A 144,179-nucleotide genomic window follows, 5' to 3' on the forward strand; every position below is an offset into this window, starting at 1 on the left:
ATGTAATTACCTGTTATGACATAATCTGTCATTGTGAGTAATCTGCAAGCAGCTGAATGCTGGAAACAAAATGTTCCATGTGACTAAATGATGCCTATATGTCAGTGTGCTGCAGGGCCATATAGAACATTATGGATATAACACTGTATAATGCATACGGTTACGTCCATCCACAGTTGTTATTCAACCCAAATGTTACTCTGATATAAACATGTTGTGGACTATGGATTTTTTATCCGTGGAACGAAGACAATGTGAGGCTTTGCATACGGAGCATGAAAATAATGAAGTGGGTTGTTTTTTTTTTAAAGGCTGTAGGAAAGACGTAGCCTTTCAACCTTTAAAACGCCCACAGATATGTGTATTGACTTCAGTCGTCCATGCAGCCTTGAGCACTGACATACATACATACATACACACGTACAGTAGAAGTCTGAAGAAAATGGAAGGTAATTAGAAATATGTGTGTCTTGACATAAATACAAAGTCTTGTCAGAAAAGTGTCAGCTGTGTCGACACACACACACACACACACACACACACACACACACACACACACACACACACACACACACACACACACACACACACACACACACACACACACACACACACACACACACACACACACACACACACACACACACACACACACACACACACACACACGCGCGGGTCAACAAAGTGTATAAGAAGCACACAAGTAAGAATAGAAATCTGTCGGTTTGAAGAGGAGGCATGTTTGGAAGAAAAGGAGCCAACGCTCGAGTCGAGCTGACACCCACTATCAATCCCCCTCAACCACAAAGTTTCAGATCTTACTCTTTGTTTGATTTCATCAGGGCCGTGAAAAGTTTTGTCTCTGTGCCGCAGCTCCGAGGGATTCTAACCTCTCCACTCTCACGCTCTCTCTCTTTTTCTTTGAGTGTATCATGTTGCTGGTTTAGTTTGATCAGAGATCCGATGAAAGTGAAACGGTTTCTATCCATTTCCATAGTAATTTATTTAAATATGAGTTTTATGTTTGATATTGTACGTATTTATATGTTCCTTTGTAAATCTTTTTAACAGGCACAATTTGATTTGAGGAAGACAAAGTTTGTAATAAACAAGTTCTTGCAATATACTTTATAAAATCTTTTGCATTCTTCTTCTTCTTAATATTGTTATTATTAATGTTAATATGATGCCCGGAATTTTCTTCTATGATGTGACATTTGCTGTGAATTGTTTTTATAAAAGTTAAAATGTATAAAATCAACAGCATCATTTGTTACGAAATGCAGCAGTACAAGATGTGTGAAGCAGTATTTTTTTTTTATAATAGATTTAATAATTCTGTACTGTTTTCTTACATGTGGTCTCAACGTTTACAGCTCCATCTCTCGTCTCCCCCAGCTTGTCATGTTTTCCTCCTCGACTGAGCTCCGACTGTGGTCCAGGATCAGTTCCGATCAAAGCCCGCGTTGACCGGGAAACACACAGCAGCTCCACGGCTCTCAAGATCTGTGCAACAAAAATTCAACCGACACCTGCCTGAAGGCCTGAATGAATCATGGAGCTCTCAACCGGAGACACAATACCTCAGCTCACATGCAGAGGGCAGCATTGCACACTTGTAATGCAGCATGATCACTATGAAGGCATGAAACTCCCTGGAGATGTCCCTACTATTATTATCAACTATAAACAGCCTGTTTCTGATTTATTCGATGAAACTATGACTCCCATAATTTGTAGTTTGCTTCATTAAAGTTGATTCAGTTATCATCATATTGCCTTTAAAAGTCTTTACTATAAAATAATGGTTCACATTTACTATCCTTCAATCTCTTGGTGCCATCATCAGCATACATCCTCTAGTATTCTTCCATCAGCGTTGAAGTTATTTAGATACCGACTCTTTGAGTCACTCTCAGTTCATTTCTGCTCCGCCTGCGTCGTAATATCCACATTTAAATAGCCAGCAATCTTTGGTGAAACATTTGCTCGTCTCCGCGTGTTTACCATAAAGACAGTCTAATGGAATATTAGCGGCAAAATTATGCACCAGTCGGGGTGCTCGACTGTTCATGATGCAGGCGCTGCTGTCCAATGTTAAAGCTGAGCAAATGAAAACGCAAAGATAGTCAACAACAAGCTGATATACTTTTAGCGGAGAAGGTAAGTTTCTGACTGTGCAGCCAATATGAATTAATGTAGCTTTTGGTGAACAGGGACAAATATGGCCATAAGTGTATATATTTTATTTTTCTATGCTGCAAAATGGATGGCTCCAACAGTTTTGTTGTTTAAAATGCAATGACAATAAAGATCTATCTATCTAAGTTACAGGATAATTATATTGATACCAGTTTTATGATTACCACATTGTATTAACAAAACATTTAGAAGAGCCGTAAATTTAATCAGTCCTGTCAGGCAGCTACAGAACAATATCTAGCTTCAGTTTGCTCACATTATGACCAGTACCATAAAGTACTGGTCATAACACACTAACCATGGATATAGCCGCATAACTTCTGTGTTTTGAGCTGAGCGAGTATGCGTCTCATTTCCAAACTTGTCTCCTAGAAATTACATTTATATAAAAAATTATTTGCAACATGAAACCTTACGAGCGGCCAGATTAGGTTTTCTATCAACGCTGATGAAGAATTGTTAATTTGACGTGTTTTGCAAGTAGCACACATGCGGATACAGTAAAATATTCACACACGGTGTATTTGCTTTTGTGCCACAATAGCCGATGTCCACTCGTAGTGACCGCGGCTTCCTGATCACGGACATGGACACTGGCCTCTGGTGTGAAAGTCGTTCGTTCGCTCCTCCTGCTGGTAGCAGTGCTCTTAACATAATCTGTGGCCAACAAGTGTGTGGAAAAAATGTTCTTCTTCTCTCAAAACGAAGCAGTCGGAGATGCCAGCAGCGGCTCACAAACGCCTGCAAAAAACAAGCCGCTGCAAAACCAATCCAGAAAAAAGTTTGACCGTGGAGTAAAAACATAACTGATCTACTGTGCATCCAGAAACATAAGTGACTGTGCAACTCTGACAGAAAACGCTCACGGTATCTGGCGAGGGGGGGAAATGGAAAAAGTACCTTTTAGTCATCGTGACCTTTTCGGCTGCAGCGTTTTCCCTCCCAGGTTGCTCGCATTCCTTCAAGGTTGAATCTGAGAACTGCTTAAGGGGGTTGGGTTGGGGGGGGGGGGGGGGGGGGGGGGGGGCTTTTAGTTAGTTGGAGTATATTGACGGTGAAAACGGACACCAACCAAACCCACTGACAACCTGCAGGTGGTCCAGTTGGACTGCGATGACATGCACGCGTGTCCGTGTCCCCCTCTTGCATACACACACACACACACACAAAGTTGGGAATGATGTGTAAGTGTGTGTGTGTGTGTGTGTGTGTGCTTGAGTCATGACTCTTAAGTTCGAGCTCCCACTGTGACCGTCCTTCTATCAATAACGCTCTCTCAAAAAAAATCTGTTCCCATGAATGGGATCCATTGACCTGGGCTGTGACTGAGTGACACCCTGTGGTGCCACAGCCGCGCAGAAATAGCTCCTTTGTTTATGTGCTGACAATCCAGGACACACCAGCCCTGACAGGCGCTGAGACACATAAACAATGGATTTTCTTCCTTTTTTTTTTTTTTTTCTAAAATTCCCCGCTGAATCGAAATATTGATCTGAGTGTAAACAGATTACACAGCTGCTTTTTTTGGGGGGGTAATTTAACCTTTTTTCTAAGCAAACAAAAAGTCAACTCCTGACCTGTGTGATCACAGTGAGTTCCTAGAAAAGTATTCAGAATCATCAGGATCCCCATCCTCTTCAGTAAAAAGTTAAAGAGCAACCAAACCCATGAAAAAATGACTGCCACACACAGTTCGGGGGTTGGGGGTTTGGGAACAGTTTAAAGAACAAACCTTGTGTCCTTGTTGCGCCTCGTTCCGGCAGCGCAACCTCCTCGTCTGTAATGAGACAAAACACAAACAGCGTTTGACATGAAGACTTTCATTCATGGCAATTATTTTTATTTTCAATAACGCAAGCTTGAATTTTTGTCAGACTCCGCTCAAATTTGTCCACTCTCAGCAATGATAAAAACATGATGATAACAATTAAAATAGTGTTTTGATACTACACACACTGGTGGAAAATATATTGATTCAAAAAAAAAAAAAACTAAAAGAAAAACTAACCCAGTCCTTTAATAAGACATTAAGCAAAACTGCAGTGGAACCCCTCCCCGTAGAAACAGAAAGCACAGATGTTACTAATAACATTAACAATGACTCTGTTGTATCCATGTGACCAGTATGAAAAAGTGAGATGAACAATATTTAGTCATCATCCGTTTTATTAGTTACGTCTGTGCTTCCCCTGCAATGAAAATTCAAAAACGTCTGCTGTGGAAAGAGACCTGGGTGATTCGGAGAGAAACTAAATCACAACAACAGAAAACTAAAATATTGTTTAGTTTTTATCGAAGTGTTTACTGCCGGTTCACAAGTACGCAGACAGAGACAGACTGGCTGTTTACATAGGTCACATCATTATAGTATTATAGTAACTACATTCAATCTGCCACTAAAACATTTTGGCGACAGGGGGCACCAAGTGGTTTTCCTGTGTGTTTATGAATCAAACGTAGACACACACACACACGGTGGCAGAGTTTCACTCATGTGTCTGATTGATTTGTGAATAATCTAAATTGGAAAAATAATTTTGAGGGGATATGTCTTCTGTTTCTCCAACTGGTCCTGGGATGAAGAATTGTGCAACAGGTGTCATCTGCTTCACCTGAGGGCCACGACATGTTTACTTAGTCTTCCCATGTTAGTGTTGATGAAAATAAAAAAAATATGACCGTTGCATTCGGTGATTCAAGATTAAAATATGATATTAATCGGTTCCCGGTTCTGCTGGAGATTTTTTTCTTCTCCTCCACAGTCGCCAAGTGCTCGCTCATTGTGGGAACTGGTGGGTTTTCACTCACTATGTAAAGTGCCTCGAGAGGACGCATGTTGTGATTTGGCGCTGGGCACATTAAAATTGAATTGAATTGAATTGAAGATGCCGTAGATTAAACCCCGTGTTCTCAAATCCAAGTTCCAATCTAATAATCCAATCTAACTAATAATCATGCAGATGCAAAGACTTGGGAGCAGTGGAGGGAGACAAAGGAGGAGAAACAGATGCCCCCCGGACTTCTGCAATCAACACAATCAAAGTCCCGAATATTTCCAATATATGCATCTTCCATTGTTCTCACAAATGCCTTGAACTCGCTGGGACTAATGGGTTCCTTAAGTGTGGAGTAATTCTGCGGCCAGAGAGGAGGCAGGCATTACGAGGACTTTTCACTCCGGCTCTGACCGAGGCCTCTGGGGCACCCGGCCCGAAAAAAAATGAAGGACTCGCCGGTGCAGCATTCCTGTTTGAAGTCAAAGAATTGTGTCTAAGACTACAACCCTCCGGGGGGGGGGGGGGAACTGGCCTGAGGGTTTGGAAAGTAATCCAGAACTGAATGTTAGAGTTTAACAATTCAGGAAATGTGATGATTTGTAGTCGGAGCTGCATGAACCACGTTGATTCATAAACTCTTGCAGTAGTAGCTCTGCATCCCTGTTGAAGAAAAGAACACAATCTTTTTTTTGGGACATTTTGTGTTTTAAAACAATCTATCAATGAAAAATGCGATTAACGGTTTATATATGTAGCAGCCATTAGCTGCAGAGGTTATGGCGAGAGCCGCCATTCGTTTATAACGACGCAATAACTGTCCTCAATGGGACTGAAAAATGACGGAAGACGGTCTAGATGGGGGGAGGAAGAAAAAAGAAAGAGGGAGCACTGAGGAAAAATATCTTCTCTTTTTTTCATTTTGCTCTCCACCGTGTTCAAAGCGTGAGACAATAAAAGAAGAGTGTTTTTCTAGTATAGGCAAATAATATATCACACACAAGCCCGAGGAGTTTCACTGCATAAATACGCCGAGGGCTCAGTCGGCGCAGCACTTTCACCGTGGACCTCAGTTAACACTCTGCCGCCGTGACTTTGACCGATGCAGTGATAATAACCACAGTGAGACCCGCTCCGCATACGTATGCTTATTTGTGCAAGGCAGTGAGGGATTGACCGGAGCTACATCAGATAAGCTCCTAACACGCCGGGGCTTGTTTTAACAATGGGGGGGGGGGGGTTGGGAAGTGATTTGACCTGGTGGCTCGGGATAGGCTTCGACTGATGAGCTGGATGAAAGCGTACGGACACATCACTGGGAGAATGGACGTTCTTTGGCCCGTGGCCCCGGTGTGTGGAACGATGAGAATAACTCTCTAATGTGGGTTCAATCAACGGCAGGAAGAAGCCATGTCGGGAGAAGTCGATCGAAAATATGTCTAATTTTGCACGTTGAGGTAAACAAGTGGTTTTATTGGGGCTTTTAAAAAAAAATTGTGGAAAATCCCTCAAACAATTCCGCCTTTCTTTAAATGAAAAATCTCGCACGGTGTGATTTTCCAATCTCTTCCCAAAACTTTTGGACCTGATCTTATTTTAACAAGGGTTACAGCTACACATGAAAGCCCCAATAAATATTACCAGATTACAGTCCTTCTAAGAGAGCGTGTTCTACTGACAACTACCTAACAATGCCTTGTCTTTTATTTTTCTCTCTGCCTTTTTAACCAGTCCTGTACTCCACAGGAAACAGACGTCTGCGCAAAACATCTGCTTTCAATTCCTACAGGTTTACTTTGTCCAATCTGGCAACCCCACCTCCTTGTCTAGCGTGGCATGTTTTCATGTTTTCACAAGACCCACTTTCTTATTTGATTGTGTATCAAGGGGGTAGGTGACTGTCGAAAGACCCCCCCCCCTTTTTTTTTTTTTCGCTCCAACAAATGTGCAGTCGCTGTGTGTAAGAAGTAAAGCGACGGAGCGGACGCTCAATTTCAGATTTGCCCTGATTCAAAACAGATGATAATTTTTTCTGCGTTTGCTGTTTTTGTGAACATGTAACATGCACGGCAAACCTATATTCCCTGGCGATGCAGGTGACCCCGGTTAAAACTACTATCCTCTGGCTAATTCACGTCTGCCTTGTTTGCTCACCCTCTAACCTCTAACCCCAAACCTGGAGTCGGTCTCAACCGTCGGCTTGGTGCCGATCGCAGTTCCATGACTTGAAAACCACTTTGCAGAATAGCTCTGGTCCTGCTCGCTTCGACTTGTCGAAACTCCCACTTGTTGTGCGCGCAGCGTTCCTGATGCTAAATGACCTGTCACGTCTGTCGGCGGCAGCACTCAGCGGGAGGCGGTGAAGAGGTGTGACCTGCACCTCTTGTTTGTTTATTCTTTCTATGGGATGACTGAGCGACTCACGCGGCCCGCTGTCGGGAAAGTGCCGTGTGACACACGCAGCGGAAGAAAGAGTCGCGTACACTGTTATTAACATGATGTGCGGTTGTCCATGGCTACAGTTAGGAATTCAGTTTTTTCGCCTCCGCATTTTCTTTATGGCAAATATTCACACAATGAAAATGACAGGTGTAGTGGCAAAGGTCATCAGGCTTTTGCTACAAGAGCCTCCAACATATAGAGGTCTTTGCCCATTGATCTTAGACAAACTGGCTTCTTATAAACCCCCTTCATAAAGCTTCTCCTTTCGTGAAAGCATTTGGAAATGGTTGACATCAACTTCTTTATTTAATGTTTTCATTTCTTCGTTTAATGTGTGCCTTTGTTCATTTTATCTGCCTTATGTTTTATGGGTATTTACACAAGCCCTCAGTGGGAAAAGTCAGTTCCATTTGTTAGCGGGACAGACGATGCGACTTGATTCATCTAAGTGTCTGAAGGCGGTCTCGATAATGCTTAGAAGGGAAATCTGGATAATGTTAAGAATTAAATATGATCAGTCTGCGACGGTCACATATATTCCTGCAGTTTTTCAAACTCAATTAGTGATTCTACTACAGCTCCCAGATTCCCTTTCACCAGAGAAATTGCTTGAACTCTGAACGCAGCTGTTGGTTTCACATTGCAACGGTTTCTTCTTTTTAGTGGAAGGGGGGGAAAAAAACAAAAAACATCACTAAATGTTACCAGGATGTCATGTTTCTTTTTGTGTTTCGAATCACTTACCTCTCGTGCCTCACACCTCATTTAGGCCTGTGAATCTTGTGTTTCCTGCTTCGTGCACATTAGTCTGCGCGGCCCTCGGTGACCCCTCGGAGTGCACGGCCACTCCTAAATCAAAGCAAAAAACCAACAAGTCAATTAGCTTTCTCTTCCTGTTGACGCAGCACATCAATTAACCCTCATTTCCTGTGCGTCCAAAGAATCCGTTAGCTCTGGTGTCCTGTTTGTTTCCTGCAGGGACGGTGCACACTGGCGGGGGGGGGGGGGCGTTTGTGGCCGACCACATGCACACATCAAACGGCTTCTAATAGCGGCCTTATCACAGTACATTAACCTCACATAAACAAGCCGTGAGCCCTAGGTCAGGGCAGGAGGGCAACATGTGTGTATAGCCACCCACACTTTGGTTGAAGACAGCCAGAACATACAACCAGTGCAATGCTCTACTGATACCAAGCTACTGACTTTGTTTAGACAACTACTAATCTTCTAAGTGACTTTATGTGATTATGTGAACATTAATCTTCTATGATATAACCGGGGCAACCAGAGATACGTCCGAGTACACATGAACTGGAGAGTGGTTTTCCTGATAAGACTTTCCTAAACTTGTCACTTGTACTGTGGAATTATCTATTTGATATTTTATGTTTTATGTTTTTGCGAGGGTGCTGGTGATGACCATGGTTTTAATGTTACTTGTTAACACTGAAAATTAAAGCTGCAACAGACAACTGTCATGCCCCCTAGTGGTTCCAGGTGGAATTATTTTTTGCTGGCGGACGTAAAGACGCTGCAGTAGCAAGACACCGGTAAGGACGCAGGTACTTTTCCTCAGAGCTCCTGAGGAAGTTGTCAACATCACTTAGGAGATAACGGAGGAGAAGAGAGAAGTGTGTTCACTGAGGCTCCTACTTTGTTTCCTGGCTCCTACATTAACGAGTGGCAGCGTTAGCATCAATGCTAACTGTCCAAAGCAGAAAACAACCGTAAAAATACCAGTTTGAACATATAACCTTGAGGTAAACGTCCGATAGTATTAATGTCGACTGGTTGTGCTATACTTACCGATCTAGTAGAAAGACGACAAACTGCACGATGATTTTGAAGCTTTTGTTCCTCCATCAACAGGATTCTGCCGTCTGCCATTCCCATCGATGGGGATAGATACCGGGAGAACGGTATGTTCTCTTCCTTGTTTTAAATCATATTGAACGTGTCCTGGATTTGCTTTACAGCTAGACATGAGCTTTACAATCAGATATGAATCTAGATAAATATTTTATTGTTGTCACGGTAATACTACTACAGTTACCTCATATGCCATCCGTGAAATGTGAAAGGCCTAAAGCACCATGCTGTAGGTGGTCTGTCTGTGTAGACAGCTTTGTGTATGTAAAACTGAAGTATCATTGCATTTGAAATAACACATTTGGACATCATGGTGACAAAAAACAAAATTTAAACAATGGGAATATTTCATATAGCCTACAGCAAAACTATAGTAGTAACAATTAAATAAATAAAATGGTCTCTATGTAAAATACATTGACATGAATCCTTTCAGCAGACACATACAGCAAAGCGAGTGATAACACTGATACATATCGTACAGTAAAATCCTCTGTCCCTTTAAAAAAAAAAAAAAGAAGGCATTTCACTGACACACAAATGACGCCGGCTATGGTGGTGGTTAGTTCCTGATTTCTTTTCAAAAAAATATACTGCATATCTATTTATATATTTATATAAACAACGACAAAACTTTTGATAATTTTCATTTTTTTTTTATAATTCTAAAATACATCTATAATATTTAGAAACAATATGTACAATTTCCCCCCCTTTTATACATCATTTTTCTTCTAAAATGGAAGAATACTGTATATTAAGTCCTGAAGAGGAACGCCGGGGGATTAAGAGCTGACGCGCACACACACACACACACACACACACACACACACACACACACACACACACACACACACACACACACACACACACACACACACACACACACACACACACACACACACACACACACACACACACACACACACACACACACACAGGCATCACACACGCGCACACACAGGGTATATGGTTCCAGTTGCACTTATCGAGGGTACATGATATTCAACTGTTTAATGGCGTCCTTGTGTCTATTCACCGAACAGTCACTTGAGTGAGATCTCATATATCCTCAGAGGCTCTGGACGTTGAATGATGAGTGTCTACTGTAACACTATAACCCATAAGGGAACTGACTTTCCTTTTTTTTTTGTTTTGCAATGTCTGTGAGACGTGGGATAATACTTCCTGTTTGTGGGCTTTCACGTTTCTTTCACGCTGCGCCCCCTAGCACTGGCTCCCGATGCTCAGCGTAAAATTAACTGAAACCTCATGAAAGCGTCACGTTCCAAGAGAGCTCACGGTATATGAGCTTACATGCTCATCAAGGCCTCAATTTGTAAGAGACATGCTCTATTGGCATGATTTACCGTTCTGTCCCTGCAACGCAGACATTATCTAACCTAACATCCATGGAGTGTACTGTTACCTGACTGCTAGAATTGGTGTCACATGCTTTCCGCGTGCTTTTTCTTCTTTTCCTGTCGACAGTCTCAGAGAGTCACTAGGTCTCACGGCCTCTACTAAAGGAAAACACTCCACATCAGTGGAAGCAATGTGCAGAGGGAGACGAGGACAGGCGACCAGCGCGAGGAGGCGGGTGACGCCGAAGGTGTGTGGTGGTGCTGGTGGTCGTGGTGGCTGTGGACTCTGTCAGGTGGCTGCACTGTGATGTAGCCATTGATGATGCGAACCAGCGGGGGGGGCGGGGACTGCACCATCGTGCTGTGGAGAGAAAAATTTGTTTTAAAAAATTGATCACATTTATCATGTAAAAACCTCTTTTTCTACATCCGCTCCTTACTCTGAATAATGGAGTCCTACATGAACAGACAAATTACCAACAGTCCCAGTGACGCAGATCAAATATTTTTGACTGTTCATCTATTAATGAAGAAAACTTTGTTGGAGGGGTTTTTTCCTAACTTTAAATTTGAACAATGCTTACATTCTCATGATACTATACTACTACTACTACCACTACTACTACTACTTAATATAATAATAATAAACTTTATTTTTATAGTACAATTCATGCATAATGATGACATTCAAATCAAATGAAATTGAATATAAATAGCAGGTTAAGACGAGATTAAACAGCATAAGAACTATGGTAAAAAGACGGTTGAATTGAATGAATTCCCTAAACGTCTTCAACAATACCAGCAGTATCTCTGCACTGCTGAGCCACTGTGCTCGAAGGGGAAATCCTGTAAGCTGCAGACGAACATTTCCCACATTGTCCACAACCGCCTGAGAAACTATGCCGACTGCAGGAGGTGAACAATGGAAATATAAATGATGGTGAAAGCTAGAAAGGAAAAAAAAAAACTCTCTACAGAAGAGTCCACTGCAACAGCACCGACCAATCAGGAGAGATTTTAGCACAAAAAAGAAAAACGGGGGCGTGCAAAGTCATTGATCAGCTCATGGCTATAAACCAACTGCCTGCCTGTTTTTACTTTCTTCATTTTTCCGTTTCTCTTCATATTACATATTCTGGTCTGCCCGTTCGTTGGCTGTCTCTAATTCTTTCTTTATCTGTCCCTTTCAAGTCTGGCAATCAAATCATTTCTGCTCTCCTTGTTTGATGCCGAGCCCGCGGTGCTTGTGTGGTTTGGACTGGGACGTCGCCAGGCAAAACAAACACACAAGTTCCTGGAGTCAGGATCTCCAGATACCAGTGGGCTGCGACAGCAATTTGACGCAGCAGGACCACAAACAGTACGAAAGAAAGAGTAAGCACAATATAGTGTTTCTTTTTACTTTTTTTTTTAAACTGGATTATGGTTTTTATCGGGGAAATACATTTTGACAAGCGTCAGCATCAAGAAAAATGAAAACAAGCATTTTATAATATCTGCACAGGAACCCAAATCATGTCCCAGCCCTGAATTTCCATCATTATTCCTCATCCTGACTTGACAGACAAATGAGAGCATGCTTAGAGGGATCGTCGTGGACAAATGATGGTGTTTGAGTTGGATAACCGACTGCAGTCTCCTAGGCCGAAGAAAGTTTGGGGAGTTATGAGCAGCCTCTGCAATGAATCAGAAAACCAACACATAAAACACAGAGATACTAGTGATACTAATAGCAAAAAAAAAAAAAAAAAAAGGATTTAAGTCTGCATTTTAAGTTAAATTTTTAGGTTATGAAGCAAGTTTATTTGGGTTCGAGGGGCCTGGAAATTCGTGAGGAAACCAGGTGTGGCACATCACTCTGTGGCCACGCATCAAGCACAACAGAGGAACTGTGGCGCAGTAGTTGCTTCTGTTTTTTTTGGGCACTGGCTCTCCCTTTTCTCACCCGGCCACCTTCTGCAGACCTTAAAATATACAAAGACGTGCACCGTGTACACTCGCTAAAGTGTACACAAACAGTCTGTTTCCTCTCCATCCAAAATGCGGGGCCGTCTGAGAGAGAGAGAGAGGGAAATCATTTCTGCAGACATAATGTACACAAGTGCTCACAAACCTCCTCTGTTCCCGCGAAAAACAGACGCGACGCGGTTGGATTTTTTCTTTCCGTCACTAATTTGGACTGGTCCATACTGTACATAGAAAAATACATGCTCCTGCGCGGGTAAAGTTGAATACATGCTTAGAGGCAAAGTCCTGCACTAGTCTACTGTTAAGTTGTTCTCGGATATGAACCCCAGAAAATGACAGTGAGTTTTGGTTTAGGCATTTTTCAGGAATTTGCCATTCACATATTAAGAGATTGTCTGAGTCTCACAGACATTTCTTTTTTACGATGGGGGTGACAGGAAAAGTTCCGGAAAATGCCTGACAGGATTTACTTGGGAACATACAGAAAAATATATACCCAAAAAGTTTACATTGCATGTGTGAAAGCTTCTACCTATGCTGGTTTCTTTAAAGTTCACAAAGTCACATGACTCTCGGTCCAACGAATGTGCCCCTTGATTGCATTTCCTAAAAGAGCCAATGAGACGGTGGGGTTTGACTGTGATTGAGCTGACGTGGCTTTAGATGTACAGTAGCACACAGGTTTACAATTATCAGTCCGTGAGGGGTTCGACTGGCGGCTCAGTGGTTCTGCTCCGTCTCCTGCTTCGCACCTTTTTCTGTGAAGTTGTTCTCCTTCTGTTTGCGTGAGGTTTTCCCTCAAGGTGCCTCCGTTTCCTCCCACGGTCAAGAGATGTGTGAGTTGGGCGAATTGGAAACTCATAATTGCCCCTGCGGTGATGAATGAACGCGGTTGTCTGTGCATGTGCGTTTGGCCTTTTTTTTTTTCGTTGGTAGATTAAGCCTCTTGCCAATGCAAGCTGAGATACAGACGCATCCAACTTTTCTGAACGGATGGAATTCAACTTTTTCCTGCTTCCCGTCCACGTGCAAAATCATCAACGGAGACGGGAGATGGTGCCGTTATAGCGAGGCTGGAGAACCACGCACCACACCTTGTGCAGGGGGTCTCCTTTTTGTCTGAAAGGTGAGCTTGTTTTGTTGTCTGGTTAGTCCCTGCCTGGAGCGACTAAGAGACCTAAACCGGATACTCAGTAGGAATTCCCAGGCTGCTATTTTCACATCCAGGACACTTATACCAGCTAGAAACTAGTATGGACCCATACCACACGTCAGTGTGTGCGTGCCTGTGTGTGTGTGTGTGTGTGTATACGTGCTGAAGTGTGTGCAGACTGCATGAAGAGTATGGTGATGTGATATGTTGACTGTTTAAGCCTGCGGCACCATATTCTAAGAACATATTCCAATTTCCTCTCTCTCCTCTCACATCCTCTCTGTCCTTCTTGTCTGAGTTCATACCCCCAATACTCCTTTCTCTCCTTTTGTCCTCATCCCTGGTCTTGTGTCTCACCTTCTGCTCCTTTCTCCTAAGAAGACATCGACGACAAATGCACAGAGGATGGTGACCCCGTGGACCTTTCGTCATTCGTCATTCGTCCCTCCCTCTGCTCTCTCACCTCTCCTCGATGCGAACCCAGAGGTCGTTGAAATGCCGGTGCCGCTGCTTCTTCTGCCTGTTCCGCCTCTTTTTCTTCAGCATTTTCCTCTCCGCTTTTTCCAGCAGCTCCAGGCTGTCCGGTGGCAGAAGCATGTGTGGCAGCAGATCCTCCTCCAGGGTGCGCCCCTGGTCCTCCTCTTTGTGGGGGAGCTCGTGCAGGAAAGGCTCCAGGAGAGGGGACTCGTCGTAGTGGTCCTCGGACTCTGGTCGCAGCGATGATCTCCTGGACAACACGGATCACAGGAAGTTAAGAAACGTTTTTGGGGGTTTTTTTTGGGAAGAAAGATGTGAGAGAGGCTCTGTGTCACAGCATGCGCTGTTCAAACCTCAATATTAATATCAGCATGTGTGTAATCGGACCTCTCTTTCGCACACGATATGATCAGAATCCTGGGGTAAAAATGAGACAGAGAGCCAGAGACTCCTTGAAATTTTAAAATATGGCTTTCAGCAGACGTGTAAGTTCAACGCAGACCATGGATTTAATATGTTTCTATGGTTGCACAGGCAAAATGACAGAGACATTTTCTGTGAACTAACTGAAGCAAAGCATTGTTTTATGTTGGAGTCCCTCTGAGCACTGAACGGTAGAAGCAACATGTCGGGATTTACTTGAAGTAAAAACTTAAGGTCCAAAACTCATCGTTTGGATTAGATACACCTGAGCATCATAACCAGGTTGGGGGCTGGGGGTTAGGGTCAGGGGTCAGTCTGTGCATTTTCCTTACAGCCCCCTTGTACAATTGTGATCAAAAGCTCTGCTTTCCGCAGCAGAATTATCATCATGTCCTGGCTCCCGCATTCTCTACCCAGACGCCACAGAATGTTCCCGGAAATGCTCCCGTCGCCGTGGACGCGTCTCGCCCCGACAACCTCCCGCGGTGCTCGTCACACTGTGAACGGCAAACGCCGCGGAGTGTCTGGAGCGAATAGTCCAGGCATTTTTTCCCGCGGTTAATGTGTGAAAACCGCGGTGGAGTCACTTATACCTTTTTCGCATTGGGATGAACCCGTGCGGGAAATAAGAGTTCGGTGACGGTCCCGCATCGCCCCGCATCGAACACAGAGTTTGTGCGCGAAAAGGAGACGCACTCACTCGTTCATTCGCTCTCACAGACGGAGGACAGGAACAGAGATCTGCACGGAGATAGCCACCCGCACCGCGCGCCACGGTAGACTGAGCTGCATGCTTCGCAGCGGGAGGCGCGAGTCCCGCTCGGGTGCGGGCCCTTTCAACAACTCTTCATTTGGGCGACTTATCTGTCGGTTCAATCTATTTAGTGGAAACGTCTGCGGACGGGAAAACACCCACTCACAGAGTGACAGATATCAATGAATGTGGGTTTTTTTCCCGATTGGGAAGTTCAGTACCTTTGCACTGTGTGATGACATGGTGGTTGTGATACTGTATACGCAGCCTGTGTAGACAGTTGGATGGATTTCTGCGTAGACTGCAATGACAATCGTGGCCTGGGCCTGGCCATTCGTTTCCCCTTCTGGGATCACCGCAGCTTCCACACTAAAACAAGCCTCTTACGTGATTAGCAGATTAGTGGTTCATCGCCAGCAAAGAGACGAGATAATCGCCTCCGTTCCCTCAGCGTCAACTGTGACAAAACTTCAAGATGAGACGAGGAGATAAACACTTTTGGGATTTGGGGAGAGCGAGCGCTCGCAAGGAAAAAAACGAGGATCACTCAACGGACTCAGTTGCTGAGCGCAGTTTTTGCCCGGGATTTATTGCAGACAACACAAGTCTCACGAGGGCTGACGCTGAACTCCGACATCTGCTTTGGGGTCCGCGAATGAACACGGAGCAACAAAAGGGTTTTTTGCGCATACTTGGAAAATGATTTCCCATTTGAAATCCAGTCGGCGAAAAAAAAAAGTCGAGGGATATATGTATTTTCCTGTCAGGGCCGTGAGGCAGCAGTCGCACTGTAAAATGTGGCCAGGACGGGAAACCTTACTCTGGTTTAAGTGATAAAATATGGCCTTTTCAGATGCAGACTCATGTTTTCAGAAGAACGCGTAATGTGCAACAGCACTGGTGAAACATAATATTTTTTTTCGCCTTGTCCCGTATCTGTCATCTCTGTATTTCTCAGTTTCTCCGCTTTCTTTCTTCTCTTCTCGTATCTCGCCTTCTGCTTTTTATGGAGAATAATTGTTCCCCGAAACTTAAATGATCCCAAATCACATCATAAAACATTCTGGGACAGGAAAAGAAATCTCTCAACAAAATGCTCCTTTATCTCTCTGAATCTTTGAAATACTTTACTTAACGTCACTGAACCATTTTGAGGTGGACTTTCAGATTCTGAAAGGTTGTTTGTCCGTTGCCGTCGCATCTGAGTTTTTACTTAGATCAAGCTATTTATAATTTCCTGTCTGTAGTGCATCTAAAACTTTTTCTTGGCAGATTCAGCGAACATCACTCGCAATGTGAAGTATTTAACAGATTTTTGGCAGCTTAACTCAAGGCAGCCTGGAACTAGTTCAGTGTTGCCTAAAAGAAAAATTATTATGAAGCATACTTTCAGATTTCGGAAGAATAAATTGCAGCAATTTTGTAAAATTAGACGCTCGTTTATATTAAGGGATTAGTTAAATTTGCACCATGTGCTGCCAAAACAAATCAGAACATCCACTGAGTCAAATGCAAATAAATGTGTGTGTGTGTGTGTGTGTGTGTGTGTGTGTGTGTGTGTGTGTGTGTGTGTGTGTGTGTGTGTGTGTGTGTTTAAGGGCATTTTAGCAGTAAATTCACCTGTTTATGGGCTGCCCAGCAGGGGTGTGCTCCACCTCGTATCCCTGGCGACGAAGCACATCAATGACTGTATTGTTGCCGAGAAAGTGACCTGCAAGCGAAAAAAAAATAGAGAGAGAGAGAGAGAAGGGATGACCTCCACTTTTGAATGCTAATGATTAGTTTTATTGCATGCCGATGGAAACAAGACATTTGCCACGTCCTCAAATGCACCGCGTCATAAGAGGCTATAGGGGGAAAAATATTCTGGAAGGCTAAGCATGACTTTAATAAAGAAATAATGAAAGAAGAAATGAATAGAACAGAGAGGAGAGGTTACTCCGACACGCACGCTCACTCAAAGACACACGCTCACTCAGGCTGGAGGCATCGTTTCACAATGTTCACGTCGCTTTTCGTGTTTTGTTTGAAGCCTCGGTTTGCTGGTTTTCACAGTACAGCTTTTTTTTTTTACCAGCGTGTAACACTCTGTGTTACCAAGCTCAGCCCATCACTTCATGGCTTTAGTTATGTGTGTAATAACATGCTCTGAAGTCTGGACCTTTTCCTGAACTTTCCCGGAGGGGTTGCGTTTTATGTGAGGAGGCAAAGGCTCGCAAATTGTTGCTGATGACATTTTCCAATGTCCACGTGTGATTTTGTGATGAGAGACCGACTTGATCGTCATCATTTGTGGCATCTCCGCCGCTTAACCCCCCCCACCCCCGTCCTGTATTCCTGATGGGACTCCAATTCATCCGCCCCTCTCATATCGTACCTTCCCTTCTGCCCCTTCCATCTCTTTTCTTCTCTCCGACCTCCCTCTTCCTTATCTCTGACTTCCCCTCGTTCTGCCTTCAGCCTCTCCTTCCTGCTCTGACCCTGTCAGCTAGGTGAAGTGGGGGCATTGAGGCTTCAGGTTGCCATGTCAAGAGGTCTCCATTCTTCCCCTCACTCTGACAAAGGGGAGCAGGGGTCCATTGTTCGGGCCTGCTCAGCCGTGGCACCGCCGAGCTGTGTAAACAATGAGCCCCGGCACTTTAATCTGGCACAGAGCCACCGATAGAGAGGGAGGTTGAACTAGATGTCCGGGATGCTGCCCCATCTCTACAACTAATATGTGCCGGCTAAAATCACGCCCGTGTACGTAGCTGCCGCAGAAAAGTACCAGGAGCCACCTTTTTCTTTATCAGATCCTTTTAAATGTGAATGAATTTCATCTGCTGAGCCGCGCTAAGAGTCGCCGCATGTATAACAAGCTTGATTGACCTCTTAAAAAAAACAACCTGATTCTCATTTCTGGTGTGTTTGAATGGAAACACGTTGAACTACCATTTTGTGGAGTTTAAGGTGCGTTCGCCTAATTCTGGTTCTCTGAACAGTCGAAGAGCTCCCGTGAGAGGGTGACCAACATGTCCGTATGCAGAATAAGAGAGGCGCATTCATTTTTCATTTCAAGCAGTTATCGCTACCAATGCGGGGTCGTCGGCTAAATGAATAGCCGGCGGGCCCTTAAACTCTCCGTGGGGGTTGTAAGCGAGAGCGAGGCGGAGGAGACAGAGACGGAGTTTTCCAGCCGGCTCACGTTTAGAAACAACTCGGCGTGATTTATGTGAGTTTACGTCAGGGGATTAAGGTGGGACAAATGGAGCTGTCCGGCACAATGCAGGGCCACAGAAGGGTGGGCGGACATCAGAACTTCAAAGGGACACACACACACACACACACACACACACACACACACACACACACACACACACACACACACACACACACACACACACACACACACACACACACACACACACACACACACACACACACACACACACACACACACACACACACACACACACGCACACACACGCACACGCACACGCACGCATAAATTATAAAAGGAGGTAAACCGTCGATTCCCTCATGTCCCCAAAGGTTTCAATGTCTTTTTGGAGACTGGGTTTGTGTTTTTTCAAGAGTTAAATAAAAGTAATTCCAATATTCTTGTGACTGATGGAGATAGATGAAACTTTCGGTTGAATTATTTTGGAAAATTTAACTTAAAAAGTGAAATATAGGCTATTCAGGTGCTTCACTAGTTTCAGTTTCAGCTTTTGAAATCTCTTTGATCATGTTGAATTGGAATTTGATGCTTAAAAAAAAGACGGGGGGAAAAATAATGAATTCAAGTCGACGCCATACTGCGAGCATTTCATGTGAGTACAGTTTTTATGGGCAGCATTCCACTTTTTTTTTTTTTTTTTCACACCGGGGGTGGTGGGGGGGGGAAAAAAATCCAAACCCTGCCAAAACAAAAACAGAATCAAGACATCTTTGATTGAAAATGATTGATGCCCCGGGAAGAGGAATAAAGTATAGGAACAGAAAGTGAAAAAAAAGGGTCTGGGCCTCGTTTGCGATGTAACACGAAGAGCGAGGCTTTAATGTGCCAGCTGATTGGTGAAGTGTGCCAATCACCTGCACTATACACCACAAATCACCGTGTGCTGTAAGAAGCGCGCGTTCATTTTTGAACTCTGTATTCGTGCATCTCGATGGGGCCACTTGTTGCATCAGTGTCACCTCTGTGGTCAAAAAAGGGAAAACAGACATGTTGGGGGTTGTGGGGGGGAAATCACAGGGACTCGCTGCAGAGCCAAACTACTTGGCCAATTACTTTCTCTGCTTAAATACTTCCATCTTTTTTTCCCCTGCAAAACAAAGCACACGTGAGAACTATAAAAATGCTGATGCACATGAACGTTATACCGTTCTCCTGCCCTGCGTAAAGTTTGCTTCACAGATGTTTCCATGGCTTTGTTTAGCACGTTGGCTCGCAGGATCACAATCACTTTTTTCTCCCTGGTTATTGGTCGCCTCGCGGGAAAAAAACTTTTCCTTGTCAACCTGCTCCAAACAGCTGTAAGCGTTTCCTCTTTTTAGCCCATAAACGTGTTTTTTTTTCATTTGATCATTTGAAATTGTGAGAATGATTTTACCCATATCTGCTTCATCGCTTCAATAAATCAATCCCGATTGTTTGGATCTCTATGTTATTACATACATTAGGGTTCTCCATATACGGAGCAGCGGTGTTCACATTCGTTTAAGCTCTTTCCCTAGGCCCAAACCCAGAGTTTTAAGAAGCTCACTTCTGGAGTGACACCTGCGACATCTGGCGTATATTTCCGCCGATTATTTATTTAGGCCAATTTCATACATTTTAAATCTATTAAATGGGCCAGAAATGTGTGTACGCCGATGCCACAATATGCTCAGTGTATGTCCTTCCAGCAGCACGGAGAGACGAGAGATGTTACAGATAAAAGAGCAGGGACACAACTGAAAGCTCTCATTCACGGCCCCGCCACTTACACGCAGCAATGTTCACGGGACAGGGGGACGGGACGGGGACGGGGACGGGGACGGGGACGGGGGGGGGGGTCGCAGATTAGCTCATGACATGGTTATAAAAACGTGCAAATGTTTTTTAGATTTCTGTGATGTGACAACTATAGTCCAGAGCAGTGTCTAACGATGACTAAAATACAACACTGGTTTCAGAGGCGCGTCTTCCAGAGCCTTCTTTCAACGAAAGAAGTTTGTCTCGTCACATTTTGGACGAAACGGCAGAAAAGTCCAGGGTTAACAACCCGCGACCCACATGTTGTTGGGCGGAATCTCCTCAAAGCGAGAGTTGGTGCTTCGAGTCGAGCTCCACCTTTTCAATATTTCACCGAGACCACGGCCAAAACGGTAATGAAGGCTTTTGATTTATCCCTAAAATAAGCGCTCACGATTTGGTTTCCAGCGGCGGTGGTGGATATTGCGATGGAAGCGACACAAAAATGTTGACACATTTTGCAAAAAGCTGTTAAATTTAAGAGAAATCGTCATCTTGTGCTGAGAAGAATGTGGCTGCCTAGTGCTTCCCACAAAAACAAACTGTGTGCAATTACAACACTTATATCGATGTGATTTTTAAGTGACAGAGTTGGATAATTTGTGTATGGAATGACTGCTCGACACTCACTCCTCCTTTTCTATCCCAGCATGAAACAGACGATGCTTGCATCGTTCCTTTTCCATTTTATTTCACATACCTGGCTGCCTTGCCTGGAATCAACATTGGGAACATATTGTTATTCTTTCGATGTCTGAGGAGATTCTCGTTCATTCGTTCATGGTCCATTTGCTCCTCGTCCAACGCCCTTTTGAATATTATTATTTCAATTGGACATGAGCACTGAATGTGCAGGACTGGATGTGGGGAAAAATGGAGCTGTGAATTATAATAGAAATTAATGATACATGCATGTTTACTAGAACTAACCCTGACCCGTATTCGTCTGGATTTTACAGAAAATCTCTCCACACCTTCGCTCGGGAAAACTAAAGGGAGAACTGCTCCGGTGTTCGTCCTGAAAAGGGGAAGAAGACAAAAAGGACATCCAGTCTCTTCAATCAGCGGCCCGAATTATTAGAACATATGGTAAGCCTTAAATAGCATTCCTTTTCCATACACACCAATATTTACATTACAACTTGTAACCAGGGCCCGTGCAGCAGTTCTCATAACATTACAGCACGCTGGATAAACAAACGCCGCGGGCAGCGCCGAGGCCGCTCTTGCCCCACGTTGCCTTCTCTTGGCTGTTTATATACACATTTTCCCCGCTACAAGCGAGCCCATAATCATCACCGCCGCCGGGCACTGAATGAGGCCTTTTATTGAAGGCGATGGCAATCGGGTGTCTGGTGCCTTCTCGGGTCTTCAGCGTGCGGGCGCTTCACTCGGCTGATGTCACCGATGACGTAAAAGCCACAAACTTTTGGGCAAAAGGTTTCTTCTACGCTCTGTATTCCTTGCGTAAGCCATTCGACCTGCGATCTGAGGAGCATCGACCGTGCAGACATTTGAGTGCACGTGGGCGGCAAGAGAGTTGTACAAAACGACGAATTAGATTGCCGCTTTTGACGTTTCTGGGATGTCAGAACGACTCACCAGCCAAGGATTATACTACTGTAGGAAAGTACTGTTTTGGCTCGCCACGCTGCTGAGAGTTGGGCGGAAAAGAACCTCAGTGTCTTCCGCTGCGGAGGAGACGCAGCCATCCATAAAAGTGACATGAGAAATTATTGGTTATCCACTGGCATGAGGATGATCCTGGTGTTTTTCAAACAATGCCAGCTCTACATTAGCACACACGTATGCGATGTCTGGAAACGCGGGCGCTTGCTTACACGGCATTTCTTCTCATCCCCGGGCGAATCGTGCTGTTTTATGTCTTTGACAGTCAGTCAGTCAGTTCCCCCCCCCCGCCCCCTCCCGTGTATTAGACTGAAACCTCAGTCGGGCACAATTTTGTTTGAAAGAGAACAAGACGCTGTAGGAAATAGTCTCAACACGGAGACAATGTGATTAGATGCTGTCAAACTTAATCGTGCAATGGTCGTTCTGTAAATTCACTTCTTTGTTCTATATCAATATTAGCTAAGATGAATTCAAATTCACGTACAAATCTTATTTGTGGCTTGTTTAATTCAATTTAAGAAAAGACCAGTAATTTCTCTAGTATGGAGGCAATTGAGCTAAACACTACTACTTTACTACTTTTGGTAGCATGTCATGCTACTCATCACTAAAAACTAAATGTATTGGATGAATTACAATTTTTTTTTTCCAACGATGGCGCTAGATGGAAAGAAGGAAGGATCACCAACATTATAACTGTTCATCCTATAGGGAACATGAATATGTGTAACCGCATTCTATTGCAATACGTCCAACAGCATGAACGTCAACCTCATGTCGCTCGTGGAAAAAATCTAGGGAATCACCAAAATTCATTGGGATTCAAACTCTGGGCGCCACGGTTAGCTGTACCAGATTTTGTGGCTATACATTTAAAGCTGTAGATGGACCGATAGAAATAGACATCGCGATCCTGCTGGCGTGCAAAACCGCCCCCCCCGTTAAAAGCTGACGAGATGGGAATGCGTCGGAGAAGCACTGCGTGTTTATATAAAGAGATCTTAACCACAATTCAATTACTAGAAAGCTGCAGTTTTATTTTTTTAAAGTGAAACTTTCATACTTTTATGTTAAGTTGCCAACTTGTGGTGTCGAGACCTAAGAGTCTGTAAATGTTAATGTAATATTCATCCTAGAAGGCACCGAGATTCTTTACCACTGGAGGAGAAGAAAAAATACTTTCAAAAAAATGAATGTTTTTGCCTGGAAACAATTTAGTGTGATGTTATATGTTGTCATTTTGATCCCACGTCCCTGTAGGATGAGGAGGGTCTTAATACACAGTCATGGCATACGGAGGAAGTAAGATGTATTTGGTTAAATTAGTCTGCACATACGCAAACAAATCTTGCACTTTCAATGATTCAAATCCATCTAAAACCTAGAGGATATCAAACCTCACCTCCAATCTGTTGCGCCCTTTTCTTCTGTACCATTTCCCGTAGATAAAATAAATTACAGACTTTAAGAAATTGCATATGATTTATCCCCTTAAACTGTGAGGGTGTAAAAATCACACGCACCAGGCACGCACACACACGCACACACACACACACACACACACACAGACACAGACAGACAGACAGACAGACAGACAGACAGACAGACAGACAGACAGAGAGAGAGAGAGAGAATGACGCAGAAGCAGACAAGTCCAAGGATTGAACCACAGACGGAGCCAAACTAAACCTCCACAGGTTGTTTTAGTGCTTCCACTGCCCGGCCGTTAATGACCCACTGTAAGAGGCGGCTCTCTGAAGGTGATGTCACAATTTCCCACTTTGAAAGTTTCAGAGCTACATATTTTAAGGAATATGTGCGGGATGCATTCACGGAGAGAAAACAGCCCAGATATTAAGCACACAAAAGGAAATGTGCGTTATAAGTCATTTTTGTGTGCAAGTTATTTACATCTGTTCAGGCTAAGCTTTATTCTTTAACCGAGATGTGACTATTGTTTTTGAAATCCATGTGGTGAGTACTTAGGTGTGCTGTTATTTCAAAGGAATAAAAAAATAAATTTTCACCTCACGAAACCCTTTTCCAAGGCAACATCAATAGTGAAGATGGAAACCAAGAATCTAAATTTAAAATTCCCCCAGGATATGTTTTTTTTTTTTTTTAAATGTACGATACCAGTGATGGAAATCTGGGATAAGAGACATCTGTGATGGGGCTGTGTGAATTTGAAAAGACCAAAAAACGACAAGCCGAAAGGCAGGAATACAAAGAATGCTAACATCTCAGCCGGCACCATAACATTTCTCTCTTTTTTATGTCTCTCGGGCGCAGTGGGAGGCCAAGTTCAAACGCCGGCTGAATTCAACGGGTCGTTCCTTTACTGTCAGACCGATACCAATCGCTGTTTCATCGAGGAAGAGACGGGGGCAGGGGGGCGAGAAGCGAGAGACGAGCAGATGCAAATTTAACACGGAAAGAAAAACAGGAATAGAGATAGAGAGGGATAAGGCATGCAAAACAACGCAGGAATGTTAAGTCATCAGATGCCAGACTGTGATAGCTGAGGATAAGAGCATCCTGTAAGGCCTTCGGTTTAGCACCAAAACACTTCTGTACTGAGACCGTGTGGACTGCATGTTGACACGGTGCCCATGTAAAGTCTGTCACACAAAAACAGGAGCGGAGCCGTGGCTGCCTGGGGCGGTATCTCAGTTTGGCACGCAGCTTCTTCTGAGCGTTTTTATTCCTGCCTTTCTGTCCTTGCCCAAAGTTGAATCAATAAATGCAAATCTCCGATGTCAGCAAAATCAATTTTGTTTCAGAGGACTTGGGTTTCGTCCATTTTCGTTTTTTGAACGCATCACTGCTGCTATGGTTACGCCTGCTGTCCTCGCTACGCCGGAGTTTTCGGACGCCTGAACCTGGGAAGTTTGGAAGCGCTGCTCGCCCCCTTTACGTCTGAAAACTGCGGGGCCGCGCTGTAGTCTGGATGGTCAGAAACGGAGACGTCAACGCAATCGCCCCCGCTCCCTGATTGGACAAACGACTCGACCACCAGCTGTGAGGGCCGAACGCTGTGAACTTTTAAAAGTGCTGGTTCCAACTCGTCATCGGTCCAAGAAAAGGTAAAATCCCTTCTCTTACTTTTGAACATTATTGTTTCTTATTCATATTTCTTTTTTTTCTGTAAATAAGCAATCAAATGCAGAGTAGAAAAATCAGCTTCCTGTTCACACCGGTACACACATGGCCAGTGTACGTGGAATATGTTTTCAGGTGTATAGTATGGACCCGGATAAATACTGATACGGGGCCAAAAATCTCATCTGGGCGGAGATTGTTTTGGGTTTTGAAACGTCGTTTTGAATTGAAAACGTGGCAGTATGGACGTAGCCTTAAAGTAATTCTCACTGTAGCAGAGGAAATGTGAAGCTAGGCTTTCTTCACTTCCACCTCATCAGTAATTTTCACACGTACGGGGAGACCTTGTTGTTTATCGTAGCTAACTTCTCATCTGAACGGCATCTCAAGGTTTCTAGGACCCGTGTCACTGCCCCCAGACAAATGTTTAGGACTAATCATACATATAAAGCATGTAACCGAAATTTATCGCGGGCAGGTATTTTGTGCGAAGGATAATGGGAGGGGCGGTTTGTTTAGCTTACAAAGACGGCGTGGTGAGGAACATTGCAAGGAAAGTGTTTAACTTGCTGCAGTTTCATTTGCAATATTGTGAAAATTAAAAAGACAGATACCTGCATTTTAGTCACGCTGTCTTGCTCTTTTTATAATATACATAAATTATGTTTCACCGTGTTTATCATTAGCGTGAGGGCTCCTGAAGTGTCCGTCTGAGGCCTCTTGACATCCGCGCCGAGCAACTTCAGCTTTGAATTTATGCCGAGAATAAAGAAGAAACGGTGCACATAAGAGCCCTGTGGTGTGAGCTTGTTTTTCAAACAAACCCTCACTCAGAATTTGCGGTGGCACACGGCACTTTGGAGCCGTGTTCGGGATTACATCTGTCAGGCTTCAACAGTCTCCACTGCACTCTCGGTGCAGTGCTCAGCGCCGGCTCTCTGTGCCAAAGAGGTTATGGCGCTTGGACACACACACACACCAGCTCATTCAAATGTGGTCGCATGAAAAAGTGATCAAAGTTGGAGAATTCTGTAAAAGCGGGCAGGTCTGACAAAGTAAACCCGGGCGCTGCCAGCCCTCCGAAATGTCCCCGCCGGCCGCTGAATGTCTCGTTTATAGAGCCTCGGAGGATGTTGTCAGTATGAAAGCGAGCGAAAGGAGATTTCAGAAGCAGTTCCAGAGAGGTGGAGAGATACCGGCCCACCTGACCTCAGGTTGGGGCTGAAACTGTCTACTGTGGGATGTTTAAATGCCCCTGGTGGTGCTATCACAGACCCAATATCTCAAAACTTTGTAGTAAAGTTGTCTGCCAAGGGAATACTTATATAAATAGAACATTGAAATACACTTTACCTGAGCAAAAAATGTACAATTTCTTGCTCGACCATTTAAAAGGAGTGTATGGAATTCTGCCTGGAAACACAGACAGAATTCGTATCCCTGCCATGTGATATAATTCATCCCTCGTTAGTCTGGCTCAGTGTGTTTTTCTGTTACAATAATGTCACTTAAATATAGTCGAGAGGGATGTGATGGGGGTCACCAGTGAAATCTGAGAGGTTGTGAAATGTTTACAGGACAGGAAGGCAGAGAATCGGATTATTTTTTTATTGCTCCTATTTGCTTGTGAGTTACAAGATGAATTTTATTGTTTAGGCCCAAATAAAAAAATCTCTGGGAGAAATTGTCACTACACATAGACATAGGCTGCAAGTAGACACATCTTTTTGTCATAAGGGGTCAGAGGCCAAAACAAGAGATTGTTTGATTCATAACTTAACTAAGCTGAAAGATGAATCTTTGGTTCTATGGAAGTAGAGTATCAGCAGTAAACCCATTACTCTGCAGAAACAGCACCAAAGCGTTATCTTAAATCATGCCAAGATAACAAACTGAACCGAAGCAGGAAATTGAGATTGGCTTCTTCCAGACAACACGACAGACATGTCATTTTATACTCTAGATCAAGCGCAGATCGTCATGCACTGGAGGTCTGATCACAATCGTTCAGCTGATTCCACCAATAGGAGTCCTGAAAATAGGAGATTTGCGTTGCCAAGGCCACTGCCTCTGAAATTACCCGCGTATACGCCGCACTTGCGAAACCCGCCCCATCCTGCTGCGGGACCCCTGCTCGGCCAACCAATGGTCTCGGTTCAGAGAAAGGATACCGAAGGGAAGTCGGGTGCCTGCTCGCGCTTCAGAAAAAAAGCAGTCCACGTCATGGCTTTTCTCAGAGGTTTTTTTTTTCCTTTTCTCACAGGGCCCCCATCCTAAAACATGTGGCTTCGGGTGCAATTTTGTGCCTATTTAGTTTGAGTAATCTGCAAGAGATCTTGTAGATGTCCAGTGAGGCCTGCGGATCATCTGTGACTCAGGTCTAGGTCGTAACGAAGAGCAGATCCATAGGAGAGAAGCCTGGAAGTTATCCCAGGCGCTGTTTTGGGCTGTTTTATCCAAAAATCGATTTTTCTTTTTATATTTTTTTCCTCCAGTTTTTGTTACTCTATGCACAATATTTGTGCTTCTCTCTCTCTCCCTTTATTATCCATGTGTTAATCCAACCTCAGCCTCAATCATTCTTTCCTCCATCCCTCATTAAGCAGTTAAACTTTGTGTATTGTAAAGTAAACAGGGGGCTTAGTTTGATTTTTTTTTTCCGGCTTCCCTTCAAATCCTTCTGTATATCACAACAAACCATGGACAGACTTAACATGTGCACCAACTGCAGAATGTGAAACAGAAAAAAATGTTGTTTGTTTCTGATTGCGATCTCTTATTCGCTCCAGACCTTCGGTGACACAAGACAGAAGTTACAAATCCTCTACTACATCACAGTTAAGTAATGCAGAGCCGGCATCAGTAGTAAGAGAACGGAATTGACAAACTCTTCTTCTTTTTTTTCCTCATGATTGCTAGTGAGTCTCACAGTTATTTCTTTTTATATATTTCTTGCCTTTGGGCCTCATATCTTCACAAAAACAATGTTCTTTGCCTGCTGGAGTGAATTTTTTCATTAGAGCAGTGACTTTTTTGTTGTTGGCTTTTGAAAATGCCCTCAGCCAAAACTTGTGCCTTTCGACATTCAAGGAATACACACGAGATTTCAGAAAATGTTTTTCGGCGCCAATGGATTTTTTTTTTTAACTGGCAAAAGGAGTTTCGGTTACAAAAGAAATGTCCATAGTGTTCAGACGTCGACCCAGACACCCAAACTATATAGGAATAAATCCTACGCCGTCTAGACATAATGCCAAACGTATCACAGGGTCTGGACGTTAAAATATAATAAAGCTCATTTGGGTATAAAAGCTCTGTGGCATCGCAGAAACCCGCGCTGCTTGTGTGAGTGACCGTACGCGCCGCCAACAACACAGGCCCTTTCATACAGTGAACCAGGAAAATGTCTGCTTCAGCTAAACAAAAAAGTATTCAATAACCCCACAGTGAGAGAGAGAGAGAGAGAGATTTCAAATTTTCCTCTGTCTCTTCATATCTTCATCCCCTCCAGGCAGCGCGTTGCTCCCCTTTATGTTTTAGCCCCAAAATGAAAAGGGACGGCTCCTTCATAACAATTCCCCGCTCAGAATCATCAATAGTTGCACTGCTGCGCGCAAGGTAAAGATATAATTTTCCCGTCCCCTTTTCCCCTTTCATATAGGAGTGAGGTATTTCTGGTCCAAATGAAAGTTTAGCCCCCGGGGGCAGGCGCACAAAGGGCCCGTTTCCAGGTGCATACGGAAATACTGCTGGGTTTGAATGGGATCAGGGGTGAGGAGTTCAACCCTTTCAATAAATCACAACAAGCTGTTGTGACAGGCGTTGGCCGCTGTGACTGGGAGAGAAGTGTGGGCTGTATGAACTATGTCTCTCGAGTGCAGAGTCTGAGGCCTCTGACCTGATGAGTGCAGCAAAATGTAGATGTTTAGGTGCTTTTCACTCAACAGCCAGTTAGTTACTCAGAGTGGCTGACAGGTTTATCCTCCCGTTTAAGAAGAGACAGAGATGTAGCGATGATGCATTACAGATGCTCCCGACGTCTTAACATCCTACACCGGTTTAATGCTTTTTCGTGTTTATCCACTTTTCTTTTTTTTTTTGGGGGGGGGGGGGGTTGGGGCTTTTAGGATTGTAAATATGGAACTAAGATTACAGCCACTTCTGAAGGGAGGAAGACGAAGAGGAAGCCTGACGCAGACCGACAGGGAGGAAACTGACGGCAACATTGTCCGGCCACCGACACTGGCCACGCTAGTGAAAGATATGTTTCAAAGCAGCATACAAAAAGATTGTATGGAGTGACAAGGGGGGGGGGGGAACTCCCCCAAATTAACAGCAAAATACAATGAGATGTGTACCACAGCATTACAAAATGATCCAAGTGCGCATTTTCCGGTTTGATACCCAGACGATTGTAATCTTGGGTAAAATAATTCAATGTTGGCTGCTGCCGAAACAGGAAACGGCCTGTTTTTTGGTGGACGTCCTCCAAGTCCAGGTCAAATGCCATGTTGAGGCACCCATCCATCCTACAGCATCCTACAGCAATTTCCCGCTGTGTCTACCTTTGCATCCGGACGACGGGTCAAAATCAACATGGCCTCCAGGCACAGATGCCTCTGCTGTCTGTGTTCTTGTGAGCACAGCGTCAAAAAAACAAAACAAACATGTGCTGCGACATTTTGACCACGTTGAAGTCCTTAACTTTAAAAAAGTTTGAAGACAAGTAAATTATAAACGAGTCGTAGCTTGACGGTGTCATTCAAACTTAAATCCAGGAGTTAATCGGGTGTTTGGCAGACGGTTAGCCCCATGCCTGCCCGCTTCCCTATACCAAGTGTGCGGTAGGTCTGGTCTGGTTTTTTTTAATGGTGCCGCATGACATGTGTGTACTCATGTCAGCGACTGCCCCAAACAGTTGTAAACTGGCTGTTTATGAAGGCGAGGTGCTGTTAAAAAGCACCACATTTTTGGACTTTCACACCACACTGGGAAAGGAAAAAAGAGGAAGCAGAGCGGCGACCGCAGTGATGTGGCGCGCGGTGTGAAAACACGCTGGCGGGATTCGGGCCAGGTATGTGTAAAGTTTGGCCCGGGGATTTTGAACGGAGTCTGAGTGGGAATAGCCAGTCCACCAGCCATAAGTCTGAGCCGAGATTATTGCACACAAAGGGGTAGTTAAAGCCTAATTCATGCTGTAGACACAAGGGTTTAAAAAGACGTCTATGTTGTCTTTCAAAGTCTCTGAATATGCTAAATAAAGTTAAAATGACCCTATTCCACAGAGTCTGACAGTATGGTAGACGTTCCACATATTCGGGACTTGAGCTCTTGAGAAGCAGTGATATTAACACTGAGGGAGAGACTCCGTGTTCTGTTTTTTCACAATTCAATCCAAAGGAAATATCCCAGATGACGTGTGCATCGTTTTTGACATATTTCTGAACACCTGGCCTGAGACTATTTAGGATCTTAAGAAACCTTGACGTCTGCACTAGAATTAAAGAAACAAAAAAAGTCAGCGAGTTTGAACAAAGTGTGGCTGCTCGATCACATACAGCATTTTTTGGGATTTTGTAGTTGTTTTACAAAATCACAGCTTGAGCCGACCCCAGCTGACATCGCGCGAGAGGCAGCGGACACTCTGGACAGGTCGCCAGTCTACCGCAGGGTGAAACATCCATTGACAAGGTCAATTCAGTTTACAGTTAACCTCGATCCCAATCTGGACTGTGGGAAAACGCAAGCATACAGGTGGAGAACATGCAGACTCCACACAGAAACGCCCCCGACCAATACAGGACTTGCACTAAGACTCCTGCCCCAGATGACATGTACAAAGGAATGAAACGCTAAGGCTGATTCTGCAGCGAGCAATATCAATTGAGCCACCCTTTAACACGCATGACGTCCAATTCAGTATTTATCCTCCCGGTACACGGTGCTGACTACTCAAGTGCAGTGGACTCAGTAAGTACGGTGTATTAAGTGACTATTTCCCTGCTCGAGTACTGAGCGCAACCCACACACTGACAGGTCAAGGTGCCCCGCGTGAGTTATGAGCTCACGTCAGCCTCTGTCTTGAGCCGTAGCTCACGAGGGCCAATCCTTCCATTTAGTACAGCCTGCCCACCGCACATCGCAGCCCAATAACCGGGGGGGGGGGGGGGGGTATTCTCTTCAGCGCAACGCTACCAACCTAAATAGCAAAAAGATCCGAAGGAAAACCTTAATTGTCTGTGAAAAGAGACAAACATTTCAAAGTACAGTAACCGTTAGAGCCTGTCAGCCACACTGGCAATTACATCGCCGCAAATATTCAAATGTGTGTCTTCGGAGGGGAGTTTGTGGGGGAATCGCGATGTGCTCGGCAGCTCGGGGGCCGGGGCTGAAACACGGACGCATTCAGGCTGAGCCTGGGAAGAAGGAAAAAAAGGAACGAATTTGTGAGAGCCGGCAGAAACTGAGCCCTCGGCCTTCAGCGATATGTAAACACATCATTTTATTAAAGGCGAGAGTGCCAGGGTATGACAGAGATTATAAAAAGGGAACACGGGTTGGGATTGTGTACTTGGGTTCGGTTACTGTACCTATGGAGCAGAGCAATAACAGCTTCCATATGCCTGTCTGAACACATGGCTCTTTTTCAACATCATCATTTACTTTGAGTGATGGCCGTGGTATTTCAGACAAACAGATGGGGGGGGGGGGGGACAAATTTCTAGGAGGTATTTACTTACAGCAGAGTAAAGTATAGTGAGGCATGACAATGCCCTGATGCTGAACGCAGGGCAAAACGGGGCAGGGGTTTGGTTCTGCGCGGAGTAGCTGGAAAAACCTGCACATTTCTGAGGGCGAGAAGTTTCTCTTCTTCGAAAAGTCTCTGCAAGCCTGCGGAGATTCAAACGCTTCAAAAAATGCTACTTCAGCCAGTCAGCCAGTCAGCATGGTTTAGAGTGATGTTGCTTTACAACAACAGGCAGATCGATGAAAGCCTGCCAAATTGCCAAAACTGCACTCACAGCACTTTTTTTTATTCACAACCTTTCGGATGTGAATGTCGGTGGCTGTTTAAGCGCCCGGTTCTGTTACCCTACTGACCCTCCTCTTGTTTAATTTAGCACAGGGAGGCTGAAAGCATTTGGTAATAATAAGAAAACTTGGAGCTTTGTGTTGCAGACGTTTTTTTTTGTTATTTTGTATTTCGTAAATCGTCTCACAATAAACCCATGATGTCAACAATCGCCTGGGTGGTCGTCGTCGTCATGAGTGTGCGCTACACAAACGTGACACTGTTGTAAGCAGCTCTTATCTTCTCCCGCTCGCTCTCATTCTCTCATTCTCGTCTGCCTGTGTTCTGTGTAATGACCTCACAAATGCAGAGGAAGACGTGTGTGTTCATCTGGGATGAATGTGGAGTTTGAAGCTGCAGGCCAGTGACCACTACTGTTTGTTTGACTGTTGCCTTCCTGACCACCGCTCTTACCAGACTACAGTAAAAAAAATTGAAAAAGAAAAAGCTCCAGCAGCTATTTTTGTGGAATGCAAAATTAGCCACAGGCCCCATTCTGCTGGATATAAGTAAAGAATTGATAAATTAGCATTTGGTATGGAAGACGTTTCCTGTAGGAGGTCTACGACTCTTATTATGACATAACAGTCATAATAAGATGTTGTGGACTAATGTGTTTACTGCTCTGGCATCAGCTCCAACTTTTTTGGGGTAACAAATATCTTGAGGAACCAGATTGATGTCTGTTACGATTCTCGGTCGTGCCAATCACAGGATATGAAACGAATTCAAAGGAAACTGGATACTTTGTCTTTGTTCTTACATCTCTCGACCTAATGACGGCCCCAGACAAGACAAGGAGAGAATGTGTGCATAGTCGTGTGTGTGTGTGTGTGTGTGTGTGTGTGTGTGTGTGTGTGTGTATGTGTGTATGTGTGTGTGTTCGCGTGCGTGTGCGTGTCGTAAGCACATGAGAAATCATTTGGAGTTAGAAAACTGTAAGCTCTGGTTTGGAAGTGTGTGACTGTCGACCGTTAATTCTTTCTCCTTAAACAATTTCCAAAACCCAAAGATTTGTTTTTACTAAATATGTCTTGCCCGTAGACAGATAACAATGAAAAACAGCGCATTCATCCAGTTTTCTGTCTCTAATGATGAAATGCCGCTCCTTTCACTTACGATTCTGATTTACGTGACAATGATTCATGTTTCTTACCTAACGATCTTTCGGGAGCAGTTTGTTCTGTTGCCTCGGCGAATGCTGACAAAATTTATTTCATTTGAAAAATGATAAATAATGCACATTTGTGTTATGAACTTTTTGGCCAAGACGTTTTACAACATTTACTTCATCGGATAAAAAGTTGCTGCCATATACTTTTTCACTTAGAAGCTTTCTGTCAACACTCCATACATGAGGCTTCCATAAACACTTTATCACCAAGACACACAAACACTTCCATGCTCAAAACTTGTGAATATCTGTGAGTACAAGTTTCCATTGGCAAATCTCAATCTGCGCCCAACCGAGCGGTTTGACAGGGGAATCACTTATGATGTATAAACTATTTTGTTAACTTGTTGTGGCAATAAAGCTTACAGAAAGCAAAACGAAAAGCCTCAACAATTTTCCACATAGGTCAGTCAGGAATCTGCAGGCCAACCCCTGCAGGCTAATGGGATCATTACTCGGGAAGAGAAATATGTTAAATATGTGGCTGATTTTGAAAAAAGAAAAGAAAAGAAAACACAACACTAATCTTATTTAGTTTGTAGTAATTCATCTTAAACTTGCAGCATTACAAACTAAGGCTAAAGGGAAAAAAATAAGAAGGTTATCTCCCAGTTTCTGGACGTGTCACGTCAACAGTGCAGTTAATTGTCAACTAGTCAACTAGAAAATCCAAAATGCAGATTAGACAATAACTGCATCTTTCGTCTGTCCAGACGTCCTTTTGTGTACCGGTTCAGGAGACGTGCGATGGTCACAGATAGGACTGGTCCGACGGCTAATTGTAACAGGGAGGTTCAGTACGCCAACATAATGGACGCCATTGTAGTGTGTGTGTGTGTGTGTGTGTGTGTGTGTGTGTGTGTGTGTGTGTGTGTGTGTGTGTCCTTTGACCCCTCCAGGGATAATTAAGGACACATTTTACCCAGGTCTGTCTACGGTATGGCTTGGGGGCTGGGGCGTGTGTGTGTGTGCATTACTACACATGCACCCTGATGTGCCCCATCCCGTTCCTTGTACACGCCGACCCAACCTGCCCCCCGTATGTCTAATACTAGTGCTCCTGGGCTGATTGGCCGTATCACTTTCACTCACCAGCTCTCTCTCACTCACACACACACACACACACACACACACACACACACACACACACACACACACACACACACACACACACACACACACACACACACACACACACACACACACACACACACACACACACACACACACACACACACACACACACACACACACACACACACACACACACAAAATGTCCTTACAAGGAGTACATTTCACCATGTGTCCCAAAGGAGGTACCTTTACAAGGGCTAGGTCTAAAAAGGTGTGTGTGTGTGTGTTGTGTGTGTGTGTGTGTGTGTGTGTGTGTGTGTGTGTTGTGTGTGTCTGCTTTTCCTCAGCTGTTTCCTGCCAGCTCAGGGACCAGCAGACTGTGACGGACTCTCTCTCCGCTCAGAACTCGCTGCTTTTCAGCTTTTCACTGACCAAAGAAAACTTGGGACGAGAAAGTTTCTGACGATGTCATCGTGAGGAAAATCTGACTGTGAAATTGATGGCTCTGAAAGTTTAGAAACTCGCTCCCCCCTACATATCCCATGATGACAAAAAAAATGAAACCTTTGTGGAACCGACTCGTTCCAAAGTGTTATCTGCTTTCACAATGAAAATATCAAGACCTTTGTAAAGAACTCTGCGTTTTCACTGATAATAAATCCACTTAGCGTAACTTCAGTCACTTTCCTGCCAAAATATGAGTATGAACTACAGGCTGTGCAATATCGACATATTAATCTTATCTCAATTTAGGCCAGATTTGCTTTTCTCTGTCTGTACAATGCGAAGAAATGCGTAATTCAATTTAGCACCAACAGAGTATTTAAATAAAGTGATTTGAACACTTAATTTAAGCTAATTAATTTGAGTACATCTTCATTCACTGGAATAAATACAAATAAATCAATAAATGAAAAATTATAAGAGTTGCAGCCATAATTAAGTTGAGAAATGTGAGAATATGTTGCTTTGTAAACTAAAACCCTTTGGTTCTGGGGCCTGCTGGCCAGAAAATAGATACATGACATTATTACATTTATTTATCTACACACTTGCATGTGTGCCTCAAACTTGTTTGACGTGTCTTCTTGTGTTTTTAATGGTTGATACGTAGCCGTATCTAAAAAAGGTTCAATGTTTTGCATGACACTGGTATAAAAACGTACTAACTTTATCTCGACTGTAAACCCAGCCGAACTAATCTGTCACCTTAGCGCTTAGATTGAACAACCAGAGGCTGCAGCAGGACAAAGTCTGACAGGCCGCAGATACACAACCCTCAACCGGGAAGCAGGAATACACATGCACTCTCGCACCGAGTCGTCCGCGGTTAGGTAAGACAACGTTTCGTCTAACCTCCTCCGCTGTTATCAGCGCCATCCTTCCTGTTTTACCTCAAGTCTCTTATCAGACGGCTGCTACTTAGGAGGTAAGTGCAGAGGAATTCAAAGTATTAAAATGACATTTTGACAGCTTTGTGAAAAGCCACATGTGAGTCCCCCCCCCCCCCCCCCCCCCCCCCCCCCCAGTCCTGGACTGATAAAAGGATGTTTTATTGAGCTTCTCCTTTGGACCCAACACAGCTCTGTTTGAGTTGGACCCCCAAGCTGATAATAAAGACCATCAGCTGTAGATCAGTGGATTTATCAGCTGGGCCACTGATCAGTTGCAGGGCTGGTTATCAACGGCAGGTTTCCCTCTGGATTCTTTGCTCACTTCATTCTGTGTTGGAGGACCGGCAGATTCGCCCTTAGTGACATGGCGTCTTCCGAGATAGTGATGAAAGGAAATTTACGAAGAAGAAGTTTGTGTAAAATACATGTATATATAAAAGGAGCATTTGATGTGTCGTGTCAAATAGTTTACTAATCATGCATCTCTTTCTTCTTTTGTCTGAGAGGAGCTGCACAACCTTCCAGATTAGAAAGAGAAGACGTCTTATCGGCGAGTACCTCTCCTCCGATCAGTTGGGATTTCTGGCTCCGATTTCTTTGGTTGTCTTTCTTGTCTCTTTCCTCGACAAGCGTTTTGTTAAGCTGCTCAGACTAAGACGCGTTCTGTCTCGTTCGCAGAAGGGCTCTCCCAACAAAAAGAGGAGTTTAAGTCATTTTGCAGTAGGGATAAAAGTAAGCTCATTAGCTACCTTTGATGAACAGACACACGAGAGCAAAGACTAATAAAGATGTAAATGATGTCTTTTTGTCTGACATTTTAGCCAGAAACACTGGCGACTGTGGTGCGGATTTCATGTGACAGAAAAATACCTTTATTTACCCGATGTTTTGATCCTTTTTAACACTAACCTGCTCCGAAGGCGAAGAAGAAGCTCTTTTCAGGGTGCTCCTCCAGCAGGGCCTTGACCCTCTTGCCCATCCGCTCATTCCTTTTGTAGATGAGTTCCTGTCGGAAGTAGCTGTCTATTTCCTGGGCCGTCACCTGCTCACTGGGTGGCAGTGTCACGTTATTGAAGTTAGGAACCTGAAGTGGAAGAGGCGACGGTTCGGTTAAGACACAAAAATGGAGAGGAGGGGGTATTCAGTTTGTTTCATCTACTGACCACGAAACAAAAGTGTAAAAGAATGAATGTGAAGGCAGGTCATGGGACTGACAAAGGACGGCGCAGGAGGAAGGAAAACTAAAGAGGAAGACACGGACAAGGACAGTGGAAAAGCAGAGGAAGAGGAGCACAGGGGAAACCAGAAGGAGTAAATCGACAACAGTACAGAGAAACTGCAGGGGTGTAGGAGTAGGTGTGGGGGATGGAAGGTCAGTCAGGGGGTTAGGGGTGAAGGTAAAAGGTCAAGGGTTGAGTCACTGAGACACTCGAAAAGGTCAAGGGGTCAAAATGATTCTTAGCTCATTAACTAGAGTGAAAAGTGAAAGTAAAGTCCACAGCTGTGTCAGATAAGATAAGGTAAGATACGTTTACAGTAAAGGGGCCTGACCTGTGATGTGTCGTGATTAAAGATGATGGAGTTGAGATCGCCACAGTTATAGTGCCTGATGAGATCTTCGGTGGTGTACGGAACCTGGAGGCTTCCCGCCCTCAGAGACTCCTGCTGTAACAACGTCTGGTTCAGGGCAAAGATCACCTGGAATGACAAAAAAAATGACGACCGGTTACTAATCAATTTATCAATGCTCTCTGGCTCACTGAATTTCATAATGCTCACCATTCTGAACGGGTTAGCATTTGGTCATAAACCACACAGAATCAACCCTCATATTGGCGCTACAGGTAAAGTCCAGGGATCACCACAATCCTTAGGATTCATCCTCTGGGGACCATGAATGTCTGTACAATGTCGCACGCCTGTCCATTCAAAAGTGTCACCCCGTTGGGACCGACCGACCCAATGGGGTGACACTGCCTTCCTTGCAAGGCGGATAAGGCGAAGATACAGACGACATGTTCCACGGGGCGAACAGTCACAAACACAAACATAAGGCAAGACAACATATATGATCATCATCTTATCTTATTGTATCTATTTTGGAGACTTCTTTTGTGACAGAAACAGAGCGGAGATTGTTCGAGTTCTTCCTGCCAAAGCCTTGCTGCCTCTGCTGCAGAGATCCCGCTATTGTGCGAGTGTGAAATCGGCCTGTGTTTGGTGAGAGGGCCCCGGTGAGCCCTGCCGCCTGTGATCAGCACCGCAGGGGACACACATGTAGGCGTACATGTGTACACGCACGCACGCACGCACGCACGCACGCACGCACGCACGCACGCACGCACGCACGCACGCACGCACGCACGCACGCACGCACGCACGCACGCACGCACGCACGCACGCACACACACACACACACACACACAGATATGCATAAACACGCTCCACAGCGGACCGTGCACATCGAGACTGTGAGGCGCACACACTGCCGGAAAATTGCCGCCGCTGCCACACACCCGGCGTACGGTTTCCGGGCGTTTGTGTATATCTGTCCACTATACACAAACGCCTGCACACTTCTCACCCGTCGAGCCCGTGTGAGAGGAGGACCACAGAGGACGGAAGATTTTGTGGTTCACTTGTTTCTCAAAGGGAATGATTTGTCAACGTGAAAATGTGTTTTGTCAGCAGTGGTGGCATGTCAATGTGTTGGGGTTTTTATACAATTTTTTTCAGCTTTGTGTGTGTGTGTGTGTGTGTGTGTGTGTGTGTGTGTGTGTGTGTGTGTGTGTGTGTGTGTGTGTGTGTGTGTGTGTGTGTGTGTGTGTGTGTGTGTGTGTGTGTGTGCGAGTGTGTATACTCTCGCATCCTGTGTCAAATGAATTCTGTATTGATATGCACCGAACCAAGCGGCTGGGTTTTTTCCCCCGTGTTCTGTTTTCCAAGGTGCTCCGATGACACTTTTGTGGGAGCCTCGGTGCAGCGGAGGAGAGGAGGAGAGGAGGGCAGCGTGGAGCAGATGCCTTCTTGTCAGGGGACAAAGAACCCCACCGTCACCCTCTCTTCTCCTCTCCTCCGCGCTCCCTCCAGCTTTCATCGGGCCGTGCATCAAAGTGGCGCTCTGCATATGAAAGGGGCCCCGTCTTTATGCCACGCAAATTAGCCTATCGACGCCCCTCCCCGACTCGCTTCACAAAAACACCCTCACATCTGTGCCACGTCCGTGAAGGAAGGCCCTCTCATCTGCAGGGTCTCCGCTTTTTCTCAGCTCCCCTCTTCTCTTTCTCCGCTCGCCGTGCCTTTCAGCCCCTTAAATTATGGCTGTGAAGGGAGGAGGAGGAGGAGGAGGAGGAGGAGGGTAGCGAGAGAGAGAGAGAGAGACAGAGAGGGGGGGGGGGGGGATCAGTCTTAAGTTTGATAATGAGAAAGAGAGTTTAAGGTTTAGGGAAGGAAAGAGATGAAGAGGAAGAAAACACAATAGAGTAAGTGAGGAAGGATACGGAAAACAAGAGCGTAGAGGAAACCTAAACCAATGATTTCTGTCTCTCTGCTGTGATGCCCCACTTGTGTTTGTGCGCTGTGGGTCAGCGGGTGCATTTTCCCACTCGGCCCCTTTCATCGCGTCCCCCTGTTCCTTCTTCTTCTTCTTCTCCTCCACTGCTGCCCCCCGTCCCGCCCCTCGAGCACGCACACACAGACAACGCAGACACACCCCCTTGCTGATATCAAAGCAAGCGGAGCCAATGAAAGTCAATAATTGTCCTTTGTCATGGAAATGCCCCCCCCCCTTGTTGAGATGGAGTGGGCCGGCTGTGTGCGTCCAGAGCAAACTTCATCACAGACAGATTCCCACATGTGGAGATCTGGAGTGTTCGGCAGCTCGGCAAAAGAAAAAAACCTCCTGATGCTCCGGAGAGACTGTCGGCTTAGCTTGGTATTTGCATGACAAGTCGCAACCGTCGAGGATCTTTGAGGAGGGGTTACATTAATTACATTTATGAAACGGTGGATCACTTCGCAACAGCCACAAGAATCATCAGTCTGTTGAGAAGAAACGCAATTACAAATGCAAGTGGCAGCAAATCACGTTCGAGCTCCACGAAGCCGAGTGTTTAACGTCCAGACGTGGCACCATCGTCACAGGAGATCCATCAGAAGTTCAAACGATCTCTCGAACATGGGGAAAGCAAATCAAAAATGAATTCCCTAAACAAGACAGAATAGACCAGACCTATATGTCCGGACATTCTTCTGAGCTTTTCTGGAGGGGGGCTGTCTGTCTGTGTGTCTGTGGGAACATATAGGAAAATGTTCACCACGCTGCTCTCATGCTTCTTCACCCGCACCCTATTTGAACCTCATCACGCGCCGTAAACACAACACGTGAAGATGGGATAACTTCAGGTATTCTATCCGAGCGACCACGGTTCAGCGGCAGCGTGTGTAAACTGTACGTGGGGTCCTCCTGTCGCGGTATGACTCTGGCGCAAAGTGAACGGCTTGTAAACATAAGGACCGACTCCTTGTATGGTCAAGAGCCTCCGGCTAATTGAGGTCATTCTGATTGCGAGCTCTGGCGCTGGATTCGGAGAATGTTACAGTAACTTAATTTCCAATTCAATTTCAAGCAAAAGACTAAAGAGGAGCATGTGTGTGACTGCATGCAACTATCGTTTTCCATGTGTACATGTGCGCTCTTGTTTTTCCGACTCATTGTGTGCATGTGTGAGCCGGAGAAAAAAAGCCCTTCTCTGGGTTTGAACAGGTGTTTTCAAAAGGAGCATGTCCACACTGTTGACAAACCATGTGCACGCATGCACGCACGCACACATAGTGCATGCGTGCAAACACACACACTTGGGCCTGCAGCCAATTCAATGAGCCTTGGCCATCTCCCAAGTACAAATGAAGACTTCCAACAGCTTCTCTGTTTCCTCCCGAGTCTGCGATGTTATCAGAGTAATATAACCCCCTCTTTTTCTCTCTCCATCACACTCTCACACACTCTCACACACACACACACACACACACACACACACACACACACACACACACACACACACACACACACACACACACACACACACACACACACACACACACACACACACACACACACACACACACACACACACACACACACACACACACACACACAAAGGTAAGAGACCAAGAGGAGCACAGACAATGTTTTCTACCAGAAATCAGTATAGGACAGTCCAACCAATGAGAGAGAGAGAGAGAGAGAGAGATGTTATCTCCGAGGAAGGAGAGCACAGGTCGAGATGAAGGCAGACAGAAATAGACGGCGATATATGGGTTCTGAGTGAACTTATGAGTGATGGTATCAGTGAGACGTTAGTGGGAGCAGTCAGCCCTAAAACAAGACCCATCAGGAGCCCAGCAGCTCCGCCAGGGAATTTCTCTTAACAAAGTAGTCACTCGGAAGCATCGTCCTGGGGAAGTCCTGAACATTTAAGCCCCAATTATGCTTCCTTGCGGAAGCGCAAGACAGACAAGGACACCACAGGCATGGCGTTGTTATTATACCACTTTTGTAATCTGTTCGTAGCCTTGCAGCTTCAGTGGCCGAGGGGACAGCAGACGGGAGGATAGACGGATATCAGCAGAGCCTCATCATGTACACTGTCCAAAGAGATTCAGACCCCAGCAGTAACTCACATAGACTGTATACTGTGGGGGGGGGGGTTAACTGCAGGAAGTAACATGTCCGATATTTCATATTCCAGACAAGGTGGTGTTCAGGTGTCACATAAGTAGAAGATATACAACTAAAGAAAAAGTTGAAGCTGCTTTTCAGCATAAAAGCTAAAAGATTAAAAATGTCCAGTCTGAAAGCAGGTTGATATTACATTATACAATGCCATTATTTGTTCTTCCTCTTCTTCTACTTCTTCTTCTTTTCATGGCAACGGCCATGGGGCTCTGCTTGCAACCATTAGGTCTGGAGCGTGATGGGATGGATAGATGTTTTAAAAAAAAAATAACTAGATAAGTGCCATTAAGTGTCGGGACATTACACAAGTGTTTCCATTGAGAAGGACACATGAATGCAAAATCTGTTGGCCAAGGCTTCTGCTTAGTCCTGGTTAGGCCTTTCCTGGTTGGTCGCTTTGCCAACGAATCTCTTAATATGCTTTTAGCGGAGAGGGTGGTGGACTTCGCTAAGAGTAGGGGAACCGTTTTAACCGCAGTGGTAGAACATACGGCACAAGTGGTTAGAGGAGTGTCTGTGGACACTCCTGAGCTTTTTTTTCCCACCGAAAAATATATATTTCTTCAGCAGTGGAAATTGCCACTTGTTTGGACCGGAAGGCCAAAATTGAGAACCACAAAAGAAATGTATTCACGTTGGTAAAGCAATGGTTGTGTCAACAGTAGCTAATGGATATTGCGGCTGCAAAAAAGAAAATGGTTACATTTTCATTCAGTGGGTTTTCACTGACACTCCGCACACGCGCACACGCACACACACACACACACATCTGCACATACATAAATCTTTCACCGCCGCACAAGTGAGCTTTCACTTTCTGGCTGAAACCCCAGCATTTAAACACAGAAACACACACACCTGTCAGTTTGAGTTATCTGTATTGTTTCTGCACTCCGTCCCTCCACCTTTCCTCGTCCGCCTCTCTCTTCTTTCCCCCGGTCTCCCGTTTTCTCTCCGCTCCGTTCCCTCCCTCCGACTCCCCCGAGCACATTTTCTCTCTCCTCCCACCTACACCTCCGCTCTCACTCCTCCGTTCGCCCTCTCATCATTTCATTCCTCCCTTCCTCTCCCCTTTGATCCTGTACATTCCCTCCCTCTCCTCCTATCCCTCCTTCCATCCATCTCTCCCTTTTCTCCCCCCTTTCTCCTTTGATCCTACATATCCCCTCTATCAGCCAGGTCTTTTAAGATTTGACCCCTGCATTCCACAGGTCACTAATTACCTCCTCGCTGCGTGTGTGTGTCTGTGTGTGTGTGTGTGTGTGTGTGTGTGTGTGTGTGTGTGTGTGTGTGTGTGTGTTTTCGTGCATGTAAGTGTGTATACACCTGTACAAGATTAGGTCGTTTCTCTGTGTGTTTATATGTAATGCGTCTGTCCTTTTATATGTGAGCCTGTGTGTGTGTGTTTAAAGGCCTCATCATCAGGGATTACCGCAGCCGCCGCAGTGTGCAAAGCAGACCTTTGAAGATGGCTTTATTAATTTTCCAATGCGAGACAAAAGGAAGGAAACGTAAGGCCCAGATTTCCAGAGGAGGGAGACGAAGGAGAGGACAGAGTGAAGAGAGAGAAGGCCTGTATCTTTGAAGATAAAGATGACCAAAAATAGTGTCCCCCATCTTTTTGTTGGGAAAATCCATTCTCCATGAAACTGATTGATCCAATTCCTTTCGATCTTGGACATTTCCATCAATGAATACTGTTCTGAACAACTCTCTCCCACAGCCAGACAACTGAGATCTGTGCACGCACACACAGGAAGGTCTTTTTTTTCCCTTTAAAGAACTTTTCAAAGTGTGCATACAAAAACTTTTGAAAGTACTGGAAAGTAATAGAAAATTGGATTAATCAAGAACATTTTTTCGAATCTCTTCGCAATGACTTACAAAAAGAAAAGTCATGTCTCTGAAAGAAGTTTGAACCAATACTAGTACCTTATTGACATTTGTTACTTGAAAAATGATTTCAACTTTGAGAAACCCCAAGTTAAATGCTTATGATGTCATGTCATTTTTTGAAGATGGATTATCAGATGTGTCTATTTAAAATTTACTAGCAGCGTTTTTCATCTAATAAAAGGTTTATTATGTGCTAATGAAGGCTCATTAACAAATGCTTGCATCTGCTCTCACAATGAAAACGAACATTAGATTCACGAGCTACATTCACGTGAAGCCGGGACTTCAGTTCCCTTTCTCCTTCTCTCTGTGTGTTCTCTGCGTTTCTTTCTCTTCACCTCTGTCCAAAACCTCTCTCTCTCTCTCTCTCTCTCTTTCTCTCTCACTCCCTCAAACTCTCTCTCGCCCTTTAAAAACATTCTTGCGGGTTGCATTTACCTTGGTGCCCGGACGCAGCCAAATATTTAGGCTGTCACAGAGAATCAGCCTCAAACCTAATGGATGAAGAGGTGTGTGTTGGTGCGTGTGTGCGCCCGTGCATGTGAGCGTGCATCAGGGATTGCAGTGATTGAAATGTCAACTCTTCAAAATTCCCCACTCTATCCTTCTTCACTAAACCCTGAACAAGCTCTATGCGCGAGTCCCGACCAACACTCAGTTAATAAAAGAGAGACACACACGGATGCCTATACATTACATTCAAAAACATGTCTCATGATAAAACTAATAAATTTAAATAATGGGTAAAATAGAAATAAAGGCTCAGTCATGGTCGATGATTAGCCATTTACTTGACTGAAACAAAATAAACTGCAGACAAAAATGTATTAATCATTAAGCAAAAAGGCCAAACATTTGGTCATTCCAGCTCCTCAGTGGTGAGAATTGTATAATTTCATATTTAGTTTTATATTGTTTTGTATATTGTATCATATTCTATAATTGAAAATGTGGTGTCTTGGACAAAATAATCAGTTTCATGAAGTATCCTTGGGTTCTGGGAGCTGTATGTCATTTTGGAGACTAAACAATGAATCAAAGAAAGGTCATAAATGTGTTAATTGAACATTTAAATAATCATTGGTTGCAGCCCTAATCATGACTCGGTCTTCTTGTATAATATTATCACAACCTTTTATGTATGCGGTTATTAATACACAGTCAAATTTCGATTATTTGCCCCTATTTCTTACGCTTTCCTCAGTCCAGCGAATCAGCTGACCTGTCGAAGAAAACAGGTGAACATGAAAAAAACTGACCCTCGCGAAAAAATGTAATTAATGCAAATTCTGACTGTAAACACACATTCGCGCTCACACACACGCGCCAAGCGCCAAACAGGAGGCGGTGAGTTTTTTGAGAATTGGGAATAACAGAGATCCACTGTTCACAGATCTGACACACACACACACACACACACACACACACACACACACACACACACACACACACACACACACACACACACACACACACACACACACACACACACACACACACACACACACACACACACACACACACACACACACACACACACACACACACACACACACACACACACACACACACAAGCGCACGAACGTACAAAACCCCCACAGAGCAGCCGGCCAGCCACTCAAGTCCGTCGGTCCCCCTACGAAACAACACGTGGGTCTTGAAAACACAGCGAGCCTCAAGGAAAACAGCCATCAATCTCCACAACTGTCTGTTGACTGAGGGAGCACTGTTAATCTCCAGGACAGCGCGAGTCAAGAACAACACTGCGCAACTGTTTCATGCCGAGAGTCAAAGCAATGCAGCTGCGAGCACTTAAGTGTGGATACGCAGCGACCATCAAGGTATTCCCATGTTGAGTGCGTGTCATCGTGTAAACAGGGGAAGAAGAGGAAATTAGATCAAGAGTGTCCACATTAATGCGAGCACGCAGCCACTGTTCTGTGTTCAGAGCATGTGTCGCCAGCACGTCCATAAACAAAAACGTGCATTCAGGTGTACATTTTGATTCTCCATTTCAAACTCTCGTCTGTTACCGCCAGGTAATAAAAACTCAATAGAGTAATCAAAAAAGAAACACACATATATATACAAACACAGACCTATGCTCAGAGGTCAGACAGTTTGACCTCTACACCTCTCCAAGTCCAAAGGTCACTAATGGACTTCCTATACTGATCAAGCCATTACTGAAATCACGTAAATACCAGTGTTAAAACTTCTCTTTTTCTTTGTTCTATAGCTAGAGAGAGAGAGTAAGAGCCAATGTTGGAAAAGACATGTCAAGAGTAAAGTTATCATATGGAAAATGTTTTTTATTGAGATAAATCTATAATTATTTAAGTGCTCTTTTTAAAAAAAAAAATCTATTGGACCCAAGAGTGCTCTTCACAACAGACTGCGGTCTCCTTTTCTCTAAATATTATTATAACTTTTTTCATAAAACAATCAACTTTCATTCTCATAATATTACAACTTTGAATAAATATTGTTTCCCCTATTAACCTAATCCTTTACAGCCCAACTTTTATACTGTTATTTTGCTTTCAATTTTGCCTGTTTTTACAGAACAATGACAATTTGGAAAGACGTAAGGACTTGAACTCCATTAATATAATTAAATTCATTTAGACAAAAACGTGTGAGTCAGCTTTTTCTATCACCTACTGTTTTTCTGAATAATTTAAGAGAGAAAAAACCCACTGCGTTCAGACTTACATGACACCAAATCTCCCACTGCACAGGACGACGGGTATAATTTTATATAAGACAAAATGTTCTCGGCGCTGGATAACAAAAACAGCGGAGAGCAGCGCCAGAAATAAGGCTCCAACTTTTGACTCGGCAGAAATCAGATAGACAGAGACAGCAGGAATCAAGAACCCACACGGCGCTATTTACGAGAGGGATCTGCGATTCCCTTAAACCACTGGCCCGCACTCAGAACCAAGGCACCTCTGGCGAAAGTGAGAGGCCACACACACACACACACACACACACACACACACACACACACACACACACACACACACACACACACACACACACACACACACACACACACACACACACACACACACACACACACACACACACACACACACACACACACACACACACACACCATCTGTGAGATTGACCTGTTCAGTCGAGTGAAAGACTGATCGATAAAGGACAGAAGGGTATTGAGAGAGAGACAAAAACGACCTTTAGAGATGGACAGTGGGAGGAAGCGTGCCTGCGGGGAAAGAAGAAAAAACGGACAAAGTGATGAACAGGCAGAGGTGGAGCGATGGAAATACAGATAGAGAGAAAGAGAGAGAGAGAGACAGAGGGAGAGAAGCGATGGTTGTTGTTGTTGTTGTGCAGACGTCCGCCTCGAACCCGCAGCCACACGACCACAGACGTCTAAACAGTCAACAAAATATGTGAAACATTCAAACATCCTAAATGTGTTGGGAGTTCAGTTTTCAGAACTGTCTCCTCGCATTCAGAGGATGGCGTGCGCGCACACACGCACACACACACACACCCACGCACACGCGCGCACACACACACACACACACACACTCCTTTTATGTGAGGTCATGACCAAAATGACAACTGTCAAAGCAACATCAATTACACAAGATATACAATGAAAATAACTCCCGACCAATTTTAGATCGGGGGGGGGGAATAGGCAGTGAGTGAGAGACGCACCGAGAGATACAGTACGGCAAACTGAATGAAACTTGGTTCCATTTCGTTCTCTGCGGTGTGACGTGCTCAGTACCACTTAACTCGTCGAATACTGGACCGCGAAAGCAATGGCGGCATTACATCACCGCGGTGTCCAAAACGATGAAAGTAACACCGAGGTTGTGAAAACCCCTCGTGTGAAGGGACAGCAGGGTGGTGAAGTGAGCTGGGAGTCCAAACAGTGGTGTTGCAGTTTGGACTCCCAGCCCCCCCCCCCCCAAACACAAACAGTCTTCACGTAGCAACCTTGAAGTGTGTGGGACTGGGTCTGGGTGGTGGGAGGAATCTGACATGCGTGTTTATGCGTGTGTCCGTCTGTCGTGTGCGGCCGCTTGCGCATATGCTTTAAGAGCATGTGTGCATATAATAGCTCACATACACCTCTGTGTGCGCTCCATTGTGTATCGTGGCTGCGAGTGCGTGTGTGCGTGTGTGTGTGTGTGTGTGTGTGTGCGCGCGCGCGTATGTAAGGCGACGTCCACATTATTCCGTTTTCATTTTTTAAAACGCATCCCTGCTGCTACGTTTACGCCTGCCGTCCACACTAAAGTTTTCAAGCGTAAATACTGTAATATACTATACTGTAAAAAATAACCACTGCTCTAACTTTTCGCTGTTTTTGCCTCTTCTGAGGACGGATATCGTTTTGGTGTTTAAAATCCCTTTGGACGTCTTCGGAAGCCTGAGTCCGAGTGACATGAGAAGAACACGCAGCAGTGGTGCACCGTCATCACTGTGATCGGGGCTGAAACTGATTTAATAACCGCTATTATTATTATGTGGCGTGTTTACAGCTTAACTAGCTTCTAGCCTTCAGGGACTGAGGTGATGGAAGTCTTCATGCCCACTTTTGTCTGTCCCGCATTTTGACATCATCAAATTGTCCGGAAATCATCAGGTGTAAACTTTTTTGTCTTCATTCTATTAACATAAGTACTGTGCACGCAAACAGTAAAGGGTAGAAAGAAAAATGTGAAAAATATGATTTCCCTCAATGGACTAAACGGAGAAGAACACGACCACACACACCGCAGGTTTATACAACATTTCTCCCTCTCTCTCCTGTACGGACTCAAAACAAGTCAGAGCAGCGGACCATCACATTTCCAGTTGTGTTCAGACCAATATCTGTCAGTCATCCAAGAAGCAACAACTATTAATCAAAATGAAATGTGTTCCCCTGAAAAGATCTTATCTAGGGGCTACGCCGGCAGGCTGTTAGAGCTGGCATCGGTCTTCACCCGTGGTTTTTTTTTTGTGTGTGTTCTTTTTCGCTGTAGGGAAGATTTGTAGACCACAAGACATGAGATCCGGCATCCGGGCCGTAGCCCATTTTGCCAAGTGGCAAATGAACTGCAAAGAGGAAACATCTCTGTTCACAGTCAAGTGAAAGAAAAAAGTTCAAACAACTTTTCCCCTACATTTGAGACACAAACTAAGGCGAAAGCTAGTACATTCAAAACAGATGCAAGAGTATTAAGAGTTACTGTGGAAGTCTGTCACTCGTTTGATTGTAAGTAACTTAAGTCCATTAAGAAATAAGCATCCCGGGTGTAGAAAACCAATCAGGGACCTGACAAGAGCTTACACTCGCCGAGCTCGGTCCCGATCAACCAATCACGGGTCAGTCTCGGCTGTCAATCATAACATTTCACCCCCTTTTATTGAATCAAATGACTAACTGACACCGAGCGGATTAGAAAAGGGAACACTAGAACATACCTCAGTGTGATGCGGAGAACCTAAAGCGGCAGAAACGACCTTTGGGGGAAATCCTCCTGCTCGCGCCGCACTGTCAACAGCATACGTGCGTGTTGAGTTCAAAGTTCTAATCCATGCGGAACATTCCTGCAGATTTGTTTTGCCTCCTCGAGGAAAAACCTCAGATTGCAGCAATTCCAATGGAATCAACGGATTTTTCCACTTTTTTTTCCTTCTTCTTTTTTTTTATTCCATTTGAAATCCTGCTGTGTCCAGGCCTACATATCCACCACTGCATTGTACTTTTTTGCATATATTTGTAGCATGTGCCGAGGATTTCGAACAACCTGCGATTATCAAGACAGCGAACGCAAACTTGACAAGTTACAGACGGGCAATGACATGAATGTCAGAGAGCAACTTTGCGGCGTCGGTTGAAAAACTTCACCCAGCTGGAAGAAATTCCTGCTGATGTTTGATGTGCTGCTGTGCTGTCATTATACTCATGGTACATGTGGAGATATGTGGGGAGATATATATATGGGATATATATATATATGTTTTTCGCTCTCGTCACCAAAAATGTGGACTGGAGCCACAAACGTATAAGTGGTTCATTTAATCAGCATCTTCTGAACCGAATGATTTGAAATCACCCTTCTTTTCATGATGAACATAACATCAATTTTGTGATATCTTTTTTTTTTTTTTAAATGAGTTGATTTCAATCGCTCTCATTTTTGCAGTCCCGATTAACAAAAATCAATTCATTCCCAAATTGCGGAGTAGCTGCTGCACAAAACCTTTCCACGAGTTCCAGGTGACACCACTCATTCTCACTGTTGGAGTTTGTGGGTAGCTTTGGCCTCGTGCTGCTCGGCCGACGTCCAGCCAGGTTTGGCTCGTGTCTACAGGCGGTGGAGATGCTGGATTTAATCCAGACCATCACACAAACCTGGCTAGCACAGAGAAAAAAGCCTAAGCCAGCGGGAGCGATTTATAAGACTTAATGTCAAATTGTGGGAGGTTAATGCTCATTTGAAAGCTTAAGTCCTACTTTAGATGCATTCTTGACTTTAATGTCTTGTAATTTTGGGCTTCTTTTGATGATAATTACTGTGTATAAAACGGTAGTGTCCTCAAATACATGTTCAACACAGTGCAGCAGATATAGGTTTCTTTCTTTCAAGTATTGCTTAAATGTGAAACTACAGCTGTGTTGGCTACAAGAGTGTGATTTTCTATTTTTAGGAATTAAAACTTGATTGTACCTAGGCTACGTAAAATATGCTCAAATACTCAGAAGTCTCAGTCGTCTGTTTCGTTAGACTTTGAACAAAGGCATTAGGCTTTTCACTATACTGACATGTATCTGCATGCAAAGAGTTCCAATAATCCCTTCTTATCTGATCTATCAGTGCTATCATGTCAACTATCACCTTTTTTTTCCCTCTTAGCACGTGGCCACCAAGTTTCTTTTCACACATAGACAACACTTTACTTATCATTGTTTTAGCGCAATGAAGTCTAAATCGCAAAGAACGAACATTACAACCAAATCCGCAGTTTAAGGGAAAGACAAGTGCCGTAAATCAAAGTGTTTTAAAGGTGCCCTTTACATTTAATTCAATATGGCAATATGGTAATTGAGCACTAATGCTGCCAAGTGTTGTGCTGTCAATTTACTGCACCAGTTCATGGCTCCTCATTGGCAAAACTAATTATTATTAGCATTATTTAAAAAGTGCCAATTAAATACCTAAGATGGTGAGGCATTAATGTCCAACACTGATATACATTCTTAATTCTGTATCATTTAACGGGAAAGGAATAATGGGATAAGATGTCTCGCTGCAGTCTGAATTTCACATCAACTCTCTCTGCGTTTAGTTGTTAAAACAATGAACCGCCCACACAAAGTGGTTTATGAGTGTTTTCAATGGAGATTCAACAGAAATCTGCCAAACTGCATAACAAACTACAGTTGTTTTTCATAACTGCTATTTCCTATAAAATTGTACTAACCCTGCAAATTCAAGCTTTTCATTTCTTTCTTCTTTCTACACAAGAAGAAATTGAATTACGGTCTCGCCCCCAAACGGTGTGCATGACATTCCTTAATTTATTGTATCACTCGCATGCTAATTACGTGCTGATTGGTCGTAGCTTAGTAATAGCGACGACCTGGCCTGCAAAAATCTTAATTTACACAACAATAGGGAGAATGATGGGCACCAAGCAAATTTAAATTGGTATTATAATTACTCTAATTGCTTTTATGTCTAACTGACATTAGCTTTAAAGAATGGGAAGGCCGCTTTTAAGTAAGTGTTAAGTACATTTGTTGGTGCTGTGCTTTTCTTACTTAAACGAAGGGGGCGGCACACTGCGAGACAGCAGAATCACCAATGTGTTCTCACCATGTTGGAACAGTGGAGGGAAAACTGCCCTGCTGAAATAAACAGTGTTGGAGAGGTTTGTTATTTCATCTGGAATTACAGTCCGGGTTATTGTCACTTGTCTCATTTGAGTTATTTTACATTAATCCTCGGAGAATATCATTGATTAATTGATTGTAATAAACTGTGTTCAACTTGTCTGTGACCTTGGAACCAGTTCGCCAAGTACAGCATGACAGTGAGTTCAGAGTCAATGTATTTTTACACATTTATATACTTAAACAACAATCCACAGAGGATGTAACTAGAGCTCTAGCGATATTTCGGGTGGCTGATAAAAAACAGGTGAGTCATGAGCCTTTTACAGATTATCACTATCAACGTTTAAGTTTGCCATTGTGCCCCGATATGAAAACTTTTATTTTACAGAATATACAATGCAAGAAAGATGTTTATTTTACACAAAAACATGTATGTTTATTTTCTGAAATCCATGTGCTACATATTTGGTTGTATCTGTGTTTTTCTTTTTATTCATTGTTATTTACAATCAGCTAATTTCTTTAAGTGTATTATGACGACATCTAAGGAACCACTACCATATTTAGAAAAAATATATATATATAAATTCGCAGATATATGGGTATCGCAAATGTTTAATTATACATGTCATGATTGAAAATCTGCACTTATGTTAAAAAAATATAAAGATGAGTGACCTGTGCCATGACGGATAAAACGTATTTTCTCTGGTCTACTCAAGTATAATAATAAAATATTGAGTTAAACAGGATTGTGTCCAGATCCATTGAGGACATCTTACTGAACTGTGAAGATGTCAAAGCCAGCAAAATGATTGTAACAATACATAACGGGCCATACGGATTATTTTCAAGTATCAAACATGAGTACAGAGCGATGATCGTGGCACAAGGCTCCTCAGCCTGCACAAGTTTTCATGGCCTGGTGTTAAGCCGGGGAGACAAGCTATTAAATCCCTATTTGAGCTGCAGAAGCCTGCGTTACACAACCAGGAAAAGCCTGCGGCAGTCTCCACAGGTCAGACTCTCCTCCACTGGAGTGCATTACTGTATATACTTTCAAGGATCTAAGCCCTTTTTCTTGGCACACGGTTGGCACCAGCTCCATCTGATCCGCTTTCAGTCAAATATACCTCGTACAAATGGGTGGATTTACAAAGGAATGGGGCATTTCATTTTACCTAGATATGACGGCGGCAAAGAGAGTGGGTGTTTGCACGCGGTCGTATGAAAAGTGCTTGAAGCTGTTCGTAGTATTTTAAGAAGTCAAAAAGAAATTGCACACATACAAATATAGGAAGCAGACAACACTGAATGAACTCAAAACACTCTCAGCTACTATGTTTGACATGAAGTTTGAAGGGATGAAGTGGTAAAATGTGTCATTTCAAACCATGGTCACTTGTTTTGGGGATCATCAAATCATCAAATTCATATTTACTTCATCATCAGTAACTAGAAAAGCTAAATGTATCTTCCATCTTCCTGTTTGGTTTGTGACTGATCATCCACCTCTCAGCTTGTTGCTGAGAATCAAAGTACGGCCGGTTGAATTCATCTCATCATCAATACAACACTGTCACCGATGCAGCAAACAACTCAGAGCATTCACCTCCAGAGCTTCTCTGTTCGGGAGCTCTTCTTTACATCTACTTGTTGACAGATTTCACGCTTCAACTTCTGTCTATAAAGCTCTCGGGGAAATGGGGTTTTGAAAGTGGGAGGAGCCCAGCGTCTCCGTCTCTGGTGTCATGTAACTACACAGATGGACAGATAGTGTCGCAGGAAATGCCAGACATCTAATATGGGACTGTTTGGTCAACAGTGGGGAGGAAATCAAGCACCGCGGCGCGACATGAAACCGGGGGACGCTGTGAAGCTGTGAAGACATGTTGGAAACTCAATTCACGGAGCTGTACACGCACACACGCATACAGACACCGATTCATTTGATAACATGAGCTCTTGCAACCACGCAAGTAATACACACTGGAAAAATACACCCAAGGAAGTATTTCAGCAGGCAACGTAGAGTGAAATTACAAATTTCTGACTAAAATCAAATCGGAGATCAACAACTTATGAATGAAATTATATAAATCACTTGTGATCGCTTCATCACTTCATGTGAATGAAGATAAATATGCTCAACAGGTGCATTCATATTGCGTTCAAGCTCATGTCATGATATTTCCCTTAAATCTATCTTTCTGCACAAACCTCTACTTTTTTCTGGTTTTTAAGAAATTAAAGAGTTTCCTGTTAATATCTCACACGGTGACATTTACTTGGAATAACTGCTCCGTCATTTATTTTAAAATGTCCACATGATTCATCACTTGTCTAAATAACAAATGAATATTCCCAAAGCTGGGACAATCATCTGGCAGAGCATTAAAGCTGTAATGAGCTTAATAAATCTGAGTACAGGTTATGATTTATTGCTGTTCTCTTTTTTTTTTTTCCTTTCTTTTTTTTGGCTGTGTCTACCCATGTGAATACACATATACATTTCATCACTGCAGGCCATTCTGCTCTGATGATCATTGGATCATTGAATCAATGGACCGGATAGTTATGGTTCCTTCCACTGGGACAAATGAGATATAATCAGATTGGCTGCCTTTGTGTTGCTGTGTATCACTGTCATCACGCCAGCATATGTTCTCTCTCACACACACACACACACACACACACACACACACACACACACACACACACACACACACACACACACACACACACACACACACACACACACACACACACACACACACACACACACACACACACACACACACACACACACACACACACACACACACACACACACACACACTCACTCACTCGCGCACGCGCGCACGCGCGCAGCAACCAAAACTTGAAGTAAATTTTTTTTTTAAATGCACTTACTCGCTTCTGTGTCAAGAATTACATAAAAAAGTTTGATGTCGCCCTTGATCCATAAAAAAGGTATAATAATGTCAATATGTGGTTTTAGGTGGGGTCATGTGTTAGACTGTCTAGTGACTATCTGAGGTCACCCAGCAAAGTAAAAGTCCCTCACATGAACTCATACATATTGTCAGTTTTAAAGTTTTTCACTTTGTGGTGATTTTGTACAGATGAATAAATGGATTCAATTTAGATTATTGCACAAATGAGATGGCAAAAATGTACATTCATGGTGTTTAAAGATGCTCGTCTACTAACAATTTCCGCCTGTTTTCTAGTCTTTGTGCTAAGCTAAGTGGTTTTCTTTGTCTTCTCCTTGTCCAGTTTTGGTTACTTTATCTGTTTGCACAATGGTTTAATCGCACATTACCCAGACTTTGTACTAGGGAGCCGGCAGGGTAAGAATCACATGATGGCTGGTTGAACCCTGACTTTCCAAAAATGCTGAACTATTCCTTTAAGAACTGACCCACCACAAAAGCACATTTTTCTCACGCAGACGCACATCCATATGTCCGCATCATCGTTGTCATTTGGCCATCTGATCTCATTTCTGAGGGGTTTTGGGAGTTTTTTCCCTCTGCGGGCGAGCTCTGGGAATCAGTTTCGCCCCAAAGCGCTGCCCATGCCGGGCTGGAAAATAAGGACAGCCATTGTACTGTCTGCATCGCGTAGCTTCAATTTGAGAGAATTTACTAAACCAACACACTTAGCAACCATTACCATCATGACAACGCAGGGTGTGGGAGTTTTGAGATGCTCACACTCTGCGACAGCGTCTGTCCTGTCCAATGAGTTCTAGAACAGAGTGAGACGCCTGTTCGCATGTGACCTCTCAGATCTGAATCATGGAAGCAGACATTTTCCCACAAGATCTGCCGATTTGAAAACAAACAATTTTTTGCGGTAATTGAGAACAGATCTCACTCCATGTGTGCAAAGAATATTTCTTGACCCAGGGGTCAGGACGATCTGTTGAAAGAAAAAAGGAAAAAAAAAAACGTAACCGAACCCCTCCGATGCCAAATCCTACAGGTGCTATGTAAGGAGATGTAAGCCGGACATAGAGCTTTTGGATATGAGCCGGATATGTTTGTTATAGCCATGGAGGAGCATTTTTCTGAAATTGGGTATGGAAATGTCTAAATTACAGACAGACAGGAAGATATGATAATTGGGTTAAAAATCACCAGTGCTCTTGAGCCTGAGTCATGCTTAGTTACACATCGGGCAGAAGTTACGTTTGGTTTTGATTAGTGAAATAACTTCCTCATATTTTAATGCTTCTCCTCGGGACATGAAAAGCGAAAAGAGGGATGAGAAGTGTAACTGCAACAGGAACTGAAGTGTCTCATCAAAGGAGGAAACAAACTGTATTTTGGGGCTGACCACTTTGCATTGCTTTCAGGTTGCAAAAGTAGCTTTTGCTTTGGATTTCACTGGACCTTGTTCTCGCGAAACCCTGCGGGTCCAGAGCCCCGAAGCCCGTCAGTTCAAGTGAAAGGAAAATACCACAACTGAAGTTACAAGGTTGTCAAACACAGGTAACGTCATGGCACCTTTTAATGGAGGCCGAGTCACGCCTTCCTCCCGTAATGGCTCCTCTACTGATCTCCGTCTCCATCTCCTCGTTCCAGTCCGTCCTGGTCATGAATGAACCAAATGGGCTTCAAAAATTCCTGCCCTGTTCTCATAGACGTACACTGAGACCCGCATTCATCACCTCTCCATGCACCATTACTCCCAGTGATGGCAGGAAAGAAACAACACTTTCATTAGCAGGTCCGCTCCACTGAGGTGTGGAATGTCCCATGGGTTTTCAACAACAGTGACAGAGAAAGCCGGCCTTCATGCGGCCATTGTTGTCCTCAACAAGCTCACTTAGTGTAATGGGCAAGGCTGAGCCTGCTCTTCAAAAGACGAGGGGCACCGTGCAAGAATAAGAGCAGTCATGCTTAGCCAGATTAGAGATCAGAGTGAAGAAAGTATAATTCATTGTGGTTTGAAAATAATGATCTCAAATGGCTTCATTTATAGTGGGAGGCAAACTCAAACGCGTACACGTCGCTTGTGAGGAAAAAGCATATTTTAAATACTCAAATTTGGCAATTCTATACAGCCATACAAAGCCAAGTAACAGCATTTTTGTGGCATTTTCCCATTTTTAATAATTTGTCAGGAGAAAGTGACAGTCAACACTACGACAGAGAGAAACTCTTTCACTCTCAACAAGGCCTAGTCTATGGCTGCACCGTGGTCAATGTCCACAATTGAGGACGTAGTTGACAACTGTGGAGCCCCAATGCGTGAGTTAACACATATGCATTGTATTTACATTCTGCCTAGTGTCATCCCTTTATCTGATTCATTTTGACAGAGCAACGGGCGATGGCGTTACCTCCGTCAGTCGTGCAGCACTCAGCCGACAGATGGTGCCAACTCAACACACTCATGGACATTTGGGGACGTAGCGATGGACCATGGCTGACGAAGAAGCTGATGAAGCGGTGACAACTGATGCAACAATCCACTTTTGTATTATAACTGCATATCGACATCTGAACTATAGAAAGGACGCGAACAAAGTAGGACGTCAACGTGTATCGGGCCGGAACAACACACCGACATATGTGTCGATTTTGAATGGAATGCGTCGCACTGTTTACATTCCTCCTGCTCCTGGGGAGGCTAAAGATGGCACTTTACTCCAAAAGCCCATCCCAAATTTTAAACGTTTGGGAATTATTAAAACTGAAAGAAACCAAAATGGTGCTTTGCAGGCTGTGTGACACTGAAATGATGTGACACACCGGCGCAACTGCCTCGCACCAGTATCTCAAAAGCAAACACCCTGGGGCTCGCTGACCCCACAACAAGACAGCCTAGTTATCATTCGGACTCTTACAGTGAGTTGTGTCTGTTTGTTGGTTGGTAGCCAGTGTCTGGGAGTCATCTAAATATTCTGTGTGGCCCTGAAATCTTTTTTTTTTTTTTGTTGGGCGGGATTTGATGTTGTACTCGTGGACATTTGCGTTACTGATAGATGCCTTTTAATGCTTAGCACTTCATTTGTTATGTTGGGATTTTCTATGTAAAATAAGTATTTTTATGACACAATAGTTAAATAGCGGGTTGAAAGATTAATGGTATCATTTGTTATGGTCCGTTTTGGTTGTTATCTATTGGTAAGTTAACCAAAAGTATTCAACAGTTTCAGGCTGGAATGGGCATTTCCTCCAAAACAAAGAAATGCGTACAGATTTTTTTTTTTTTCACTACTTCAACACCAATATTTTATTTTCTGTTTCGCTCCCACTTCCCTTTACGCCCCGTTTCGTGCCAAATACAAATTGCCAGTGAAAACATTACAGAGACTATTACAGACCACGAATGCTGTTCTCTCGTTGTAGCCTGATTAAACGGCACCTTCAGTCAAGAATGGCGACCGAGGCGGCAGCATTGTTTCACCGCGCGGGTATCTCACTCATCACGCTCTATCTGGACATCTTACGGTCGAGTTGAGCTAAAAAATAGAATTTATAAATGGAGTTGCCCTTTTCAACTACCAGGCAAAACTGTGAGTGAAGAAAAGAACGGTATTAAATGGGCTGCTCCCAGCCAGCGGGGTTATGGGCGTCCATCAAGCAGCTGCTGATTAGATTGAAACTGAGTGTGGAAGTTATGAAGTGCCAAGCTGTGTGCTTGTTGGTGCCGTGTCAGGGGTAGAGGTTGTTTCTGGGACACGAGGATTCATCAACGCTTTGTGGACCCGGTACAATGAAAGCCGAGACGACGGGAGTTATTTTTTTTGGTCTTTATAGCCCTGTTGACGAACCCGGTTTGAGCCACCCACTTTATTTGGCTGATATCCATCACAACAAAGTCCCATGTCTATGTGACCAAATAAAATGTGGAGAAAAAAAAACAACCCATTGAGACCGTTTCGAAAACGATTCTTCATGATCAGCCACCTCTTTGAGATGAATAAACTACATGGTAAAGGTTTGTGAGATTCAAAATAAGAGGGACACACGCTGCATTGTAGCACAAGAGTGACGTTGCTCAGAAAAGGGGCCAGTGATGTTGTTGTTATAGTGATGATGACAGTCACATCCGAACTACAAACTGATTTTAAACAACACAGTCCACAATGGCACAAAGTATAAGATAATGAAGAAAAAAAAGAAACTTGTCAAGGAACTTGACTATTTTAACTAAGTCACAGAAAAAAAATCTGCACGCGATTGTTAATTTTTTTACCCTCACTCCTCGTGTTTATCAAGAAATAGACACCACCATGAAAATTGAGCTACGTTTAACTGCCTATGCCTATAGAAGAAAACGTGTCATTTTAAATTGGACAGATTATACATATATGATGTTTTACGATCGCCGCCATCCCCCCGTTCTTCCTCTACAACTCAGGACGGGGCTAATAAAAGTGCTGCTGGGTGGTTTAGGCACAGACTCTGAGTCTGGGAGGCCAACAAGGCCTCGCTTTAAAATAACAATATTTTAAGCTTCTGGGTGTTAGAGTAAATGGTCATATGTAATCCCCTTAGCCCCCCGACCAACATTAGCAGAAATTCCTCGATAATACGCAACATGATTTCACAGTGGCTGCTGCCTTTGAGAGATGTTTGTAATGCTGAAGAGGTCACGGGGGGCACAGACGGACAGACAGGCAGGCAGACAGGGGGACTTAAGTGTGTTGCTTTGAGGAACAAGGTTCCCCTTTTTTTTTTTCCTGGCGATTTCAGACCTGAGTCATTAGGATCCATTTTTCGTTAATAACGAAGGACGTGCTGGAGCACGGCTGAGTGTTTGTACAGCTGATTAACAGCACACCGTTCTCCGTTCGACTGAGCTATGGGAAAAAGAGAAAACGACATGCAACTACTGTCCCAAAAAAAAAAAGAGATAATTTGAATTACACATCTGGTCTTTGTCATTTTTAATACATTACAATTCTTACTTAGTAGTTGGGTTTATTGAAAAAAAAAAAAAGTCTGAGGGGCAAACCCACCAGCTGCGCCACGTAGCAGTGCATCCTTTGACGTAGTGGGTGTGTCATTCAGACGTGTGTCATTCAGACGTGGTGCAAAATGTGTCAATCAATGGAATCAATGCACCAATCAATTATTTTTTTCCCCCCGTTCTGATGCTACTTTACAAACTGCCATAACCAGCAACCAATCTGAAGAGTTTTAAACAAAACAGCGATGTATGGTACAATGCATACAATATTTTGACGGTGACTGTGTGGTGTCAAAGTCACGACAAAATGTCTTTCCCCCAACTTTAATCTAACCAGTTGACTTGGCCACACCTAAGCATAACCCCTTGAGAGAACAGTCTTCAACACAAGAAACCAATAGCTCCGAGTCTTATGAGGGGCATCATCCGCTGCCAGTGCCTAAGTCTCCATTAACCAGAGAAAGGGTAATTTTCATTATATCATGTAATATTAAAGTGATGTTTTGCTAAAATCTCTTTGTGCACCATAAACATCCACAGCAAATTTCAAGAAAAGAAAGCCATAACCTTTCAAGCATTAGACGTATGGACAGAATCACGAACTCCTGACTTCTTATGTCATTGCAACACTGATATCTTAATGTGAGGTCACGCAGAAACACGCAGGCAATCGCAAACATCGCTAAGAGTGTGGTACAGAGCAACAGGGAAACCAAGCACCATGCGGCAGAGTTTCAAACTCACCTGGGAGAAGTTGAGCCCGTTGAGCGGATGACACTGCTCCTCCACCTTCTCGACGGCGCCCGTCCTCTTCCTCATCCTCTCCGCCTCCTGGGCCAGGTAGAGGTCCAGCACCGGCACCCCTCGCGTCTTGATGTCCGCTTCGGTCAGCGAGTTCACCATCAGCATCACCCAAACTGGCCGCTTCCTCTCCCAGTTCCCGGCGATGGCGTTGAAGAGGTAGTCTGCGTACAGTCCCTTGCCCCTCTGATCGGGCGTCATCCACGAGGGCATCATGAGTTTCACGTACTCAAGGTGTCTTTTGAGTCTCCGATAGATGTCCCGGGGGAGGACGTCCTGCAGGTTCTCCCCCTGGGGGAGCAGCTGACAGCTGGTCAGCGCTGAGATGGTGTAAGGGTCCGTCAGGTCCAGCTCAAAGTAGACGATGTTGCTCTCCTGGAAGGCCAGCTTGGAGTTCTCGGGGATGAAGTCCCAAACGCGCGTGTACGGAACGTGGATTGTACCATAGAAATATGAGGGAGGGTCCCGTTTGATTGTCCACAGGAAGGAGTTTAGGTCGGTTTGCTGGAGGATGAGATAGAAAAAATATTTAGCAATTATTTCATTACAAATCAATCAAGTCTTGTTCTTACTAATCGATAAATGGCTTCATAGACGTCAGAAGATGATGAAACGTTTACAAAACCACGTGAGTTTTTAGACCAATGGGGAAATTCCATTTACAATAATGTGTAACATGGGAAAGCAAGAAAATCTGGGGATGTTTGCCATATTTAAGGAGCAACGTTATTTCAGCACTTCATATTAGTCTGGAAAGGCATGAGGAACTAGAGCAATGAAGACATGAAACAGAGAAGGATGAATTCACAGAGAGAGGTGAAGAAATCCTTTATCAGTTACAAGTTTCTTCCTGTCATTTCCTTCACAAGTGTCACCGGGCCTGTCTGACACCAACCAGCAAAACAGCACTCTCTGTCCGCGTGAGAGCCGAGCAGACGGACTCCTAACAGGCTGATAATGACTTATTAACAGGCCACTTAGGACCCGAGTGCCAAACAAACAATACACATGTCGGTGATTATCAGACTTTGAGCCGTTAACCCAGGACGTTTCACGTTTCTGCTGCGTCGAACGTGAAACGGTCTGTGTGATTTTAAGAGAACAGGACGACTCCAATCAAAGTAAAGGCGCAAAGGTGATGAATAAGAAAAGTCTCATTCATTTGTGAAATGCTCTAGAGAAATACAAAGTAGCTCCTGATTTGCCCCCCTCATAAACACTTGTACAGACAGCAAGCATGTGACGAGCTGCATGTTGCACAAAGCCAATACACAAAACTAGTGCAGAACAACAAATGGTTGATTCATGGATTGACTTAATGCCAGATTATTTGTCTATAATTTTTTCTATAATTGAATAATCTTGTGCCATTCGTCAAACGAACTGACTTTCATTCGTTGGCAGCATCTTTTTAAATCCTCATCATCAATAAGAACATGATCATTAATTTTTACCAGATTGACTACATTTTTTTAAGGATGTGAACAAAAGCAATTGGAATATTGGACTGTGGGATTTCATGGACTGTGTGATGGGCATGTTGAACAACTTTTGCTACATATTTTGGAAAGAAAATAATAATAAACCAGACTAATCAATAACACAAATGACCATTAGTTGCAGACCCACACGGAGCACAACAAAGGGAATGTGGGATCTCCTCCAGACACGGCTGACTTTGCCATCACGTTACCCTGAGCCCCCTCTCTGACTGCCCAGTGGGGGGAAACAGGTTCAAGGATTGAACGAGCGATGCAACTCGACATGGAGAAGTTGGTCCCTGCCGAAGGAGAGGTGATGGCAGACGGACAGAAATGGCACTCCGTCCGGGGCTCCTGCGCTGACCAAGAGACGCTGCGGCTGCTCGGAGGTGTCCAGGTTGGCCAAACGCAAACCCACAGTCAGCTTTGCATGCAGTGGAGTTCAGTGGCAACTTACTTTCCCGTTGAGCTCGCAGTCGGCGGAGTCCTTCAGCCTCCACGCGTCTGCTCGGACCAGCAGCAGCAGGCAGGACTGGATGAATGCGCCCAGGGTGCCCCGCATCGTAGCGCCCGGAGTCTGCACGGTAGAAGTCGGGCGTTCTGCTCCAACGGCGCGTTGCACCAGCAGCACCACCAGCAGCAGCAGCAGCAGCCCCAGAAAAGCCTGTTGTGGACGGAGCCCCCTCACTTCCACAGCCGCGGCTCCATGCGGTCGCGCGAAACGAGCTGACAAGTATCCGACAAACCGCCGGACAGAGTCATGCTGCCTTGGGCCGGGACGCGGACGCAGCAGCGGGCGCGCAGGCGGATTCACGTGCGTCTGAGAGAGAGAGAGCGAGAGAGAGAGAGAGAGAGAGAGAGAGAGAGAGAGAGAGGTGGTCACTGGGGTTTACACAGGGTCAGATGGGGCTCCACACACACACACACACACACACACTCCCACCTCTCTCTCAGTGCACTGCGACTTTATCCAAAACGCGTGAGGCGTTTCGAACCAACCGGTCCACGGCGCGTCAACGCACCTCGAGTTGGTTTGTTTGGTGTGTGTGTGTGTGTGTGTGTGTGCGCGCGTGCGTGCGTGCGTGCGTGTGTTTGTTTGTTCGGTTAATGAGCAGACTTGCACCAGGGCGAGTTGCACGTTTCCGAAAAAAAGCCCAAGAACCAAACTTTTTTTCTGCAAACTGCTCCGCGCTGCCTGTCGGCCAGGTCTCCAGAGTCTGCCACTCTCTCCCCCAAACTGTGTGTGAGTGTGTGTGTGTGTGTGTGTGTGAGTGAGTGAGTCTCAAAAAACCACCCCCTAGGTTGCCTCCACAACTCTCTCTTCCTCTCTCCCCCTCTCTCTCTCTCTCTCTCACACACACACAGACACACACACACACACTTTAAGTATCCATTTACATCATTATAACTCGAGGTGTGGATGCCTGCAGACCAACTGGTCTGTGCAGCAACCGCGAGAATAAAAGCGCTGATCAATAGCGATATTTCACCAATATCGTCCAGATGAATAACAGTTTATAGTCCTGATTTCGATTCAAACTATCCACCCTTTTCTTTTTCTTTTTCTATTTGTAGTTTCAGACAGATGAGCGCGTCTCTCGTGGTCCCCCGACTACTACAGACGACCCCGGGTGCCAGTGGAGATCCCGGGGGTAGATTATCAGTCGCTGGTAGTTAATGCTTTACAAACTGGAGACATTAACATGAGAAAAAGCAGCAATAACAGTCCCCCTTTTTTTTCTCTCTCTCTTTTTACTCCGCCACGCATCCGAGCACAGACATGGAAATCACAGAAGTCCACCTTCTCTGATGGGGCTCCGCCGCAGCAGCTGGGACGATGCTGTAATTTCATGTGCAGTATATATCTATATATATAGATATATATCTATATATATCTATGATGTCTCAACCCTAAGCATTTCACAGTTTTGATGGCCCATGAATAATGATGTCACATAAATGCCCATTATGTTTCATTTTGCTCATTTATGCATTTCATTTTGTGCCATCGTGATTGAAATGTGAATACAAATACCAGCCATTACGTCACTGGTTGTGTTTTCTTTATCAGAAATCAAAAGGAAATTGTTAAACCTTTGGACTTGATTCAGTATATATCTGCAGTTCCTGCCCTTAAAAAAAAGAAGTTGTGGACATGGAAGTTATTTTATTTATTTATTTAATTAATTTTTTTAAAACGTGGATACGCGTAAGGTTATCTGTAGCTGCACCAGGAGGCCGATCTATGCGCTCTGGCTCTGTGCTCCGTCAAACTCCGGGTGCGCGGTGGTGGAGGAGGTGGGGGGGGGGGGCGAGCACATGGTGATGTCGTCAGACGTCTGAGTAAATACAAGACGGTTTGTTGACACGATGGAACGACTACGAGGGTTCATTTTCTCTGTTTGCAGACAAACACAACAGAGATGTAAAATTGACGACGAGGCTCCTGCGCATGGTGACTGGCTTTTTTTTTTTTTCTCCAGTTCCCAGCAGGGGAGAAACTCATAATTGACTGTGAAAGACGAGATTAATTAATTTGCTGAGGCAGGACATGATTTACCGTTGATAAAAACGTGCATTCGTTCTCAAGCAATACAAAAACAAACCATAAAGCTAGAAAAATATAAATAAAAAATAAAAATATATATGTACAGTATATGTATATAAATCGTTGAAATAAACTGAAAAGATCGGTCTATTCCAATGATTGATAAACGTTTGTGTAAACATTACAACTTGCACACTAGAATGATTTGAGCATACCTGTATGATATGGGTAGATGATGATAATGCAATCCAACTTTACCAAGGTCTCACAACGCTCCTCCTAGTGGACGAAATGGTTTTTCTCCAGCTCTGCTGTTCTCCACTCCGTCTCCTCCATTTAGTCCAACTTGACTGCCTTGTGGTCAGCCAATCAGAGCTTTCTTTTGGATTCTGTAAGAATGAAAAAGAAGGTGGTGGCACAAAAGATGCAAGTGATGATGGGGGGGGGGGGGGGGGGGGGGTGCAAAGACAAGACTGATGAGGAGAAGCATCTCCAAACTGAGTGCTGTCTCCGTGGGTTGTTTTTTTTTAGGATATTCATACTGTTGGATGCCAAGAGAGAATTTTTAAGAAATGCGAGCTGCCACAAATATGTTCAGACGTGAACTCTGGAAAATGTCTGGAAAAAATTGTGTCAGGACATTTCCTGGAGTTTGCATTTTCTCATATGAGGAACGTAGCAGGATATTGTTAGAGTCAGACGCAATTACAATAGCAGGACATTTTCCAGAACATGGGAATCTTCCTGAGATTTTCTTGCGGTACTCCGACGTGGCCTCACTCGGGCAGAAAAAAGTTTCAGAAAATGTCCGGACCTCAGTGCCGGTCTGAAAGCAGCTGTACAGAAGTATCAGGCTCTTCTCAGTAGATCTGACTGCAAAGTTTTAAAACTGGAAATATCCAGAGCATTTCTCAATTTAAACATGTTCACATTAAAATTCAACTTACTATGATGATTTGTTCAGGAGAAATGTTTAATGGAGAAAAAAGACACGACAAGTAAACATTGTGATAGCTGTGACCCGGTGGTGTGACGTGTGTGTGTACGTGTGTGTGTGTCCATGTTATGTTTCTCAAACTTTTCAGACATTAAAAAGGAAGCAGCTGCAGGTGTTCTTTTTACCTTTATACTAAGGCACAAAGATGAGCACTACCACACACACACACACACACACACACACACACACACACACACACACACACACACACACACACACACACACACACACACACACACACACACACACACACACACACACACACACACACACACACACACACACACACACACACACACACACACACACACACCGATAGAGGGAGAAAGAGAGAGAGTCTCGCACCTGTTTTCTATATCCATTATCCCACCATTTAGCCCACAGAGGCCGTTCCCTATAAATACTTATTCGACATACATCACCATCCTCTCCAGCTCCGTGTGCATATGTCACATATGTCTGGGGTGAAAACCTGTAACATGCTGCTTTGTACATCATCATTATTGCTCCGCGCAGCAAATTGAAACCACATATTCAACTTTTCACTCAAACTATAGATGTGTATGGGGTCAGGGTCAAGTCTGGGGGTCGGAGAATCACTAACCAGCACGTCACCCTGTCACACGTCAGATCAAACGTTGTCTCCTGAGCCTAGAATCATGTGACACACACGTGGTGATGGTGAGTGAAACAACAGTCTTATCATAAGGGTCTTTTTGTATTTTTTGAATCTGCATTTGCATCTCGCATGCTTAATAAAATCTCATTAAAAATATTGACAATACGACTTCCATGACTCGTCTCCCTCCAACATTTGAATGCAGATCTACTAATGTATTAAAGGGAGTCTCTTTGAAGCCTGATTTGGACTTCAGTGACCTCTCTCTCTCTCTGTGCTGTCTCCACCGTACATCTGTACATTTCCACTTTAAAGTGCCTCTGCTTGTGAAGATCAAACAGAACCAGGGTCTTCTGAGGTATCCCAGGCAAACATCTGATACTGTCTCTTTAGAGAAACCTTCAAAAGGATCTCACAGTGTGAAATGACCACATACGGTACATGTTTCATTATAAAAAAAGACTGGGAGGTGGATGTATTTGATCCTAACAGGTGAAGCATAGAACACACACTGACGCCGTCAGTAATGACACACCATTTCGCGGTAACACAGTACACCCGTATTATTTGGAATGGGAAAAATATGAATAGCAACAAAAAAAAAAAGCGAGCCATTTTTCCCCCTGACCTCTCTGATCAATGAGGCGTTTCCACAGCAGATACTACAAATTTCCAAATCACTTTTCCTTTGCAATTAAAATGAATTCTGTCGGTCAGGGAGAAAGTGGTTTAAGTGACCAGTCTCCTTCACAGTGTTTACATTGGTTGCATGGTCACTGAACTGTTGCACTGCGTTTGTCCTTTTAAATTACCTAACTACAAAAGGCATTAATGATGGAATTTAAATATGTCCTTAATTTTTTTTTAATATTTTTGTTTTTCATTATCTAGTCTGTAAATGCATACAAAATAACATATGTTAACTCTTATTTTTAAAATACTTTGATATAAGGTGTCGCCGGTTGTCATGGTGATGACGGACTGACTCACTGATTTCACTCTGCACCTGAACGCTGACTGACAGGAGCTGAACTCCAAATGAAACTCTGCAACTGTGTTGCATTGTTGAAAAGTAAAAAAAATTCGGAATTAATTAAACATCTCCTATAAACTGTCGACACCTGAAGTGATGAAGCAGCTGTTGCAGTGAGCAGATCACGGGCGCCTGTGGTTTACTCCTGGAGAAACACCTGCTGACTGTAGGCATCCTCCGTCTGCTGGATGACCGCTGTGGTAGAACACGGTAGGCCGCTGCTGATCTAAACGCCTTTGCTCTATATCACTATTTATTGGAGCACAATAATAAACAAATTAATAATAAATTAAACAATAGATAGATATGTATATGGATCACGTTGGTGGAAACAGTTTCCCCAAACAACATCAAAATGTCCCACCTGCATTAAACTTGTTATTTTGGTGTAAAATAACGGGCGTGACAGAAAAAGGGGATGCATATTCACGCAGTTATGAATGTGAATGCCACAAACGGGACCTCAAATGGCCCAGAGTTCTCTTATTACTGCCATACCATGCTCATAAAACAGAGAAAGATTGAAATAAATATTTTCAATTGTATTTATTGATCTGAAGTTGAAGTCGCTGCAGTTACAGCCCGCACAAAGGCTGATGTGGCTCATCTTGAGACAGCCACATCCCATGCCCTAAAGACAAAGGATCGGCGACAACCTCCATCCATGTGGAGCGGGAGCAAAGGGACAGCACCGCACCGCCTCCTCTAATGGAAGAACCGGCAGGCTCCAGCTCCGCTCCTCCAACCATGCCGACTCCAGTTCTTCCTGAGGAGACAGACCCGGGACAAACCGAAGGCCGACGGCAGGAACTGTGTCCGACACATGGAGGTTGATGGCAGGACCGTGACCGGGGTTCATCTCCCCCGTGTGCAGAGCTGACAAACCGCTGGAGAGTGAGCGACTGCAGAGCTCATGCCAGTCCTCGGGTCGATTCATCACAGAGTCTACACAGTGTGCAAAGACTCAGAGAGGAGGAGGAAGAGGAATGACACTGAGGAAGAGTAAAGCAGCAGCCTATGCGTTGGCCGATGGTCCAATAAGTGTCGTGAAGAAACCGGCCAGGTTATCAACTCATCAGAGGGAACCTGAGCGTCTGGCAGGGCAGGAGAAAGGCCTTGGTGGTGTCCTGCATCATGTAAACATGTTGCACCATAGCAAACAAATGGTTGTGAGAGAGAAATGCCACCGGAAAAAAATTATAGCAGCAACACAAGAGGAGAACATAAATAAGATTGAAGAAATATCTAAACCTCATGTCAGCGGAGATAAGCCGAGTGGCTAAACAATGAGCAAATCCAACTGAGTCAATGGAAGAGGTGTTACAGGTGAAGGTCTTGCCAATAAAGAAAGATAAGAAGTTCACAGACCTGGAACAGAGAACTGACCTGTAGAGTCTCCCTCTGCTGGGCATTCCAGAGAACACAGGCTTCGGGCACTTTGCGCGTTGGCTTCATTTTTCCTGAACCGGTGGCTACGTCCATCTTCCTATACAGCCTGTGGGTCACGGTTTCTCCCTCGCCAGTTCAAGCTGAACAAATGCGCGTTGAACCAACTGCAACGTGACCAACACTGGTCATGTTCATAGGTACATTTCGAAATCTGGTGGGTAGCAAAAGAGACTCTCAAAATGAAAAGAAAGAAAATACGTCATCGTGCCAAAAAAGTACCGCATTGGTCAATCGGGGAATTACTCCATCTAATTATCCTGAGACTCAGCTCAGTTTGGCAATGACTGCTCCGACTATAGGGCATCTGTCGAAATGTGTCAGTGTGCATAAGTGTTTTTCAGAGGCGGACAAAGCGAAATGGTTCTATTGAGACATGAAAGCAGACACTGATTGTAGTCAGATGTCTGGCCAGACTTTCATCAGCAAAGAGGTCACGATGCAATGGTCCAACTCAGTTTCATGCCACTTGGAGAGACCAGGTTGGATCAGGCAGGACTTTTACTGCCAGGCATCTAAGCTGCGACTACACCAACTATTAGCTAAATGTCATCTCTCAAAACAGCTTTAAAAAGAAGAGAATAAGACATCAGTGTCTGATGTCTCAATCCCGTATCAGGATCAGCTTCCTGCTTAAGGAAGTTTTGGTAATCTCCCACCACCAAACCTCAAGACGTTGGACTGCTTATGTAAACCACACGGGGCTGCCCCTGTATGGAATGTGTTGTACAGACAAATGTTGGTCTTTGTGATCCGGGTAAACAGAGCCTTCCTTAAATTTCCTGTCTCTGAGTGGAGCGAGGAGTCAGGAACATCACGGCGGATACAAGAAATCCTGATCTGGAGTTATTTCAGCAGCGTTCGTTGGAGCCATTCACGAACAAACTGTTTCTGGAGGATTTTTTCGGCATTCGTCAGGCAGAGTAAAGCAATCGCCTCTCCAGAGGACATTTCCTTTCCAGAGACGCATACTTTGTCTAAACACCGCACCGCTTACGGTAATCCCATCTATTCTCATCTCCGACTTCCCGACACAAGCAAACAAACCATCCAGATAGCTCAGCGTCAGTGACACCGACCTGCAGCGACGCAAAAAACCACATGATTGGATGTTTCTGATATTCTCGACACATTCAATTTTCCGCCCTCTTGCAAGCATCTGTAGTTTCACGTTTCAAACACAAACATGACATTAATGGCGAATGACACGCGGACCAGAGGCGGCATGACTGCACAGTTAGCCGTGATGGAAGTGGTCGTGTGACGGAGCCCTTAGTCACGGCATCAAAGCAGAAACGGTGTTCATGGTATAAAGCACTTACTGGAATCCAGGGTGTCCTGACGGCCGTGTGGGCAGAAACACACACATACCAAATACACAAGATCCAACTGTTTGATCTCGGCTCATGTTCTCAATTATCACAAATGAAACCACCAAACCATATAAAGCAGTTAAAAAAACGACTCTACCTCGGCCAGCTGCAACAGTAAAAATGCAGCTTACACATTGATGCTTCAGTATTAAGAATTTAATAATGTCATATATAATAATCTGTGAGTCACGGGGAACATTTTATGCAGAATAAGTGATAATTCATGTCGATACTGTGGCGCTAGTTTGAGCGCAGTAGGATTTTGAATGCAGGGCCTTTTGCTGCATTAAAAAGGATCTTCCAATACTGTTCTTTTTGGGATATTGCTAATGTCCCTTGGCATGAAAGTTTATCTGCTCTGTGTTAGCGTTTTTCCTTCAGGTTCAAAGTAGATTCTTTCAAATGACCAGATCCAGAGCAACATTTAAATATTGCAAATATTTCTCACAGGATCATAGAAGCAGTTATAACAGACATCCTCTGATAATTCACTCAGAATTGTAAGATTTCAATTACACATACATTTGTAGACAGTTTCTTGGCTCATTTTTTACCCGTGGTGTAATTGGGGCTGTTTGAAAGCCATGGAAACGTCTTCAGTCATTCGAAGCTCATCCTTCTTTGGAAAAGGAAACGGCACTCGTCGGTTTCCTCTTTCAGTCTGTCGAATGTCACAGTTACAGGAGTAATCGGCGTCGCAATAAAAACATTTTTTTTTGTAAAAGAGTTAAAAGATGACTTTTTAATGGTGACTCGGTCATGCTTCGTTTCTTTCCAGGGTCTAACCGAAGAGGTGTGCCAAGGAAAACACAGAAGCAGGTTTGGATTTGATTTTTGGCTGTATTGTGGTCATTAACTTAAAGCAGGGACAGGGAACCACCAACACAGTTTGATACGGCCTGCGAGGCAAATTCATAAATACAAAAAAAAAATCCCACTGAGAAGCTCAAAAGAAAATCCTCATGAGAGCAATTCATTTTTGACTGTGATAAAAAGGAAAATAATATTAAACAGTAGACTAGAATTTCCTTCAGGGTGGTCCCGTCTGGCTGCATGCCTGCTCACGGTCACAGTCAGGGTGAACAAAACACACATGTAGCAGTTACGGTTCATCGCTGACAAGCGCCGTGCCGACTGTCAAGAAGAGAAAAATAGATGCACTTTCCAAGAAGTGTGTCCAGTTTGCAGGGACTGGATAATTATTACTGCAAGCCTCTGGCTTCGATGCCATGTCATACATCTGTCTTTAGGAAAAAATGAAAACTATGCAGCTCCTTTGAAGAAACTACGAAATATATTTCAATCGGTAACACACAAATTATATAAACGTGTTAAGTTCATGTGTGTGTTACCAGTTTCTGGTTGGAGAGCAATTTTCTTCTTTCGGTGTATGCGATAAAACCTGTCTGTTCCAGTTTGACTTTGGCTCCTGAAAGCTAAGAGAACGTGTGTCCCTCCTTCCAGTGTTTCTTACTTCAAGTGAGGCCACTTCCTGGGGAGAGTTATGTGCTGCATGCAATATGAGATGAAATTCATATCCTCGTATCTAACTCTCGGTAAACATGTTTCCCAAAAATGTCTAACTATTCCTTAAAGTTGATGACCATTACATCAGGGAGGACAATAGAAAAGGACAATTTATTTCAACCTTCATTTGCACACCCATTTTCCCGTTTTGCACTGTCATAAGCTAGTTTTTATAGTTATAGTTTAATATTTAATTTAATTTTGTATTTTTATTTTATGTAAGATTGATGTATGTTTAATGTATGTATGTTTGTAAATGCTGCTGGATGCCTGAATTTCCCTCGGGATAAATAAAGTATCTACTAAACTAAACTATCACTATGGTAAACTACACACTATTGTACATGTAATGAACAGTTCCTCACACTTCCTACTGTCTCCTCATTCGGTCTAATCAAATCCAGAGGAGCGAGAAAACTTCAGAAAGTTCGGGAGTTAATGGTAAATCAAAAAAGAAAATGCTCCGGTGCTGGGTGTCGTCCGTACAATTGCAATTAACGTGCCCGTCACTGAAAACAAATTACCAATCAATGCATAACTCCAGAGGAGGGGGGCAGCTGTATGTGCGTGGACATGAAATGAAAGCGACGTAATGACTCACTCGGGCTGTCAGGGCTCCATAAATCAGCCGCAATTGCTGCTGTGAAGCCTCGCAGAGTTTCTCAGCCTCATCTTTGTGCTCGACTTCCAATAGCCACCTGTCCGCAGTCAGAAAACAAAAAACAAAAAAGGGATGACTTAACTCACTTACGCACTCTTTTTCCATTAAGTTTGATCACCATCACACCGGGACGGGACGGGACGGGGGCTGGGGGGCCGGGGGGCTGGGGAGGGGGTGGGGGCCAGCAAAACCGGGAGTGGTGTTGCTGCACGGCGAGAGAGGGAGGATGAAGGGGTGTGAAGGAATGCAGCTGTTCAAACAGCTCTTTGATTTAGTGGTCACCCAGTGTGACTCACTCTGGCTCAAATACCGTGGAGATCACTCAGACGTTCATCCCCTCCGGTCCGCTGGTTTTCTGCTCCCCTCTCTCGGCCTTTGTGTGCGTGTGTGTGTGTGTGTGTGTGTGTGTGTGTGTGTGTGTGTGTTTCTCAAACAGAGGGTTTAAGAGTGTACAGTATCTGCAGCATCTGAACTTGATGACTTGTACATGTGGTGGCGAGTTAAATTCAAAATGCCCACATGCACTCTTTTTTTATGAAGCTTTGATGAGCTACCTGGAATTGAAAGTATGAAAAGCCAAAAATTAGCAATTGAGATAAACTCCTAATCCCCTTTAATACATCTACAAATGATGGTAATCTGTATCTCGGTATCTAAGTTTAGATAGGTGGAATGAAAAATTGCTGCGGACGGATATGGCAGTTTTCTTACTCCTCTGTTATTATTTTAGCCCTCAGTTGATGATGTCCTACACATGCGGACATACCCAACAAGATTAAGGACCAACACAAACCAACTGGAATGTGTTGTTGAACTTTTAAAAAAATGCTCTGGCTTCGGCGGTGAAAAACCAAGTAGTAATAATAAGCGGTATGTGTTTTTTTCAGGCTATGATAAAAACACTTGCAATCAAAACCTCAAACATTTGGAGCGACTCACCATGAAGAATATCATCAACAACATGACTGTTAACAGTCATCTTAACGCACCAAAACACTATATATAAATACAAATATTCTATGATTCGTTCCTTTTTTTCTTCTTCATATGGACAAGCGACGCTTCACTGAACTGCCAGATTTTTGAACAGGGTTTGACAGGATTAACCTGGTGACGGTACAGTACACGTGATACAGTAAACAAACCAGGTAATCCCTCTGATCTAATGCGCGCTAACTATAGATCAGAAATATGCAACATTTATGTTGGTGTGTTATGAACACCTGTGGAATAGTTTGAACTAAAAAAGGCAGAATAACAAACAAAGCCTGCTCATAGAAACATTGCTCCACAGCACCACTAGTGGTCAAAAACTCCATAAGGAACCTTATTATTGTTGTGAAATAAAGTTATCTTGATTTCCAGTGTGTGTCCAAAGTCTGGCCCATTGCCATCAGCTAATGTTTGGGCCAAAATTTGATGGTGTCCAGTAACTGCCAGTACAGTTAATATGTATTTATATTTGTGGGAATAAATCTTATTGCCATGTTCTGTATTTATTGCCGAGTCTGCTCGTGAGCACATGTTTTGAGAATTTTGCCTGACAGTTTAACAATATGACTATTATGTTTTGCACTGTGGCCACATAGCTGTGTTTCAAACGAAGGGTAGCCTCTCTGCCAGGCTCCATTGTCACAATTTTTGACAAACATCAGAAATGCAGATTTTCATGAAATGTTTCTATTGTTTTATCGATTTTTTTTTCCCTCAATTGCCTGATCGCTTCAACACAACTTGGCCAATCAGCAGGATATTCATATTTGGGACAACCCTTGTACCTCTGTTCCGAATCATGGATAAACTTACATGAAAGGCTGAAATTGAAAAAAAGAAATCAGTCTAGCAGAACCGGAAACGGGGGGGGGGGGGGGGGGGGGGGCAGACAGTGAGTCACGTGAAGTCATATAAAAAGGCATGCTAAACAGGTAGCAACATACCAACACAGCATAAGCCTGTAACTCATAACAACCACTTTCACCTTCATGAAACACAATTCAAACAACAAGCCACAAAAGCAGCATCTCGCATTGACAGACAACTGTACATTGCCCACGAAGCCGGATATGACGTCATAATACTTAAAGCTAACAGCACAAGCTAGCACAAGTAAGCTCCGCGTCCACAGATTCCAAAAGGTATATTTCTTATCACTTTACGAACAACCCATCAATTAACCAGCAGCCGAAGAAGAGCAACAGCAACAACAAAGTTTGTATCAAACAGCGACAAACTTAAAACTTCTTACCGTCGATGTGTTGTCACGATGCGTTGTGTTGTGATCCATACATCCGGTCCTGTTCGCTGGCACAGAGACTACTTGTTGCTTCGAGATGATACCCTGCCTTGTACATCCCTGTTCGCTTCTTCGGTGGTGTCGGGTCTCATGGGGGTCAAATTAATAGATCGGAGGGGATTTAACATGGCGGCAAACCTGTGTAAGGTTTTCAAATGTCAGGTTTTATGTCGGAGAGAAAAGCCGAACAAATGGCGGGAAAAAAAATACATCTGCATCGCATATTAAACAGATTTGTGTCAAATCATGTAATGATCGTGTAAAACGTGGAGAGGTTAGGTTTTTTTTATTTAAATGAACATATTACAGACACAAGTATAAAGACAAGTTTGACATATTGCACGTTACATTTTGATATGTTATAACAGGACATCTACCTCCTACACAAAAGTGTATGTTAATATGGGAATTTTAACTTAAACAATTCAGATATCAGGGTACCACATAATATAAAACCAACAACAGTAGTGGTAATTATAACAATAATTTCACAAAAAAAGACAGTAAATAAAATAAATGAAAAATGAAAAACATCAAATAATACAATATTACACAGGGGGCTTAAATAGGTCAGACATAATCATGTAAATATTTCTGGCATTTTGTGTGTGCATGTGCATGTAAAAAAAATCTCAGGTCAGATATCCGTCCGCCAGGCCTCCGTACAAAAGGCGTTGAAACACCAGCTGATCTGTGTTTGTCTGATTTTGTGTTTGTGTGTGTTTGTGTGTCTGTGAGTGTGTGTGAGCGCGTGTGTGTGTGAGCGTGTGTGTGTGTGTGTGTGTGTGTGCATCAATGAGGGCCTTGTGTTATCAGCCCCCCTGCCCCACCACCAGTGTGATTGAAATGTAAATTGAAAGTGTCATAAAGCCCATTTTGTCAGCCAAACGCTAAGTTATGAAGAAATAATAACAGGCTCTTTCATTAGGGGGAAACGACAGCTCGCGCTTGCTCTGATTTTTTTCCCCTCCCAGTGGAATGTTTCTGTAATTACTTCAATATTGAGAAACAAGAGAGTCAAAAAAAGAAAGAAAAACATCTGGGATCAATGACAACATTTTCTTTGGATTTAGAAAACAATGTTCATACGCTGACAGCGTTTCGCTGGTAATAGAAATACGGTTCTGTAAAAGACTGGTATACTGTACAATTTTTCAGCTTCCATTTTTCCAAGTAGCTGACATGGCATTACAGGTGTCAAACTTTTCTCCTTTTTTTTTATTAATAAAGGTTGATTCTGAACAGAAAGACCATTCACTCCACATCCAAAAGTGAAGTTCTCATATATGTAAAACTATGATGCTGTAAAATTCTTACAATGCATCCACAGTATCGGCCATATAACGTTATTCAGTGGCGGTTGGTTGTTTTAATCCGCGTAATCAATTCACGGCCATGTCTGTTATTTCAGCGAACGTCCGACCATAATGGAGCAATAATGAATAAGACTCCATGTGGTCATGTTTCAAATAACAGCACGAGAATCTGGCCATTTTTTGGGTCTGGACCACAGGAGTGGAGTCGTGTCAGTGCTGCTGGTTGTCCACGCTATTCATAAAGTTCATGACTCACTGTCTGCCTGTGGTGTTGTTTTATTATCTCATTGACTTTTCCTTCTGATTCTTTGATTCTTGAAAGCTGAAACACGGATGACAAACTGGAACAAAGTGGAGCTGGAGGGAGATTAAAGGAGATCTGTAATTTCAGGGGTTGTTGGGACACGATATGCTGTGAGATGATGCTTGAAATTGTAGTGGACGTTGGCCACACGAAACTGATTTCATGAACAGACTCCAACACACGGAAGCAACGGTCGCTTTGTTTGTTTATCATTGTGGAAAAAATAGAAGCCAATATAATCAACTAACAGTGTCACTGAAAAAAACTATCTGACTGTTATTCGTAGAGATCTGAAACCTGCCAGGCAAAAAACGAAACAAAAACTACTCTCAAGCTTAGGTGCTGTTTAGAAAATTGGGTGGAATTTCCAATAATATACAAGTTTGAATATCAGTCAACATTAAAAAACCTTTCGAGGACACAACATTAAAAGATTTGACGTTGTGCTGGATCTATGCATCTGCACAGTACTTTCCATCTTCCATGCCTTCTATGTGGTATTATGAGGACGATCCAGTTTGAGATGAATATCACATATATTTCCAGAGGTTTATCTGTACAAATGTTCAAAGCTGCTCACGGATAATCAAAGTAAAAGCAGTGGACAAATTTAATGACAACGTATACTTTCTTTGTCTTCACTTTCAGTAATTTGATTTTGGGACCTAGTCAATGGGGCAAAACAAACCATCATGTTATATATGGTTTGACCCGAGCACATGGAAAAATGATACCAACAACAGTGGACCGTAACCACCATCTTCCTCATCCTCCTTTCACTCAGGCCCGTCCTGTTGGAAGTGAGCGCGTAACCAGAGAAGTGTGTTTGTATTGACTCTGGACCTCTGCCGTGACGCGTCAGGAGGAGGAAGCACCCAGAGGCTGAGGTTTCGCCAGAGAGAGAGGAGACGCCGCTCAGGACTGAAGAATGGGACACTGATACAGAGAAGTTCCTGCGTCCGCAGCCCCCGGGGGGCCAGGCAGGCGCGGCTTCATTTCGCAGGCCGGGCCTGTCTGTCTGTCTGTCTGTCTGTCTGTTTGTCTGTCTGCACGGACTCAGTTCTATAACAGAGGCGGATAAAGAAAATCTGAATTCACTATGTCTGTCATAATAGGCTAATGTATAGAAGGTGAACTTTGAAAGAAACTGAGGCCACTTGATCCCAACGTATGCCAATAAATGAAAGTTACACACTGGCGCTGCAGGGCGGAATCTATTGGCTTGTTGGCTCCGTAATGCAGATTAATGAGCGTCCCCGTTCACATGGTACAGTCATTTGTTATTATCGTCATCAAAACGTCAGTTAGAGCTGCCGTTAAATTAGTTTGTTGTATTTGTAATGGTGTGGTTTGAGGGATGATTCAATCAGCCTTTTAAGTTTGCAAGTTTGAAATCAGACAAGAAACAAACTCAAAAATGTAACCGATATCATGAGAAAAATTTATGTCTTTCATATCGGTCATGATGTTATACGGAAAACACACGAGCAGCCTGTTTTATACAAGCTTTATTTACAATGTCATTTCCAAGTTTTGCAGTGTAGGAAGCACATCAATAGGTCCTCGTCGGACAGATGCAATATGAAATCCATCTACCTTAGACGCAAGTTATTTTCCCATCCATCCTCGAATGGCCAGACACTTTGTCGGCCACCGTCACATTAAGTATGTACATAGTATGTTTGTATAAGAGCAATATAAAACTTGGCAAGTGGAAGGTACATTTGCTACTTCAGTATGTAAAGAGAGGTTTTCCAATGAGTAAAAAAAAAAAACAAATACAGCAAACACTGCAATCATTGTGGTAAGATTCTGACCTGTTGACAGCCTCACTTTTCACCTCCATCATTCACTTGTTGACTGGCCCGCGGCGCAGTTAGCAGCCAAGTAACACTCGGAAATACTGGGTACTCGTTTCTAGCTTAGGCATGTTAAGTAATACGGCAATCTTCTCTCTTTTTTTTTGTTCTCAAATCTGAATAAGGATGGATTTTATATTATATTTTGAGGAGAACATTAAAGTATCATTGTGTCCTTCTCCTCTGCGGAGAAGAAATTGGCATTCATAAAAAAAATGAGCCAAACTAGTTGATATTAGTTCATCAGGTTATACGACTGATCTCATTTTTTGCATCAAGGTAATATTAAGAATATACACACAAGACACAAGGGCAACAAAAATACAGTGGCTAATTTGAGGGTGGATAACAGGGGGGATGCCACAATCTGATTTCTCTTCAGGGAGATATCGAATAACAACAACAACAACAACAAAACGTTCCCCCCACCATCCCCGATACAGATTTCAACAGGTCAACCACACAGTAGATTTGTTCCATTATGTACAGATTTCCTCACCAAACCAATGACTTGTGGGGATGGACGGTCAAGAGTTCTGTGTAATGTAACGTACAGCTCATACTGCAGATGTTAATGGCAAGTGGTTCACAAAACACAGAGAATTAGACAAAAAACCCCCCCAAAAAACATCATCTCGTTCATTCACAAATTCACTTATACTGAAAATGTAACTTCATAATCCACTTCTGGGAAGAAAAAAAATTGTTTGATGCCCCAATACGAAATCTGATTAGCCCTTGTCCAAACATAATGCTAACAGAATTTTCATGCGTTTACACATCTGCATCCACATTAGCTAATAAGCCCCCGCCCCCACCCACAACTGGGCCCCCCGATCTTTGTCGCTGCCACTTAAAACACTTGACAACATGATCATTTATAGGGTCACAGTAGATCCACCAATAATTCAGTGAATAATAAATGTTAAATGTGCTTGATTTGTTGACGAGGACACATTCATTATCAAACATGACAAGTTTCCCAGCACAGTCATTCCCTAAGAAACTTCTCTTCCTGAAACGACCAGAGGTAAATATTACCTTGCGTCGTTCATCACTTGATCTGAGCCGACACCGGCGTGTCGTTTCTCGTAAGACGGAGACGAACGCTGCACTACAACAAGCCTTTCTCCCACTTTTTGTTGCATAAGACAAAGTATTTGACAGTATTTTGATGCCATCGTAACAGTTTGAAGTGGTGATATGATAATACTCCTAATAAAAACAAATGTAACAAACAAAAATAATAAATAAGCAATTGAGATAAAAATGCACAGAATGAATGAATCAACACTTGCAGGATATAACGATGAGTAAAATGGGTTAAAAACAGAGAAAGCCCTCATTAAACCTACTTCATCTATACAACACAAATCTAGAAATTTATCATGCGGGTGAGATTCAAGCCCATCTCAGACAATTCTTTTTCCTCTTTTCAACTAACACAACAACACTGGTCTTTTTTTTTATATCATATTCCAATCAAAGGCGCTAAATTGGGAGTGTTCAACCATCTCTCTCGTTGAAATAAACATATGCATTTATGCCTGTAACATGCATATATCCTCAGGTCCAGGTCTATTCTGAGTCTCTCTCTCTCACCCACTTGTCAATATTAAGCTCTGAAAATAACATTTAAATAAGACCGTTATTTTACAGTAAGTTCCTCCGCTACTGATATTATTTTATATGTTTTTTGCTGCGTGTTTAAGCAGTGAACCTCTTCCTTTAGAATTTGCCCCTCTCCGACTTCTTTAAACCGATTTGCCCTTTTCGATCCGACTAAATGAATGTTCTCTACATTAGCCTGCGTAAGCTAATGTACAGTTTCAGATGTTTTAATAGTCTGATGTTTCTGTGAAATTTGTATATAGTAGACAAATGGCAGCAATGATATATGTGTGTGTATTCAATTTGAATTTTATGGAGAAACAGACGCTACACTGACATTAAAATAATGCTACATAAAAATTGCGAGTGGGCTTAATGGGGGCTTTTCCGTGCATAAAAGCAGATCTGAAACAATGTTATTAATTTAAAACACATTTTTTCATCCTATGCTCCGACTGCAAACTGTCCAAAGGCCTAGAGGGCAAACCAGTAATGCCCCATGAGCCCTCCTTTAGTCCACGTTTTGTTGTACTCACTATAACACTGGTGGTAGAAGCACTTTCAAAGATGCCGTCTGGCAACACGTCGAGGAGAGGCTGGTCAGAACCACCGCAGAAGATAACACTCTTTTTTTAAAAGGGGAGCTGGCTTCTCTTCTCCGTTATGCAGACTAATCGGCAGGCAACACCTCTCAAATCTTTCTCTTTTACTGAAGCCGACTGTTCACCAACCATGTAAATCAAAAACAGATATGTGGAGACGTGTCATTGAGGTATCCTGAAGCAGTGTCAAGTTACGCACAGGCACCGCAGAAAAAAGGCCCATTAAATCAAATGGTTGATCAACAGACTACACTGCGATATCCCGCCCGTCCTTGGTGATGGCGACGTACTGTCGGTTGAATAGTAACAGACTATTGATGCAGTGTGTGGAAGCGCAAGCAGCACGTGTCCATGAGGTGTAAGTAGAGGGAAGGTAGATGGAGAGTGTAACAAAGAACAGGGGGAACACGAGGAGGAAGGAGCTGGGGAAAGGGTGTGGGAGGAGATTAACTGAGGGAAGGAGGGGTTAGGCTTCTCTTTATCCGACCACATCCCTCCTCAGGCGTGTCTGGAGGGTTACAATGCATGACACTGCAGAGGTTTGTTAGTGCTCATGCTGCTGCTGCTGCTGGGTGCGCTGGTTATTTGCAGGCTCGAGCCAACGCAAAGTCATGCAAACAGTTGGGCAAGGCAGGTAGTTCATGCATCGAGCGCCTCGGGCCTAGCCCGGCCACACCCGGCTCGGCCAGATCAGTCGTGTACCAGTCATGCAGTGACATTGCTGTTAAACGAGAGAGAGAGAGAGAGAGAGATGAAGGTCAGATGACAGGGCGGGGTCCTGGAAAGTTCTGGCCCTGATACAGAAAATGAACAGATCATTTCAGTGCTTCTACAGGTCTTCTATTGTGTTAACAAGAGATCGTTCAGTATGTGCCTTGAGAGCAGGCAGGTTAAAGAAAGGGATAGGAACAGTTGCAACAAGGTTTTCTATTGCAATAGAAATCAAATGATTCTAAAATGATATGGAAAGTTCGTCCGCTTTGGAGTATGGAATAAAAACCTTCCTTTTGTTGACTTATTGTTATTAAGGGTGATCTACAAACTAAATCCAGTTTCAACCGGACAGTGCGGGCATCTAAAATTCAGGAACTACTGTTCCTCACGACTAGATTCTCCTTCCAACACATTTCTTCCTATGTATTAGGGGGGAAGCCTAGAGAGCATCAAGGACAATGTTGACTGAATGCAACAGTCACTTAAATGAAACGGGATGGCACACGAAGTGTTGTCTGAGACAACCTGGTAAATGCTGGTGAAGCTAAAACCATGTAAACTAAAGCATCGCATGCTTTGTTCGACAGTGGCTCCATAAGAAATCCTTTACAAAAACAAAGCACACCAATATGTAGCACACAGAGTTTTCTTTTTTTCCCCTCGGGAGAAAAATTTCCTTCCACAATTATTGCTGCAGTGTTACAAGCCCATCTGTGTTTTGTTTTTTTTCAAACCATGTAGTCATGAAAACCATGAAATCATTCAGACCAATTAGCAAACAATTTTAACATCTGCACGTGGTCACTATACATCTCGCTGTTGCTCTCCAACACAATGACAAAGCAAGGGAGAAACCCTCTGAAAATATCTTCAAACGAATAAAACAAATCAAACATTGACACATGACACTGCAAATCGCTGTTAGCTGTTAAAACAGATGGACAGAAAAATCTGTCCCCCGTCAAAAAAACCCAAGATGAACCTCCAACGTTCTCACAGGTAGTGATGTGCATAAATACTGCATGAACAGGTAGAGCGGCTCCTCTAAAGGAAAAATGACAGGACGCTTGTCAAGAGGATGCGAGCCTTCCAGGTCCTGGGGTCCAGACTACCTGTCCGTCAAAGGTTTGCCTCAGAGCGCAGGTTGAGGAAGGTCAGCGGTTGAAAGGGAGGAAGAAGAGGTTGTTTCGGCGTGATTAGTCAGACCGTGTTAAATATGCTGAGGGGATTGAATAAAAAGGTAGAAGCCTTGCATCATAGGAGTCAAGAGTAAAATATGCTTAGTCAGGAAAAAGAGTGGTGCCAGATTTGGGGTAGTCTTGCCTGGCATCTCTACCTCATGGATCTGATCAAGAAGAAGTGGGGGGGAAAAGGGATAATCAATAGGCAGAATGAAAGGGAATAGTGTGCCTCAAAGAGGGCACGTCTACTGTGTGTGAGTTCTGCGGATTCGTAAGGTAGCTTTGTCGCAGTTATGTTTTCTGCCCTGTTTGCCTCTACCTGGCGGTAGCTGGCTGGACGTGGCCGGGGTAGGAGCGGCGTGTGCTGGTTGCTTGTCTCTGCCGGGCCAGGAAGGACTGACCCGAGCCGGTGTTGGCAAGTCGGTCTTCAGCCGCCTTCTTCTGCAGAGACATGCCCTGCGGAAAGAAGAAGTCGAAATAATGGTCACTATCGGCGTAGAAACAACAAATATACAGAGGCTCAACACAGAGTGAGAGACTGACCAGAGAATTATCAATAATCAGTCCAACTGTGATGCATGAAAAAAAAAAACAGTTCATTCATAGAACAGTCTATGCTGCCCTCTAGTGGTCAAAATGCCTAATGAGTTCTTATTGTGAGCCGACACCTAAAAAAAGGGGGTATTTACTGTGTATTAGAGTTTTTAAAGTGTAAAACTTAGGCCGGAAAACATGCAATTCCATATGTGACATAATAGTAGTGTAAAGTGTTCTGTCTATCAATGTCTGAGCTGACATTACAATCATTTTCCCGACAGTAATGTCTATTCTTCAGTGTTTTAAACTATCTCAATGATTTTTGTATATTGTGACTGTATTGCCTGGGATGTAACCAGCTCTACACGAGTGTATGTCACAACTGAAAAGGACTGTTGTCACAGTTTCTGGCCGTGTAAAACTCCTTCTTACCATATTGTACCAGGCCGACACAATCAGTTTCTCCTCGTAATCTCTCTGGCTCTTCGTCTTGTCCATCTCTTTCTGTTTGAAGGGGGAAAAAAGACACAAGAACTTAACCCTAACCCTAACCCTATCTCTTTTTAGCCACGTTGTCCAAATACTTGATGTATTAGTCAGAGAGATGTTCCACTACCTGCTGGAAATGTCAGGCATCGCTGAGAACTTAATCGGATACCACATCTTTAAAGTATAGTAATTTTCCCCAGATAAAATGGCAATTTTCTGTTATCGTGTCGTAAGTCCAGGTATCGGAATCGGTATCATAGCTTCTCTAAAGTGTTGTTCTTGTTAACACCATTGATCTACAAGCTGCTAAGACATTTCTGTGCCAGATCATCCAACTCCTCTGAGTGATTACCTCCAGTGAGTGTAACATCCTCTCCTTCTCCTGCAGCTGGTTCTTCAGGGCCTGGACCTCTGGACCTGAACCCTGGTTCTGCTTAGGGTCCAGAGTCCGGATCACCTGGAGTTGAAATATTCAAATCACAATCACACAATTTTCTTGTTGACTTACTGCTACGGCGAGTATCCCTACAGTTACAGTACAGCGTGCAAAAGACATTTCTATTGAGCAAAAATATACTCACGCTCTTGGCTTTTTCCAGGTATTTCTTATATCTCTCTTCCATCTGCTTCATGTCTTCATCTTTCTTTTTCAAGGCCTCTTCCAGTTCATCCACTCGTTGGGCTGAGAGGGAACAAACACAAGATAATTGAATAATACATTTATTGCCGTGATCGTCATATCTGTATAGCGACGTCACATCACATCTTAGATAATTTCAGATTTTAACAATGACAGGAATAGAAAGCGAGAGAGGATGAAAGTAAGCGAGATTACGAGAGGATTCAACAGGCAACAAACTCACTGCTGGCGCTGAATTTTGGCTCCATTTCGTCGATGGCGGTGTTTTTCTTCAATAACTCGTTGTTCAATTCTCGAACTTTCTCCCTGATGAAAGGAACAAATATTACACATTAAGCATTTCAAAAATTAAATAACAAGGACACTGGAATTAAATAAAAAGGACAATTTTAAATAAACCTAAAGTAAAACATCCACAGTTCTGTGTCTGAGTAGATCACTTACATGTGCTCCTCGTATTTCTTCTTCAGAATGGAGGACTAAAAAAATACAAAATGAAAATTCAGTTAATTATATCTTGTAGCCTAAACAAACCAGGATCATTAAACTGCCTCTCTGTTGGATTAATTCAGAACCTGCAGCGAACTTCAGCTACTGTTGCTCATCTTTTATTTTTTATGATACTAGTCCCAGAAATCGTTCGGTTTTGATAATTTATGTTGTTACATAGCATAATGAACATCGTCCAAAAGTTAATGGGATTGGAAACCTAGACAATATGCACAGCAGCATCACTGCAACATAAATAAACCATGAACACCTTTACATAGTTTAGATAAGTTAAGCACAGTGTCCGTCTGGTCCATGGTTAAAAAATGTTGTTAATTTCCCAAGGTATCCAACAGAGGGAAGTGTTGAGTCACTAATATTTGGAAAAGATTATCATAATGGAATTATATTGTATCAAAGATCTGACATTTTCAAGTTAGGAATCAAAGGAGACGTAATACAGACAGTGTGTGTGATAACACGACTAGGATAATCATAAAGAATATTCACAATTAGATTTTTTTTTTTCTGATCCTATATCACCATCCTTGTAGTCTCTGAAATATTGTGCAGCAAGTTTATGTGAAAGGTGAAATCTGCAGAGTACTGGAGAGAAGTTTCCATGCCCAGACTCTAAACTAGAAGGCAACAGCATCGAGGAACAAAGCGAGGTGGGTTTCTACAAGGAGAGAAAGATCTACATGTAGTGTCTGATTGGGGACTGATTCAAAATGCTGTTCTACTGCTAACAGGAAAAGTGCAGCTGCAGACTCTAGACACTTGGCTTGGGAGAAAACGTGTGTGTGCAGCAACTCAGTGCAATAAATACAAAAACTTTTTATATAAATATAATTATGGCCATTAAAGTAGAAATCTTATCAGCAGATAATATTCAAAAATTGGCTATATATTTAAAACACGATTGGCAATAGATTTTGCAAAGTTTTCAAATTGTGTAAATTTATTACATTCTGAGTTGTGGCACATTTGGCATTTGGCACACATGTCTAGTCATGAAAGAGCTAAGTTTAAAAGAGGCAGCTTGTCAGGAATCACAAAGATATACTTACTATAGTCTGACAGAAGCATTATTTGGAGAAAAACAATTGAAAAAATGTATTTAATCACAGCCCTGCCAAAAGTGGATGGTTTTACCAGGAGAGCCAGGAGTCTGTTTTAGAGGTTTTTAGATTCTCTGCTTATTGTGTTCTTGTTTTTTTAAACTGGACTCCATCTGTAAAACACTGAAAATACAGGGATCTCTTTATCTTGAGTGAAAAGACAGATAGTTAAAGCAAGAGTGATTGATCGGATGCCAAATCTACACAGGCTGACAGCACAGGAAACCGGAAACCCCCGCAAAAGACCCCCCAAAAAAGTTTTTGATTAAGGTTAATTATGTAGTAAAGACACGTAACGATTGTGATAAACACAAACATTAAAGCTCTCTCTCACACATGAGCCTCGTCGGGAGATGCTCCAAACCTCCTCGTCCTAAATACCAGTAGTTCCCTACGAGAAACTGGTTAGGGGGAGACAATGACAGGGAAGAAGGCAATTTTCCCATTTTTTGTGTTTAGGATCACAGATGAGAGACAAATTAAATGTTAATATGAACAACGCTAATTTTTCTAATGCTACAACATAGAATCTTTATACAAGGACACAAGGAAAAAAACAGCATGGATACAATGAGTGTTAGAAATTGTTAATGTAAAGAAGTTAGTAATAACAAAAGCAAATCAAAAGTGCACACTGGCCTGAGAAACAATTGAGTGTGTGTACTGCAGTGTCTTGGACCATCTTTATTTAGAAGTTGTGGTATGATGAGTATTTGGTTTTCTGTGGTATCTGGTATCAGTTCTCTTCACAAACACAACAAGCACTTTATTACTTACATCATCGGCCTGGGAGCCCTGTTCTTGAACGGTCTTCTGCAGCTCCTCGACCTGACTCTGTTCCTCCATCAGGCGCTGATTGATTAACCTTGATAAAAGGCCACAAAAGACGAGTCTGACAACAGAGTCTCAGAGGGAGGCTTCTGGCTAATGGGTCAAACTGTACTTCTAGTACAGACAATGAAAAGCTAAATAAATGGTGAGATCGATCCACGTTCCACCGAAGGGAAATCATCTCCCGACAGTCAAAACTACACAAGCAAGCCAAGAGATTGTCAAGGAGATTTTGAGATCAAATGCAGTAGTAGCAGTATCTTTCACTTGACAAATGCTCTGAACCTTTAAGCCTCTTTTCTTTTGCCGTTCACGCTGCTAATCTGCATGTTGCTGTGCTCGTAGCTGACCTGTTCTCTGTCTCCAGTTCATTCTTTCTTCTGCTGGCATCCTCCAGCAGACTCTGCAGCAGAGCAATCTTCTCATTGTCTGATCCCTCCTGAGCCAGCTTCAGCATCTTGTTCTCATGCTGGAGACGGATCAAATGTTCTCTGTCAAAAAAATAAAACAAAATACAATAAGAATCACACACAGGGGAATTAATTCCTTTCAAATAGCACAAATAACACAGATAACACCTGATACACACAAATACCCTGCAGCCCTACACAATACCTGTATCAATACCTCTTTGTAAAATTCATTCTGAAATCATATTAGAGTGGATAAAGACAAAAAAAGGTCTGTATGTATCCATCAAAACTGTTCCAGATTACTACATGAAGAACCCATATCCAATACATATTAGAAAGAGGAACAAAATCTTGAAATACCTTTATTTTGTTACAGGATCATATTTGAGTAAGCCCCAGTCAATATTGAGTCAGGTGGTAATTTATGTTAGCACTTTGGCAAACGTAATTCTACATACACCTCGTATGCAAACAGAATTATGCAACTGATCCGCTGGATCGGTCTGGTAATGCTGCTGTAATCCAGTAAAACTGACTGATGATGCAGTACCTTGAAATAATGATAAAACTGTGTGTTTACACAAGTTTTTTTCTGTTCTTATATCCAATTTACAATACTGCATTATTCTTTAGTACATTTGTTTCCTTTCAGCAGTGTGCAGCATCTGGGTCTTTACATTAGTGAAGTGAAAGGTAGTAAAATATGCTAAAATCAAGAAGTAAAGTTGCAAAAGTTGCAGCTAATTCATTGTACTTATAGGTTATAGGTCATGGCTTTCACAGAGCAGTGATGTTCTTTTCTGTGTGCATCCGATTTCATCTGCCCATTGACTGCCCCATTGGATTTTCTTTGCATCAGAAAAATAAGAATCAGCCCATCTGCTCGGCAAATCACGTTGGATCATTTTTGATAGCACTGGGCACACGCAGTGTTGCTTGAGTCATGTTTTGTTTTTTTTAGGGTGTGGCTGCTGACTCCTTTCCAACTTTCTAAATGTTTAAACACACACTAACAGCTGCTTGCTTGTTAAAGTTGGGCTAAAGAAGAAGGGAGGCAGAGTTGAGAAGAAGTTCCAGTGTAGCTTTTTGGGTAAAAAACCAACTAATAATAATACATTTGATTAAATGTGACAGGATTTCTGCTGGCGGAGTTCTTATTGCTACACTGCAGTCGGAGAGTGTAACTGTGTTTCCAGCTGTTTTTTCTGGCTGTGGCCAAAATGAATTCCAGATGCTGTTTTTAAAGGCCTACAGGTTTTCACACTCACTGTTGACCAAGAGACATAAATGAGCATGAATCAGCAAGTTTACCAGTTAGCAATTTTGAATTTCACTCTGTTCTTCTCTCACAAGAAACAACACTAAATGCCACATCTTACTCTGATCTTCCAACGATTGCAGGATACAACTTAACCTCAAGACATACCAGATTGTTGTTACTCTACCACTTAAGTGTAACAAATAGTCCGGATTGCTTTCACTCAAGTAACTTTTTTTTCATAAGCTGCTTTTGGAAGATCTACATTTTTCTAGGTTCACAAAAATTCGGAAATAAAATCCAGGCACTCTATGCTTCCAGCAGAAAAACCCAGCCCTCTTGGAGAGCAGCAGTCAGGCTGATGTAACTCACTCAACTATTACATAACTCACTAAAGAGAAAGCTCTTCTTTTTTTTTTTTTTAGGGCTCGTCTGCCTGAAAGTGGCAGAAAGAGCAGGAGGAAAAGGCTCAAAACCATCTGGCTATAACACCACAGTAATACTGTAGACAAACACGAGGCGAGATCAGCAACACCAAGAGGGGATTCAACTGTCGACCCATCACAGCAAAACCTTCATCTTGACTGATGCGCTTTCAGCATTCAACTTGCAAAGTTGGGTCTAAAATCATGAAAACAAGTCTTTTGAAGTAAACGTCTTTTGTACGACAATATAGTGTTTAAAAAAAAAACCCAATTCAAATGGATGTTTTCCCACAGAAGTTTTGTTTTATATACTTTTTTTCATACTTTTCTGTATTATCTCTATCTATGTAAGGCATGCTTTTTACATTCCTTTACCTAACTGACCTACTGAATACAATAAATGATATCTGTACTCCATCAGAAGCCTAAAAAGTCATACCTAAACTCTGGGGTGGTGATCTCAGCAGCCAGCGAATCCGAGCTGTCGTTGCTGACCAGAGGGAAGAGACCTGGGCAAACAGACAGCGTTGTTGATGTTGTCGTTAGCACAGTGTAAACCCGACTCATCAAAAAGAGACCAAGTTGAACTACTCAGGTTTAGCCACCGAGACATTTCTTTACCAGGCGTAAGCTGTCCCTCTTGAGCCTGGACACAGTGCAGCTCCTCTATAGTCTCCTTCAGTGAGTCTCTCTCCGTCCGCATACGCTACAGAGGGAAAGGTGTATGAGTGAGTGACACAGAAAGAGCAATAGCGCAGGATCTGGAATCAAAGTACAGTTAGATTTATTACTCTATGAATTGAACGTACATCTTTTTCTTTTTGTAGGGAGTCCACTTTCTCTTTGACGCGTTTGTATTCAAACTCCATCTTGTCCGCCTTTTTAGACTCTTCTGACAGTCTGTTCTGAAGTTCAACCACCTGCGCAGAGAGAGAACAGTTCAAGATGAGGCGTTATCCTTCAAATAAAAAAATAAATAAAATACGTCCGCAGGGCTGTAGGTTGGGTACCTGTCTCTTGTACGTCTCCAGCTGACCCTTGGTAGCGTTTGCCTTTCGCAGCTCTTCTTCCAAACCGACGTTGGTCTGCATTAACACTGTGTTCTTCTCCTCCATTAACTTATTCTGAACAATAGCGACAGGAATAGAAGTTGTGTTCTAACAGAATGTTGTTTCCTACAAACCAATGGACAAATGATGTGCTGTAAGGCGAGATCAATTCTTTCTGTTGTCTGTGTACCTGTCTCCTGAGAAGTCCCATGTCTTCCAGTTTCTTCTTGTAGTGTTCCACGGTCCCCTCCAGTTTGGACACCTTGTCTGATGAATGCCTACAAGGGAAAACGACAGACAGTCGCGTTTACCATTGGAAAAGAGGCAGAAAGTTTTACTGTAGCTCGGTTCGTGTAGTGTACTTTCAATTAAGCAATCGCTCTAAATGGGAGTTCTTTCATCCCAACTTACCTGAGGACATCCATCTCATCCTTGAGGGACTGGGCTTCATCAGCCAGTGATGCAAGCTCTTCATTCTGTGTCTTCACATCTATAAGTTCCTTTTCAAGCTCCTCGCAGCGGATCCGGTAGTCGTCCTTTGCTGCCTCCAACCTGAAATGAATTGGCGGAAAAAAAAACCCAAAAAAACATTTGAAGATCTGTGACATTAACATCAGTAAAGCAGTCTCTCTAACTTTGTGTTACATAATCTTTTTCCATCCAGTTACTCACACACCTGAAAGTTTCTTCCTGTAGTTGCTCGAGTTGTGTCTGCAGCTGGAGGTGTCTGCGTCCAGCTGGGCTGTTGATATCCTCTATGGAGTCGGACTGGTTGAGTCTCTCCATCAGGACCTGGTTTTCCGCGAGCAAGCTGCTCTTCTCCTCTTGCAGGGCTGCCACCTGGGGGAGGAACGGCGGTGAAGAGGAGGGCAAGGAAGGGAAATAACATAGGAAACAGAAAAGAAAAAAGAGAGAAGAAAAGGGCAGAAAGATATGGTTCAGTGGTGAGATACACAGAAATAGATGAATGGGGGAGAAGATGGGATTTAGAGAACAGGACAGGTGAAAATAGGGGACAAGCCAAAAAGGAGGTGGCGTGAAAGAAAGAATGATAAAAGTGTAGAGAGGTAGAGATGGAAAGGTTGTTAGATAAGAGAGAAGAAAGGCAGAGAAGGGAAACAAGTTAGGTTGGAGCGGCACTGACGCTTTGAAAAATGTCCTCTGTCAAACTAATTAGATGCACATGATGTAACATTTCATTTCAAGCACTCAGGTTGTTCACAATCACTGCATCATCAACTTCAGTAAGAAAGCAAGCGCACACCAAACACACCAACAGAGCAGAGAGGGCTACATATGGTTTGATGTTGTCTTCTCAGTGGGACAGACAGGGAATCAAACTCCACACAAAGCAAAGCAGAGGCTGGTTGTTGTTTTCACTGATCATATACCGCCATTTCTAATCCCTGGTTGTTGATGGATTTACCAAGACCTAAAGCAATAAAAGTTTTCCCAAAATACTGGGACTCGTAAATAAATGCCACTGGGCTTTACTTGCTTTTGGGGGGCCAGTCACCTGCCTATGAAGTGATTTCCACAAATTACATAGCAACTGTAAGCGAGTTAGTGAGAGGGATCTTATTTAATGTCGTCTGACGCAGAAGAGCAGCAGCGTGACCGTACTTTGGGTTTAACTGGAGGCCTGAATCACTTTGTTTGTGGCTTGTATATTATGCTTGGTAGACCTAGAGGTAGACTAAGGACTTATAAAATCCGACCGTTGTTTTTTTTTTATTACACTTGCAGAATCTATTTTGTCTGTTTATTTTAATTTTCAGTTCTGTTTAACACTCCTATGTGTAAAATTCATGCCATTTAAATGTCAGTAGCACTGCTATGTGGAAGCACTATGGGAAAACTTTTACCAGTGTGGAAATTATGTCGCTGCAACAAGCTTATGTCACATCAAAGATGTGTGTACTCAGTATTGAGTATTGCATTACTGAGTTACAGTACATACAGTGGTGTACACTTTAAAAAATTCAAAATGGTAATCTAATATATAAATAAAATACAATGTGTTCATATTTGTCACATATTCAACAGTTCTGCTTCTTCCTCTCGGTTAAAAAAATTCAAGCTTTTCCTCTTGCTGCCTTCTATTGCTGTGGGAATGCATGAAACACAACGGGGTAAAAAGACAGGAGGTTATTACTGAAGGGCTGACACACCCACACAAAACTGTAGTTGTGGCTGGTGTGCCCCCGAGAAGACCGTGTGTGCATACATGTGCACAGACACTTTGTGTATAAACGTGTACACACACACATGCACACATAATAAGGAGAACGGAGGGAATCTTGATTCCAAAGGGGATGCTTGGTGCAAGCAGACTGGAAAAAAAAAGTCCAGGACTATTGGACACACCACACACCATGGATGGAAGGGAAGAGACGGAAAGAAGAAAGTTTTTGATTTACCCTCTCTTCTAGCTCATTAAACTCTAACCTCAGTCTATCACGCTCCTCTTGGACACGGAGGGCCTTTAAAGCAAGGCACACAGTATTGAAATAGTCAGGTAATAAGAGGAAACTGATTTACAACAACAAGGAGAGTCGGTCACGCTTTAAGTAACAGCTCCATTTTTTGGAGGGAGCTGCGTCATTGGCAGTAAATACACTTAAAATAATTCAAACTGTGATCAGCTGCTACGAATTCATCACTGTTTAAGTAACAGAAAATCTGCATCTGACAAGAAAATCATACATCAGCAGCGCGTAAATCAGCTCATCGGTTGCTCTGACGCCATGTAATTATAATTACGGTGCAATTATGCAGAAAAGGGAGCTGTTTTTAAAGTGTCACCAGAAAATATGAAGTGCAACTGAAAATTATACTATTACTGTACATAATACAAACGCTCATTACCTCCTGAAAAGGAATAATTGATGGAATGGGTGCTGATTCAGGGAGACGGAAACCGTGGATGTCTTAAGCGGAAGTATTTATTATAAGAGCTCAATATATATCAAGGAGATTTCTGGTTCGTTTACACAGATCAGCAAGGTGGTCAGTGTATGTCGCCCCAAGACAATCTGCCTGTTCCCGGTCTCTGTACTGCGTTTAGTTTAGGGTGATGTTGTCATCTCCCCGCGACTATGACACCTCGAGAGAGACTTCAGTTGCACGATGATTGTTGTGGCTTACCACAGACAGGTTGACCTTGCTTGGTGCCTGAGAAGACTCGTCTTAAAAGTTTCTCAGGGGAGGATAGACAAATTTCCACGACACGTCCCACCAAAGAATTTATGTTAACATCTGTGTCCGTTGTTTGTTTTTTTTGGCAACAGGATTGCACAAAAAGTATTGAACCGTTTTGCACCACACTTGGTAGAGGAATGTGATAGTTAAATGAACAGATCCAGGAATATGTTTTCTCATGTTCTTTAACGTTGTGAGATATGGTATTATTCTCAATATCCCAGAGAAAAATGTATTGGTAAAAACTCAGACATATTTATTGTTTTGAGATCTATGAGTTTGTTCAATTTAATGCAGATTATCTGATTTCTTTCTTTCTTTTTTAAGATAATTTTATAGTATATATTGATGGCCTAAGCGGAGGTGTGTGCTACACTGTATCAATTTTCATTGTGTTATGAAAACGATCATAGTTCGTAATGAATAATGTCTGACTCTCAAGAGTTTAAATTGTACCTTTGAATAATAACGTTATCCATCTTACTGTATAATTATTCACACACACAAATGTAATAACCAGCTTGTCAGACCCACTGGGGGGGGTTGTGTCTTTCAAGTTAGGTCATTATGACAGAGTAACTGCTCACCCTGCTCTGATGTACAAAACCAGAGGTCAAGGAGATTAAAACACGTGGGGATTACAACTGCATAAAAACCAACCTGCATGTCAAGCTCACGACACCGTTGGGCGATCTCTTCCTTGGTAGCCAAAGCATCGTTCAACTCCTCCGCAGTTTTTTTCAGCTGTGAACAGAAAGAAGCCACAAATCCAAACGGATTTCTTGTGCATTTGGACGAGACTACAGAAACTCTCTCTTCAAGCTCACAGGCGTGCTGGATCTGAGGCTACACAAACAGAATTGTAAACAAAAGAGAAGTTGTGCACAGTAATGATGGCGTAGAAGTAGTAGCGGTTCTGCAGAAGCAAGCTTTTCCACAGATCCAGTTGTTTTACAGGTCTGTTGCCAAGAAGGAGGAAGGAGGGTAAAAGGAGAGATCAGGATCATGTTTTATAGTGAGTGCTTTGTGTATAATGACACTGGTGTTGCGAAATTTAGTGGAACATACTGGAGAGTATCATGTGCTTGAATTCAAAGATTTTAGACTGTGTATGTTCAATATTGCTTAATCCAGGCAAATAACATTAAAACTCAAATGGTTTTCTTTTACTTATAGATAGCATGAAGAAAATATAAAGACTTTACGCTGTTACTACGTGAAGCTATGAATTAAGAAGGTGTTTGGAGATCATTTCGCTGCCACTTTTAGAAAACAGATCGCAGAATGCACCCTGGTGAGATCAAAGATGGACTCCATACCTGTCTGTCTAGATCCACATACGAGTCATTTCCTCCCGTCACTGGAGTCTCTTTACTCATCAGCTACAGAAACAGAACAAAAAAGAGGTTAATGGTTAGAAGAATTTGACCATTTTGTCAATACTGCACTCGCAAAGGATTAACAGCTTATCCTGCAGATTTGTTATTCCACACAAAACCCCTTTGTCTGACCAGTTTACTCTCATTGATCAGTTATCATCTGCAAATACTTTTCGAGTCTACCTCTTGGATGGCTGTCATGACAACATGCTGCACTGACTCCTCCATCATCATTATGGTCTGGATGTATTCTAGAGAAAAAGAGACACAATTATGGGGTAAATACAAGTTTCTGACGCAGCTGTTGTGACATCGACATTTCCACATCATACACACCGACAAATACACAGAATATAGAACATGCACCTTGTTTCTGTTCACAGTTGACAGCGCAGCCCAGGATAAGTTGCAGCATCCTCCCAAGTTCTGCTGCGTCAGAGTGTTCTCCGATCATGCTAACGTCTGGTAGTATGAAGTCATTAATGTGCTGGCCTAAGATCTAGACAGGAGCAAAACAGGACATTCATGTTTATGAAAATTGGAGTATCTTGGCCTGTTTTGTGCTCAAAGGATTACGTGTGGAGAAGGTACTCGAAACCTCTTCCTCCCAGGAACACAACAGCTTATTTAGTCTGAATATTAGGTACAGACCAAGCATTACTATACCAAAACAAGTAGTGGATGCAGTGGATGGTTCTTACCTCCTGGTTGTAGTCCAGGATGCCTTTCAAAATTTTCTTTAGATTGCTGATCTGAAACAAGAGAGACATTTACCAAAATTATTAGAAATAACAACACCAGTGATACCAACTGAGACTGACAAATGTTAAAACACTGATTACTCAATATGCTCAACCAATATAAAAATAAAACTATATTTCAAAAGGTGACACAGTATAACAGTCATGCAACTGTAATTGTACAGGTAAGTTTGTATTTGTGCATCAAGATATTGTTCCTTCCCACTTGGATAGGTCTGCTAAGTCATTCAGGAAGAGTCTAGCTAACAGGGGAAAAGAAGTCGGTCCAATAAAACAAAATCCATGAATCTTTTCAATGTCCAATCCTTACCTTTAACCTCCAGTTGTCCCCGACCTCTGGCTTGATTCTACTGATCCAAGCGTCACTGAAATACACTATGTCTCTATAACAAAAAATGGAGACAGACAAAAGGATAGGGATTGACCGCATGAAGTATTTCTTCAGTGTAATTCTGTGGGTTAACAAAAGCTGCAGGCTTAGGAAATGAAATGAGAAAGGGCTGGGTCACTGCCCCAATGAATATAGTACAGTAGTACATGTACAAGGACAGTATATTCCTTTAAAATATAATTCAGTTTGTCAAAACACGCCACCAAAAAGGGATTTTGGGTTGTAAAAAACACAACTGGTCAGAAATATTGCATTTTCAAACGCAACATCATCGATGATGCCAACTTACATTTTCTGTAGAGCTTGGGCCATGACGACGCCACTCGTCAAGTCTTCTACCGTCTTGCATGGAGCCTCCACTCCGAATGTCTGGATCTAAACGACAAACAGGCACACTTTTGAGTGCTGAGCGATGGATAAAACACACAAACATCTGCGGACATTCATTATCCGGCTTTCTAGTTCGCTTGGACTCTGCGGACTTGTACGCAGGCAGAGTTGGTGCCCTTGTGGCGCCGTGGCTAAGTTAGAGGGGAAATGAACATCCGCACGGAGCCACTCCGACCCTCGCAGACCATCGCATGATAATAGATGCAGGAAATATAACACTAGCTTTAGTTCACACACATTCACACCAGCAAGCTGCTCTGTATGACCACAGTGTTTACCTGCTGGCCACTGAGCAGCTCTATTAGAGGAGTTAAGCTCAGCTAGAACACTTGGCGTGTCTCTGTCCCCTTTTTCTAGCCCTCTCATCTCCTCCTTCTCCGGGCTAAAAGTCTGTCGCCCAGACAAAAGTGAATATACAATATGCCATTTTACACATTGCCATCTAAATCCTCGGCTATCGAAATACAAGCTGTTGCAGTGTTTGGACAATTTTCTTAAAAATAAACATGATGCAAGAACAACACCATCTCCAACTACTGACTTGCACTAATGTTTTTATTTTTAGCAAGTTTAAACAATTATGTAAGTGAATTTACTGAGCGTGATTCAATTACCTCTGAATTCTTTAAAAAAAAATAGTAAACAAGAAGACCTTTGACAGGCTTCATATGACATAAGGGCAACGTGACACTAGAGAAAAGTGCAAACAGGCAAATTGAGATCATCTAAATGAAAAGGTTTTAGACTGTTGTTTTACACTGGACATAATGTGTAATACCTCCTCCTAATGTAAGCTTCCAAACTTTTTTTCCCCTTTTCACATGCTGCAATGACCAACTAATGACGTTCAGGGGGCTTATTAGGATCAGTCCCTCAGGGGAGAAAGAGTGGGCATGATTAGGCAATTTGAAATCAAATCCAAAGATTTGATTTAGTGCCAGGTTATAATTTTCTCAAGACTTTATTCTAAGTGCCCATTTTAAACCTTCTGTAAAATTGTTGCCCTAAAGAATAAAGGCCTTATTTTGCTTAATTCACCTTCTTACCTTGTAAAATCTGAACTGTGTGAGTTGCCTGAGTCTCCTAAGCTGCTGTTGGATAATTTTATGAATGAAAGCTTTCAAACTGACCCGACTCGACAACCAGACGACACTTTCCCACATCCGATCACTCTCAAAAGATCTGGATATTATCATTCCTGTTTCGACTCTCTGGATTGTCAAGCAGCCAACTACCAGTACAGTAGCTTCTCCCAGTATCCGTCAGGCAGCTGGTGGCTGAAGTCAGTCACTGGCCAAGAGCCAACACAAACCACAACCAAAACAAAACCACTGATTACATAATGTCAATTACCAGTGGTGGACGGAGAAAAAAACACAAGCACTTCAAAAACCCACGCAGTGTTCACTCCATTAATTCAGTTACAAAAGTGCTTTACTGTGATGCTACGTTTTCTTTCGGAGCGGGCTGCGTTCTGATTCTCCTGGCGCGGCACTGTGCTGACAGGAACCGAAACAAGTCGAACATCGTGGTCGAAATTGGTTGCATGCAGACCTATTGTTCTACACTCGATGACAGCCCGCCGCCGCAGCAACGCTCTGCATCATTTCCTTTTGCAGGAAAGACGTGGAAGGAAAGAAAATAAAGGCTGAGCCAGCCCGTCATGAAAACGACAACGGACGGCCAACAAAGGCCTTGACAGAAACCTGACAGCCAGTCAACAGCGGGTATCCACAGATTCTTATAAAGCCTTTGAGAGAACGTACTTGTAATATGCCTCATTCTTGATGTCAGGTGGGTTGCTTGACCCAAATACCCGAGTTAAGGGGTTAGGTCGCGTCACCTTCAATCTACCAGCAAATTTACGTCCAACATATAGATCTGTAGCATTTTATAGACCACATATACAGTTCTGCAGGGCGCAGTAGCTTCGTTTACATGCTGTACTATTGTACCCAAGCAACAATACATTCTCGTGGCCATGTGAGCTGCACACGTTCGACTGCGTTGTTACATCAACAAAACTGCAGGGCACATACCACTGCACCACAAAGCCGTTAACTGAGACACAAGCCCATGTGATGTGTCTGAAAAAGTGCAGGGCAGCGCTGCAGGTGAGTGGCTTTGTTGTGTAAAGGACAATGTATATGCTGCCAGCTGACAGTGAATACAGCAAGTTTTTGCTGGCTTGTTTTTCTTTCTTTTCTTTTTTTTACTGGTGGCACATAAATTGCACTTTGAGAATGAATATTTATTGTGTCACACTTGTTTAATTTAATGCTGATCAGACAGACCTTTGAAGACACTGTAACTGTAATTACATTAGTGAGATGAAACAAATCTGCCATTGATTAAATGTGATCACTAACAGCTGATCGGTAACTAGTTTAAAGATTATTTTTGGGGGCTATCCATCTAAAATGAAATGAAGCTGAATCAAGCTGCTTATTATGATGATTTGGCAACAAGACTGAACTGTACCAAACTTCCAAGTTGTTCCTGGACTGAAGGTCAATGGCCCTCAGTGTGGAAAAATAAAATAGCAGCTATCCAGACTTTGCTGATTCTAAGTGCAGCATTAGAACTCCTATCAGATATGTCTCGGCTAAGCCGCGTCGTCAGGATCAACTCGCAGTCATCTTATTATGATCCTATTCAATCGCTGAACCAGTAGCTCTTACTCTTCACACCTGCCGATTGGCGAGTGCCAATCGAACGCAGATTTTTGTCCACAAGTAGAAAACTGGGATAAAAATCCTGTTCAGTGAACTAGATAGATTTCAATCACAACATTAAATCATCAGATCGCCCAACCCCTGTTGTCATGACCACAAGTCTGAGATTGCTTACATTTCTCAGCAGGAGGGATAGTCAGCTCTTTACCGTGTCACTGTGTCTGCGAGCTGCCACCTGATAATAGAAAAAACCCAATAAATCGAGAAACAAAGCATCATGTGACCTGAGGCGTTTGATCACTTTGATCACATCATCCACAGCTATGAGCTAAGAGGGCTGTTGAGTGAGCCACAAAAAAAAGGAAAACTACACCTAGTAGTATGTGGAAACAACTTTGGAAGAGAGATAGTTCAGCTGTGGAAAAAGCCTGCGCCACATGACTAGGAATGAAGAAAAAAAAATGGACATCAAAATGCTCTGCTTTAATACATAAGGGAAATTATCCGTGAGAAGAGAACACTACAACATACTTTGCCCTGAATTATTACTGTCACTGGTGCCCAAATGTCCACATCAGGGAGTGGGATATAGAAGCCAGCTCACCGGTTTGATTATATGAGTTTTCCAATGATAAGAATAGAATACAAGTGCCACGTGCAAACCACATACAACTTAAACAGTGAATCTGCATCTGGGACCTGATGAAGTGGTTCCAGCTACAAAGCATTGCCAACAAAAAGGCCAGCGCAGCCGATGCGCCTAGATATGTGCACAAAACACAACATGTGGCATCAATTTCAATGCTTGACTCAATTGTTCTCATACCGTAAATGGAACATTTGGCATCTCAAGGGACTGCTTCTCAGTCTCGCAGAAGGGAAATCCACGAATCGATTTCACGGGGTCGTCACACGACACACGAGGAAGCGCGTGTGACTGTGTGCAGAAAGCGAGGCGGTTCACCTGTGCAAAGCTCCTCGATGTAACCAACAACACACGCGCGTGTTGTCCACTGCACACTTCTGACCTCTCTGCCAGCGGCGTACAGTAAACACATCCAAGTAATGGCCCTGTGTTTTCCATCACAGGGCCATTTCAGCCCAAAACCAGCCACAATTTTTGTTTGAGATGTGTGACATGCACAATAATAAATCAATGTTAATTCCATATGCACAATTACTGTCTCATACAAAGCATCCCTGCAGCAGCAGCATTTGATTCACATCAACCCAGCTCTTGCCACAAAGCTGCAGCCCCCCCCCCCCCCCCCCCATTCGGGCAGATCTGTTGTATTGCTTTGACAGGACATGTGTACGGAAATGCTGTGAACTCCAACCCAGGCGAGCTCCCTTGCATTGGGCAATGTGGACCAGACGGAGGAGGAACGACACAGGTAGTGATGCACTGGACAACAATGACGGGAATCCAGACTCTGCGCAGACGCCGCGCTGCAACGCGATGTGCTCAATCCAGAGGGAAACGGTCGTAGGACCGAGAGACAGTCTAACATCTCGGTGGTCGCCGTCACGAAAAACGACGGAGCATTCGAAAAGTTGAGCTGGCTAAATTGCGCCCATTGCACCGCGCCAGCTAGAAACAACAACAACAACAACAACAACAACAAAAAGAATCCCCGACAGGGGTAGGCGGTTTTGCTAGCGGCTAGCAAACAACACATCAGCAGCTAAGGCAGCGAACAGCTGGCCTGCACACGTAACCAGTAGGAAGCCCCGTCCTCTCCGGTCCGCCCCGTTAGCTCGCCGTGCTAGCGTTAGCGCTGCGCGCTAGCTAGCATCGCCCCGGCGCCGGAGAGCTGTCTGGTCCGTCGGTGGCGAAATAAAGCGCCCCCGGACTTCGCCATTTGAAACACGTACCCATGTCAAGAGGCTCTCGCAGAGCTCCATTCGATCCAACGACTCCGACGTACTCATCGTGAGCTACACGCAGCGGGCGAACTGAGCCTGAAGTTAACAGTCGGCTTCATACACTCCCGAGGTCTCTCCAGCTGTCCGTCGCCCCAACTGTCTGCAATCGCCGCTTCGCTACTCCGGCGTCTGCCAGAGGAGGAGGGCCGGGCGGGCGGGGTCTGCGGTGCAGTTAAAGGACAATTCCCACTACTACAGGGAAAAAATACAGACAGCTCCATCAGGAGGAAATGTCCTTTTGGGAGATATATATATAGAATATAGTATTATGGTTGGTGACTAAAATTACATTTCTCACTTGCAGGCTGCAGTCATTTGGGAGGGGGGAAAAAATAAAATGGGAAACTTGCTGGTGGGGGCCACGGGGCACCTGGACCCAGACCCCCAGGGACAGTTGTTCTCTTTGCCCCGTTGGTTGTCCACCTGCTTGTGGCAGGAACAGTGTGGGCAACATGGTGGGCACAAATAATAAATAGCACAAGTTCATTAATTCAGAAATCATCTGGAGCATATTTTTCACAAAACTGCTGATTTGGCTCAAGTGGTCATAACTGTTAGACGGGTGCAACTGGTGACAAGGGTCATGTGTAGATCCTATGTCTCTCAGGGTTTCACAGCCCTTTCCATAGGTTGGGGAACAACTCATTTAACAAACTCCTTCTTCAGCCCAATAATATAACTATTATCCTAATTTGCATTATTTTAGCCTTCCCCTCAGTGTGAGATCACCATACACCACTCAGTCATTCTGGTATATGCTCATCCTAGATGATTGTCATATCCACAACAATTTGTAGGAATAATTGCAAAGAGGTTACTACATGAATTCAATAATGCTCCCACTGAATAGACTAAGATAGTGGCGCTCACAGACTCAGCAGCCTGAAAGAATGCGTCAGTATACCTACATTTTATACTATTTATTGTTTGTTATTTGTAATTTATATAGACTTATGTGTCTGTGAGTTATGTACTACCACTTGGACACCTAATTCCATTGTACACTGTGCAATTACAGTAAAAGGCATTGATCGAATAATTGATTGACTTGCATCCAAAACTGTTGCAGTCCATCAATATGAATAAATATAGCTGTCTCATTGACCCCTCCTTCACTGAGCGGTGTCAGAGCCAAGTCTGGGAGAGTGCACAGCTGACTCACTTCCTTCAGACACACAGCGGTGATTTGCTACAAGATAAGTGTGTGTCATGCTTGGACAGACTTGTCTGGGGCGTCACTGGGGCAGAAACTCATCACCAAACTCAATAAATGGTGGATGTCATGACAAGGATCCTTGACTTACAGGTAGTTATTGAATCCATCCAAGAAGATCAGAGGATTGTTTCAAAGCCTCAGTCACTTAAGGGCATTTTTTTGGTGGATTACTCTAGATCCTGAGAAAGGCAGAGAGACAAAGGAAGTGGCGTATGACAAATTATAACTGGCCCGTGTAGCATCTAATGATGACATCATGTTTACATATTAGTCATTAGACATTTTGTAAATTCTGGTTGTATCAAAGCTTTGACTCTTTGTATTTTCCCACCAAGGTAAGACTCTCATCAAACCGGTTTTCAGCTGCAGAACAGCAGAAGCATTTACAACACATGTTGCTTTCATTTGCTTCGGTTTACCTCCCAGAAACTAAAGGGTGGAGGTTGCGCCCGACATCCTGGAGACAGAGTGGAGGATAAGATAATCCCAAAGGACAGCGTAAGAGGTATGACATGGTTTGGCTTGTGCCACACCTTCACATGACATTCCAAGAGGGACCTGAGTGTCCTTTCTAGGAATCTGGAGCTGTCAAAACAGACCGAATGAATTTTACAGTCGACTGTTGATCCGCCACGTGAACCTCAACCCCTTCCTTCGACTATTCATGTACGCGAAAGCCATTGCTGGCTCAGGAAATAGAGCCCCAAGACAGCAAATGGCCTGGATACAGTTTCAGCTACCACTCCGAAGCAGCCATTTTCAGCCCGGGGGTCAGCACCCCTCATGGTGCAAGGAAAGTTTGGCAGGTTTTTGTCCTGCAAAACATGGCGATTCTTTTTGTCCCTCCTTCTTCATCTCCTCTGATATGCAAATAAAACAGAAAAGGCATAAAGTTGCAGTTTATATCCATGTCTGTCCAGATAATGCTAAAGACTTGAAGGGATTTAATAATTAGTATATGAACTCCTGACCAAAAAGCATTTTGTGAAGTCACAGTGACCTTAAACCACCAAATTCTATAATCAGTTAATCCCAGAACTTTCCTCAAGGCATTCCTGGCAATGGGACAGATGGACAAACTAAAAATATTATGCATCTGGCCATGGCAGTTGCCAGCACAGAGGCATAAAAATAAACTGAATCATATGCTGAACAACATATTAAAATATTTTAAAGGTAAACTTTGAGATAGTAAGTCAACATTCATAACTTGAGTTTAGTACTCACTGATATCTTTAATTAGGCTTCTTTTTATGATCAAGGATTACTTCATTTCTTGATAGAAATCTGCCACTTGAGAAGTTACAATTCATCGGACAGGTCATCCTGTTTGTCAGCTCACATGGATACACAGATAGATTGTATTCGATGTGATCCACTGTTGCAAGTAAAATGATTCAGTGATTTTCACACAAGCAAGAGAAGCAGTATTTTTAATGTCATCGTGTATGTGTAAAGTCACCGTTCATTTTTTCCATAAGTGCATCTTCAGTGTAACTGACCAAACAAGTTGTACAGCCACACTAATATAGGCCTTGTATAACTGCATCTGGGACATGGACGTAGCAGGCAACCGACTTTAATGCATATAATTAAGACAGAACATTCAAGATCACATTATATTACAATATAGTCTCCATTTATAAAAAAAAACAAAAAAACGAATGTTTTTGGCAACGCTGTCAATAATTGGCCGGTTGTCATGCTAGTTATTCAATGAGGGTCGTCCTCGACTTACTGCAGTGGTTCAAGGTAGATTTCTACATAATCACATCCTTCCACAACCCTCTTTTTGTTGTTTTGGTGTCAACTTTGACCACATGTAACCTATGAACCATTAACAAGGAAGTCTACATACAGAGTCAACATTCAGAGCTCCGTCCTTATCCAGCTCCTTTCAACTGATGAAGTCACATTCGGGGCTTTAAAGTGAACCCTTCAGAGAGAACCACCATTATTTATGAACAGGTCCCTTAAACATTTATTCAGTCTTCCACCACATCCTCCTCAGTTTTCAAAGTTCTCCTCTTGATGTGAGAAAGCAAAAGCCTCTCTTTTCGAGTGATCGCCTAGCCGTTCAGTCTCTGTGTTACCACCTCTCTGTACATGATAGAGATGTACACAAAGAGCAACAGGATTACAAAGAAATCATCCATGAATCCCAGGAGACCGAAGAGCGCCTCAGGGAGGATGTCGAGCGGCGAGGCCAGGTATGTTAGTGCACCAACTAGGCAGAGGAGAATTCGAATCCTGAACATCCAGAAGAGGCCGCCCACAGAAAACATCTCCCTAAAGGCGTGACGCAGCAGGGTGGGAACATCTCGCAGCCTGTCCATAAACTGATGACAAACGGGAGAGGAAATGTTACGAAAAAGTCTGTTTTAAATATACTCCTCTGAATTATAATACACTGTAAGTAGGCCAAGCTAACCTGTAACTACTGCAGTCTAAATATGTATTTGGCTGTGGTATACTCACTGATCTTGGCTGGCCCGAGAACCTGCGGTTGTAATCGTTGATGTCTTGTAATATAAGCTGAGGCTCTGCATCACCATCCTGGACCCTCTGAGGAGAAGCGTGCTCGTGAAATAATGGGAAGAGCAATGTTACCTGGGAACAGAGAGAGAAAATACTTAATACATTAAGGCAAAAGGAATTAAGCTTGCATTAACAGAGACATTTGATTTAGGACTGAGCAGGTGAGAGACGCTCAGGGACTATCTGAGGGGGAGAGGAGGTCTTCTACCCCCGCAGTCATTTTCGTGTCTATGACCTTGACAATAAGAGGAAAACAATTTAATTGAAAATGAAAGGTATTTCCGACTGAAAGAGAAACAAGTACAATTCTTGATAGATGAGGGTTTAGCTTTAGATAAATAAATTTGCAAGCAGGGGACAATAACAGATACCAGCATGACTGACGTGAAAAACAGAAAAATGTCTTTGGTTAACTATTCTACAGCGAAGATTTATTACGTGTCTCACCATTTGTCTGCAGATTGGGCAGTTAATAGCTCCCAGCCAGGTGCCATACCTCCAGTATGCTATAATGCAGGAACCTATGCAGGAAATAAAGACAGCACTGTGAAATAATGTGAAACTAAGCCATGTCAAATTACACCAACAACTCTTTTTCATACTACAAAAATCCAGTTTTGCACATTGAGTATTACTAGGATCTGTACGATCTTCTTACCACAGAAAAGGTGTCCACAGTTGGTTTCCACAGGCAGAACAGCCTGCTGTAAACACACAGGACAAGACATGTCTGTGTAATACTGCTGCCTGGCCTCCCCCTGAGGATTCTCATCCTGACAGAAAGAATCAAATACAGGAAAATTAAAAACACATATTCAAGTTAAAGTATGAGTTATCAATGAACAGACGATTTTGAAATTCGCATCCGCACAAAAATTGAACTAGTCGCCAATCCTGCCAAATAACAAACTTAACATGCTACCTCCAAAGTATATTAATCTGGGTCACATTTTCTCTGAAAATCATTTTAAGAACCACAACCTTTTTGCAATTTCCTGTCCTCATTTAACACCATACACGCCTTTCCGCTCAGTTCTCAGAGCTTTCAGCAACGTTCAATCCTAAATACTAAAGAGACAATCTGTTGTCTTTGTAGACCTTTTAACACAATACTGTCTGTTTAAAATATACAAACCATGTAACAGTTCTATAACTAATCGTCATTTTATTCAGAATTGTAACACTCAGCTCTTTGTCAACCATTCTTAGATAGAAAGGTTAAAGTTGCATTTGCCTGCGTACCTGCTCTGTTTGGAGTTGTTGTCGAACAGCTCGGACGTGCTCTTGGTTCTCAGGATGGATGTTCAGCTGCTCTTGTCTGCAAAGGGACAAAGGACATTTGGCATCAATATATATTTATCAGATGAAACTGTAAATGTGTAACAGCACAGAAACACCTGAGTCATTTGTTTTGGACAGTGCAAACTAACAGGATGATTTAATATTCATAAACTTTGGTAATCTGATGCTGAACACTAAGCTAAGTTTCAATAACTGTATTATTAGTTGGCAATGAAGTGCCCGTTTTAATGTGCCAGCTTTGGCTGCTAACAGCTACATTAACAATCAAAACATGATAACCTTATTTAGTTATAGAAAATAATTCATATCAGAGCTAGGTAACTGTTTGGGTTTGCTTACAGCCAACCAAACTGTGGAGACAAATGAATCTATGAGTCTTTGGTGTCAACTGGAATATATCCATTATATCCGATTATGCAACTAGAACTGGATTAATCACTGAACTGAAAAGATGGCAAACTTGTCTGAACAATACAAAGTCCGGCATATCAATTTTACATTTTGAATTTGCTGACTACCTGCAGAGCAGAGTGAGGAGGCCTGCAAGGAAGGCGATGCTGAGCACCACGACAAATAAGACCTGGTTGCTGACACCTTCGATGAGTGTGTCCTCATCTTGGATCAGGTAGTCCAAGTCCCCACATGGATTGTCCTCCATCACCCACACTCATAGTCTACAACACTAGAAAACAAAGACAAAAAATAAAACGAGGTTAGCAATTTCCTGATAGTTCCGTTTCTAATCTTGATTCCTGTAGAAGAAATATAGTAGACTAGGTAGAATACTGATTTATTATTATTGCTGCTTTTATTGTCTAAATATTGTTCGGAATAATCTAATCTAAACCAAACACCACATTGATTATTCACTGAACTACTGATCAATATGCCAGAACAATGATGCCTGGAGTTCAGCCTTGTCTCTCTTCAGTTCAGACACTTTCTGTTTCTGTTACTCAAATGAAAAAGGTTCAGCACATTCAAGGAGTGAAAACAAGTTTCATTTTCAGTATGAAGCAACACACGTGGGGAACTGGTTAAGCTGTGTGTTACACAGTAACATCACAGATTGCCGAGGTCTTGTCGTTTGGCACATCTACCAAACGAACTGACTGTCTGCCATGGGCATGTACTCAACCTCCTGCTCTCCACATTGCTAGCCGGGTTTAGCGTTAGCCTCGACTTGCTAATGAGATGCGCTGTAATTCACTTATGAACACTGCTGTGCTGACGTGGACAGCCGACTTCTTGGCGTGTGGCCGTCGGAGGCTCGTCCGCTGGTGGACAAGTAGCGGGAGTTATTACACACCGATTAAATACTAACAGGCAACTCACAGGAAACCTACTAAGCCGAGCCGTTAACCGCTCGTGTATCGTGAACCAGCCTCACGGTATCCCGGTTAGCCAAGAACGTCTTGGGTGTAAGCTAGCTACTGCGTTCAGCAGCCAAAGAGTCACAGTGAAGCGCAAAGACACAAGAGCTTACCAGCCCACGTGTAGGCTTGACTCGTCCACTCGCCGTCTACCTGTGAGAGAATAAGCAGCACGACTGCTTTGACATTAGCTGCTTTCGGTTTGTTTACATCATTCTTCTTCTTCGTCCGCCTACTTTTTCTTCTTCTTCGTCCTCCTACTTTTTCTTCTTCTTCGTCCTCCTACTTTTTCTTCTTCTTCGTCCTCCTACTTTCTTCTTCTTCGTCCTCCTACTTTCTTCTTCTTCTTCTTCTTGGTGCATTACCGCCACCAGCTGGTGTGAAGTGTGTCGCTGAGCCGCAACTAGTTGCGCCTGCTGTCTCTTTGCTTTATTCCCCACTCTGACCAGAAGGTGGCAGTAGTATAAGTTAAAAAAAGTGTTACTGCACCTTAAAGCAAGAAGAAGAAGAAGAACAATTAGTAGTGATGCGGCATCCGTTTACAAAAACTACTGCTAGCTGCGGCAAGCGAATAAAGGAATTTTAATTCAACACAAACGCTTTTTCCGCTGAGGCAAAATGCCTCGTTATGCCCAGCTAGTGATGGGTCCGGCAGGCAGCGGGAAGGTATGTTATCAGTCGTTTGCGTAACCATGCTGAGATGCCTTGTTATGCTATTCGGCTAAAGCGCTATGCTAAGGCATGAGGCTGATGTGTTTTCTACATTGGAGCAAGTTCAAGTAATGTCCGTCCACCTTTTTATTTAGCAATCATCGGAGTGAATGTATCTATGTGTTTCTTTGTATTTTCATTTTCCAGAGTACCTACTGCTCCACCATGGTGCAGCATGCAGAGTCCATAAACCGCTCAGTCCAGGTGGTCAACCTGGACCCAGCAGCTGAGCACTTTGACTACCCTGTCATGGCAGGTGAATGCAGTGTTTTCTTCTTCTTATATAAATGATCATTAGAATAAAATACAAAGTGTTTGCCTTATATAACACAGATCAGAACGGCTGCTTTGTTAAGACAAAGGTTGGACAAAAAAAAAAAATGAAATGGTGTTTTAAGACTGTGATTCGCTGACATGTGGTTTGCTATAATTAGACAGGTAGATGGTTAGATTGGTTAGTTTCACATACAGTATAATGAAATGATCTAAATCACTTGATTGTAAATTGCTTGGACAAAAGCGTCTGCTAAATGAATGTAATGTAATGTAAAAGTATAATTTTAACTAAACTAGAACGCAGCTTAGTGTGACCACACCAGGCATCATGCAAAATATTATAAAACAATACACCATAAACTGTATAGCTGAGAAACTATTAGAGATAAGAGTTGGGTAAGTTAAGAATGGGGAGTGTGCTTATCTAAGGGTCTTTGCTGCTTTGCATCAAATAAAGAAAAAGTAAGCTCTTCTGTACATGTTGCTCTGTGTAGAGGGATAAAATTTTATGTTATGTTGGTTGACATGACTCATTTGACTACCTCATCGTTTTCTTTGTCCTCAGACATCCGTGAGCTCATCCAGGTGGATGACGTGATGGAGGACGATTCCCTCAGATTCGGTCCTAACGGGGGCCTGGTCTTCTGCATGGAATACTTCGCCAACAACTTTGACTGGCTGGAGGAAAGCCTGGGTCACGTGGAAGATGACTACATATTGTTTGACTGCCCAGGTAAACGGCCTGGTAGAGGCAATATGCTGGTGGCCGATGCGAGTCTAGCTGAGGGTTTACACATTTATCTTTGTGCTGATGTGTTGTGAACTTGTGAGTAGGAGAGATTTGATGGGTGGTGAGATGCGAGGGCATCTATTCTGTCAACTCGCAGCGTGGAGCAGTTTTGACAAGTGGCTTGTTTTTGCAGGTCAGATTGAACTTTATACACACCTCCCTGTGATGAGGCAGCTGGTGGAGCAGCTCCAGCAGTGGGAGTTTCGGGTGTGTGGTGTCTTTCTGGTTGACTCCCAGTTCATGGTGGAGTCTTTTAAGGTAACGGGATCTCTCCAACATCATCTGTTTATTTGAGCTACTGTGTCTAAAAAAATAAATAATTTGAAGTTGCAATTCCTCTGTCTTCTTTAACTGCAGTTCATCTCGGGAGTCATGGCTGCCCTGAGTGCCATGGTGTTGTTAGAGATTCCTCAAGTAAATATAATGACTAAAATAGACCTGCTCAATCCCAAAGCGAAGAAGGAAATTGAGAAGTAAGTTTCATAGGAGTACAATAATGTTATGTGTTTTGAGTTTGCATGAAACCTGCACCAGTGATTCCCCTTAAGTCTGACACTACAACCCATGTCAAGGACGGGTTAAAAAGTAGAAATTTGAATTGTGTAGTGCTTGAAGTTCTCTTATTAGAGAGTGTGTTCACATTATATGTTTTTATGTCTGGAAACAACATTTATCATGGTTTGCTTCCTTCTTCCCTAGGTATCTGGACCCAGATATGTACTCAATGATGGACGATAGCTCCGATGTCATCAGAAGCACAAAGTTCAAGAAGTTGACTCAAGCCATCTGTGGTCTGGTGAGCAGGGCCCTTAATTGAATGATGCTGCATTTAGTTGTGACTCACAATTTATTTTATTTTTTCTTAACAAGACGGTCTCTGCCTGTGTTTCCAGATCGATGACTACAGCATGGTGAGATTCCTGCCTTTTGACCGCACAGACGAGGAAGGTGTTAACATAGTGCTGCAGCATATCGACTTCTCTATACAGTATGGAGAGGACCTGGAGTTCAAGGAGCCAAAGGTGAAGAAACTGACAAAAAAAGGAAAACAAACACATAATTTAACAACATGATGCAATTACATTGTGTTTACCTTAATTTTTTCTAAATGGTCTATTAACTTAGTTTAATCTTATCTTATTTATTTTTGTCCTTTCTATTTCTACAGGATCTTGAGGAAGAGCCTGCTAACGAAAATTATGATGAGCTTTTTCAAGACAAAGTGGACAGCTGAGGAGTAACATGACTCTGGAGTTGCTGCAAAAAAGAGACTTTTAAAAACAAACAAATCGGAGGCTGATTAAGAAATAAGACTCATTTTATTGAGTCACAGTTGAGACGGGCATGTGACTGCAAGGATACAGAGAAAAATAACAACATGTGGAGATTAGGAATATCTTGTCCTGTCATATGTTTAAAAAGGTTGGTGGTTTTGTGAGCCACTTTGATGACTCAAGAAATTAAAGTGGAATAGATACTTTATTGATCCTGAGGGAAATATAGACATGCAGCAGCTTATGACACTTACAGGAAAATAATAAAAGATGAAGACATATATTAACATAAGAATATACATATATAAACTCAAAAAAGAGTTTATACATGTATGGTTTTATGTGTACTATGAATCCATTAATGTAATTTGAGGATTGTGCTGAAGTTTATGTATTGTTGTCATTAAGAACATTTATATTTTTTAAATAAAATATTCAAATATACAACTTGCCTGCAGTTGTGAAGAAATTGTTTGTTTGATTTGGCGCCCTCGTGTGGTCACTCCGCCACATGACACGTGGCTACTTCCTGTAAAGCTACAGGGTGGGACAGGCGGAAGTAGCGTCCTGCGTTGGCTAGTATTTCTCTCGCAGAGCAGTTGGATTGATAATTCATCACTCAACATGCCGGTGAGTACAATTCACACGACGATTGAGAACCAGAAGCTTTTATTTTTCCGTTTTAAGTAAAAAACCCAACACGGTGACCACAGTGGGTGACACAAGGCCCACCGAGTTATCGCTAGCCCTGATGTTGGGTCTTGTTAGCATAGTTGGTTAGCCACGTTAGCATTTATTCGCAGTTCAATGATGCTTCATATATCCGACATAATAAAAAAGTCGCCGCCGTAGCTTAGCTTGCAAATGCTTCTTAGCTTCGTATCTATCATACACACGTTGCATGTTATTTGTTAGCGACAGAGGTGTCGATGGCAGAGATGTCACCAAGGCTATCTGACCAAAATATCCCCAGTAAAATATACGTGACAGCAACTTTCTGTCTCTTTCTGTTTTTGTTGTTGTTGTTGTTGTTGAAAGGCGTATCACTCAAACCTGATGGGGTCCGAGACCAGGCTGGTGGGGAACATGGCTCTGCTCCCCCTCAAAACTCAGTTCAAGGGACCAGCCAGAGGAGACGGTGAGGGAGGCTGCGGGGATTTGAACCAGCTCGAAGTGGAGACCACCACCCACCCCACACACACACACACACGTCATCTTTACTTTTTAAATGGCTTTTATTAATATATATATATTGTCTAAGTCAGTTTTGTGCAGGCGTCACTCGTTGTCAGTTCCTGCAACATGGTATCCGCTCTACTTCCATATATGGCCTGAAGAGTATCACATCCACAATGTTGACTTCCCTATTCATTTCTTGTGATGCTTGAGATTTCAGCTCTTTTTTTCAATGTGTGTAGATGTTGGAAATGAGTTTTTAGAATCCTTCTCATATTTTGTTCGTGCAATTCACAGATCAGAAGAATTGATTGAACTGTCACATAGTGGGGTCATGATCTGATGTATTTTCTACATTCTATTTCAGCCGTTTCAATTTATTTTATACATGTCTGTCTGTCTGTCTATCATAACACGAATAACTAGCACTAGAATCTAAATGGGGTTTGGCCACTTACCACCGCTTTACCACATAATAAAAAAAAGGTATTCGTTGACCAAAATGGATGATGGCTCTTTGTATTGATGAATATAGTTTCACAACACTAAATATATATGAATTAATCGTATATATGAATTCGTTTTGTTTGTAATTTCAGGCATAGATTTAGACATCATTGATGAGGCCATCTACTACTTCAAAGCCAATGTTTTCTTCAAGAACTATGAAATCAAGGTAAGACCTTTATTATCACCTCTAGTGGCAACTTGCATTAATCCCTTTATCACCTACAGTGACCAAAGTTTTGTAGAAATTTGCAAGAACTTCCCTGGTGTTCTTGTTCCTGTGGTTTTTGTTTTTTTCTCCTCACCATCATGAAGCAGCTGTGCACTTCGTTCCTCCACATGCCCCAGCTTGCTTCTCCTCGTTCCTCCCTCGGTGCTGCATAGCTGCTCAGGATTTAAACTATGCAACCCTTTCACTGTCGGGACCTGAGTGGAGATGTCCTCATCAAAACGATTAACGTGTGTTTATTTGTGTCTTCCAGAATGAGGCGGACAGGACGCTGATCTATGTCACCCTCTACATCTCCGAATGCCTAAAAAGGCTACAGAAGGTAGGATTGTGTGTTTGTTCATGAGTTTGTAGTGTTGGACGGTTGCACTTTCGACTTCCTGAAAACAAATCAGCCGTAGGCTGTGGATCCTCGAAGGGCTCAGCAGATGTTTTTCAGGGAGCCATTAAAAAAAAATAGTAGCTTGAATGCCTGTTAAAATAGATGTTAGCAAAACAAATGAGCTCAAGTTTATTCAGTGATTTCACCGTCTGCTTTGGCTCTTCACAGTGCAGCTCCAGGGGTCAGGGAGAGAAGGAGATGTACACCCTGGGCATCACTAACTTCCCCATTCCTGGAGAACCTGGCTTCCCTCTGAATGCTATGTATCTTAAACCCACAAACAAGCAGGAAGACGGTAAGAACCAACCGGCAGACTAGACTCCTTTCCCCATTATCGATTAATCTGTTGATTATTTTCTCCATTAATCAATTAGTTGTTTGGTCCATAGAATGTTGTAAAGTGTCGATCGTGTTTCCCAAACCCCCAAGGTGATGTTTTGTTTTGTCCAACAAACCAAAGATATTCAGTGTCCTGTCACAGAGGAGCAATGAAACCAAGAAATAGTCACATTTAAGGAGCAGAAATAAGAGAATATTGACCTTTTCTGCATGAAAAACTACTTAAAATGATTGTCAGAAGACAATCAGTAGTCAATTCCTAATCGATTCATTGTTGCTGCTCTACATTGTAGAGTTTTGACTGTTAAACACTGATTAATTTGTTGGCTGTTATAAAACTGCCTCTGTAACCTTTCCAGAGACCATGAGGGCGTACCTCCAGCAGATCCGCCAGGAGACCGGCCTCAGGCTATGTGATCGTGTGTTTGACCCCCAGACAGACAAACCCAGCAAGGTGAGTACAGCAGCTACAAGGTACCACTCCACACTTGTGTGCAACGTAGCACTTGCACCTGGTTTCAAAACTTCTTGTGTCAAACTAAAATCGTTGGGGCAAATGCTACCTTTTGTCCAGGGTGAACTGAGTAAACTGCATCCAGAGCAGTTTAAATTGTATTGTACAACAAGAACCAGAAAAGAAATTAAGAGAAAATTGAGCTACAGCTGCTCAATAATCAAATGCTGTTTCAACTAAACTCTTAGAATGAATATCCGTTCCAGCCGTACATCTGCACTAGAACTCGGTATCTGAACGTCTTGTGCCTAATGAGTTGTTTGGTCCATAGTTACTGTTTTGATTCTTGCCACAGGTCGTTTGAGTGCGACAGCTCGAGACTTTTCTTAACAAAGTTTTGTTTCTTTCAGTGGTGGGTGTGCTTTGTCAAGAGGCAGTTCATGAACAAAAGTCTGTCGGCACCCGGACAGTGAACAACTCAGGACCTGCGCATCTGTCTAACACCTGCATCATGGATGGATTTTTTTTGGGGGGGGGGGGCATGGGATGAGATGGGGGTCTGCTTTTGTGTTGCTTAAAATAATTTTGTACTCTTTTGACTTCAAGGATATGTCTTTGCTCGTCTGGATCATATTGAGCTGGTGCTTAATTCAATAAAGCAATCATGGAGATTGGAAAGTATTGTGGCTGGTTTTTTTTTCCTTCTGTCTTGATTCACTGCAGCTCTGAAGGAAGTTGTATTTCAGTGACACGCACACACGACTTAAAAATGTAGAACAATTTAAAACATTTCATCAAATCAGCCTACAACGTCCACATTGAGCTTTATTACGTTTTCACAATCTTAACATTCATTGACCTGCATACCCATCAAATGATGTTCTTAAACTAGCCATAAAAGTTCATTACTACTGTTCAGCCCTGATGACTGGCTCGATCAGGAGACTATTTTTATGGGTGGTATTCGAAGTGCCACTGAACTATAACACGACCTCTCCCTTAGGAAAGATGGATGCCTCTTGTCGTATCTTCACGTGCAATGGCGAGGACAAAGAGTTTACATTTACAAAGGTAAAAATGTAGCATGTTCATTACAAAAAATATATATTGGTGTGTTCTCTTTGGTTTGTCCATAATAAGAGTTCATCTGCCTTCAAAACAAGCCGTCAGATTCAGTCCTTGTTGGAAAAAAAAAGGTCTCCCTCCGTCCTTGGCAGTCGAAGTTAAGGCAGCGATGGATGATAAAATTCGCACTCCGGGAAAAAGAACTGATGTGCAGGAAAAGAAAAGCCAGTGTCTGTATCTCCATCTCTTAATGACTGCAAATACTCCAGAACTGCATCATCGATTGTGAAACAATAGACTGGATGGCTCAGTGTGGCAGGTTGAAAACAAACAAGCCTAAAAAAAATAACATACTTATAATAGTCAGTCTAAATAAATAGGTAAGTAAACTAAGTTTGGAAATTGTGCATTTAATCAGATGGGATATTTATTCCCCAAGCACATAAAAAAAAACCCACGTCTATTCGCCTGTATAACTTCTTATCGTGGGTGAAGCTGATGCTTGAACAGTGTCTAAAATGGGAACTTTCGGCAGCAGGTTGCAACTGCCATTCATAAATAACTCAAAACTTGGTAATAAATTGGTTTATGAACTTTTTTTTAATCCTGCAAATTTCTTTCCTCTTTGGGTGAATGATGTTGATAAAAATGTCCTGTGATTTTAAGCTGACTGAAGTTTTAACGGTTGTCAAATCCTGCGAAAAAGTCCAACCTGAAACCAAACAAACATCTCAGGTTAGGTTGAAATTGTGTTCAACTATAGTACAAATATTTATTTGGTTTTACAAGAAGAGGCATGACCTCAGTGAGAAGGAACTTTTCAGATCTCAGTAATTTCTTCACACATCCAAAATACATTTCACTCAAGCCATTTTCAGTCATCAACTCTGGAAAATTTTTGCCGTTCACATATGAAGAACGCAGCCGGAGATTGTCCGAGTCAGATGATTTCACAATGGCAGGAAAATTTCCAGAATATTCAGGCGAGGGCTGGCGCCCGGGTAGAAGTGTCTACTCACTCGCTGAGAATCTTCCAGACATTTTCCTGCTGTATTCTGAAACAGGCTCACTCGGACATCTTCTGGAAATTTTACAACGGTGCTGGCAGGAAAAGTTCCAGAAAAAATGCGCCGACATTTGCCTTCTCACATACAGCCCCTCAGGACTTCCATTCCATGTCTGACAGCAGCTCGAGAGTGATTCCCAGACCAATGGCTGTACTTACTGTGTCGATAACTGGAGTGAGGCTTTAGTCAAAAGCCATCTCTTGACTCCTCCGCACACATCTGGCCACCTTCTTCTTAAAAACTCCTCTAGGATCCTCCCGCCACTCTTTCTGCAGGATGAGACATGCCAAAACTCTATCACCTTCTATTTCATTAGTGCGACCCATTTCCTTTATGCTTTGTTTCTTCCTACTTCTTGGCTATGCATTTCGCACAAAAAGCTCCAAGCAGTGCCGATGGAGAGATGTTAACTCAACTTCAAACTTGAGTTTGAACCATCAGCCTTTTCCGTCTCCAGGCTCTGAATAATAAGATGAGCCCTTTAAAGGCCTTCAGCTCGGCCTTCAGAAGCGGTGATTTGCCCTTGTAGTGACCAACGTCAATCAGCCTATGTGTTTGGATTCCCATTAGGAAAAAAGAAAGAAGGTCTTGAAAGAAGTCATTTGACTTTTCTGTTCCTTTAGATACTGTGCGCATGTAAAGTATACATATATAATGTATGGTAACTATAAAGAAACAAATGAGGACTAAATTAAGACTGGTGCACATATATCACTGGGGAAAAAAACTAAACCTAACCCCGGCTAGAGTGGTCACTTACAGCTGCATCCACGTTGGCGGGAGAGTCTCCATTGGGGTCTGCCAACATGGATATAACGCTGATCATTATGGTCTCCACCGTGTGGATCGGCAGCCAGCGCTCCTCAGGCTTCTCATAGCCGTACTTGTCCTCGCCGGGTTCATGCAGGATGGAGATGCAGACGTCGCCATTTTTTGCCACTGGGAGAAAACGCAAATACGACAAGATTTCAGACACGTTAAGGCACTTCAGCACAAGAGCTAATACTATACTACAACTTCCAGAGTGGGAGGCTGAACCTAATATACCTAATGGAGTAGCCAGATAATAGAGTCAAGATCTCAAGGAACTTTAGTCACCTAAATACAGGAAAACCAATGTACATGGTGCAGCATCTAGGGACATTTTAAAACGCAGGAATCGGTGACAACTAACTCATACATTTACGTATTTGAAAAACACAAAAGCTAAATTGTTAGGATTAGTGAATATGTCATCCATTTACAATTGAGACACCAAACAGAACCTGAACTTGTATACCTTAAAATAATGTCAACTCGTTTTGCAATGGAGTTAGCGATTGTCATTGTTTTTAATGATGTAATGCGATTCAGTTTTTTTCAGTCTCTCCTGAAAACACACTTTCAATGGAAAGCTGATTTTATCTGAGCTGCCTTTTTTTTTAAGCCAACTGCTTTTCCTCATTCCCCCTTGTATTATATTATTTTTGGATTCTATTTTATCTCCATGTTTTTGTCGTTCACTTCTCGTATGTCGCTCTGTTGAGGAGTGAGGCGAGTTTTGGGTGACACAGCATGGAGCTGGGGGATCGCTCAACTTCGGCAGAGCTCTGGCGCTCTCCGATTGCTCCTGTGTGTTCTTACTTTACCCATTGCAGAGAATAATGCCGCTCGTGTCATATCACTTTTGCCGATTCTCATTAATCGGAGACGCAGTGGCCGGGAGGGGGGGAGAGCTTGTCCTCACCATTTGGATGCCAAAGTTCGGTGACGAACTTCATCTTGGGAGGCCTCAGAGGATAGTCCCGCGGGAAGGTTAGGGTGGCCTTGAAGAAACCTCCTTCACTGCGGACGAGAAAAGCCGGTGGCGTTAAGTGGTGCACTGGGCGGTTTGAGGCACACGACTGACTCGCCACTTATACTTGGATTATGATTTCTCGCTCACAATAAGGTGTCCTGAGGGCCGATGACCACCACCTCCCACTGATAGATGTCGTCGTCATCGACCAGACCCGCGGAGAAGCCTTCCACCGGGTTCTTGTTGAGCTCTGAAATGCAAGGTGCTGATGAACTTCTTTCGCAAACACTTTTCAAAAGCATGTGTCATTTCCACGCGATGGCGTGAATCCCTTCGAAATCCCTTTCAATGTGTGTGTTGCTGTTGAGGAAACGCAACAAGAAAACCCCGCAGTGTCTGAAAGAAACAAGCACGCGCAAATTGTGCGGGATTTTAGAAAGAAAGAAAGAAAAAAGCCTTCAGCAGTTATTGCGCAACAACCGCAGCAGCAGCTACCTCGGCTAACAGCTGTGTGACATGCTAGCTAACACACGTGCATTAAAACTCGCTCGTCATCTGTACGCGAGGAAACGTGGGCTGAGCGGAGACGACAACGGCCGAGCGAAACGCAGCTGCTGTTGTCTTGTGTGTGACAAAATAGAAGAATACGGAAACAGACGATGCTACACGTTTGCCCCCAGCAGTTAGCATGCTAACTCACCTACTAGTTGTTTACGCAGCAACAACGAGGACTGTTCCGTCATTGTACTGTTATGTCTTTTGTCCCCCCGCGTTCCGTGCCTCGTGTAAACTAACGCCAACTAACTGTCAACGCGTTTAAAATGAAACATCGGACTGAGAAAGGTAAAACAAAAAAATAAAGTGTCCCGTCACGTTTTCTCCTCTTGTCTTTTCTCTGATTCCCCGACAACACCAGTCAAAGGATACGAGACCAGTCAGAGGCAGGGGGAGGGATATTTAAGCCCTCAGTGTGACCTCCCAGGCGGTTTTGGTGCCTCAGGAAGTGTCCTGTCCTCCCCTTAATCTCCCACTTAAATAAAAACTAGAGACAGCCGAGGACTTTATTTGAAATATGGGACTGTTAATCTGGACAAAAGAGCAGTAATCTGTGTTTCACACGGCGAGGGAAGTGATGCCTGTGAGGCTAAATTCAGGGCATACACATTAGACAGGAAACTTTTCTTCTTCGTGTATATTATAGTAGTATTTCCCCTCCATTGGCGCATTACTGCCTCAAGCGATTCATTTTGAGTACTACACATCCAGAGCGTAAGAAGACAGACTTTTAGTGTTGTAGAAAATACATCAATATTTACCCAAAAAATAGTTTCTAATGTCAGTGGAAAATCCCCCAGCAACAATCAAATTCACTTTTTCTTTTAAACCTAATTTAATGTGCTATTATGCATTGTCGCTGTGCAATTTCATTAACTAAGTTGCAATCCTGTTACACTGTGTAAATTCGGTTTACAATGTATATATATTATTTCTTCTATATATATATATATATGTATATATATATATCCTCATGATTATGTAAAATCCCCACACTCAGCCAGGCTCCAAAATCGTGGAGGCAAAAGTGGAGGCAGTTATTTATGAGATTAAGTGTATCCGTTAATGAAAGACCTGTACAGCCTTAAAAAATTAAAATAAAATAAAAAAATCATTATTTTGTAAAAATCATAAAGTGCATCGCCCATTTTCCAGGAACCATTTCATAATTTAATCCCTGTTTGGCAGTTTCCCCTGTGCTCCTTCCTCATCTTCCCCAGCACTGATAGCTCTATTTCAGGGTTTTGGTTACAGCCATGCTGTAATTCAGGGTCAGCAGCTCGTGTGACCTCTCTCCTCTTCGCTCACTCGCTGTGCTCACGGAGCTGCCTTTTTCATTTACTCTCCGTTCCTCTGTGTGAACTCGAGACCGATGCTGTGCATCTTGATGCAGAGCAGAATTCGCATGTTTGTCACGACCCTGCTGCCTCAGTCTCCCTTTGGAAGTTGTCACCTGTTTACCACTCTCCTCCATCTCCATGTTCTCCCCTTCAGGCCTGCCCTTCTCTCTTTCGCCCACAAGATGTCCCCAGACTTTCTTCCTGTCCCCAATTCCATCCGCTCACCTGATTTTCCATCTTTAATCTCCTGGACTCCCATCCCCACTCACACTCCACTGATCCCAGTTTCCTCATCACCTCAGCCAGAGTTTATATCAGCTCTATGTTAACGTGTAACTGCCAGTTTGTCTGTTCTTGTTCCCGTGTCTGTTCCTGCTTTTATTCCCCTCACATTCCATAGGGGTGTTTCCTGTGTACCTGCTAATTTAATGTTCTTTTGCCCCCTGATCCCGTTTGCCTACCTTCTTCCAGCTGTTGGTAAGTTGTAGCAGTATTCATCATGAAAAGATCCGTTAATGCATCAGCCTGTATTTTGTGTGTGAAATTGGGTCCAGAACAAACCAAACCTGTGACAGTAAAAGGGTTTGATATTCTCTGATCTGGTGAATTACATAAAACCACACCTGATCTCCGTAAGCCAACCTTGCTTGCCCAGCTAAACATTTCAGCTTCATGCTTTGATATCGAAAAACTATATCTTTTCTCTTGACCTTTGACACTACATCACGAAAAATCATAAACATTTCATCCGTTTTGCTTTGTATTGACTGATGCACAGATTTCCTAATTCACCGCGCATATGGGTTCCCCATGCTGTCCAGGCTTTATTCCTGCACCATCTGCTTGTTCACGACTCTCACTCCTCCACGGTGCGGTGCGACGAAATGTAAAGTAGTAAAATGTCAGCTTAAGTTTAATTTCCTGCCCGTTGGTGGCAAAATATACAACATTTGCACGTCTGTAGATCTCCCCTGACAAAGCCCTCTGCGTTTCCCTTCATAGATTTGCACACAAGCCTCTGACTCATCCAGGAACTTCTCTGCTTCCAGCACTCCAGTCACCTCGGGTCTTTTACCGACTTGTCTGTTTTTCGCCCACAGGCGCCCATCATAAATGCAGAGGAAAGACCATTTTTTTAATAAAATATGTATCAGGAGGAGTTCTCCGCTTGGGTTGGTCTTGAAGGTGGTATTTACCTGCACACTCACAGATCCTGCTGTCACACTCACTTTAGAGAAGCTCTTTGCATGCTTCCCACACAACGCTCGCATTCCTGCAGACTACAGCGACGAAGCGCAAACTTTTGAAAGAGGACAAAGATAGGTGTTTGGGATTCTTCTGTTTGCCGGCAAGGTCCACCTGACTGGCAACGTCCAGTCATGTCTATGCAGGTGCAGCATTACCATTCTTTAACCTGACCACTATTCTTCTTCCCATACACTCATGCTAATGTGGTGTGCTGCAAAACCGCTCCTTCTTATGTGTGCAATAGTGTTGATTTAAGAAAAGATTAATGTCCTTGCATCTGTCTGTAAATAGAACATTAGTTAAGTCCTTGTAGCTGCTTGGAATCATTGAGAGCTCACTCCAACAGCAGATGGTTTTCCTGCAGCATCGAAACCATTTGCAATTAGTCAATTACTTGATCAAAGTGTGTCTGACCGAAACTGACATTTGTTGGTATGGGATTTTCTCTTTTGCAGCCATCTCTTGGCTTTCACAATTTATCTGCCCCTATCTGTAGCATGTAAACAGGACATTACTTTTGAAAATTGTCACTTGAGATACTATAAAATGCAGATTAGAAAAAGAAAAAAAAATCCCTTCAAACACGAGTCTCTTTTGCAGCAGAGAAATGAAGACGAATGGCAACAGGGAAAGCTCCAAGGCGGCAATGTAGCAACATCTATTTTGTAACAGAATATAATGGGCCTTTCGGGAAACGTGGCCTTAACTTCGAGCGCTAACAACACCACTTGCACAAGACGGAGGCTATATATACTGTATACATGACGGTCGTATTTGTAAGAAGTAATGTGGCTATTAAACACTGTATCATTAGGCAATGATATAGCACATTGATGTTGAAAACGCTGGTGCATATGCCTCTGTGCAAAGGCTGCACTGAAACCCAGGGACAGAAAAAGATACAAAACCCTGGCCGGTGGCTAATAGCAGGTAATTTGTTGCATTGATTAGAGCTGTCTCATCGCTGTTCTGAGGTCGAAGCTGCATTGGAGTACACTATTGATACTCTATAAAGTGAGAAAGGGAATAAGTTGCACGCTTACACCTCTTCACTTCTATTAAGTGAAGATGAGGCTGCTTCAAGTGTGGGTTTGAAAGTACCTTTGATTGAAACCTAGAAATATAATAACTGTATTTTCACCAAAATGATCGAACGAGAGAAAAAAAAAAGTACAGTAGATCATGTCATAGCTAGGGACCACTTTTTTTTAATAGCATAGTCAGGCATGTTTAACCTGAATAACATGGAACTAATCTCACACACACATACACACACTCCTATGCCTTGGAGATTGGACATATCACACAAACAATTCATTGCTCTTGCTCTACTGTCAGTGTTTGATCTTCACCGACGACATATAGAGTTTGTCTGGTGCTCGTGGACTGTTTGGCTTCCTGAGCTTGGCCGGTATAGGACTGCATCTTTGAACGTTGAAAGGGATTTAAAGTAAACTCAGGTCGGAGCCTTGGGCGGCGCCATTGATGAAAAAAAAAAATAGTGCAGGTGGACCGGCTCTCACTGATTCTCGAGATCTGCTACTCAACATCTACGGCTGTATCGTTCATGAAAATATGATCAAGACTAAATTGCATGTCTAAAGCCTACACAAAGTGCATGCATGCTCCAGAGTCTCACCTTGGAATTTGACCCTGGGAAGTCGTTTTCATCTTACACTGGGGCAAATGTCCACATGTGCCCGATGGCGGGGATGTGTTGATGTACAGTGGAATGTGGGAGTGAAGAGATGCTGTTCGCAAATGTTTGTAGACATAATCTGCAATCGCTCCGGTTCAACAAACTCCTCGCTGTGTACGTTTGCTGTTAATTTATGATTGCAAGTCACATTTTTCTTAATCTGCCGATGATTCAGCTCGTCGAGCAATTCATAACGGCGGGAGAGGGGCTTGAGAGACGTTTACTGCAACACATGAAACTAAAATAGTGTGGTGGCATGAAGTCACTGTCGCGGTGCGAAAGCGACTAAAGGTTGTTGCTTCCATTGCACTGAGAGCTGGTGGGATTTCTCGCTCTCTTGAGACTATGATTGTTGTATAGAAGGGTCACAATCATCCGCTGCCTGGAGCCAACAGTGGTTGCTTTTTTTTCTGAACAACTGGGGATTTTGACCTTTTTGCACCTTATTATTTAGAAAAACCAAGCGAAATGATTAAAAGATTATAATGTATGAGGTGGAGAGATCGTGTGCTTATCCCCTAATGTTAGTTTTTTCAATCTACGGCACACACACACACATACACACACACACACAAACGTAGCGTGTGAAAACTCTCACGTGACAGTTGCTCTGCACGTTTCGAGCACCAGCAACAGGAAAACTATTGATTTTCGCGACCCGGTGACTTTTCCTCCAGCAGTGTTTCGTTAACCACAATCTGCAAGTGATGCCGCTTCTAGGCTCAGAACCAGACCTCCCAATTACTGCCTCAATTTCTAGTCTGTAAAAGCTGATCAATGTGGACTAATTCCTTTGCCCTTATTTGTCAATTTATCATCATTTATTGAACTGATGGCCTGAGTTGAGAATGTGGAATGTTTTTTAATTTTTAAATCGAACGACTCGAACAGGTTTTACAATTTTATCACAACATACAAATATTAAGTCATGGCTAATCATTCTTTTCTTTTCATTTTGGGTTTTTGGGGTTTGGGGGTTTTATTTAGATTTTAATTGGGAACATTTGAATGAGTATAACTGAATTCAATGTGTTTTAATCACTGTGGATTTTACAGTTTATTTACAACACTGCACCTTTGTTTGGAGCAAGTGGCAACCCAATGTGAGCTGCCGCTCTGAATCCTCGAGTTTTTTTCATATTTTGGTGAGCACCATTTTGGTTTTTTTGGAACCAAAAGTTACCGTAATTGGAGGAGCAGGGGGTGTGTCTGACTGAGAGCTCGTCCGCTGCCCGTCCACCTGCAACTGCAACCTGCACCCATTGGACGGCACTAGCTGTCGATCACGCTGTATCCACGCCCCCATGCATATCATGCTTTATTGACTATGTATGCTCTATTGACAAACTTGAAACCAGAGATTGAGACCATTAACTCATCAGGAAAATGCTTACTGTCGTCATAAGTCGAGTGAAAACTCAGGTCATTTTCTCATAGATTTTCTATAGAAAACAGTCTTTTTATTTCTGTCTACCAGCGAAGTCGCCCACTGCTGGAAATTCCAGAGAATACAGGCTTAAGGCACCTCTGCATTGGCTTTACTTTCCGGACCTGTTGATTACGTCCATTTTTACAGTCTATGGTTTGATGTCAAAAAAAGGTGAAAGCTAAAAATACAGCACAAGTAAATGATTCTGGAATAATTTATGACAGCCATTGATTGGCCGTGAAGACTGTTTGATTCATAACTTACATCGGGGATGCAGCATTATAGTGTGATTGATTAATTTGGATCCATGGAAAGAGACATAGAGGGGAGAACGTAGCTTTAACTGAACTACCCCCTCGTTCACTATTCTCTACTTAATATACACTAAGGTATTCTTATGAATCATTGTGGTGTCACAAAACAGTAATTTTACATCCAGCCAAGACAAAGCATTACACTGTGGGTTTTAGAAAAAGTAGTGATTAAACGTCAATGTTTTCTACACACTGCCACACAAGGCCATACATTTTGGGTAATATTCCTCATTCACTCGACTTATTATAATGTAAGCTCTACATCGACTTGGTCCTTTATCACAGTAAGAACCCAACAGTCATCAGCCCCACTGTCCCAGCTCAAGTAAAAAGCCATTATCTTTATAAAATGCCCACGTCTCTCCGACAACATCAGATTGGCTCATTTGTTGTTGTTTTTAGCTTCAATAGTGGTTTATTTTAGGAATTCCATTTCCTTTGGGAAATTGTACATACTGTAAATGTGAAATAAATTCATTGGGTTTTATGTACCCGACCTCAGCACTCAGTCTCCGGCAAAGAAAATTAGCACCTCTGAGAATAAGCCAACGTCGGGAATAAATGCACAGATAGACAAACTGTCAAAGTGTCCTAATCAATTATTTTGCGTTCAACAGTCATGATTTTAGAACCATATGTGCAGTTGGCACAAAATGGACTTGAATGGAAAAGTTAGATTCATGTCAATGACACTCAGAAATCTGTTTCGAAGTAAAATGAAAGAAGTCATGAATGATTTTCACTGCGTATGGATGAATTAGAGGAACGATAAAGACAAAGATTTTCATATAGCAAAGGTCGAACGTAATATATTTACTGTTGGTTGATGCTGCCCCCCCCCCCCCCCCCCCCCATGGAAAGAGACATAGAGGGGAGAACGTAGCTTTAACTGAACTACCCCCTCGTTCACTATTCTCTACTTAATATACACTAAGGTATTCTTATGAATCATTGTGGTGTCACAAAACAGTAATTTTACATCCAGCCAAGACAAAGCATTACACTGTGGGTTTTAGAAAAAGTAGTGATTAAACGTCAATGTTTTCTACACACTGCCACACAAGGCCATACATTTTGGGTAATATTCCTCATTCATTCGACTTATTATAATGTAAGCTCTACATCGACTTGGTCCTTTATCACAGAAGTCATGAATGATTTTCACTGCGTATGGATGAATTAGAGGAACGATAAAGACAAAGATTTTCATATAGCAAAGGTCGAACGTAATATATTTACTGTTGGTTGATGCTGCCCCCCCCCCCCCCCCCCCCCCCCGCGTGTCTTCAACTATGGACGAGTTTGAAACTACAACATGCAACTTTTGTGATTTGAATTGTTTGACAGTTTACACATTTATCTCTTTCCCCATATGCAGAGGAGATTGCTGAGCGTGCAACTTTCGGTGTAATCTCTGCAGGCAGACACACCAGAAAGCAGCCCTCTGCAACTGGTGATTCCCCTGAAGCAAATGTGTGAGATAAGAACATCACTTTCTTTTTCCGACAATCTTCCAGATCATCTGGGGGAACTAGCAATGGAAATCTGGCAGCCAACAAACCCGCTTTACATGACACATGCTGTCCTTTTATTCTGAAAATGTGGACTGAACATTACACTGATTTACCCCAGGTCAGGGTTCACAGGCTCATCATCTTCCAATTAGCGCTGATTATTCATTATGGTATACAGAATGGCACCAACACAATTTGAGCTGACTCAGTCAGCAGCGGTCTAGACTAGATATATACGAGTGCAGCCTCTGTTTGGGATAATGTGTGAATGGTTATGGTTTTCTGCATAAATTGCAGCTTTAGAGAAACAGCGACCAAGTAGATTCACAGAGAGACGACAACGACAATTTTGCGAGGCAAAGTTTTACTGAGAAACTAATGAAACTTATCTGATATATTGGGAAATCACAAACCAAAAAAAAATTCGTCGTTCGACACTTCTGTGTAAGTCATGCCACTGCATGTTTTATTTTCACATTGATGCGCCCTCCTTTAAATAATAGAGCATTAAATCCCTCAGGGACAGCTCAGCACCCTGCATGGCTGATTACATCCTGCTTTGATTTAAACGCACTCATCCCTCACAAACATCCTCGGAGTCGCCCCCCCCCCCCGTTCTGCCCGGAAATTAGTGGGCCAGCCGAAATGATTACTAAAATGAGTGGTAAATAAATCTAATTTTGTCTCCGTACAGGCGGCGCTTCACACGCAGGGTTCCAAGATCACCTGGCTTTTCCGCATTACAGCAGAATTAAAAAAGGTATATTAATGGTTTTGTATAGTATTTACAGAAATCTTCAAGGACCAGAGACTTCACTTTTTTCTCAACCTGCTTTCAAATGGTCAACTTTGAATAACAATGGGATAAGAAAGAGAAGAAAAAAAAGGATTTCTGTTACATATTCGCTTTTCCCCCCCTCAAAGTTTTGCTTTTACTTGTGAAAAGCTTAATAGCGCCACCGCACCAAGTTTTGAAATCTGAAATTGAATAGGAAAAAAGACGACTCTTCGGTTGCACAGCTCACAACTGGTGCCCACAGCAAGGCCGTAACCTAAGACGAAGGAGTCGCACGCCTCATTTTAAGGGGTTACAAGCCTAAAAGTTTGGAAACCATCTTTGTGCACAGTTACTACTGAGCCATGCTTGTAACAAATAATGATAATGTGGGATGCTCGACCTATTAACTCAAGATATTACAGCTGAAAATAAGTGGATATGTAGAGCTTTGGAGTTTTTTTTATTATTATTATTGCTTGTTGATATTTTACAGCAGGACTTCTCAAACCGCCACTGTGGCAAACCAGGACGAAACTTGCCGTTTTGTGCTTATAAAAACCAATCCCCGAACAGTACAGTAATAGGCAGAGGGCCGCCTCCGGCTCATGACCAGGAATAGCTGCTGTCCTGATTGTCCTCTCAGCTGGTGGCCGCAAATGAGAGGCTTCATGTTGCTCAGTGTTCATCAGTGTTCCTATCTTTTCACCTATGTGGACGCACAACCAGGGGAAAACATTGATTAACGAGATTTACAGGCTGAAAACAAGATTGGCCTGGATGAAGCCACATCTAACTGGGGTCATTCACGCACGCAAACGGGTTCAATGAGATCCTGGGTGGGAAAGATTCGTTTAAAATCCCCCTGAAAGAGCATAACATTAGATGTATTAATCTACTTTTGGGGGAATTATGTCGTATCACATCTGGTTTTGAGGAGATGTCTTTTTGATTTTATGCATTGATTTTGAAAGGAAGGACTATTTGTGTTTTAGATCAAATCACTGTTTACAGAGAAGATGATTTATTATGTTCTTACAATTGCTGCAGTTTGTTTCAATGGTAAAAAATTTGTTCTGAGATATTTCCATCAAATCATTTTTCTTCTGTGCAAAGCCCTTCTCTGCGTGTCCTGAACACTTACTTGTTCCAAACTAGGCTCAATGACCACACCCCTTAAAATCAATTCACCTCTGAGCACACACACACACACAGGAAATACTCAAATACAACGGCACTCAGGAGGCAGAAACAAGATAATTTGATAATCTCTGTCTGAGAAGCTGAATTTTGATTTATTACTCCGCAACCTGATTGCGATGAACGCAGGTGGTGCAGTCAGAGGAAGCACTGGCATAATTCTATTTTTGCCTAGTGCATCAAAGTTTCTGTATTCAACTTCTTGAGGTTTGAGCAAATTTGATGAAAATCCCACATTTTCATATCAGACATATAACCCACATAGCCTCCTCTGTTTTATATCGCTATAGCCTTTTAATCCATCATTTTTTCTAAAAGGTTTCTTTTGCTACAGGGTGCAACTAAGACTTTTGGCCATGATGGGTAATGAAGGATAACAGGACACAGCTGCTGGTGAAACATTTGCCAGAGAGGTTTGAAATCACTGATGTACAAAAACATGACGATTTAGTTTTCAAATCTTTTTCCAGGGCCACGCTAAAACCAATCATAATACGTAGACCGGAAAGTCGTCAGTGTCTCTGAGTCTAGCAAATGCAGTAAACTCTCAAAATATCCTTTTTTTTCCCATTATGAACCCTGTCACCTACACCAGGAGCGTGTTCTGCACTTTCATGTCAAAAAATCTGTCTGCCAGCATCTTTGTATCCTCCGCAGCGAGACGGCTTTGTGCCCTGAGACATGATTCACAGAGTCTAATGTGGAGTAGGCGTGAATTGTAACCCACAGAAGAAACTAAAAAAAATATAATATCCTCATAACTTTAATTTGGGTTATTACTTGAAAAGGTTTACATGCTTTAATTTTCAGTAAACACATCAGTTTCCTCATACTGTCCATTCCTGCAGCTCCTATTTTCAGCCTGTCTGAAACACTTGGTTTTAGCTCCTGTCTCTTCAAGGCCTCCCTTCCGTGAAGCCCAGTCTGCTCTGATTGGCCAGTTGGTCCCACTTTGTTGTGATCGGTCAACCGCTTCCAGTGCATGAAGGTGTAAGTGTTGTCCTCTGCTCTGACCTTTTGTTTGGGGGCGTGCCAGACTTGCCGGTTGATGCTTCCGTAACACAGCCACATCACTACGTTACGGAAGCTTTGACCGGACCACTGGTGAGGTGTTTCAGGAGCTTCAGGAGCTTCAGGAGCTTGTGTTTTCTGTTGGAGGTTGGCTCCCTTTACTTTGGGCTTTTTTAACTTTGCAGACACACTAGAGGGAAAGGGAGAAACTGAAAAGCATAATATGTCTCCTTTAAGACAGTTATAATTATGTGGGGCTCTTATAGGCATACTATTTATTCTTTACCTGGGTAGAGAACCCAGCACATGACGTTAACGTGTCCTGCCAGACTTCCTTGTCCTCAATTCTGCCAGTTAAAGCACATATGGTCCTAATTACTACAGAGACGTTCTGGGACTGAGCGAAGAAGTAGACGGTGCTCCCATAGGCTTTTGGCAATTTTGGGTGCTTGACTTCTTGAAATTGAAAAGATACATATGCTGCCTCTATAGACTACACACTTCTCCAGAGATTTCACGCTGGTGCTTTTGGTGCAATTGGGAGTCCAGGAGCTTGATCTAGGTAATTTGTCAGTAATGGATGGTGTGCTGGAATGGAATGGACTGGGTATCAAATCTGCAGAGTTCTCTCTTAAGGCCTGAGTAAGACTCGTCTGCCCACCACGGTCTACAGGGTGGATCAACAGGCGGCTGAAGAGAATTGTTTTTCCGGGTCTTATTTCCATGCTGTTGAATCGGGTCCATCAAATGGGATAGTTAATATTCTGTGTGTACTCTTGAGCAGTCTAGTCCACGCTCATTTTTATTTCATTTTCTGACATAAAATCAGACTGTTGCCGTTTGAAAAGAACCAGGATGTGTGCTGGTGATCAAAGACGCCTTCGGTGTCTGCCACAAATAAAATGAGTAGTATTCCGTCAGACTCTCGCTGTGCCTGCTTTGCATTATGTGGTTCTCTCCCTCCCGTCTTGTTTTGCCGTGGATTGAGGAGAGGGCAAAATAAAGGCGACTGCTGCAATTTCATCCCTATTGGCCCCGAGGCAAATTGGCCCTTTATCAAAGAGGGGGCCTCATCTATCAAGCCAAAGACGGGTATTGAAAATGCCCCACCAGCCACAAATCAGACCAATGGATCGGCCTTTATCTCAGACAAGGCCGTCATCACTCTGTAGTGGCTGGAAGGGGAGGAACCAGGCCATTTAAGAGTCTATCCTGCGTCTCCTTGCTGATGGATGTGGCCTGCTTGACCTCCCCCTGACCAGGGACCAGCCGGAAGAGGGCCCAACCTGTGCTTACCCCGGAGCATTATCTGGCTGCATGCGTGTGTTTGATTCTCTTTCACTCAGAAACTCTTCGTCTCTCACTGTTTTTCTAATCCTGACATGCCTTTGCTGTCCATTTTTCAGCTCTCTGCTCTCACTTTTACTATTGCAGCTCGAGTTTATCCTACCTCCCTATCTCGTCTGTCTCTGTCTCTTTCCCCATCTTCCCTTTTCTCCCTCTTTCACAAACACGGGATCTCCTTCTTTTTAAGCATTTCTTTTTCCCCCCCCCAAAAAAATCCTTTCCTCTCACTGCACACATTCATTTTCCACAGCCAATCAATGCAAATAGAGAAAGACCATAATGAAGCAGAAGACAAATGGGTTGCAGTGTCGTCAGCTGTGTCTCCCCCGGTTTCAAATATTATCCTGCCTGATTTGATTGATGGAAAACTGTATTCAAGTAATACCTCACTCTTGCCATATTCCACACTGGCAGCCATCCATAATGGAAAGATATCTCGCCTGCCTGTCTGGCATAAACCTACTGTTGCTTCCGATATAAATAACAGACATTTCATTGTAAAACTGATGTAAACTGATGGAATTGTTCCCACTTTCCTTTACTGATTCATATCGACATCAGCAACCATTCACCCACAGGTCAAAAGTTATGACCAAATTTCCACTTGGCAAGTTTTGATCGCAGAAGTGCATGTGACAGAGTTACAGAGTTACAGAGTGAACAGAGTCCGACCTGCGATCTATCATTCCCTGGCACTATTGCTCGGCAGCCGGCGTCTCCGCTCATCCTCTCTGATCAATTTCATGACTTATGGGTTTAACTAAAAGCCCATCCACAATCTAATCCCTTTCTTAATTGTGTTTTAACTGCTCTGCTTTTATTTGATTAGATTCAATCACAGCGCAATTAACCCACTCTGATTTTATTATTCATACTCAATCAGAGACAGGGATATTATCTTTACGTGCAGAGTCATTAACAAAAACCCACTTTGTGACATTTGCCTGATTGGAAGGCATACTACGCAGTGCTGAGGAACAATGCATGCGTGACATTCAGAGGAGGATTTCGGCTTCTTACAACTTATTTTTTTGCAGTTTTAGCACATTGACTCTTTGATAACGTCGTACAGATCGGGTACGAAACACAGACACGGATACGAACAAGCCAACCGTTTAACTGAGAGTATCTGTCTTCAGCTGGATGTAAAACGGAAAGTGTGAGTACAAAACTCTGACAAGTATGAGCTAGAAAGTCTTTTTTTGTGAACTGTGGAAGATTTTTGGGTCGCAATCTCAACTGTTGGTTCTTTTCCAAATAACTTTGGCTTACGTGATGGTTTAAAACCTCCACGAGCCTCCGACTGCTTGTGTTTCCTTGCCCCACTGGACGTCTTCTTTTGGCCGCAGCGTTCTGAAATCTCAGAAATGAAGGCAGTGAGTGTTTTTTTTTGTTTTTTTTTTACTGCCAATAGAAAATATTGACCAAAACTTCATAAATGAAACCCAATGTCCGATACACAGGAAGCAAACTGATACCCACTGTGTCGTCCGCTGTGCCTGACACCAAACTACGATGAATTTAAAATGTATGGAAAGCATTTTTTGAAAAAACGCATATGAAGTACACCACATAATCCCACTCCTTGCCCTTGGAGCAGGGGCGAAATTTGCTAATCAAATTTAGGGAAAACCAATTCTGAATTCTCAAAGCCTTATCCCTCCCCATCCCCTTGACTCGGTATCAGTGAGGTGTTATCAGTCAGGAAAGCGGGGGGGGGGGGGGGGGGATTCTTTGGGGGGAAAGAACACCCACGCACACAATGGACGCCTACAGAAAGTAAAACAGGTCAGGACTCCAGTGGTCTGATAAGGCAGAGGACTCATGAATTAAAGAGTGGTGCAGGAAATATAACATTTTTCTTTTCCATTTGGTCTATCGGGACTATACTGGCTTGCCAGTGAAATTACCTGGAGAGAAGCTGGTACGATAATGGAAAGCCAGAGACGAGATTCACTCTGGTAATTTCTCTCTCCTAGTGAGGGCAGATTGGCATTGGAAATTCAAAGCCCTGTTACTGCCTTTTTGGGGAATTTGAGAGACAGGGGAGTCACATTATCATAATAGATCATTTGTATCTGCTTAAATACCAATTTTCCTATTATGTAATAGAAGCCATTCTTCCACAAATCATTCCCTACGAATATTGGATTTACAAGGCTCATTGCGCTTAATTAGAGTAGCCAGTCCGATTCTGTGTTCATCATTCGCAAAAGTTGCATATGCTCACTTATATTACGGTTTCTCTGTAATGTTTTGATTGAGTTTATATTCTATGCAACCGTGCTTCCCAACTCCACAGCTCCAACGGCAAAAGACCCCCACTGTTGTTTTAGGGGGCAAAGACGGACCTTTGCCTCGTCTCTGCTTCTTCTGCAGAGAAGCGGATGATTAATTCAGAAGTGGTAACGGCAGAGCAGGGCAGGGATGCAATGGGTCTTCTTCCTCCATAATGATTGGTTTAAATGAGTCCTGTAATGGGCCGGGGTGCAATGGCCGGTGAATTACTTCTTCTTGTCGTCAGGCCATTGAGGCGGCCTGGAGGGGATAACCAGAAGAGAGTTCATCACACACACACACACACACAGACACACACAAACACACACACACACACACACACACACACACACACACACACACACACACACACACACACACCCACACACATTTTTCATTTCATTTGCATTCCTGCAATGCTGGAGAAAAAAAGCCAAGTGTCAAACTCTGCAAGCCAAGGTGTTGCATTATCACAGACTAAAAGGTAGTCTTTGGTCTTGTTCCAGGTTAATCTTTATTTAACTGGGGGCCCGTGGGAGACGGCACTGAGCTGTGCACCGGCAAAATAAGCATTGGTGCTCACGGAGAGTAAAGCCAGTTGCCCTTTCATTTTGCCATAAGACCTGAATTTGCAACTTAAAGACGATCCCAAGAGAACTCCACTTATAAAGCAGTTATTTTTCACTTTGAAAAAAGGTTATAATATCCTCCATGGGGTCTTTTCGTGGGCAAACAAAGTGAAGGGGAGCTTGAGGGGAGCAAAGGTGGGTAAATTGCTTCTCTAATGGAGTCCTAATCTGTGGAGGCAATCTGCAGAGAGCTGCCCCTGGCTGTGCCAGTTTCTATGATGAGACAGAGGTGACAGCGTGGCAGTTATTATTAGTGGTATCATTGATCAGACAGCCGCAGCGGCAGAGTTGGAGAGGGATTGTGGACTCGGTGGCTCCAGCCCAGCTAAGACACGGAGGCTGTCAGGAGCGAAACCAGGGAGAGACTCGACGGGTCCATGCGGAGGAAAAAAGAAAGAGACAGCGTGAGGAGCAAGGGGTATTGTTCTGTGTTGTTTCTCTGTACTTTCATGTAAATCAGACGCGGTGCCGCTGTGCAAAGTTCAGATGGGGGTTGGCTGTATTTGCCAGAAGTCATCCGTCTCAGACAACGACATGATTCAGATGAAGGAGTTTGTGCGTTTCACTTGGAGCACACAGACAGCTTTTACTGTACGAGGATTCAGATAAAAGCAAGGCTCATCTGTTTCTTTCCACTTCTCTCTCTCTTCACATTTTCCGATTGTAATCCATGTAACAATCGTTCCCCAAATGAGAGGTCTGACTCCCCCAGCTGTCTCAAACTGGCTGGACAGTGAAGCCTTGTGAACGCTGGCTCAAGGCCAAGGAGATCGACTTGAGGTCAGAAGCGAACGTGTCTTGCCTCATTCCACATAGACGTGAATCTGAAGAAAATTTTGATCAGACTGCGCCATCAGACAAATGACTTTTTTTTTTTTAAGTGAAGATTCAGAGGATCATAATTACAAGGATTCATCCTAAAGGGGACACAGATGTCATGTCAAGTCCTTCAATATGTGTCAAGACGTTTTTCTCAAAGCCACAATTGTGAAACTCATGGTGCAGAAAAGTAAGAGAACCATCAGTCATTTGGATTTATCATCTGAGAACCATAAATGTCTGCACAAAATTGCATCTATCAAGTAAGCTGTCCATTCAAGTTGACCTTCCGTTGGCACCAGGGGGAAATTTCGGGGATTGGTAAAGTCATTACAGCTGTTTTCAAACACAAACTCTGGAAAAATGTCAATTTCTCACACACAGCCCCTCTGGAGAAGTCAAGGAAAATGTCCAGACTTCAGTGTGTGTCTGAAAGCAGCGTATGATACGTCCTCTGGCGGCCATGAATGTCCTTACTGACTTGCAGAGCAATCCCTCCTTGCCCAACTTTACCATCAATGCTGCTTGCACTGCTAAAAACAAGTGCATAAAATCAAAAACATACCTGTGTTCACCACAGCAGTTCAAGCCATACCTCAATCATTTAGTATCTAGTGTGTATTTTTTGTCTATGATGCACTGTATTGTTTATATCCATTTTTCTTCCCTATTTTAAAGATTATCTTTGAACATTTTTGACGGATTCATCGTTTGCTGGGCTCTTCCTCATTATGTTGAGGCACCAACCAGTAGCAGAGACACAGAAGCAGCTAATAAACAACATGTCTTCCGAGTAACCTTACGATTTTCTGATATCTTACAGCATAATTCAAGATGTGTTATTAGTGTTCCCCCCCGGCACCCAAAGACTTACAATGCCCTTTGGTTTGACAGCACGTGATTCCCTTTGAAAATCTACAAACACAAGTTTCCCCCACTGAGACCAAAGGAAGTGGGGGAGGTATGCTTTGGAAGATAAGTATTTATTCTCAAATGCCAGAATTTCACGGCCAACTTCAATTATGAATAATTCATTTTAAAGTAAGTTAGTATTGAGGAGTAATAACTTAAATAAATGTTTCTTAAGCATGTCTCAGACACAGTTTTAATGGGGGTCAATCGGAAATGTACAGCCTTTTGAATATGCACAATTTCCTTTGTATGGTCAATGGACTGCTTTAGAGCTTTTGTAGTGTAAAGGACCACTGAAAGTGCTTTACACACACACACACACACACACACACACACACACACACAGACACACAGACATTCATACCACTTCTATACAAATCACTCTTTGTCACACAAGGACACGGACATACACAAGGGCACTTACTCATGAACAGCCACAAGAAAATTTTACTCATGACATCAATGCTAAAGACTGAAAACATGTATGTGTATGTACAATTTTCAGATTCAACACTGGAGCCCTTTTAATGTTTTAATACTTTCCTAATTTTTGTTCTCTTTTTTTTTGGTAGAGCAATAGAGGATAGAGATTGCCATTGTCAATCTAACCCGGACTGTTACCCTCATTAACTCAGAGGTTTAATCATTTCCCAATTTCCTTCTTATTCTCATTTTAGAGTCAATGCTCATTCTGTTGAGTGTTCAACATTCAAACCCACAAAACTCCAAAATAAAATACCCTATAAGTCAGACTGACTTTGGGGGAAAATGTAAAGAAAAAAATGCCGGAGGAAATACGGATATTTGATGGAATGGTGCACCAATAAAAACATTTTGGATTTGTATTGCGTTTTAAAATTCTCTTTCTGCATAGAAAAAAAGCAAAGCTTCCATGAAGAGTTGTGGTGCACTGATGACGAAAATACAAAATACAGCATGGCAGACAAAACACATCATTAAACAACTCCTCTATATAATTTATATATATATATATATGTATATGTATATACATATATACATATATATATATTTATGAATAGGAATAGTGATACTCTATAATGAATTGTTGAAACTCAAGCTCAGAGCTTCACCAGCTAGAGGGCAGGGTTGCTCCCCGCTGAGTCAGGGCCCATCCATGCTTCTGGCTCTCGGCCAAACACATCTGGGCCACTTTGACGGGATTGCCGTGAAATGTGTTTTGTCGCCGTGCATGCAAGGCAGATGTTAAAAAAAAAGTAAAACCAGGAGCCCGGATGGGTTGGTTCACGGTTTCCTCGCTCTCCGCTGACCCCCGCAAACATTTCAACTGCAACCATCAATCAAAGCGGCCCGAATCCGCCCCTGTTTACACACTGGACTACACTGGTGGCGGTTGGGCCTTTTAACAGCCGCTGCCTCCTGTTTAATCTCACTGTGGTCGTCTTTGAGGTTACTGCAAGATATGCAGAAGACAGAGACACGATGGAGATTGGACTCCACACCGTCATCTCTCCCTCTATAAACGATCTGTTTCTCCAGGCTGCATCTATTCTCTCACCCTCCCTTCTACTTATTAAGGGGTAGCCGCCGCAAAATAACTTGTCTGCTTGTCTGACCACTTCTGTTCCCATACTCTGTTGGACTTGGACCGTGCAACATTTGCCGTAACGCCGTATCAACTTGCCACATAACTCGAAACCGTTATATGTATACGACAACTGTGGAAAAAAACAGTTTTTTAAAAAAGGAAAAAAGAAAGGGACTTCGACTTGCCAGGTGGCTTTGACACATCCATGCCCTCAATTATCCATTTGTTCCTCTAACTGTCTCCCGCCTGATCTCCCGAAGCTCCTCCTTGTCATTTAAGATTCACACTGCCTTTTTCGAAGACGGCTGGAATTGTTTTTCTCCTCTATGCAGCCCAGAGCTTTTACTTGACAGCTTCCTGTTAACAAGAGTTGGTGAGTTAAAGATTCTCTTCATTTTACTCGACTTATCTTGAAGGAAAGATTTGGGGCTGCAATCCAATTTACATCCAGGGCTTATCCAATTTGTTCAGTAACCTTTGTGCAAGGTTCTGCGTATGATATGACTTAATCGTACACGGCCAGGTGGAAGATGGAAACCTCGCTGCAGTCTTTTTTTACTCAGCCATAAACCCACAATGATGCCCTAATGATTGCTGGAGGGGAGATTCACTGTGCCATGCTTCCTCTCTGCAGATGCTGCCCTTCTGCACTGAACTCTGCTATCGTGATGCGCATTTGAATATATATATATATATAAAAAAGATCTGCCTTTACTTACGTTTCCGAAAAGGCCAAAACCTCCCTCAAGAAGTGATCTCTTTTTTTCCCTCCACTTTGGCGCCAAGCCGTGTTTTTTGTGCTTCACGCGTCAACGTAAAATACTGGAAAAATAATCCGATCTCGTTTTTTTTTTTTCACTGTTCAGTGAACCACATTCTGTGCCGGAGTACTTCTGCACCACAGCACGTCATCTCAAATTATCATCAAGTGCCTCTTCCTCTATTGTAACCTCACAGGTTACAATAAACTTCATTCAGCAGGCGACTGGTGATGCACCCTAAACACATTTTTCGCATCTTGACCTTCCATCGGTGGGATTCCTGTATGAGAGGCATCCTTTTGTGCACGTATGTTTTATTGTTTTACGCAAGCATATTGAATTTTTAAAAAATCGTAGAATTATCCATGGGAAGAAAAAGTCAAACTTCCAATCAACAGTGAACATTTGACTGTGTTGATTTTTTCCCTCCCGCTCCAGTTTGTCTGCTTTGTCATTTTCAGATTTAGTATATTTATATAAATTGTGCCTGTGTATAAGTATACAGGCACAATTCTGAATGCTGTTGCTAATAATTAAAAAAAAAATCTACTCTTTGTCTGAATATCCTTCAGCGAAACTCTGGACAGGAATATGCATGGGGCTGTTTTGCCTTGGAACACGTCACACACAGATAACTGTAATTCAAAACATTATATTGTAATGTCCTAATGTCTTCGTTTGCAAACAGACATTTCCAGATTGCATTTTACAGCAATAATGGCCCCTTTTTTTATTCAAAGGCCCACTTTTAAGTCAGCCACCTAGGGCCAACGAACAAATTACAATTAAAGGTCAACAAATATGTGCCAGCGGCAGAAAACAATGCAAAAATGAAATGGAAAAAACACAGAAAACAATACGAGTGGGTCTGTCAAGGGTAGATGCATTTTATATATGCAGATTAAAGAGCCAAGAGGAAAACTTATTTAAAAAGATGAGTTTTCAGTTACGTCAAAAAACAAAACAAAGATGTGTCCTCGCACAATGCGCAGGACACTGAAAGCCTTGTCCCCGGTGATTTGCAGGCTGCAAGTTGGGATGCAGAGTAAACGGGCATCAGACGTGGAATGACGTAAAAAGGACAAGAGCCGAACTACAGACAGATCTAAAAATTCATAATGTTTCTGGGACCCAACCTCAGAGTTAAAATGATATTTGAAGAAGCTGGAAAGAGCCTTTTTCGGGACAAAGCCTGCCCAGGAAGATGCACAACATTGAAGTAAATTCGACAGTGCTGCAGGAGAGAATTTTAAGGTTCCATGAGGTTTAGCACATTTACGTGCTTAGACGTAAATGTGAGTGTTGGCATGCCATCTTAATTTACAATGTGACCAGCTGAGGCGGATGTGAACGTCATTACTTTGTGAGGTATTTGGTCATAAACTAAAGTAATTGGCAAACTAAGATTGTGGCCCGATGGTTACACGAGATGACCAGTCAGGGGCTCATTAAAGTTATTAATTCAATTCAAATAGATTAGATTTTATGTATATATTGCCAAACCACAACATAAATTAACTCATAAATGATCATCGTTACAATTCATCCTGACCAGAACATGGATGTCTGTACCAGTTTTACGGGGAAATCCATTCAATTGATTCACTCGGAACCACAAAAGTCAATCGCACAGTGTCACTCGATTGAGGAAAAGTCAGAGGATCACCACAGTCAGAAGGGTGAATAATTCAAAAACCATGAATATGTCCTCACAAAGACTCGTGCCGATCCATCATGGAGATGTTGAGTTGATTTTTCAAAACTGTTAAGGAATATATAGTGAATCGCAGTCAAAATAAAAAAAAACCCTAACAACCTACCACACAACATAATGCAATTTAAGAAACACAGAAGCTGAGCAGCAGCGGTCCTTAATGAACGCTAGATGCAAACCAAACGAATTCAACATGGTTGTACCACTGTAATTAGAGTATTTCATCAATAATGCAATATTGTCTTATGGAATATTAAATCAAGCAAGTAGATCAATAAGTTGGTACACAAGCTCAAGTAACTGAAAAGAGGCCGTGAAAGGTAAAGTATTACCGGCGATGATAATTGCGCAGTATGCTGAATAAACGGTCTGATTAAATCTCGCTCTTGTGTTTGTGTCAGACTAAAGAAGGGAACCTGTTTTGTTCTTCCCCCTCGAGAGCCTCTATTTACTATCAGCAGGAGGCGCCTCGTAATGAATGAGCCTCTTAATTGCCCCGTGTCCTCCAGAGCCGAATGAATCATAAAATACATCCGCATGTGATTGTGTCACCACTGTGCTGACTAAACAATGGGCCAGGGCGGCTGCATTTCACATCGTGGTGACATGGTGAGCGGTTGCATAGTAACTTGTAAGCTAATGAGCTGACGGTGCCTCTTCAGCGCACGCACGCGCTGGACTCCTTCAGTTTGTTTTTTCTGGGTCGAGTTGTCACGCCTGTATCCCGGTAGAAGTGGTACGAGGTGATATTTGTGTCGCAAACGCTCTGATTGATGAGGTCGTACAATGAACCTGATCCTAACAATAGCTTACATGTAACAGTAACCTTCATCTCCAACACCTAAGATGCTGCTGCAGTACTACATGACGTCTCCTCTTAATCCAACTGTGACAAAACTAAGTCTCCAAAAGCAACGGCCCCGTGCACCTTTTTTTGCAGAGCAAGCATGACTGTGTCAAAGTAATTTACATTTGTATCCGGCGAGATGAGAGACACACTTAAAATCTATTACCGCAATACCCCACATCCCTGTTCGCAGAGGAGAAGAGAGAGATATACAGTGTAATGTTTATGGAGGTAAACCTCGATGATTGTACATGGTCAATTGTTGAAGGATAGCGTGCCTCCGGTGAATGTGATTAGCTGGGGGCTTTATTACCATCTGTAAAACATTCCGGACTTTAATGTGCAATAGAGCTCTTCTTGCTTTATGGTGCTGCAGTGAGCGATGTTCTCTTCTCATTACAAACATGCTGGTCCTGCAGTCGAACACCTCTCCAGCCTCCTCTTGGACGGAAGCGCTGCCTCCTTGAGTTTTACGGGGTACAAACACTTGCATATGGCGCGCCACTATGACAAATATATGGAGGGTAAACACCTGGGCAGGCCATTGCTTCCATTTGATGCCGTGATTCTTTCTGATGTCCTGATTAGTGTGGCGGGGCAGCGGGCCTTGTATCAGCCTGCCATGGTCTAGGAACAATGCATCAATCTCCTCGAGGCCGGACAACTCTGAAGCTGCTTTAAGACATGCACTGAAAAATCCAGACCTTTTTCCTGAAATGTGAGTATACGTGTGTGTGTGTGTGTGTGTGTGTGTGTGAGAACAGAAATGTTGGCAACTGTTGTTCCAGTGGGTGACGTCGGGCTGGGTTGCCACTTGCTCGCAGAAGAGTGACGCATGGCCAGTCCTGGTTGTTTTCTATGTTCCCAAACATCTGTTACGAGACCAGAAATTATTTTAGCGACCATTAACATGCATCCCGGGAGAGTGGGTTTGCTATCAGCATGTGACCACGCAGTTAAACGAGAGACTGTGAGTGCACCCAAGGCACAGATTGGGATCCAACAGCACAAACTACCAGGTGGCCAGGGATACGCTTGTGACTATATTTAATGTGCAGGGTGAGAACAAATGTGCTGTCAATCCACATGCGGCGAGAACAGAAACCCTTAACTGACCTCTTATGTGGTTTTCCTCAGCGTTGCATGCATCGATGACGGCCTTGTGCCAAGAAGTGAGCGGGCCGAATGTCCACCAAAGATTCAGCGGTGTCCAAATGGCTGGATTTTTGGGGGGATGGTGTCAGATTTGATCAAACTGCACTTGCACAGTTCCAAGATCAGGCCAGTTCATTGGTGTTAAAGCTGCTTGATTGGTCATCATTATTTCATGTTATAGACAAATGCCCAATATCATATATCATATACAGTACCACAGCTGGCCCATGGAATCAAAGTTAATTCCAGAGATAATGTTTACCAATAACAACTGCTTCCGAAAGGTATTTTAAAAGGTAACTGATTCAATTTTGGAAAGTGCATTTGCTAATTTGTTCTGGAGGTGTTATGGTTAGGCCTCTAAATGACACCGAGTGGATCACAGAGGCCTTCAATACTGGAGGTAAATGGGCTGCAGGGCAATCTGTTGCTGTCCATCCCACTTAGCCAGGGACTATAATGGGCAACCGATGTTTGGGTGGGAGTACAAAGTTACTGAACGGGGCTTCAGCCACCTGGGCAAATACCGAGTCATTCTCCACGTCAATTTACTGGAAAGGGAAACCGTTCCCTCAGGAAAGTCTCTCACCACCGCCGACACTGGAAGAAATCAATACAGTGAAGTTGTTTAAACTTTATCAACATACATCCCAGGTGGCTTTCCAAAGATTATCTCCCCCTGTCTGATTTCATACAATGTTAGATTTCCCTTTAAGAACGCCACGACAAAGATTCATCAAGCGCCTCTTAATTGAAGTCGACTGTTAGTCACTGTCTCAGGGTGTATGGAATCAGTCTGGAGACGTAATTTGATGTCTGGAACTGAAGATCATACATTCATTTAAAAGCTGGCAGGTGCTTTGCTCATTGAAAATATAACCCCTGCTTGATGATTAGTTTTTCATCAAACAGTTTTTCTTTAATTTTTTTTAAGAAAAGTTTTTCTTTCATTTTTTTTTTAGACAAAGCCAGGTGAACCTGAATATGCATTAATTATACCCAATGTGTGAAGATGACATTTTTTTTGTGGTGATTTCATTGCGGAAGTCACCGTAGGTTAATTTTGCCGTTCTTTGTCATCATTTGGCTGTAAATTACAGTTCTGCATGAATTGATGGGGGCCTGAGAGAAAACAATAAAACCTGTGATAACAATCATCACGCTGCTGTCTGTTCTCTGTTGCTCAACAACAACCACACATTTCCAGGGTGATTACAACAATAAAATATGGCCCTTCCATCTGAAGGCTGCCACTTTAATAGCACTTCAACTCAGATATACAGTGCAGCTGTTTATATAGTGAGAGAAGCATATAAATATTTCACTTAATGATCCGTTTGGGCTCAAACAGCAGCTCACCTACTTCCTATTTCTGTTGGGCTAATCGATGACAGCTCTGAGCTGACCTTTTAATGCTCATTAACCAACAACCCAAACCGGATTTCTGTACCTTTTCTACAGCCTTGGGGGGGGGGGGGGGGGGGGGGGAGCTGTTAACTATCGTTGCCGTGTTTTGTAGTACAGCTGTATTGTCAGTTTCACAAGTGAAGTGAGATCCAAAGTGCAACATGAAGGCGGTGCCATGTTGTGTGATTGCATCAGAGCCATTTGGGATTGTACATGCAACACTGGCAAGAGCTGACATTGTTGCTCTTGGCAATACAGATGTCAATCAGAGGAGGGGAACCCGAGATACAGTTCTCTGTTGTATCTGATTCTTTACCAGGCAGTGGCAAGCCTGTGGACCAGTCATTGCTGTATGAGGGGCTGTACGCGAGAATGCAATTGTCCGCAAATGTTGCTCCGCACATTTTACTTCCGGTTACCGTGTAAAATTTTCGGAAAATGTCCGAGTGAGCCCATGTCATGGTTTGCCTCCAGCGTACTCTACTGTACCCACGAACCACAGAGTGTTTCGGGAATTCTCCCGAAACACGTGTGAACACGTCTGCCTCGGACATTCACTTGATGCGGTCGTCACGTGTGAACGTCAAACTCTACCATCTGTTAACATGGTCTCCCATCACCTGAACTCCTCAAGTTGAATAATGGTTAGTGGTCGCTGCAGGATGTGTTATCTTCGTCATCACGTCTATCTAAAAATTGATCCATTTTCTGACCATGCTCAAGTGGATCGCATGAGTTGTGACTGAATAGACAAATTGGAATGTTATTGTATGTACATCCAATTTACATCCACCCACAGTAGTTTAAGCTATTCTCATAGAATGAATTGTCTGAATTTCAAACTTCTAAGCAAATGTTAATGATCAGCCAATTTTTTTCCTTGTTATTTTGAAACATATGATTACATCATACTGGCTGTAACACTGGTCATCACCTATCACAATGGGCCAGTTGCTCACTATTATGGCATATAATGGCAGCGGCCGTTTGGCCTCTATCTGCACTGTTTCTCTGACTGCCTGTTGTTGGTAATGGCTGAGGGAGCAATGCAGTGGGCGAGGTCTCTCTTGGAGACCTGATTATAGTTTATTATTCCTCTCTGACATCGACTGAGGAAACAGCCCAGGAAACAAGACGAGGGCCTGGTGATGGAATTGGGGAAATCGCTAAATGAGCTTTTCTTTCCACTAATTTTTCCCACTGCAGTTTGTTTTTATTTTTAATGATTATCAAAACTGCCCTGCTGTTATTCCATAACAAGTGCAGCCGGAGTGTATGCGTGTCAGGGGGTGTTCATCAGAAACCAACAAAACTCCAAAACTTTAAAAAAACAAACGAATTCTGTGGATCAGTATATCCTCCACACTCCGCTCTGTTATTATTGATCAATATAGATCAGCTATCAGCATTGGTCTAAGTCTGCCCAATGGCATCTCCAAGGATGTAATACAGCAAATCAATACCGCAATGATTTTGCCTGCAAGAGAACACACGCTCTGTGTGTGAACCTGCTGATGCATCCTCAAGAAATACTAATCAGAGATAAGCCAGCATAACAAGAGGAGAGATCTTTCCCTCAAATTCTCTCGCAGTCTGATGCAACCAGCTGTTTGTGTGTGTGTGTGTGAGAGTGTGTGTGTGAAAAGAATGAGAAAGAGAGAATAAGAGTGGTAGAGGCAGACAGAGTCTTTCCTAGAGACATACATAAAGTATATGATTATTTATGAAAGTGGAATCAGACAACTTTTTGACTTAAACTTGTCATTGTGATATAATGATGTTAAAACTTCCAAAAGTGTAATGGCGATAGCGAAACGACGCTTTTGTTGGTCCTCTGTAAACCTCGCTTTCATGTTTATTCTCTTGGCCACCGGGTTGAGGTTTTTGCGGGAAAAAAATTACAACTCTGTTCATCGGAACTGCTTCATCCATTGTGTAACCAAAACAACTCTCCTGGTTTATGTCCTCAGTGATGAAATGGCAAATGGTGGAACAGCGGAATCGACAAAAAAAACTACTCAACCTTGCAAGACAAAAAAATGAATCCCTTTGAGGGACGAACAACAGCCGGCGAAGGAGAAGATAGATAAGACAAGGGCGACCCTTGGACGAGCATTCACCCCGTGCAGAGACCTCCGGGACTTGAGAGGCTTCAAAGACGACATGCAGTTTGTTTTCTTTCTACTCGATTAGTAAGCAACTTATTAATACTACTGGACGTTTATTTGTTCCAATTCTGATTTTATGCTTGTTTTCTGCTTTGGACAGGAGTCGGGCTGCTGGCATCGAGTTAGCCAGGATTCTTATGGTGCCACTAGTCAACCCTATAGGAGCCAGAAAAACAAAGTAGGAGCGTCAGTGTTCCAACTTCTTTCTTCTCCTCCGTTATCTCCAAAGTGGTGTTGACAACGTCCTCAGGAGTTCTGAGAGAAAGTGCCTGCGTCCTTACCGGTGTCAAACTGCAGAGTCTTTACGACAGTGACCAAACAATAAGACCACCCGGATGGGCACGAACGTTGCCCGTTGCCTCTTTATTATTTCCACCTTAGTGCTTTTCATGAGAGTTTTGGTCGAATTCAGTTAAATTTAATAAAATTTTATGTGTACAGCTCCATCACAACAGACATTACAATATAATTTCTATGTGTTTATAGTATACTGCACTTTAGGTTGTCACCAGTCATGTCTTCATGCCTCTTTCCGTAAAACAATGTAGGTCAAAATACACAAAAAAAGTGTCATTATGTATGAAACGCAACAACGTGAGGTAGAGTTTTCGCCGCGGGACACTATATCAGAAGTTTTGTATTGTATTACCTTGTACAACTTGTATTATCAGGTTTATTCCATGGTCACTTACCACTGGCAAAAAGATGTGCTCATATTGACATCAATTTTTTTCCCACAGACAGGTCAATATGCATGTGTCCTGGGAATAAAGGTGCCATTGTTTTTGTGCATTGACAGTGCCAGGTTGCTCGCAGTTGAAGCATCCATTCATTCCATTCATTCTGCTTGGATGAACTTGAAACTCACTGCAGAGTTATTGATATGAGCAACTGTGCCAGAACAGATCTGACTGACAAAAAAAATCAATGCACAAGCCTTTATACAGGAAAACCTAAAGAGAGCAGTCAACTGAAAAGCACAACAACGAAGTTTACTGCATGTCAGACTGAGTAAATAAAGAATAAAGAAAATAAAAACTAACATGACATTGTAAATGTACAAGTGCAGTACAAAAGTAATTTGCTAATAATCACAGTACGGACATAACGGCAACGTGTAAAGTAGATACATCATAATTTACAGTAAATTAGCAACAACGTGCAAATACACTCATGAAAGTTGCCATATGGGTCAAAATAATATAAGTTTAACAGCAGAATACTGATTCAGCTGTGCGGAAAAAGGGGGGAAATTGTGTGTAACTGGAGGCCCAGAGGACGGATGGACCTCCTGTGGTGTTCGGTGGAGCACTTAGTCATTCTGAGTCCCGGGCCGGACGTGCTCCTCCAG

General features: G+C 43.0%; 6 protein-coding genes and 1 long non-coding RNA gene across 12 annotated transcripts; 3 read left to right on the plus strand and 4 right to left on the minus strand.

Moving 5' to 3' along the window:
- Positions 1-9,421: 9,421 nt before the first annotated feature.
- On the minus strand, positions 9,422-74,278 carry trabd2a (TraB domain containing 2A). Of its 3 annotated transcripts, XM_035607757.2 has the most exons (11): positions 74,055-74,278; positions 71,750-71,846; positions 64,369-64,542; positions 62,063-62,425; positions 60,068-60,628; positions 37,431-37,577; positions 36,789-36,963; positions 17,053-17,143; positions 14,242-14,505; positions 14,136-14,151; positions 9,422-11,015 (listed from the first exon to the last, which is right to left on the minus strand). In XM_035607757.2, exons 4-11 carry the CDS (start codon positions 62,165-62,167, stop codon positions 10,944-10,946), a joined length of 1,431 nt encoding a protein of 476 aa, XP_035463650.1. In that variant the 5' UTR covers positions 62,168-62,425; positions 64,369-64,542; positions 71,750-71,846; positions 74,055-74,278; the 3' UTR covers positions 9,422-10,943. The 3 variants fall into 3 exon arrangements, with proteins under 3 accessions (XP_035463650.1, XP_035463648.1, XP_035463649.1); XM_035607755.2 differs by lacking the exon at positions 14,136-14,151 and having other exon boundaries at positions 74,055-74,248; XM_035607756.2 differs by lacking the exons at positions 14,136-14,151; positions 64,369-64,542; positions 71,750-71,846; positions 74,055-74,278 and adding an exon at positions 62,549-62,846.
- Positions 42,883-43,709, plus strand: LOC118284749. Its single transcript, XR_004784944.2, has 2 exons — positions 42,883-42,926; positions 43,029-43,709. It is a non-coding gene; the product is annotated as an uncharacterized LOC118284749 (long non-coding RNA).
- A 2,873-nt stretch (positions 74,279-77,151) lies between the features above and the next one.
- Positions 77,152-99,802, minus strand: hook3 (hook microtubule-tethering protein 3). Of its 4 annotated transcripts, none has more exons than XM_035607752.2 (24): positions 99,614-99,802; positions 94,963-95,048; positions 94,593-94,665; positions 94,223-94,273; positions 93,888-94,020; positions 93,705-93,772; positions 93,462-93,524; positions 92,803-92,886; positions 89,618-89,781; positions 89,353-89,493; positions 89,132-89,219; positions 88,903-89,016; positions 88,702-88,812; positions 88,514-88,598; positions 88,332-88,401; positions 86,147-86,287; positions 85,743-85,830; positions 83,800-83,834; positions 83,579-83,661; positions 83,297-83,397; positions 83,068-83,172; positions 82,659-82,730; positions 82,009-82,145; positions 77,152-80,515 (listed from the first exon to the last, which is right to left on the minus strand). In XM_035607752.2, exons 1-24 carry the CDS (start codon positions 99,668-99,670, stop codon positions 80,500-80,502), a joined length of 2,166 nt encoding a protein of 721 aa, XP_035463645.1. In that variant the 5' UTR covers positions 99,671-99,802; the 3' UTR covers positions 77,152-80,499. The 4 variants fall into 4 exon arrangements, 3 of the variants coding, with proteins under 3 accessions (XP_035463645.1, XP_035463646.1, XP_035463647.1); XM_035607753.2 differs by having other exon boundaries at positions 77,152-81,853; XM_035607754.2 differs by having other exon boundaries at positions 77,152-82,145.
- Positions 99,803-102,297: 2,495 nt separating this feature from the next.
- Positions 102,298-106,399, minus strand: rnf170 (ring finger protein 170). Its single transcript, XM_035608015.2, has 7 exons — positions 106,207-106,399; positions 105,239-105,402; positions 104,661-104,736; positions 104,077-104,191; positions 103,866-103,939; positions 103,359-103,490; positions 102,298-103,219 (listed from the first exon to the last, which is right to left on the minus strand). Exons 2-7 carry the CDS (start codon positions 105,376-105,378, stop codon positions 102,950-102,952), a joined length of 807 nt encoding a protein of 268 aa, XP_035463908.1. The 5' UTR covers positions 105,379-105,402; positions 106,207-106,399; the 3' UTR covers positions 102,298-102,949.
- Positions 106,400-106,580: 181 nt separating this feature from the next.
- gpn3 (GPN-loop GTPase 3) lies at positions 106,581-109,595 on the plus strand. The gene is made up of 8 exons (XM_035608014.2): positions 106,581-106,759; positions 106,952-107,060; positions 107,646-107,813; positions 108,004-108,128; positions 108,228-108,343; positions 108,570-108,666; positions 108,764-108,892; positions 109,039-109,595. The coding sequence occupies exons 1-8, from the start codon at positions 106,712-106,714 to the stop codon at positions 109,102-109,104; spliced, it is 858 nt and encodes a 285-aa protein (XP_035463907.1). The 5' UTR covers positions 106,581-106,711; the 3' UTR covers positions 109,105-109,595.
- A 42-nt stretch (positions 109,596-109,637) lies between these two features.
- Positions 109,638-112,909, plus strand: arpc3 (actin related protein 2/3 complex, subunit 3). Its single transcript, XM_035608016.2, has 7 exons — positions 109,638-109,774; positions 110,183-110,282; positions 110,920-110,996; positions 111,310-111,378; positions 111,607-111,733; positions 112,137-112,231; positions 112,642-112,909. Exons 1-7 carry the CDS (start codon positions 109,769-109,771, stop codon positions 112,702-112,704), a joined length of 537 nt encoding a protein of 178 aa, XP_035463909.1. The 5' UTR covers positions 109,638-109,768; the 3' UTR covers positions 112,705-112,909.
- A 129-nt stretch (positions 112,910-113,038) lies between these two features.
- Positions 113,039-117,075, minus strand: ube2g1b (ubiquitin-conjugating enzyme E2G 1b (UBC7 homolog, yeast)). The gene is made up of 6 exons (XM_035608017.2): positions 116,841-117,075; positions 116,288-116,390; positions 116,090-116,187; positions 115,124-115,302; positions 114,522-114,632; positions 113,039-114,008 (listed from the first exon to the last, which is right to left on the minus strand). The coding sequence occupies exons 1-5, from the start codon at positions 116,881-116,883 to the stop codon at positions 114,546-114,548; spliced, it is 510 nt and encodes a 169-aa protein (XP_035463910.1). The 5' UTR covers positions 116,884-117,075; the 3' UTR covers positions 113,039-114,008; positions 114,522-114,545.
- Between the last annotated feature and the right edge of the window lie 27,104 nt (positions 117,076-144,179).

The sequence above is a fragment of the Scophthalmus maximus genome, chromosome 20, assembly GCF_022379125.1.
Source record: "Scophthalmus maximus strain ysfricsl-2021 chromosome 20, ASM2237912v1, whole genome shotgun sequence".
Classification (NCBI taxonomy): Eukaryota; Metazoa; Chordata; class Actinopteri; order Pleuronectiformes; family Scophthalmidae; genus Scophthalmus; species Scophthalmus maximus.

Excerpts from the sequence above, each read along its gene's own strand:
- trabd2a (XM_035607755.2), bottom strand. The coding sequence starts at position 62,167 with ATGCGGGGCACCCTGGGCGCATTCATCCAGTCCTGCCTGCTGCTGCTG. Across the intron at positions 60,629-62,062 it reads ACTGCGAGCTCAACGGGAAA|CAAACCGACCTAAACTCCTT; the intron begins GTAAGTTGCCAC and ends CTCATCCTCCAG. Across the intron at positions 17,144-36,788 it reads CTTCTTCGCCTTCGGAGCAG|GTCACTTTCTCGGCAACAAT; the intron begins GTTAGTGTTAAA and ends TTTCGCTTGCAG.
- gpn3 (XM_035608014.2), top strand. The coding sequence starts at position 106,712 with ATGCCTCGTTATGCCCAGCTAGTGATGGGTCCGGCAGGCAGCGGGAAG. Across the intron at positions 106,760-106,951 it reads GTCCGGCAGGCAGCGGGAAG|AGTACCTACTGCTCCACCAT; the intron begins GTATGTTATCAG and ends TTCATTTTCCAG. Across the intron at positions 107,814-108,003 it reads CATATTGTTTGACTGCCCAG|GTCAGATTGAACTTTATACA; the intron begins GTAAACGGCCTG and ends TTGTTTTTGCAG.
- ube2g1b (XM_035608017.2), bottom strand. The coding sequence starts at position 116,883 with ATGACGGAACAGTCCTCGTTGTTGCTGCGTAAACAACTAGTAG. Across the intron at positions 116,391-116,840 it reads GCTGCGTAAACAACTAGTAG|AGCTCAACAAGAACCCGGTG; the intron begins GTGAGTTAGCAT and ends CTTGCATTTCAG. Across the intron at positions 114,633-115,123 it reads CCGCCAACGTGGATGCAGCT|AAAGAGTGGCGGGAGGATCC; the intron begins GTAAGTGACCAC and ends CTCATCCTGCAG.
- arpc3 (XM_035608016.2), top strand. Across the intron at positions 111,379-111,606 it reads GCCTAAAAAGGCTACAGAAG|TGCAGCTCCAGGGGTCAGGG; the intron begins GTAGGATTGTGT and ends GGCTCTTCACAG. Across the intron at positions 112,232-112,641 it reads AGACAGACAAACCCAGCAAG|TGGTGGGTGTGCTTTGTCAA; the intron begins GTGAGTACAGCA and ends TGTTTCTTTCAG.
- rnf170 (XM_035608015.2), bottom strand. The coding sequence starts at position 105,378 with ATGGAGGACAATCCATGTGGGGACTTGGACTACCTGATCCAAGATGAG. Across the intron at positions 103,940-104,076 it reads CTGTGGACACCTTTTCTGTG|GTTCCTGCATTATAGCATAC; the intron begins GTAAGAAGATCG and ends TTTCCTGCATAG. Across the intron at positions 103,491-103,865 it reads GCCCAATCTGCAGACAAATG|GTAACATTGCTCTTCCCATT; the intron begins GTGAGACACGTA and ends CTCTGTTCCCAG.
- hook3 (XM_035607752.2), bottom strand. The coding sequence starts at position 99,670 with ATGAGTACGTCGGAGTCGTTGGATCGAATGGAGCTCTGCGAGAGCCTC. Across the intron at positions 94,666-94,962 it reads GCCCAAGCTCTACAGAAAAT|AGACATAGTGTATTTCAGTG; the intron begins GTAAGTTGGCAT and ends TTTTTGTTATAG. Across the intron at positions 89,494-89,617 it reads CTACAGGAAGAAACTTTCAG|GTTGGAGGCAGCAAAGGACG; the intron begins GTGTGTGAGTAA and ends AATTCATTTCAG.